The sequence below is a fragment of the Pinus tabuliformis genome, chromosome 6 (assembly GCF_031772625.1).
Source record: "Pinus tabuliformis cultivar Carrire ecotype Pingquan chromosome 6, CPIR1, whole genome shotgun sequence".
NCBI lineage: Eukaryota > Viridiplantae > Streptophyta > Pinopsida > Pinales > Pinaceae > Pinus > Pinus tabuliformis.
In genome coordinates, this window is record NC_142292.1 from 863,665,470 (window position 1) to 863,809,648 (window position 144,179).

Consider the following 144,179-nt stretch of genomic DNA (forward strand, 5'->3'; position numbering starts at 1 on the left):
CTTTTCGTGGAGAGTGGTTTCGGAGGGAAGGGCTCCGCCACAGCCCAGCGCCTGACGCGTGGCGGGAGTACGGCGGCAAAACTGCCCATCTCCCGGACGTTAAAGGTCGGGCGGTTCGAGGATGGGGCAACCCGCCCAGCGTCGATCTGCGGGGCTGTGGATCGGACGGCTGGCGGCGAACGCGAAGGGACGGCGGGTTAGCGGGTGGGAATATTCGCAGGAATATTCCAAATTTGATACGCGCGGCGGATGGGTTAAAAACTTAGGGAAACGGGTTTATGTGGGTTTTATAGGCGCGGGCTTAATACTTATGAACAGAGACTTTGGGTTAGGGGCGGAATATGGGTTTTTTTTTGTTTTTTTGGTTTTTTGGTTTAAGGAAGAGGTTATTATTCTGACCAGTTGTCAGAGTAATCCCTGGACACGGATGGGCTAAAAACAGTCCCAGATGGACTGTGATTTCCCTGACTTAGTAAAAATATGGCTATATTGCCAAGGGGGAATATTTACATAAGGGGATTTATATACATGTTTTAAATAGGGGAAAGGGGAAAATTGTCAGGGAGTTATATAATAAGGGTGATGAGAAAAAGGGGGAGGTTAGTGAATTCCAGCCTGAGTACCTCCAACTGAAGAACTGCCTTAAACCGAAAAATGGATTGCTTATCAAAATTGGAACACAGCAGTGGCACTTAGACTAGCACACTCTTATGGACACTTCGTTGGCCATTTGTAGCAAATATGGAGCATTGCAGCATGCATAGTACGACATATTTGGCATGTGAAACTGTCGATCATGAAAGATGATTAACCTGCTGCAGCAGGAGGCTAACAGTGGCTCCACTTGGGGATGGCTTTTCCTTGTGAAAAGTCAAGAACAGCAGGTCAGACTGCCTTGTGTTCAATTGTTGCTGTGTTCTGCAAATTTCCCTTGGTTGGATGCCTTATTGATCCTACCTACCTACCCTAACCAGTACTTACTTTGCTTTTAGGTGAAGTGAAATAGCCAATGCAGCCACTTAAGCAATAATAACATGAGTGGGCTTTGTTGCTTGTGCTTGCTGGTGAGACCCACTGAGATTTTGCAATTTGTTATGGCTTTGTCAATTTTTGAGAAGATCAGGAAGCTACTGACCTTCTTTGCGGTGTTTAAATACTGTACAAAACTGTTCTGCAACATATATATACAATTTCTAGGCTGAATTAAAGAACTGTACAAAGGTTGAGGATCGCTACCATGCCTTGGAGTCGGGGGATCATCGACAACTTGATACTGAGCCTTGCAGCCTGCTAATGGAGAAGAGCACTGATCTCTGTCATCATCCTGCCTGCCAGCGGATAGGTCATTCAGAACTTGCAGAGGTGCTTGTAATATATTACAATCTGGCTCGAATAGGACTTGACTGATCTGTGCAGACTGCAGGTCTTCTTTTTCTTTGAACAACTCAGATAGCTGAAAACAAAGAGGCAGGGGATCCACTTGGATTATCTAGTCATATACTGCTGCTTCTGGATCCACCTCAATCTGATATTCAATGGCTCTTTGGGGCTGCAAAACTAGAGGCAATACCTTTGGAACAATATTTTGATTAACCTCCAGACGGTCAATAGCAACACGCGGTGACACTTGATCATATACAGCATGATAGTTATCCTTGATAAATTGAAAAGATTCAAAACAAAAGGGTAAAGTTCCTTCACTGAAATCAACACACTCTGCGTTTTCTTCCTTTTCTTCATAGCTGAGATGGGCATGCTGATCATTGGGTTCAGATTGCTGAATCTGAACACTGCTTCCTGCCAAAATAGGATCTGATTCCTCTGCAAGGCTGATTTGGTCGTTAGGCTCATAATCATCATCATACAGATCATATTTGGGCAGACAGTTGAAAGAAGAGAAGCTATTATATTCACACAGTATATCAGGAGACTGCTCCATCATGTATGACTGGATGAATATGTCATCTGTTTTGTGGCAGGTTTGTTCGTGAATGTCACTACTTTCCTGTTGTGAAACAGATCTGTTCTGGTGCTCTGAACATTCCACTTTCATTGTGATCAGCTGCATCATTTCCTCTATCCTTTGTAACACACTATGAAATCTTTCTTCTTGCTCTGCTTTGCGCTGTTCTTCCCTCCTTCTTAGATTTGCCTCTACGTCCACAGCTATGTCCTGCATCTATTTCAAAGTGGACGGGCATCTTTCTCTCAAACAGAATTCCATCTCTGTGTCAAATGCTCTAGGATATTGCAATAGAGCTAGATCAAGGGGAGGTCTTATATTTAAAGGCATGGACTGATACACTTGATTGAATCTGTCTGAAAACTGCTGAACAGATTCATCTGGATGCCTTTCTAAATGATTGTACTCTTCGATGAGCACGAAAAGATTACCTCTGATCATCCATCTATCAAGGAAAAGCTTGGCACACTGCTGAAACTTAGATATGCTCACCTCAGGCAACGCTTTAAACCAAGTCCTAGCTTCGCTTTGCAAAGAAAGGGCAAATAGTCTAAGACTGACATCTTCATCTTCCACTTCAAATGTATTAAGATAGTCTTCAAAAGCCTGGATATGTTTCTGGGCAGTAATACCATTCTCTCCATCAAATCTAGGGAGATTTTCAGGATGATTAGCCGGCAGAGGACCAAGCACAGGAGGCAATATGAGCGGCTTATATCTTTCAGGAACTTTACGAGGCACGGGAGTATGTACAGGAACTAGAAGACTGGACTCTATTTTTGGTTCCTCCTTGACTGTATGATGATTTTCAACAGCATTTGAAAGCTGCTGCTCTGATGTGCAAGGAGGCTTTTCAACGACCTTTTCCAAAGAAAAAACATCAAAATCTGACATAAAATCGTTTTTAAAGTACAATATGCACAGCAAAATCTAGTGCAAGAGAAAGAACATGATCTCTTAGATGATAGTCCAAGTCAAGAGCCTGATCTGCTTATATAATTCCTTCGGGTTCATTTCTCCAGCGGAGTCTTTATTATGAGGATGATGTGGAGTCGCCAGGTGGATGAATCAACCTTGAACTGCCTGATCTCTGTCCACCGTCACAGATCAGAGCTGAACATGAAAAACCCTGAAGAAAAGGAACACTTTCTCCAGAAAACGAGGCGAACTGGTCAAAATTGAGGATTTACACTAATAAACACATGATTCACTTCCCCAATGGAGTCGTCATTATGTTATCACTTAGGTTGTCCCTTTTGACTCCTAAAGGGATACGGCCGAGGTAACCACAAACCAACTTTGGACTGCAGGCCCTAGCCTACCTGCAGTCAGAGAGGGCTCTCTCTTTATGATTTAGCTTTGTTTGAAAGGGGTGATTTTAGGCTAGATATGATGCATAGGTGTTATGATTGAGTTTTGGTGGGAAAACTGATACTTTCAAGTAGAGAGGCAGAGTATAGTCTGAATCTTTCAAGCCATTGGGCGTGGAGTCGAGGAAGGGACTGTCGGTGCGTTTTCTTAATAGCAGTGAGGGAACATGGAGCAAGATAGCTGAGGTTGAAGCAATTTTCAGGTTTAAGGGATGGACTGGATGCTAAAGAAAGAGAGGCAGTTAAGAATCTCTCCAACAGATTAGCAGAGAAAATCACAGGGCGCTACCTAGGGGCAGTTAAGAATCCCTAGATAATTGGCCAACATAGGTGAATCGGGGTAAACATGAGCCTGGAGGAATTCAATGTTCATAACCAATTCTTTTAGAGGAAAACATTAAGAAACAGCAGAAATTGAGCATAAAGAGTATTTGAACTAATTCTAGGCTATTCCTTTTTTCTGCTATTTAGATAATGACAAACACATAAACAGAGATAAGAGGCACTTATTGCTTCAGGCCGCAGCGCAGGAATTCCATCTTCAACTCTTCAAACATTCATCAACACCAGACAGTTCGCTATCCAAGCTTTAAGCAATCTTTGATTACAGAAAAATTCAGGTATACACAGTGAGTCTCTAGTGAAAAATGTCAATTAACCAACCCTTAAAAACTATACAGAGGGTGGTATATATAGGGCAAAAACTCTCTGCAGAGTTCCTTTATTACAACTTGACCTAATTAGGTCATAAAAATGACTACTTGACCTAATCCTATCCAGAAATAAATGCAAAAAATATCTCGGGCCGTGCTCAGGGCCGATGTATCAAAACTGAATAAATGATGTTGTCCTTGGTGGCTTGCTGCAGTGTTTTCTGCAATAAATGAGTATGGGTTACTGTTTCCTTGCTGTCCTGGAGCTTTGAATGCCTTGATGGTGATTTGAAGGCAAGGATGGGCTAACGCTTATTGATTTGAATTTCTGGGGGCTTCATCAATTTTTCAAGTGCCTCGAGCCCCTAAAAAATCATGACTGATTCTCTCTGGCGTCTTTTCTTCCACTGATACTCTCTGACAAAATCTGGACTGCTAATCTGATGTGTTGTGGGTCTAATCACCATTAAATGGCCGTTGTTCGGCCTCTGTATCATCTGGAATTGTCTTCTGATCCTTTTGGTATGTTATGTGAGGAAAACGGATCATTTTTGCGCCTTTTCAGGCTTCCTAGGGCCGCATGGTGAGAAGATTCCTTAAAGATTCCCTGAAGATTCTCCATTTCGGCCTAAAAACTGCCTCAGAATTCGATTCTGAGGCTCCGAAGTGCGACTTTTGCGCCTCTGCGCCCAAAAAAGTGCTGATGACGTCAGCATTGTACGGCGGGTGACGTCAGCAGGGCGACGTGGCGGGATGACGTCAGCATGATGTCATTACGTATGGTCGATGACGTGGCAGGTACGGTGGCGGGGACACGTGGCAGTGACGTGGCAGGAGGCCACGCAGGCAAGTGACTCATCGGGTGACTGGACAGGGGGTGACGTAGAAGGTGACTGTGCAGGGGGTGACGTAGGCGGTGACGTCACCTAGGCCGGAGGCGGTAAGTGGTATGTGGCGCACCGCTTTTCGAGGAGAGCGGTTTCGAAGGGAAGGGCTCCGCCACAGTCCAGCGCCTGACGCGTGGCGGGAGTACGGCGGCAAAACCGCCCATCTCCCGGACGTTAAAGGCCGGGCGGTTCGAGGATGGGGCGGCCCGCCCAGCGTCGATCTGCGGGGCTGTGGATCGGATGGCTGGCGGCGAACGCGAAGGGACGGCGGGTTAGCGGGTGGGAATATTCACAGGAATATTCCAAATTTGATACGCACAGCGGATGGGTTAAAAACTTAGGGAAACGAGTTTATGTGGGTTTTATAGGCGCGGGCTTAATACTTATGCACAGAGACTTTGGGTTAGGGGCGGAATATGGGTTTTTTAGGGTTTTTTAGGTTTTTTGGTTTAGGGAAGAGGTTATTATTCTGACCAGTTGTCAGAGTAGTCCCTGGACACGGATGGGCTAAAAACAGTCCCAAATGGACTGTGATTTCCCTGACTTAGTAAAAATATGGCTATATTGCCAGGGGGGGATATTTACATAAGGGGATTTATATACATGTTTTAAATAGGGGAAAGGGGAAAATTGTCAGGGAGTTATATAATAAGGGTGATGAGAAAAAGGGGGAGGTTAGTGAATTCCAGCCTGAGTACCTCCAACTGAAGAACTGCCTTAAACCGAAAAATGGATTGCTTATCAAAATTGGAACACAGCAGTGGCACTTAGACTAGCACACTCTTATGGACACTTCGTTGGCCATCTGTAGCAAATATGGAGCATTGCAGCATGCATAGTACGACATATTTGGCATGTGAAACTGTCGATCATGAAAGATGATTAACCTGCTGCAGCAGGAGGCTAACACAATCCAACATTAAAATCTATGAAATCATGATTAACATTTCTTTTGTTCTCATCATAAGTTTCCCCTACTCCCTATTCGCCATTAAGAAGCATTTTTTGTAACAACTTTGTCAAACCTCCTTTCAAACCTTCCATGTCTTTCTTCAAATCTTCAATGTTTACTTCTAAACCATCCATCTTAGCTCCCACGCCATTATTTAAACCATCCATCTTAGCTTCCATGCATTTCTTTAAACCATCCATCTTAGCTTTTGTTACTTTTTGTGAAAGTGAAATTTGTTGCACTTGGTCTCGTAATTTTGATATATCATGTTGCATTTCGTCATCTTCTTCATGAGTCATGCTAGAACTTTCAGGTTACTCACTAGGTGTTTCTATTTTCTTTCTTCGGGGTTAATGATAATTATGCTTCACTATGTCCTTTGAATTCCTTCAAATTAATTTTTCAAACCAAACTTATGAAAAAATTTAAAAAGACTACACACTTTTTTTAGCTTTGTGGAAGCTTGATATTGAATCTGTTGTATCTCTATAATTTCAGATCTCCAAGGTCTGAACTTTCGTCCTATGGTAGCTATCTGAGTCCTCGTTCCAACCCTGCAAGTCTGATCACGATTGGATTCTCCGATAAAGAGTTATTCCAAATCTCCCACGATGACCTGATTATAGACTGGTTCAGTAGAGCGGACTTGTACGAGGTGCCACGTGCCACTATTTCGACCTTTGGACCTGAAACCGATACACAAAAAACTAAAGTTCGTCCTCTTTCTTTTTTTATGAAATTTCAATCTGATGCTCAAAGAAAAAGTTATGACAATTTTCCCCAGGTCACCGGTTTGGGATATAATTCGGGAGATTGCAAAATCCCTAACTTCCTTGGATCATATCTCCAAAAATATAATGAGACAAGATCTGAAATTTGGACCCGAGGTTCATCATGATTCTGTCTCAAATGGATTTTAATTTCAACTTTTGGAACATCGTAGAAAAAAAGTTATACCAAAAATTCCACAATGACCTGTTTGAAGCAACAAAACCCTAGAATCCAAAGCTTTAATACCCATTGTTATGCAACCAGCTCACAAAATAGAAGAATAGATAGCGCAACGACTTCAAAATCAGCCTCTTCGAGGGGGAAACCTCATTTACATTACACAAATGAACAATTCTTGGATGATACAAATGACAAGACCTTCTTTCTATATATAGGAATCTAAGGGGTCACAATATAGTCAACGCCGATAGAACAATAATAATGTAAGGACACAACAATAACAATAGTGGCCTTCTATGGGGCACAATAATAACAATATGGGGACAACATGGGAACAACAATAATAATAAAGGGCTACAATAATAATAATAATAAGGGAATACACCAGTGTTATAGGGACCTAACAAACGAGGCCCCACTTGGAGATTATGAAGTGATTTGTACATTATATCTTTGATATCATGATGCTTGAACACGTCAACTGACAAAAAAGTGCACCTAAAAGATATATCTACCATGATTCAAGCCCCAAAGGTCTTGTTTTTGCAGGAATTTTGATGTTACAATTTCGAGCATTTTTGCCAATATACTAGTATAAAACGGAAATTTTGAGGTTTGACCCCCAAAGACCAACAACGTCATTAGACAGTATATTTTCCAACAAGCATTGTCCATCATATCAAGAGCATCCACCAATAATTTACAAAGTAAGGTTGTTACAAATACTCTAGTATCTTGATTGTTACAAATCAAACTTCATTAGTGAGTGATCAAATAAGGTCGAGTTCCTTCTTATTATAGTGGTTGTATCACCCCTTTTGAGGTCGACTTGGTGGAGCAGCCATAATTGACCAAATTACATAAAATAAATTTTAATTCTTTGACATAATAAGCCCAAGAAGGGTCTAATACAAGATGATAAGAACAATGACTCATGACACAAACCCTAGAAGCACACAATGGGTGCTTAGACCTAGAAACAAAATAAATTGACCATGAAACCCATGCTTATAAAAATAACTTTCTGTTAATCTTTACAATAATTTTCCTTTATTTTTTTTTTGACAAATACATAAAAATTACATCATGTCATGAGCTAGACAACAATTATGAAGATCAATATTAGTTACATTTCTCAACACTCCCTCTTAACTAGGGAGGTATTCATAGTTGTTCAACCGGTACAAGGTTGACCTCAATTTGAAATGTTCCAAGAAGAGTACAACATCATACACAATCCTAGGGATACTAAAACTTCCAAGGTATCCTCCCAACAAGCACTAAGGTGTCATCAAGACAACTTTCCACTATAGGTACCATCAGGCTACCATTTTTTTAAGATTCGGCTGGCTTGGAACCGACTCGACCGACTCGGTCCAAGCCGGAAACAAGAAAAAAAAAATTAAAAAAAATAAAAAAATTTCAACCCGGCAGACAATTCGATTCGGTCGGCCGAGTCAGTCATAACTCGGCCGACTCGGCCGGATCCGTAACTACTCGGCCAGGTAGCTGACAGTGGCCAGTGAACCATGAAAACACGCCTTTTTTTTTTGTTTTTACATTTTCTAAGTGTGGGGGACTCCAAAGGGGTTTATGAATTAGTTTGCTGGTCTTTGGGATCCATTCCCCTCTCCTAAACCCTAGTATTTGATCATATTGCCCTACTAAGGCTATGTTATTCATGGTAATGTTAAATTCTTAGAGTAAAAGTGGCATTCTCCTTAATCTTCATTTTCATCCTTTTACTTAAATTTTTAACATTACCATGAAATGACTCAGGATGTTTGAGAGTGGTTCTGGCCTCATTGGATTTCATATGGAGAAAGTAGAATTTTAGATTTCATTCAAAATCTAGCAGACTTATCAGTTTTTTAGGATTTCAGGATTGGGGGATTGCAATGTTTCCATTGAATTTTGTCATGTATTAGGATATGGAACTCGTATTTAATCAAGAGCACCAATCCCTCTATGTACCTTGATGTTAGTGACATTGGTTGTCGAACTCCTCCGGGATTCGCTCCCAAACCGGGAGCTTTCGAAAATGTCGCTTTCGCTCCCACTCCCAAATAACACTGAGCCAGATGATGTTGGAAACTCTAGCAGTAGCCAATAGTACTGGTCACAAACTTTTGTTGTAGAGGCCATTTCTAGCCTCCTTGGTTATGTGTTTTTGTTTTGATCTCTATATCATCATCGTGTATGTATTGGACAGTGCACTGGGTGCCATTTTAATATAATGGATATATTCATGAGCCTACTTTGATCATATGTTGTCTTCTATCTATATTCTAATGCTGTGTGTTTGGAAACATGAATGAAAATCTTTAAAATTATGTGTTTTTATAAAAAATAAATATTTAATGTATTTTTTACAACGACCGAATCATTGAAATCGAGCCGGCCAAGTCGACACTGAGTCGGAGTCGACCCTCAGCCGATTCGGAGTCCGAGTCGGAGTTTTAAAACATTGTAGGCTACAACCTTGGTATCAATCCAACTAGATATAGACACCATCTAGGCCTCCATCTCAAGACACCAACCTCACAGGGATCTAGGTATCATCAGGGTCACACACTAAAACAGAGCTCCATAATACCAATATACCCTCCCACACTGAGATCTAGACATCATCAAGGCCAAACTATAAATGAGATCTCAACACCAACCAGGCCAAGATGTCCTTCCAAGTACAAGTATACGTGCATCTATGGTACTCATCTCTCCCTCTCAACCAAATTAGAGATATCCACCAATCCAAGCATGCTTCTAAAATATACAAACTTCTTTGGGAGAAATCAACACATCAGCGACTTGTTCATCCATCTAAACATATTGCAGCTCCACAACCCCAACCATTATCAAATTTTCAATATATTGGTTCTCACTATCAATATGTTAGCACAATCTCTAGGGTTCTCAACCATTCTGATGTTGCTTAGTTCATCATAATATCCAAACAAATCTCGACAGAAGCTTCATTTTCCAATCTTCTTAAGCAGCGCCAAACTCAGCGTCAGCACTTCTCAAAACAACCAAGTCTTATTCAGGACCTCATCAAACACGAATAACCATCAGTAGTGCTTCAACCATTCTTCGATTCTTTTCCTTATCGACATTTCCCAAGATCATGTTATCTCTCTTAACCATGGTGAATTTGTGCCTTTGTTCATCCAAGCTGCCTCTCAACTTAAGGGGATAAGCCGATCATCAAAAACTATATTCTTCCAGCTACACATGCTATTACTTTTTGCATAATCATATCATCGGAGAACTTCGACCTTCCAAAACTTCATTCCATCATATGGTAGCAAGGCCATCATTCAATCATTAATGTAAACTTCAAATTCATCCGGGTCCTCGTCGCTCCCTCTTTCCATCATACTCATCATCATCATAAGGTCATCATCAAGTATGAGGTAGGAATATATCTTTACAACTTCTTACAAACTATGTGTCTACAAATCTCAACAAGTACAATCGGGCACACAAACATATATGTAAAAGAGTATGAAATTAACTTTATCAATAGCATGTTATCACAATGAGAGAAGCTAAGATTGTCAAAACTTCAAACAAGAAAATAAACCTTAAATATTCAAAACCTAAACCTTATTGGGGTTTCAATTGTACGAAAGCATTTACACCTAGGGTTGCACTTTCAAGTCCTAGAATCTTATTTCAACTTTTACTAGGGCTTTTATCATAAACCCTACATAATCCTAGAGACAACCCCCTCCCTGAGGAGAGGTCAGTGCCTAGGACATCTTAGTCTCTCTTGAAGATAATTCGGTGCAGCTTAAGAGATGAATGTAAAATGATTTAGATATTGGTTTAATTTCCCTTCTCAGAGGCAGATTCGGTATACACATGAACAAGGTATCATTCCCAAGAATAAATGTTCCAAGTCTGTTGGCCGACACAGAAAATGCAACTTAAATTTGTCATTGCAATAAGATGGGGAAGAGACAAATGAAGAAGGAACTCAGTGCAGAGGGTTGGATAAACATAGAATCATGTGCAACAAATTCCAATAGAATCATGAAAGGATAAAAGGAATGAAATGCAAAAATAATGGAGCGCATTTTAAGGCTTCCAACTCAATGTATCCCAACCACTATATGTTATCACACAACATAGGTAAATCTACAAATATCACATGTACCATCTGCTATCACATAACATTAGTAAATCTATGATTTCACAGGTATTGTCTGCTATCACATAACATAGGTAAATCTATAACTTCACAGGTACCGTCTACTACAACATAACATAAGAAAATCTGGGATTTAAGAGTGAATGGAGGCTACAATTACATAATTTCTGAAGAAGAAAAACATATATGAAGTGAAATACAAAAGAGGAACACATGTTGCATATCCCAAATGCTTCGAATCACCAACCACTTCTTCATTAATTTGTTGAGAATGAAATACATGTCACAAGGCCCAAACTGGCGAAAATGTACAAAACAATAACAATCTCAGGAACAAGAAATTAGAACCAAATTTGGAACCTCTCTCTCAAAACAAAATTCAGAATCCAAAAACAGACAGAATTCAGAACCTATGGGAACAGAGTTTGGGAACCTTTACTATTGAGTTCCTCCTCCCTTTTATAGAGAGAGAGAGATCAAACAATAGTTACAAAATATATTCAAAGTGCTAGTTGTCTGAATTGCCCAGTGGTTTGAGCATGCAAATGGCCTAGTTGTACTAATGATTACATAACAAGTTGGATTCTTTTCTTAAAAATACAATATTAACTGAAATGTGAGAAACAGGAGGTGTCACGATTGACACAGCAAAACATCTCGTGTGTCGATTCCTTTGATTACCTCTGATTTGACCACGCCTTTGCCATAATATTCCTCCACGGTTACCTGCCAATACGCCTATCGCTTTCTCCCTTTAACTACTTGAATTTCCTCACTTTGGAGCTAGTTGTGATTTGATGTGGTGGCACTGGGAGTTGCTCTGCAACTTAGCTGTCGATCCATCCATATTGTATTACCTTCTTGCTACATTTTCGGGGCACAATACATGCTATAATATTAGCAGAGTGCAATTTTGAAGCTAAGACACATTGTAACTTCATTTAAATCGACGTTATGAAAACACAAAGTTCTTATGCCTTTAGCCCCCTTTTCTCTTAGCTCCTTATTGCTCATATATCATAGAACCACTACCTGTGACTGGAGACTTTCATACAATATAGCATTCGAGATTTCGGAGCCCCTTGGCATCATTACTCTATTAAAATAGAAGTTATGAAATCATATTATCCCGATGCTCGTAGGCCCTTTTCTATTAGTCGCCTTATTGCAACTTCGCAATAGAACCGGGTGACATGACAAGGGGCTTGGGTGCTTGGGTGCTTAAGCCTTCGGGGGCCTATCTCCCTTTGATATTCGTGCTTCGCCCTTGGTTCTTTGAATGCTTGCGTCCAAGTGCCACATAACATCGAAGCTCCTTATTATCGTAACCTTTTCAAAATGGAATTAGAACAGAGTTTCAATATCTCATTGCTCTGATATTCCTCCTCAGCACTTAGGTTCTCTCCCCACCCTAAGCTTTCGGTTCTTTTGAGTTCTCATGACCCTGTGCCACATAACATTGGAGCCCCTCATCGGAACCTTTTCAAAAATAAATTGCACAGGAGTTCCGATATTCACATCCCTAATATGGTTCGTAGCACTTAGTGCTCGGCCTAGCTCTGCACCCTTGGTTTTCTTGGGTTCCCATGACCGGGTACCAATCATACATCGGACACCCTTTATCGTATTTGAACTTTTCATAAAAAAAAAATTACACAAGGGTTACGAAATCTCATTCTTCCGAAATACCAACCTCCGAGATGATGTCACGCTGAGGTCATCATCTCCACATGGTGCCTCCTGAATGGTGACACGTGTCACCCAGATTTGCCCCACTAGGCCCCCAAAAATGTTGAAATTGATTGCCACATGTCCACCATACGGCCACGTCATGTCGACATCATCTACCATGTCTGCTTCTCGGGGCCAATCACCCACTACCATGTGTCTTCCCTGGAAGAGAGAGAAAGGGGTCCCTCATCTCTTCGTTTTTCTTTCTTGGTTTTTCATGTGATTTCATTTTTATCCTATTTTCCTTGTTACCTCGGGGCTTCTAAATAATTGTAATTATTAGGGAGTTACAAAACTTCAAGGCTCTGAAAGCTCTAAGGTTCTGAAATTAGATCGCTCTGAGATTCTAATATCGGGTCCCGAGATACCTTCCTTCCCGCTACCTGTTCCGATATTCCGATATCGGGTCCCGATGGTCGACCTTCTTTTCCCATTTCGGCCTCCGAATTTTGGCACTTCCTCTTGGATTTTGGCTCCCTTCTAAATTTCAACCCCGAAATTTCAGTTCTCACTTTGATTTCGGCCTTCGATTTTTGGCTCTCTTTTTGGGCTTCCCTTTAGTCCACCAAGAGTGCACATGTCCTTGTCTGCACCAGGGATGAAAAATAGGACCATTTGACACAAATATAAGATGGTATGGCAGGTGACAACATCAGCTCCAATTGGGGACAATGTCTCGCTGGCAAGGTGTTCAGAACCTATAAACTAGTAGCCTTCACCATTGGGCATGGAGTCAAAAATATATTGAACCTGTAAAACCAGAAAATCTTCATGGAACTTTATTCACTGGTAGTCCTCTACTCATAATACTTAAAATGCAAAACAACAACTTCTAAAAACTGAAAATTAAACACTCGCATAGTGAGCTTATTTATGTACAGTGCCTACTTATGTCCAAGGCTCAATTCACCCAAGTGAAGTCAACCTTCCAATGATACCAGCTCAACATTTGAGTATTGGACCTTATGCCATTGTTCTCTAGAAAATTAAAACAGGCATGCACCATTTGAAATTTTCAGGTAAAACATTTAATACATACCCCATAATTGGGATCTGTTGCTGGCCAAAGAAAGATGCCATATAGTCAGCTACTGGATCATAGAACTGATGAGAAAAATTTACAGTCGCCTCCCTTTCTTGAACAGTTTCCAGGCAGGAATCTTTCTGCAAAAGGTAGCCACAGACACTGCTTGGCTCTTCAACTTTGGGCTCTTCTTAAAAAAGTTGTTGCTATTAATTTTCTCCCCACTTCTTGGTAAGCAAATCCCTTTGAAAATCTTCGACAATCTCATCCTCCACTGAATCATGAGTCATAAATCGGAGAGTCTTCATCAACCTTATTACTAGCTAGCTTCATGGGCCAGTAAAATTGATCGGCAGTTGCTAATATATACTCAAAAGAAGAGGCCATCTTTATTTGTTGGGAATCATTTTCTTCTTGTGGTTGTCTTAGGCATATGCTAATACCTTGTTCTCCATCTGAAGGATGTAAATCATAAACTGGAGCCTCTTTGTTAACCCCATTGTCAACTTCCTCTTTTTGAGCAGCTTCCCATGACTGACACTATTGTGATTCTACAACACCCAACTCTCCATCTAAGTCATACAAATCATACAAAGGAGAACCATCAAGTTCAACAAAATACAAGCTCTGAGGGTTTATTTGCAGCTTAACAATGTCTCCTTCCTTTTCTTGATTGTTGGGCAGTGCTTCTTGATGCAAGTATATGTTTTCTTGGAGTTGAGCTCCACAAATATCTTCAACATCATCATTAGTCTTGGAAAGATTTTCAACATTAAAATATTCACAACCATCTTTAAACAGAGAAGTTGGTGGATATAATCCTTTGTAAAAATCATTATATGTTATGTGAAAGCTCTTCATAGAGGATATGCTACCACGAGGTAGTGTTTTGTACCAAACCCTAGCATCCATATCCAAAGGATACATGAACAATTTCATTTTCACATCTTTGGGAACAATACCATGTTTCTCCATGCATTCATGAAAGTCCTTAAGGTGCCAGTTCGGGCTTCCATCTGCGCTTCCATTGAATCTAGGCAAATAGGCAGGTCATTCTTGAAATGGAGGAACATGATGGGGGTAACCAACGACAAAAGAAAAATCTAATGGGGCAAATTTGTTGGCCAAGAATGCAAGAAGAGCCATTTTGAAAACCACTTTAGGTGAGAGATCTCAAGGTCGAATTCAGGGAGAGTTTTCTGTCAAGAAGTGTCAAAGCGAGTAGGAGGCCTTTTGAAAGCCAGGATGATCAAACGAAGATTTAAACAATGGAGTTGTCAAGGGGAGAGAATGTATTAATGTTGTACCCAGGGAAAAATATTTTGATTCGTTTCCGTACAACAGCGTCAGAAGAAGTTGTAGCTCCTAGAGACAAACCCTGGGTTGAGGAGAGGTCAGTGCCCATGACATCTTAGTCTCTCTTGAAGATAATTTGGTGTAACTCAAGTGATGAATGTAAAATGATTTAGAAGTTGGTTTAATTTCCTTTCTCAGAGGCAGATTTGGTGTACACATTAACAAGGTATCATTCCCAAGAATAAATGTTTCAGGTTTGTTGGCTGACACATAGAAAATGGAGCTTAAATTTTGTCATTGCAGTAAGATGGGGAGGAGACAAATGAGGAAGGAACTCAGTGCAGAAGGATGGATAAACACAAAATCCTATGCAACAAATTCCAGTAGAATCATGAAAGGATAAAAGGAATGAAGTGAAAAAATTATGGAGCGCATTTTAAGGCTTCCAACTCAATGCCTCCCAAGCACTATCTGCTATCACACAACATAGGTAAATCTGCAAATCTCACAAGTACCATCTGCTATCACATAACATTAGAAAATCTATGATTTCACAGGTATTGTCTGCTATCACATAATATAGGTAAATTTGTAACTGCACAGATACCATCTGCTACAACATATCATAAGTAAATCTAGGCTTTAAGAGTGAATCTGGCAGCTACAATTACATAATTTCTGAAGAAGAAAAGACACATGAAATGAAATACAGAAGAGGAACACATATTGCATATCCCAAATGCTTGGAACCACCAGCCACTTCATTAATTTTTTTAGAATGAAATACATGTCATAAGGCCCAAACTAGTGAAAATGTGCAAAACAATAACAATCTTAGGAACAAGAAATTAGAACCAAATTTGGAACCTCTCTGAAAACAAAATTCCGAATCCCTGAACAGACAGAATTCAGAACCAATGGGAACAGAGTTTGGGAACCTTTACCACTGAATTCCTCCTCCGTTTTATAGAGAGAGAGCTCAAACAATAGTTACAAAATATCTTCAAAGTGCTATCTGTCTAAACTGCCTAGTTGTTTGAGCATGCGAATGGCCTAGCTATACTAATGATTACATAACAGATTGGATTCTTTTCTTGAAAATACAATATTAACTGAAACGTGAGAAACAGGAGGTGTCACGATTGACACAGAATAATAAATCTCGTGCTTATTCCTTTGATTGCCTCTGATCTAGCCACGCCTCTGTCGTAATATTCCTCCACGGTTACCTACCAATACGTCTGTCGCTTTCTCCCTTTAACTACTTGAATTTCCTCACATTGGAGTTGGTCGTGATTTGATGTGGTGGCATTAGGATGTGTTATGCAACATAGTTGTCGACCCATCCATCTTTTATTACCTTCGTGCTACACTATCGAGGCCCAATACATCCTGTGATATTAGCATAGTGCAACTTCAGAGCCAAGGCACATCGTAACTTCATTTAAATTGACATTACGAAAACACAAAGTTCTTATGCCTTTAGCCCCTTATTGCTCATATACCATAGAACCACTAGCTGTGACCAGAGGCTTTCATACAATACATCATTCGAGATTTCAGAGCCCTTGGCATCATAACTCTATTAAAATAGAAGTTACGAAATCATATTATCCCAATGCTCGTAGCCCCTTTTCTATTAGTCGCCTTATAGCAACTCCGCAATAGAACCGGGTGCCATGACCAGTGGCTTGGGTGCTTCGGTGCTTAAGCCTTCGGGCTCCTATCGGGGACCTATCTCCCTTTGACATTCATGCTTCGCCCTTGGTTCATTGAATGCTTGCGACTAAGTGCCACATAACATCGGAGCTCCTTATTATTGAAACCTTTTCAAAATGGAATTAGAACAGAGTCTTGATATCTCCTTGCTTTGATATTCCTCCTTAGCACTTAGGTGCTCTGCCCACCCTAGTCTCTCTGTACTTTTAAGTTCTCACGACTCTGTGCCACAAAACATTGGAGCCCCTCTCATTAGAACCTTTTCATAATGAATTTACAAAGGAGTTTTGATATTCACATCCCCAATATGGTTCCTAGCACTAGGTTCTCGACCCATCTCTGCGCCCTTGGTTTTCTTGGGTTCCCATGACCGGGTGCCAATCATACACGAAGACCCTTTATCGTATCGAAACTTTTCATAAACAATTTAAACAGAGGTTACGAAGTCTCTTTCCTCTGAAATGTCGAACTCCAAGATGATGTCACGCAAATGTCATCATCTCCACATGGCCCCTCCTTAGTGGTGACACGTGTCACCCAAATGTTCCCCATTAGGCCCCCGAAAATGCTAAAATTGACTGCCACGTGTCTACCATACAACCACGTCATGTTGAGGTCATTTACTGTGTCTGCTTCTCGAGGCCAATCACTGGCTGTCGTGTGTCTTCTTTGGAAGAGAGAGAAAGGGGTCCCTCAGTTCTTGGTTTTTCATGTGATTTCCTTTGTCGAGGCTTCTAAAGAATTGTAATTGTTAAGGAGTTACGAAACTTTGAGGCTCTAAAAGCTCTAGGCTTCTGAAATTAGATCACTATGAGGTTTCGATATCAGGTCCCAAGATACCTTCCTTCCTGTTGCCTTCTCCGATATTCCATTTCGGGTCAGTGTTTGAATAGATTGTCGATGTCCTTTAGTTCCTACCTCCAATATCCCGATATGCCTTCTACTCCAATGTTCTGATATCGAGTCCCGATGGTCGACCTTCCTTTCTCATTTTGGCACTGCCTCTTAGATTGTGGCTCCCTTCTGAATTTTGTCTCCGAACTTCTGATTCTCGCTTTGGTTTCATCCTCATATTTTCAGCTCTCCTTTTTGGGTTTCCCTTTAGTCCACCAAGAACGCACTTGTCCTTGTCTGCACCAGGGATGAAAAATAGGACCATTTGACACAAATATAAGATGGAATGACAAGTGACAACAAACCCCTAAAAATCTAGGGTTTTATCATATGCCCTAGATATCATCAACAAACCATAATAAAAAAGGTAGGGTTTTACCAAAGTGAACAAATATCAAAAGATAATACTACAAGGGTTGTATTTAATCTTAGAAATCAAACACCCTAACAATATAATAATCTTCATGATTCTATAGCAAAACCTTAGACATGAGAGAGTCATTAATATATAACAAAAATATCGTGCCTATATGATGAAGCCCTGCTACAAATCTTGTAATCTTATACATACCTTTAGTTACTTTTTTTACAAGCCTTGTAAGGCTTCCTCTAGAAGGGCTCCCTTTGCAACAAAGCTTTATACAAGTCTTTCTTTGAAAGCTCCCTCTGAATATAGCCACAATCCTTTCTTTTGTAAACATTCTTGCAAAATTTTATTTTCAAGGAAAACACAAGAAAAAGGATTATAAGCAAGAATGAAGCTAGACATATAGAGGAAATCAACAATGAAAAGGAAATAAAGAACATGATGCTTATCTTCTGTGAAAAGGTGGAAGCTCCCTCTTGATCTTGCATCAATCTAGTCTTGAGAGGGATTCCTTTAACTTATCAAAACAACTCGAGAACTTTCTAACAAAACATATTAGATCTATAAACCCCGGAGATCAAAAAGAAAGATTGATCCTAGAGTTAAACATAAGAGAAACTTTACAAGACCTAAAAATAATAACCTGTACTATAAGCAAAGTATATACAAGGGATAATATCTCCAAAAACTTAATAGAATAAGTCTTTGACTTCAGAGTCCTTGGTTTTGTTCTTCATTGGTGGAGCTTCATCAGTGGAAACAATGGCTTGATCTCTTTCTATCTTCTTGTTCTTTGAATTATCCGAGCATTGATTCGTATACTGTCCCATCTTATGACAATGATAGCATTCTATTTTAGAAAGGTCAATCTTCCCATGATTTTTCTTTGACCCTTTAGAATTCTTACCTCCTTTCTTCTTGAAATGAGCAAAGTAGGCATCTGAGTTGTTTTCTTCATCTTCTTGCTTACCTCCTATCAAGGAATAGGAGTTTCTTATTGAATACAAGCACACCACATTTCTTCAAAAAAGGGAGAATTTTTCCAACTATTAATTCCAATTGCAAAGGCATTCCAAGACTTTGGTAGTCCTAGAAGGACAACAATCACATGTTCCTTATCAGGGATTATTACATCAATTGTTTGAAGTTCATCTCTTATACGGGCAATTCTTACAAAGTAAGAGGACACTGTATCATCTTTAGTCATTTTAACAATTCATAGTTCATTCTTTAGGCTTGCCACTTGAGCAATATTCTTGATTGTAAATAACTTGGAGAGGGCATCATACATTTTCTTTGAAGTATCTAGAGTGGATATGTAGGGAATCAAGTTATCTTTAACTCCATCCGAGTGGATATGTCGGGAATCAAGTTATCTTTAACTCCATCCACAATTATGTTCATGGCTATAATGTCATTCTCTTTGTACTTCTCCTTTCTAGCATCATCTGTAGATTCTTTGACTTTTCCTTGTACTAATTCCAATACTTTATTCCTTGCAAGGATGAAGTCCATCATTGTCTTCCATGCTCTAAAGTTAGAGGCTCCTCAAAATTTGTTCTTAGATTTCATTGATGGGGCCATAGGTAAACTTTTCAATGTTACTCTTATGGAGTCTAGATATCCTTGTAGCTTTCTTCTTCAAGTTAGCTTATTAACTTTCAAGACTTCTATAAGATCTCTCAATACTTCAAGACTTCTATAAGATCTCTCAAGACTTCCACTACTCCTTGTGATCTACCTTAAAAACTTCTCTCGAATCCTTCCTTAAAATGATGAGAGCTATTGATCTTCAAGATGCCTTTTTCCTTCTTCACCTTAGCTCTGATACCATAATAGAAAATCAGAAAGGCAAAAAGATTTTCTTATCTTGATAATTACTTGTGATTTCTTTGCAATCTTATGGGCTTCTTTTATGTCTTCTTTTATCTTCTAATCATCAAGCAACTAACAAAAACATAAATGCATGAAGAACAAAACAAGGAGACGGGATGTAAGCTCTCAGTGAGGGGAAAACCCCTCTTCTATGGGAAAACCCAAAAATTATATTTTCTTCTTTTAGAACCAAATCAAATGAAACAACCAAGACCTTACGACAAAGACCTTCTCCAATCCACCAATTCAGTGTTCCAAGATAGTCCTTCCAAGATGACAAAGAACAACTTCTAGTCAACAAGAGCCAATCTTCTTCAATACTGCATCAATCAAAAATTTTGGCCCTCCGACTATAGAATTTCGGCCTCTACTACAGGCCTGCAATTTTCAGCCTCTACTGCAGGCCTGCAATTTTCGACCTCTCCTACAACTCAAAATCTCGCACGTGTGAGGGAAAACAAGAGAAAAATGTGCTTCACTCACCAATTCAGTGTTCCAAGATAGTCCTTCCAAGATGACAAAGAACAACTTCTAGTCAACAAGAGCCAATCTTCTTCAATACTGCATCAATCAAAAATTTTGGCCCTCCGACTACAGAATTTCGGCCTCTACTGCAGGCCTGCAATTTTCAGCCTCTACTGCAGGCCTGCAATTTTCGACCTCTCCTACAACTCAAAATCTCGCACGTGTGAGGGAAAACAAGAGAAAAATGTGCTTCACTCCTTCGTTGGGGTTCCTCCTCTCTTTGCTATGGTTTTTCCTTTTTTTTTAAACCTTCTTCACAAGTCCTTTTGATTGCAAATCAAACTTCCTTAGTGAGTGAGCAAATGAGGTCTTGTTCCTTCTTATTTATAGTGGTTGGATCACCCCTTTTGAGGTCGACTTATAGAGAGGGTAGGTCGACTTGGTGGAGGAGCCATAATTGACCAAATTACATAAAATATTTTTTCTTTCTTTGACATAATAAGCCCAAGAAGGGTTTAATACAAGATGACAATGACTCATGACACAAAGCCTAGAAGCACACAATGGGTGCTTAGACCTAGAAACAAAATAAATTGAACATGAAACTCATGCTTATAAAAATAATTTTATTTTAATCTTTACAAAAAATTTACTTTTTTCTTTCTTTTAACAAATACATAAGAATTACATCATGTCATGAGCTTGACAACAATTATGAAGACCGACACTAGTTACATTTTCAACAATTCTTTCATTCAAGATTAGAGTTGACTCCAATCTAGGCTCAACCTAGCTATGAAGAGAGAAAAAACTTAACATGTTTCTCACGATACCTTCAAAAAAAGGTGAAATCACAAACTTTGTGTCTAACATTAGCAATGTATAATCTTCAAAAAGATGAAACATATCAATATTTTGTTTTGGTCTTGAGCAACGACGGTCAAATATCATGGTATCATATACTTTGGTACCTAGTAACTATCCATATTTTCATACCCGATGACCCAATAATACAAAATTTGGTTCTCAACATTTAGGGAATTGCCCTCCAATAAATTCAGTGGGTTAGTCCATGTCGTTGTTTTCCAAGGAAAAGTGATTTATAGGGAATAGATGCAGGCCCATTAAAGATGGACCTGGTGATACAAAGTTTATAAAATGTTAAATCTACAAAAAAAACTCAATTTCTTAATTGTATACCATTACCAAAATTTGATTCGGAGGATTTAAAAAAACTAATACATGGCAAAGATGGTATCCTTTTGCTTATAACAAACTCTACACTCAAAAATTAAGGCTTTCACATACTTTGCCTTTCCTTTTATCTTGAGTAAGGCAGCTAATTTTCTAATGTGACAAGGCTAAAACATAGGTATCCCAGTCTCCATCTCCATTCCCATCCACGCCATAGCTCTGGGCACTAGGTGTCCTCATCAGGACCACCACCTAACATGAAAATCTTGTAGGTCAAAGATAAAGGAACAAGATGAAATAACAACAGATAAGGAACAACACTCCCATAAAAGACTAAGAGTGAAAGAAGAAATGAGCAAGCTGCCACGCTGCACCAGTGAGCAGTGGTACACATGTTGTTGGGTATGGAAAACCCACCTTCTTTTAAGGGTGCAACATTAATTAAATTAAGCATAACAAGACGGATCAAGGTTGAATACCTAACTTGGTGAACAAAGCTGACCTTATCAACCCTTTCTTCATGAATAAGAGGAAGTTGTAATAGCGGGAAGTACGGAGGTGATCTATCTATCAATCAATCCATCTCTCCCTTTCATTGTCACTATTAAGAATGTATTGGACGTTAAGGGACTGAAGCACCAAGTGATGTAAACAGCTTCTGCAATCAATACGCTACATACTCTATGTTCTAGAGTAAGTTTTCCACCGATCCTTTGGGTTGTTTCCCACTATAAATATGTTCTCTGTTAAGTGTTGGGTGTGAGACATTTAAGTTTATCGTCTATTCCAGGTAGGGTTGGTTTTCGGACCAACACATGCTTTGTTAACTAAGATGAAGAACAACTCCTAACAAAACCTCCATCGCTTCCCTACTGTTAATATTTCAATATGGACAACAGCAAATATGGTATCTGAAATCACATTCTTAGGCTAACACTAAGTCTGAAAAGTCACTTTTAGTCTCCTGTTTATGATGAAGACTCCAGCATTTTCCCTTTTCACAGATCACTATTAATGAGAATAGTGTTCCCATCAACCATTTAATTTACATCACCTAGCAAAGAACTTATATTTTAGCAGAGCATTTCATTTCAAGGTGATCAAGTATGTCACTTTTTGTCTCGTGTTTTTCATGAAGACTCCAGCATTTTCCCTTCTCACAGATCACAATTAACGAGTATAGTATTTACATCAAGTACTTAAATTACATCACCTAGCAAAGAACTTATTTTAGCAGATCATTTCATTTCAAGCTGATCAAGTACGTTGCTTGAAATTGTGGAGTGTAATTTTTACAAGATGATCCCCAGGAGCAACTATAAGATAGACAAAAGCAAGGATCCATAGACTGCTCCTGCAATAATATATGTGAAAACTGTACATGGGAAGTTATAACTTTCTTTTCATTTTACAACACATAGCCTGGCAAATAAAAGCACCTACAAACTTCAAGCCCCATTTTCCAACAGCCTCGAAGTATGAACATGTGAATCATAACATCAACATTGCCAACAATATTTACAGTTAAGCTATGCAAATTAATTCTTCAATATTCCGTCGTTGACATTATATTTAACCTGTTGCATAGCAAAATCACTAATAGTTTAATAAAATTGTGGATGGACTTTGCAAAGTGCTGTGCGTGTGGTGACTAGAGCTCAAATTGGACTTGATATCCAATAATTTATACGAATGTGCAGAGAGAAAGAGAGAGAGCTTACACATAACAGCTGTACAATGGGTAGAGCCCATTGATCATTATTCATCAACTAAGCATGCTTGGATGGCCAGTCTGAAGCATTCTTTTGAACATATCCATACCAAATGAAGAATCGGATGTGCTGAAACAGCAGAAGACAAAATTCACAATTTATTTTTACTAAGCAAACAGGTTTGAAGAAACACAATTTTGCACAATTCTAACCTGCAAAATAGCATAAATTTGGTTAATAAAAAAGTTGATCTACACACAATTTGTTACCATGATACAACCACCAATTTCTATGAAGGGCATCAATATACAATAGACTGGGATACAGTTATACACACCATATAATTATGAATGTCGTGTATATATTATTAACTGCATATTCAATAAAAATCATGATTCAACGTACTGACAAGTTTACAACAGAACGTAAAAGAGAAAATGTAACCAAATCTTATCCGAAAAACTGATATAAACAACATGCATAGAACACCCAGTCTCTCCATGAACTAGGTGAAGGGTGTTATAGACAATTATCCAAAATCTTAATTATTCTAAATTTAGAATTAATGCTTTAGAAATAACTAATTTTATAGAAAAACTGTATAATGATAAGAGGGGAACTTTGTGGTAGATTTAACTACCAGCCTGCACGGATGCTTTGAAGAGATGGAGATGGATGAGACAAAGCACAACTGTGAACTCTCTAGGGTCATCAAGACAAGCTGAGTGTGGATTTTCCCTTCTAATCATAGTTACAAGATATGGCCATATCTAGGCCTGGGGTACAGAAATTTCCTTACTGTATAGATAGTAGATACAACCAAATTTTCTGTACCATACTAATTTATCGATATCTGTATCCTATCCCACAGCCATAAACATGCTATATAAAACAAATTCAAAAAAATCCCTCAAAACCTCACCATATATGAGCATGGCTTGAGTTTTTGAAGGTTCGTGTCACCAAAAACACTCCTAAGCCATATACCTTCTTACATCAATGATCACACTAAGAACTACTTTGTATTTCACTTCTGTTAAGGGCAATACAATAGTCAGCTGCTTCTAACAAGTGAAATTACTCTTTAACTCAATGTTGAACGAGTACAGCATGGCTTTCTTTCATCTATGCAACCTGCCCAATCTGAATCTCTATAGACTATACCCAACCCATATTAAGTTATCACCCGGCACTCAACTCCATATTGCGACATACCATTTACATTAAAACTATTGCTTTCCAGTAAATGTCCTTTGGGACTTGCCATAACTGGTGAAACAATAAGAACAACATAATTTAGATCAGGCCTGGTGGTGGTAAGATAGATTAGGTGAACAACCTATACAGAGGTGCATTCCCAGATTTCAACTGTTCACAAATGGCTAACTTCATATGCTTGTTTCCATAGGAGTTGACACTGACATGTGATCAGTCATATTACATCATTTTAGTACTTTGAGATGTGGAGATGCTACACACTACCATCCATATTCTAATTCTTTGATGCGGGAGCATGAGGCTTGGAGACAAAAGGCTTCAAATTTTATTCCAAAAATACAAAAAAAGTTTACAAGCAAAGGAGTGGGATCCTTTAGCTGTCACTTTACAAAGCTTTCTAGATAGGATTTGAGCTAGAATTCAGGGATTTGGATTATCTTGTAATTAATTCAAGTAGTTAGGCTTAGTTGAGATTCTCAAGGAGAATATCCTGTAGATTAGATAAGATTAGGCAGTTTTGATCCATTGATTTAGGATCTGGTTGTTGTATGTACAGGTATTTATGTAAGTTTTGCATTAATGAAAAGGGATTTCGTTGTGGAGGATTAGACTGTAAAATTTGAAGTCTCTCTGTATTTTTGTGTATTCTGTGCATGAATGGTCAATCCCGGAGGTTTGAATTTCCTTCGAAATATTTCGGAATGTTATTAATTTCCAGTTTGGGCCCTTTAGAACTAGATTTTATATAGTCTTGTGTTATCGCGTTTAAATCTTCATTCACTGTGTATTGAGTTAATCGGAATGTATTATGAACCCATAGAGTTTAGTTAGTGATATCCTATAAATATAACTTAGACATAGTTTAAACTTGGCAGAAGCGCTAAAACCTTGGCGGAATGAGGAAAACCCGACAAAATTCGCAAGAAACCCAGGAAAAGATCTGAACCGTTCGATCAACAGATCTAATAAATCTAACGGTTATCGCGTGCTAACAAGCGCAAAAGTTAAACAAAATAGAAAAGTGGTCTTCGAAGGTGAAAGTTGTTTCTTGTGCAGTCTCAAGGTGGTAAGTTGTATTTGAAATTGTCTCAAGGTGGTATGTTGTATTTGAAATTTTCACGCGATTACACTTAGCAACCGACACGTAGCACGGGAAAACTGCTTTTCTCACGTGCTCTCAGCTCGTTAAACATCACGCAAGAATCCACGTGAGATTACGCGTCAACCGTTGAATCAAACGGAATTAATCAATGGTGGAGATCATCCGGCTAGTTTGCGAGCGGGAAAGCGATAACCGTCGGATTGATTGTTGAGATCGACGGCGGAGAATTAACGCGATAAAGGTTTGTGGAATGACAAATGCGACAAGGTTATAGAACAAAGTTTTAATTCTTTTTTATTCCGTGGGAAAAGTGAAGGTTTGCCTTATTTCAGGTAAATTCAACAGTTCTGTTGTTTTAGCAGAATATCTAAAATTAGAGGTTGATGACTGATATTCCAAAGGAAACCCGAGAAGAAGTCCCGCCTGAACTAGAAGAGATCGTTTCTGGTTTTGAACGATTATCCTTAACACCTACAACCAGCCCACCATTAGTGGTATCAGAGCAGCTTATTGACACTGATCAGGATCTCAAAGATCAAAGAAAGAAGTCCAACATGGCTTTCAAAGTTGGAGGAAGACGTGGTCAAAGAAGAGGAAGACTAGTTGAAAATGCTTAAGTGTTGGAAGCTATGCAACAGATGCAAGCTAGATTGGAAGCAGTGGAAATGGGAAATCAAGGAGATGCAGATGCTAGAGATGTCAGTGAGCCTGAAGTTGAAGCTGCAGACGCAGAGGACCTACAGAAATTACTCCTGAAATGAGATTCTTTAAGTCAGTGTTAGGATCCACATCTAAACCCAGACTTGAGCGTACAGTTTATACAGGAGGTTTAAACCCTGAGGAGTTGATAGATTGGATTAATAACATGCATAAACTCTTTGATTATGAAGAAATGGAATAAGGAAAGAGAGTGAAATTTTTTGTCACAAAATTGAAAGGACATGCAACACTTTGGTGGGATGGAGTGCAGGCAGAAAGAAAAAGACTTGGTAAGCAGCCAATAAAAATTGGAACAGGATGGTGGCAAAGTTGAGAGGTAAGTTTTTGCCAAGTGATTATCAACAGACATTATTTAGACAGATGCAGAATCTTAGACAAAGGTCTTTGACAGTGAAAGAATACACAAAGGAATTTTACAAAGTGAGCATAAGAGCTGGACAAATTCAAGATACAGATGAGAAAGTTGCAAGATACATAAATGGTCTCAAAATGAAGATCCAAGATGAGATAAGTTTGTTGTCTCCTAAAACAGTGGAAGAGACTTATCAAATGGTATTGAACGCTGAAGAAAAGCTCATGAGGAAGCAATTTGCCAAAAGTAGAGGTGCTTTCCGAGGCAACGGAAGTCAAGGTGGTAGAGGAAGATCTACAGCACCTAGAGATGGAGCTAGCAGCAGCTCGAGTCAGCATACACCCACAGAAGGTGATGCAAGTGGAAGAAGGAGTTTTTTCAGAGGAAGATGAGGAAGAGATATCAAATGTTACAGATGTAACACGCTGGGACACAAATCCTATGAATGCCCAGAAAATGCAAGAACAAATCAGAGAAATGTAATTGTTGCTCAGAGTGAAGTGGAAGCAGCAAAGGTGCCAGAAGAAGAAAATGTACCAGAGAAAGGGGAATCTTTGGTAGTTAACAAAGTTTTGTTAAAGCCAGCAAAGGAAGTTGTTGAACCAGCACAAAGAAACACTTTGTTCAGGACTGTGTGCAAGGTTCAAGGAAAATGTCGTCAAATGATAATTGATAGTGGCAGTACTGATAATTTGGTCTCTACAGAAGTGGTGGAGAAGTTTAAATTAAAGACAAAGAAACATCCAACACCTTAGGTGTCATGGCTTCAAAAAGGACATCAGTTGTTAGTGAATGAACAGTGTGAAGTGGAGTTGCAGTTGGGCAAATACAAAGACAAAATTTTGTGTGATGTGATGCCTATGGATGTGTGTCACATATTGTTGGGAAGACCTTGGCAGTATGACAGAGGAGCTATGCATGATGGGAAAAAGAACACATACAAATTTGGTAAAGATGGTGTTAATCATACATTGTTGCATATGGAAGAAGAGGATGCATCAAGAAAATCTGATCCAAAGACTTTATTGCTGAGTGGAAAAGAATACTTGCAGCAGATTGAAGAGGATGAGGTAAATTTTGCATTGATTTGCAAACCCAAGGTAATAATGACTTCCACTAAAATTTCTGATTTGCCAATTGAAATTCAAGAGATGCTAGAGAATTATTGTGATATCATTGTAGATGATTTGCCTAATGAGTTACCACCCATTAGAAAAATCAGTCATCATATAGATTTGATTCCAGGGGCAAATCTACCAAATAAAGCAGCTTACAGGATGACTCCCACAAAAAATGAAGAAATCAAGAAACAGGTTCAGGAACTGTTAGATAAAGGACTGGTTAGAGAGAGTTTGAGTCCTTGTGCAGTGCCAACAGTGTTGAGTCCAAAGAAAGATGGAGGCTAGAGAATGTGCATTGATTCAAGACCCATCAACAAAATAACAATCAGGGACAGATTTCCTTTACCTAGAATTGAAGATTTGATAGATTGTTTAAGTGGAGCAAGATAGTTTACAAAGCTGGATTTAAAAAGTGGATATCATCAAATAAGGATTAGAGAAGGTGATGAATGGAAAACTGCTTTTAAAACAAATGAAGGATTGTATGAATGGATGGTAATGCCTTTTGTGTTATCAAATGCTCCTAGTACATTTATGAGGCTTATGAATTAAGTGTTGAAAAAAATTATTGGTAAATTTTTATTAGTATATTTGGATGATATATTAGTTTACAGCAAATCTAAAGAGGAACATGTGAGACATCTGAGTTATGTCTTATAGAAGCTGCAACAAGAAAAGTTGTTGCTAAATCTAAAGAAATGTTCATTCATGAAGGAAGAGTTGGTATATTTGGCCTTTGTTGTTTCTGTTGATGGATTAAAGATGGATCAGCATAGAAGATAAAGGCAATCATAGAGTGGCCTTCACCGAAAAGTGTTTTTGAGATAAGAAGTTTTCATGGTCTTGCTAGTTTTTATAGAAAATTCATAAGGAATTTTAGTAAGATCAATGCTTCTATTATTGACACTATAAAGAAGGATAAACAGCCATTTAAATGGACTATTGAAGCAGAAAAGAACTTTCAGCTGTTGAAAAGGAAGATCACTGAGAAACCTATTTTGATTTTGCCTGATTTTGATAAACCTTTTCAACTGAAATGTGATGCTAGTGGAGAAGCTATTGGCGGTGTTTTAAGTCGGGAGGATAGACCTGTAGCTTATTTCAGTGAAAAATTGAATGAGTCAAAGAAGAAATATTCTTCTTATGATAAGGAATATTATGCGGTTGTGCAGTCATTGAAGAAGTGGAGACATTATTTGATGTCTAAGGAGTTTATACTTTACTCAGACAATCATGCATTGCAGTACATTATGCAATAGCCAAAGCTTAGTCAGAAACATGCAAAATGGGTAGAATATCTTCAAAGTTTTAATTTTGTATTAAAACATATAAATGGCCAATCAAACAAGGTAGTAGATGCCTTAAGTAGAAAAAGCATTTTAGTTCAAGAAAGTCAAATTCAAGTGTTGGGTTTTGATTTTCTTAAAGAATTGTATGAGAAAGATTTAGATTTTAAAGAGGCATTTGAAGCTTGTAAAAATCTTGTTTTGTTAGACAGAAGTAAGTGGTTGGATTTTTTCTTGCAAGAAGGATTGTTGTTTAGAAGAAATCAGCTGTGCATACCAAATTGTTCTATGAGAGAAAATTTAATCAAGGAGAAACATAGTGGTGGACTTGGAGGACATTTTGGTGCAGACAAGACTTATGAGCAGTTGAACCGGTTTTATTTTTGGCTGAAGATGAGATTTGAAGTGGAGAAGTATGTGAAAAATTGTAAATTTTGTCAATATGCAAAGGGAAGAAGCCAAAACACAGGTTTGTATGTTCCATTACCTATTCCAGATAGACCTTGGGATATGGTAAGTATGGACTTTGTTTTGGGTTTACCAAAAACTCAAAGAGGAAATGATTCAATTTATGTTGTGGTTGACAAATTTTCTAAAATGGCACATTTTATTCCATGTTATAAAACTAGTGATGCTACTCACATTGCTAATCTGTTTTTTAAGGAGATTGTAAGGTTACATGGGTTACCTAAGAGCATTGTTTCAGACAGAGACACCAGATTTGTTGGTCATTTCTGGAGGACCTTGTGGAAGAAACTTGGTACTAAACTGAGTTTCAGTTCAGCTTATCATCCTCAGACTGATGGACAGACTGAAGTTGTAAACAGAAGCTTGGGTAATCTTCTGAGAAGTCTTGCAGGTGAACATCCAAAATAGTGGGATCAAATTTTGGCACAGGTTGAATATGCTTATAATGATTCTCCTAACAAGAGTACAGGGCAGAGTCCATTCCATATAGTTTATGGAATGCACCCAAGAGGAATGTCTAAATTAAGAGACTTGGGAAACGCTGAAATGAGAAGTGTTAAAGGAGAATATTTTTCTTCAGAGATTCAAGCAATACATGAACAGGTAAAACAGCAGTTACAGGATAGCAACATAAAGTACAAGAGCAGAGCAGACTTGAAGAAGAGAAGTTAATTTTGAGGTTGGAGATTTGGTTTTGGCACACCTGAGGAAGGAAAGATTTCCAAAAAGGGAGTATAACAAGTTAAAATTTAAAAAAATTGGACCATGCAGAGTCTTGAGGAAATTTTATGCAAATGCATATGAAATTGAATTACCCCCTGACATTGGAATATCTCCAATTTTCAATGTTGCTGATTTGTACAAGTATGAAAGTGGAAATGCAGAGGATACAACAGAAGACAAGAAAGAACAAGAGGTTGATTGGGTAAAATAGTTACCTACAGCAAAGGCATTGCAGCCAGAAAGGATTTTAGACGAGGTTGTTTAAGAAGACAAGGGGATGGGAGTATTTTGAGTATTTGGTCAAGTGGAAAGATCAACCGATTGTTGATGCTACCTAGATGACAGATGCCATGCTATAGAAGTTGGGCAGTTCTATAGAAGAGCTCATGGACAGGAGCCCATGAAGAATTTTGTCCTCAGGAGTCTGATGCAGGAGCATGAGGCTTGGAGACAAAAGGCTTCGAATTTTATTCCGAAAATACAAAAAAAAAATTACAAGCAAAGGAGTGGGATCCTTTAGCTATCACTTTACAAAGCTTTCTAGATAGGATTTGAGCTAGAATTCAAGGATTTGGATTATCTTGTAATTAATTCAAGTAGTTAGGCTTAGTTGAGATTCTCAAGGAGAATATCCTGCAGTTTAGATAAGATTAGGCAGTTTCGATCCATTGATTTAGGATCTGGTTGCTGTATGTACAAGTATTTATGTAAGTTTTGAATTAATGAAAAGGGATCTCGCTGTGGAGGATTAAACTGTAAAATTTGAAGTCTCTCTGTATTTCTGTGTATTTTGCGCATGAATGGTCAATCGAAGTTCCTTCGAAATATTTCTGAATGTTGTTGATTTCCAGTTTGGGCCCTTTAGAACTAGATTTTATATAATCTTGTGTTATCGCGTTTAAATCTTCATTCACTACGTATTGAGTTAATCGGAATGTATTATGAACCCATAGAGTTTAGTTAGTGATATCCTGAATATAACTTAGACATAGTTTAAACTTGGCAGAATGAGGAAAACCCGACAAAATTCGCAAGAAACCCAAGAAAAGGTCTGAATCGTTCGATCAACAGATCTAATAGATCTAACAGTTATCGCGTGCTAACAAGTGCAGAAGTTGAACAAAATAGAAAAGAGGTCTTCGAAGGTGAAAGTTGTTTCTTGTGCAGTCTTAAGGTGGTAAGTTGTATTTGAACTTTTCACGCAATTACACTTAGCAGCTGACACGTAGCACGCGAAAACTGCTTTTGTCACGAGCTCTCGACTCGTTAAACATCGCGCAAGAATCCACGCGAGATTACGCATCAACCATTGGATCAAGCGGAATTAATCAATGGTGGAGATCATCCGGCTAGTTTGCGAGCAGGAAAGCGATAACCGTCGGATTGAGTGTTGAGATCGACGGCAGAGAATTAACGCGATAAAGGTTTGTGTAATGACGGATGCGACAAGGTTATAAACCAAAGTTTTAATTCTTTTTGATTCCGTGGGAAAAGTGAAGGTTTGCCTTATTTTGGGTAAATTCAACAATTTCGTTGTTTTAGCAGAATATCTAAAATTAGAGGTTGATCACTGATATTCCAAAGGAAACTCGAGAAGAAGTCTCGCTTGAACTAGAAGAGATCGTTTCTAGTTTTGAACGATTATCCTTAACACCTGCAACTAGCCCACCATTCTTCAATCATCTGTGTGGTTAACTATAATGATTAAATACCATACAAAATCATAATCGCGGTTTGGAATCTTCATAAGAATATCACCTTGACCCTTTACCATGTGTTCTTTATAATCTTCTATAGCAACCTATATCCCCAGAATTCTATTCCATGCAACATGACACACCACTTTTTGTTATGCATCATGTCCATAGTCACACCCAAGTCCATAGAGTAAGTAGCATGTATTTTCAGATGCAATTCCCTTTTTTTACGAAGTAGCAAATACTTCACATCTTCAACTCCTTCGATACTGCCACTCTATTCTTCAACACACTTGTATGAAATTTCTTCTTTCAACACCATGGTGATTTGATCTTATGATGGAAGGTAAAAACATTATAGGAGACTTACTCTTCTGTGTTGAATTTTGTAGCTATGGTCAGTCTTCATAATTTATATTTTAGGCCTTGAAATATATATAATGAAAAAGTAAGACAAGTTGTTCATGTCATTTTATTTTATTAGCCCGTGGAAAGATTAATGTAAGGCATGTTCTTCATGTCGGTTTCAAAAAAGAATTTTGAATTTTGAATTTTTGGCTCTAAACTTGTCTAGTCAGCCCCAATGAAGAAACACCCATTCAGAGAGGCAAAACACTATATATAAGGCACTCGACCTCCTCCACAAGGCACCATTTGATCTCTTATGCAACAAAAAGATATATTATGGGCATCCAAGTGAAGAAGAAGAAGGACAAACTAAGTTGCACGAAGCACTGAAACGTTTTGGATTTTCTAAAACAGGTACCTTTGGAAATGTCACCACCCCTAAAATGGAAAAGTCGACCGAAACGTCATATATATATATATAGGAAATTTATAGATAAGTGAATAACACATTATATTGCAAGAAGGGAATAAGACCCATAGATGAAAATTTAGAAGGAAAACCAAGTCTATATTAACTCTCATAAATGATTACATGATGGTTGAGATTTGGCCAAGTTTCGGTGAAGCTTTGGAGTTTCGGGTACGGCCCGAAACGCCAAGTTCCTAGAAATTTCGTGCAACAAAGAGAACGAAGTAGGACAAAGGACGAATTCATCTGGGCAGCAGGGACAAGTTTCTAGGCAGATTCTAGGAGGCTAAATTTTGGCCTAGGTAAATCGAAGAGGGCCAAGGTTGTTGGGTAGAAGATTGACTTGACAAGAGGGATGGTTGACCAAGTTTGACCATCATATTGACTAGCAGAATTAGTTGTATCTCTTGTTGAACTGAAGAATTTCTCTAAAGAAAATGTCATTGGGTTTTTCCCCCAAGTGGGTTTTCCCAAGGTAAATCTTGTGTTCTCTTTGTGCATTGTGATCTCTACTATTCTTGTACATTTATGGTTGAATTTTTGGAATGTAATTGCTTAATAATAAATTGAAAGTGCTAAAAGATGATCTACATCATTAGAAGTAAATATCAGTGTTTCAAAAATTAGTACTTGTATCTATTGCACTTGAAAAATCAACATGGAATCAAAGCTTTGGTGAAGGAAAAGACATTGAGATCACTCTTGAAGAACTTTGGTTAAGGAGACTTTAAATATAGTCTCTGAGTGTTTGTCTATATCCATGGGTTCCTCTATGAAATCAGATATAAACAACAATATAAAGAAACAAAAAAAAAAAACCTTTGAGGAGCATCAAATTTTAGGGCTTGGAAGACAAGGATTGACCTCATTCTTGCAAAGAATGACCTCTTGGGTGTTGTGAAGCATAAGGTCATTAAAACTTCAGATAATGAAGGAAAAACAAAATATGAGAAAGATGACATCACAACCATAAGTATCATTGTGGATTCTATCCAAGCTCATTTGATTCCATATGTCGCAAATCTTAACATTTCAAAGAAGGTGCATGACACCCTAGTTAGATTATACACCATCAAAAACATTGGTCAAGCAATGAGTTCGAAGAATGAGCTTTGTGATGTTAAAATTTCAAGAAATGATACTATAGCCTCATATTTCATGAGGACTTCTCAATTAAGACATCAATGTTATGTAACTAGATCACAAAACAAAAGAAGAAATAAATCAACGACTTCAAAATAAGTCTCTTTGAGGGAGCAACCTCCTTTTACATCACATAAATGAACAATTCTTGGATGATTCAAATGACAAGACCTCCTTCGTATATATAGGAGTCTAAAGGGTCAAAATATAATTAGGGCTTACATAACAATAATAATGTAAGGGTTCTACAATAACAAACGTTGGTTTCTATGGGGCACAACAATAACAATATAGGGGTTCTATGGGGCACAATAATAAAAACATGGGGGCTACATTATTATTATAGGGACCTAACATGACCCTCTCCTTCAAAAAAGTGTTGTCCTCAACACTTGAACAGTTCTAAATGCTTTTGTATGAAATACTCATCCTCCCATGTGGAATTTTCAACAGGTATGTTCTTCCATTTAATGAGATACTGAAATTGATCGATTGTTTAGTTGTTGAATTCTTGTTTTTGTGATTGCTTCAGGTTCCAATATGATTTTTCCTTCCTCGTCAAGTTCTGGCAAAATAGTTTGCACTGGGAGCTTGTGACCTATAACCTTCTTTAAGCATAAAACATGGAAAACTGGGTGTACTAATGAAGATGCATGTAGCTCCAATTTGTATGCCATAGTACCAATCCTTTGCAATACCTTGTAAGGGCCATAGTACTTGAGTGATAATTTATTATCCTTCTTAGTTTGCTTGAGGGACATTTGTTTGTATGGCTGTAGTCGTAAAAATACCCAATCACCCACATCAAAACTTCTTTCACTGCGATGTTGATCGGCCTAGTGTTTCATTTGATTTTGTGCTAGAGTCGGGCTATCCTGTAAGAGTTGGGGAGCTTGTTGTTGATGTTTGATGTGATCTTCCACTGCTTAGACCTTAGAATTATCTCTTAAAGACAATGTGATGGATGGTGGATGATATCCATAAAGCGCCATAAATGGGGTCATTTTTGCTACAGTATGAAAGGAAGTGTTATACCACCATTCTGCCAGAGGTAACCACTTGACCCATTGTGTTTCCTTATTAGATACAAAGCAACGAAGATATCCTTCCAAACATTTGTTCACTATCTCAATTTTTCCCATCAGATTGAGGATGATAAGATGAGCTATGAACTAATTGAGTACCAAGACAAGAATATATTGTCCAAAAATTTCCAATGAAAATGGGATCTCGGTCACTTACAATAATCTTTGGGTTTCCATGTAGCTTTTGAACTGTTTCCATAAATGCAGTAGTGACTGTACTAGCTTTGAAAGGATGAGATAGTGCACAAAAGTGTGCACACTTGGTAAGTCTATCAACTACCACCATGACGACACTCTTTCCTTCAGACTTGGATAAACATGCGATAAAATCCATTAATACTTTCTTCCAATGCTGACTTGGAATGGATCATGGTTTTAAAAAACTCGAGGTCTTAATTGTCTCAACATTACTTTGTTAGCAAACCAAACATTATGCCACAAACTTTTGAATATCAGATTTAAGGGCATCCCAAAAAATTCCTTCTTGACCCTGTGGTAAAGTTTTTAGAAATCTTGAGTGCCCTCCTATAGGAGAGGTGTGCAATTCCAAAAGAACCTTATGTTTGAGTTGGGAGTTCTTACATAGATATAAGCGATCTTTGTACCCTAATGAATCATTTGTCCAAATAAATGTATAAGATTCACTATATCTTGCTGCAACATTTGAATGAGTGTCCAGACCTCTTCGTCATTCTTCCATTCATCCCTTGCTTCAATTATCCAATCAAGTTGGATAATAGAAATGGCACAGAGAAATACTTCCACATCCTCATCCCTTCTTGAGAGTGCATTTGCAACAACATTTTTCTTCCCTTTTTTGTAGATAATTTCAAAGTCATGACCTAGCATCTTTGTGACCCATTTTTGCTGCTCTTCCCAAGATAATATTTGTTCCAAGAAGTATTTACGACTGTCATGATTTGTTTTTACCTTGAAGTGTCTTCCCATTAGGTAAGGACACCATTTCTTTAGAACATGTAGTATTGCCAACATTTCTTTCTCATAAATAGGTTTCTGTAAATACTTTCCCTTGATTGGACGACTTTTAAAAGCAATGGGTCTTCCTTCTTGTATTAAAACAACACCAATGCCATTTCCTGAGACATTACATTTCACAATAAAGGTTTTTGTTAAGTCTGGTGTAGCTAAAGACCAGAACTTGGCACATTGTCTCTTTAAGGTTTTCAAAAGCATTAGTTGTTTTTGGAGTCCAAAAAAATGCATCTTTCTTCAATAATGTTGTTAGTGGTGCTGTTATTTTCCCATAACTTTTAACAAAGTTGCGATATACCATGTCAACCCGATAAATCCTCGAAGATGCCTTAAGGTTGTGGGAATTTTCCATTCCTTTATGGCTTTAATTTTGTTAGGGTCTACCTTAACACCCTCGTGAGATACAATATGACCATGATATTCCACTTCCTGTACCCCAAAGAAACATTTGGAGGGTTTTGCATACAATTGTTTCTCCTCCAATAGTTTGAGCAACCTATCAACTTGATGAAGATGATCTTTCCAAGACTTGCTATAGATTCGTATATCATCAAAAAATACTAACACAAATTTTCTAAGGAAGAGTTTGAAAAAAGAATTCATTGACCCTTGAAATGTGGGAGGTGCATTAGTAAGGCCAAAAGGCATGGCCAAAAATTCATAATTACCTTCATGAGTTATGAATGTAGTTTTCAGAATGTATTTTGTCCCATTCTAATATGATGATATCCTGAGCGAAGATCTAGCATGTTGAAGTAAATTGCTCCATGTAGCTCATCCAACAATTCATCAATGACAGAAAAGGGAAATTTATCTTTAATAGTGAGCTTATTTAGCTCTCTATAATCTGGACAGATACGCCATGATCCATCCTTCTTGTCCACTAGTACTACTGGAGAAAAGGAGGAACTTTTGCTAGGTTGAATTATACCTGCCTCTAGCATTTCTGCAATCATACGTTCAATTTCACTCTTATGGGCATAGGGATATCTGTAAGGTATGATGTTTATAGGAACACATTTGGGAATCAAGTGAATAGCATGATCATGATCACGAATAGGTGGAAGACCTTTGGAATCTCAAATACCCTAGAATGATTGTCAAAAACACTTTGGAGTTTGGAGATCTAGAGAAATAGACGACTTCAATTTTTGAACATTTAGTGAGCATAATTGCGCAATTACCCCTCGTTGTTCCTTCTTCAAAAGCTTTGCCATTAGAGCTAATTATCTTTCCAAGTTTCCTTGTGATACCCCTGTTGTCGCGCAGATTGACACGACAATGCTCAGACTGGGGGCTGTCACTCTGATCCCCGATCCCTCCGTTTAAGCCTGTCTCCGTGTGAGATGATGAGGCCAACTGTCGACCAGTTGGTTGGGAGACACGAGATACGATTAAGATAAGCACTAAAAAGATTTAATTAATTTAGCAGACCAATGCCTTAAGAGATTATGGTTAAGATGATTACTTGTTAGATGATATAGAAACGTAAATCGTGAACAGCAATCATTTGTCATTAGCTAAATCACATGACCAAAACGATATCCGGCAACTGAAAATTTTGAAGAGATAAATGCCTTAAGCCACCACGAGAATCATAAACCATTAACCAGATATCATATTTCGTATCTCAACTTGAAAATTTTAGATCTCAGCATGAAAGATATAACATGATAACAACTGAATCTGGCGAAAATAATTTTCCACCAAAAAAAAAAAAAATTTCAATTTTTTTTTTTTTTTAAATAAAATCTAAAATGAAACTTTAGCCTAAAATAAAACTAAAATTGAAAATCTCTAAAACCTAAGCCAAAATAATTAAATCAAAATTTTAACATGAAAATCTAACAAAACCCTTGACGCATTTTTTTTTTTTTCATACATATATACTTTAAAAGAAAATAAATTAAAATCAAATTATAAAACAAAATTTAATGAAATCTAATTAACTAAATTAAAATCGATTTTTAATCTATTCTAAAAAAAAACAAAGCTATGTCCTAAACCAAATGAAATCAAAATAAAACACCTACGTCTAAATCAAAATATGCACCGAAATGATCTAGAACGAATTGCGGATAAATGAAAACGACTCTCTGACCTGAACACGCAACGCAGAGCCGCAATACATATTGTGTAACCCAGGCAAAACGAAAACCGTCTTCTCTGTTGCCGGCGTGAATGGAGCTCGATGCTCAGCTGAAACCGAATTTGAAAAACGACTGCAAGCACAATCAGGTTGTGATATCCTGTGCAGCCCAGCAAAATACGACGGCGGTCAAACCAGAATCTGAACGTGGAAGCAGTGAAATGCCAGCATAAATCAAGGAAAATCGATTTAGAGTATACAGTTATCCCCGCAGCGGAAGTGGATTACAGGTGACGGCGGCGTTTGGAATCGTGAAGGGTGTGCGGAGGTTTTTTTTTTTTTTTTTTTTAAAGAAACTGAACGTAAATGACGTGACCAGGCTCCAGGATGATTGTTTACCCAAACGATTTGCGGATGGAGGCACTTGATCAGTGAAGTGAGAAGGTTAAACGCTTGCCTCTGAGGAGCATGGTGTGGGGCAGCGGATGATTTTGACCAAAATGAGATATTTGCAGGTTGCCAGGTATAGCCTCTTAAATCAACAAATTTTTGGGTGGAGGGCACAGTTTTTTCTCCCCACGCAAGCAGACAAAATGACTTCCGTATACCCTGCAAAATATTAACTCTTGCGCAGGTGACGTCCAGGGTAAAATTGCAGAATTTGAGCGTGCCTGTCAGAAAGATTACAACCCAATGCAGAATGCTTACAATTGTAATGGTCACTGAAACCTGAAATAAAACCCAAAAATTTGAAACCCTAAAACAGCTGATTAATGTACAAATTTTTGGCCCCTTAACAGCCAAATTCAACAATGATCTGCAATATTTCCGGTTGATGATTTGGCCCCTTACAAATTTTTCCACTATGATGATCTGCAATATTTCCGGTTGATGACACATTCTGATCTTGAAAACTTTCTTCAACAGCTGGATTTTTTATAAGATTACTTTCTTTCGTTTGCACAATTTTAGAGGGAGAAGGCAAGCTGTTTGGACTATCATATCTATCTTTAAAAGCATTGAGAATGTCTTGTAAAGAAGTGAAAAAATCATTAGGAAAATTATTAAACCAATTCAAGGCATCACCCTCTAAAGAATGGACAAATAGACGCATCTTGAAATCTTCATGATTATATTGAGGAAGTCTACAATATATGATCATTACACAAGTAAACCTGTTTAAATGCTTTCTAACAGCGACCGAATCACCACCCGAAAACTTAAATAATTTAGAAATGGCCTCTTTCGGAAGATCATGGAGATTATCAGTAAAATGACATGGTTTAAATGAATAATCCATGATGAACAATAAGGGATCAAATGGATGATAGATAGAGATTTCTGCTCAAGAAAATTAAGAGATGAAAGAAGTCGAGTTGCCACTTGAACAATGAATCTGATTCTAGGATCCAAAAAGTAACCACAAGCAGATATGAGGAAAGCTTCTTGTCTGGGAAAAATGAGAAAGTGGAGTCGCCACCCAAACAAGAAACAAACCGAAGAGATGCTACTGATATGGCGAAAAATAAGGCAATAAAAGATCCAAATGATAACCCAAAAGGTTGAATTTGCCAGCTCAAATGAGAGATGAGAAAGATGAGAAGATGAATGTCGATGAAACTCCAGGAACAGAAAAACTCTGTCCCCGGCAACGACGCCAAAAAATGTTGTCGCGCAGATTGACACGACAACGCTCAGACCGGGGGCTGTCACTCTGATCCCCGATCCCTCCGTTTAAGCCTGTCTCCCGCGGCTAAGGGGGGTAGTCCCTGTGAGATGATGAGGCCAATTGTCGACCAGTTGGTTGGGAGACACGAGATACGATTAAGATAAGCACTAAAAAGATTTAATTAATTTAGCAGACCAGTGCCTTAAGAGATTATGGTTAAGATGATTACTTGTTAGATGATATAGAAACGTAAATCGTGAACAGCAATCATTTGTCATTAGCTAAATCACATGACCAAAACGATATCCGGCAACTGAAAATTTTGAAGAGATAAATGCCTTAAGCCACCACGAGAATCATAAACCATTAACCAGATATCATATTTCGTATCTCAACTTGAAAATTTTAGATCTCAGCATGAAAGATATAACATGATAACAACTGAATCTGGCGAAAATAATTTTCCACCAAAAAAAAATTTTTTTTCAAATTTTTTTTTTTTTTTTTTAATTCATTTTAAAATGGATCATCGAACTAAGCCTTCGGAAACATCACCTAGGACCTAGGACTTAGGACTCATGAGGGAATTTAAAACTTTTTTTTTCGACCCTCAAAACATATTTCATGATGACTTTTACAAATTTACATCTTAAGGGGGAAAACCCCTTTAACATAGACCCTCACAAATCACCCAGTTCTGTGACACAACTATAATCTAGCAGATCAACACACTAGGATTCTCCTAAAGTTCTAATGACAAAATCCATCCCGGCTTTGGGGTCAGGTTTGAAGGAAAACTCTGCCGATCCATGGATCGGTGAGACGAAAAACCTTCCGGGACGTAGATTACCACTAGAAAGTTAGGTCCACCTAGGCAATTCACATACACGACTCATGTCTGCTAAGATTATTTACAATTCATACATGCAGACTGGGTTTACAATCAAAATGATTAAGCTGCTGATGACTGCAGGATGGCACGAACACGCTGATCAGGTGCTGCCCCTTTTTGCAAAGAAAAAAGGGGGGTGTACTGCATGGGTAGTTGACTGGTAGTGGTCAACAACCCCTTAATTCGATTTCCTTCCCAAAAAAATTCAAGAAAAGTTCTTGAAAGTTAAAAGCTATCATCCCCAAATATTGCAACCATTCAACTCCTAATACAACATCAGCACCACCCACTAGAATGGCAAGCATTGGACGATTCAATACATATTCGCCCATGGTTAGATTGATATTATAGCACTTCCCTGAGCAATTTATAGTTCCTCCATTTGCAACCATCACTTGACACTCTAGTGTTGAATATAGAAAGCAATTCAACTCCTTGGCTATCTTAAAATGAATAAAATTATGGGTACTTCCAGAATCAATAAGCACTATTCCCTTTTCCTTCTTGATATATCCCTCTATCTTGAGAGTTTGAGTGGTAATTCCTGCCAATGCATTACAAGATATGGTCATATTCATTCCTTCTTTTTCAACTCCTAAGGTTGGTTCTTGGTGTATATCTTCTTCTTTTGATGTTTCTTGTTCTGTTTCTTCTTGTTTTTCACAATCTATGTAAAATAATTTCTTCTCAGCACACTTATGTGTTGTTTTTCCACGATCCAGGTGTCTAAGATAGAATCTTAAATTACTGACGCTACCAAACCAAGAATCACAACAAAGCTACTTTGCACAGTGGAACAATATACAATAGTAAATATACTAGTGGACAAAATATATACAACTTTTTACAATAACCTAATCTTCATTATATTAATCCAACTGAATAATACAACAGTCTAGGGCTCCCGTAGCAGGGATAATGGCCCTCAAATATCCACTAGTACAAGAATACAAAATACAAGATAATCTCATTGTCTAGCTGATGTAGTCGACGATCACAACTACTTTGTCATTTCCTATACACCTATGGGTCCTTCGCTCCCAATCTGCAACACCTACCTTTATCAATGGTCCAAGTCCATCTGACCACTAAATCTCGGCTATCCAATCTGTTCTCTTGTTGATCGTTTGTCCATCAACACATCGAGATTCCTGTTGAGTTGTTCACAACTTCGTTTGTGAACAAATCACAACTGTTGCTCCTCAACTACTCAAGGTCTTCCCACTATAGTCTTCCTACGCTGCTCCAATGAAGACTAACATAAGGCAAGAGGGTTGCCACCTATCACCATCAAATGTCGTTCACCAATGATGAACATGGGCTCCAATAATCTGCTCTTCTGGATGGCCAAACCTTGAGCTCCAATCTGTCTCCTCCAATAGCCTCTTTTGTCCATCATGGAGCTACTTAGGCTACCAAAACTTCACCCAACCCACAGTTGTCCAAAGTCCTTGTCCACTGCTCTAGGGCTACTCTTGGACACCCACTTGTTTCCCTCCACCAACCACAAGATGTCCAATACTACTATCCACACTAGGACCACCATCCACTAGCATCCAAATCAACACTAATACATTAGCCCTTAAAGCTAAGTCAAATCCGATAGATCCGTCCATGTAACAGAAGTTGATTGACTATTTGATGTAATTAGTCAATACCAAGTTGAACATTTGCTTTGCAGTGAACACTCTCAGCGAATTCCAATTTCCAGGTGGAACCAAGACATGATCATTGGATTATAACAAAGCATGTATTGAGGTATTTATGTTGTACACTTGATTATGGTTTGAGATATGTCTCAAACGGTAATATACAGTTGCAAGGATATATGGATTCAGATTGGGCATGGAGTGCAAAAAGAAAGAGTACATTTGGCGGTTGCTTCAATTTGGGCTCCACTATGATTTCATGGATGAGTAAGAAGTAGACATTTGTTGCACTCAACATTGTCGAAGCAGATTATATTGCAGCGAATTTAGCAAATTGTGAAGCACTATGGCTACGAAAGTTACTCGTGAGACTATTTGATGAGGTGCTAAAACCGACTGTGATATATTGTGACAATCATAGTTGTGTGAAACTCACAGAGAATCCAGTTTTCCATGACAGGTCGAAGCACATCGATATCAAGTACCACTTCATTCATGACATTGTGTAGAAGGAAGTAGTGAGGCTCTAGTACATCTCCACTGATGAATAGATAGCTAATATTCTACACAATGTTGAGAATGCCTCCCTCAGTGAGAGGGGGTGTTTGATGAGATAGCATAAGGGGTAGACATTCTCTCTGTGTCAACTATGTTGACCAGATTAGGGAGAATGGTCCAGCAGAGGACAGTCATTCTTCTTGTGTCAAGTATATTGACTAGATTAGGAAGAATGGTCCTAGAGGCCCAGGGTCACTCAATTGAGTGGATGTCTTTCAACATCAAGCTTAGATTACTCTCTAGATAGGTAGAGTGAGCTCATTTAGCATCATGACCTAGAGTGAGGCCTTTGGATTTGAGACCAAATTACTCAAATGGATGGAGTGTGTCCCTAGGGTTTCACCACGAGTCAAAAAGATTGACCATAATAATGGTGAACCAGTTCTAGTCTGTATACCATGGTTCAGAGGCGCCAATCATAATCATGTTGACTAGTTGATGCTAATGATGATTTACCATGTGTTACAGTTGTTGTCCAGATTATGATAATTGGATGATGTTGATGCCGATGATAAATTGTTATAACATTTTCTTAGAGAAATTTGTCAACATGAAAACATCTAGATAATCATTATGAATACCTCCTTAGCTAAGAAGGAGTGTTGAATTTTGTAGCTATGGTTGGTCTTTATAATTTATATTTTAGCCCTTGAAATATATATAATGAAAATGTAAGACATGTTCTTCATGTCATTTTATTTGACTAACAGTTGAAAAGATTAATGTAAGACATGTTCTTCATGTCAGTTTCAAAACAGAATTTGGCATTTTGAATTTTGAATTTCTGGCTCCAAACTTGTCAAGTCAGCCCTCCTTCAAGTCAAGTCAGCCGCAGTGAAAAGACACCCATTTGGGGAGGTAGAACTCTATATATAAGGCACTCGACCTCCTCCATAAGGCACCATTCGATAGCTTATGCAATAAGATATATTCTGGGCATCCAAGTGAAGAAGAAGAAGAACGAAGAAGGACGAAGGAGGATGAATTCATCTCTAGCATTTCTCTCTCTCTCCCCTTGACTTCGCACACGTGACTTTCTGGGAATATTCTGGGCAGCAGTTTCTGGGCAGCCAGGCCGAAATTCTGGAAAGGTTCTGGGAGGCCAAATTTCAGCCTAGGCAGATCAGAGAGGGCAGAGGTTGTTGGGCAGAAGATTGACTGGACAAGAGGGTTGGTTGACCAGGTTTGACCACAGCATTGTAGGTCAGTTTGACCATTACATTGACTAGCAGAATTAGGTGTATCTCTTGTTGAATTGAAGAATTTCTCTAAGGAAAATGTTGCTGGGTTTTTCACCGAAGTGGATTTTCCCAGGGTAAATCTTGTGTTCTCTTTGCGCATTGTGATCTCTACTGTTCTTGTACATTTATGCTTGAATTTCCAAAGTAGAATTTCTCAATTATAAATTGAAAGTGCTAAAAGAAGATCTACATCACTAGAAGTAATCATCAGTATTTCAAAAATTGCTGCTTGTATCTATTGCACTTGAAAAATCAACATTCTGCACCTTTTATCCATTTAAAAAGCTATGTATTTTAAAAACCCATTTTTCAAAGTAAAAAAAAACATTGAATGAGTTGTCAGTCAATTCTACACAACAATGTAATATTCAGGAGTAGCACAGTACAATATAAGGGAAATTAACAAAGATACTTCATACAACTTCTATCACCTTATCAAGTAACAGAGCATCACCTTGGGATAGTAATCTCATAAGGAAAAGATACCACGTCGGTATTTAATACAGGAGGTATGTGGTCCTTCTTCTCATTAACAAGTCGTATAATTTGAAATAACACATCTCGCAGAGCTAACTCCAAAGCAGCATGGCGGGCATTTCTTTCTTCCATCATGATATCTGTATCAAGTTGGCAATCATTTAAAACAGTTTAATAAATTTCCAGATCATACATATTACAGAATATACAGAAATCATCAAAATGACTTATACAGATGATTTTGAAGAGTAGCTTAATACAAAATGCGTTTAATATACCTCCTGAGTCTACAACTGAAGCTTTGCCATGATGAGATTTACTGCCTGATGTCTTTGGAGATATAACATTGATAGAAATGTACCACTGTTCCCAGTAGAAGCGCTCAACTTTAGGAGTGAACCATGCTCCCGGTTTGTTTCTAACCTCATAAAAGGATAGGCACATCTGCAAAAATATGAAAAATAAACAAAGTGAAACTAACCAAGAAGTGAGTTACACTTCCCAATATATATGCATAATTGGCGATTAATGCTGGTGGTTACATTCTCTGGCAATAATACAAATATTAAATTCAAGTTGTCTAATGGCTTGGATACATTTTAATGTTTTGTCACACACAGAGAAGCTTGCACAATTTTTAAATCTAGTAAACAATGCTTTTCCAACAGATGTCGTTGTGAATTATATACGGGAGATTGTTAGTGATTATTTATAAACATTCAGATACGATATGATGAATTTATCAATGTCCAAGAAAGGCCACAAAAGGTGGTCAATGGGACTAACCAGTACAGTCAGCAGTGTAAATATAATATGGGCGTGTGAAAGCTACTCCTATCTTAGTGCCGAAAGTAAGAAGCAAAAGAAGGGCAAGAAGAACTACACATCTAGCTATGATCTATGAACTGACAGTCCAGCAAGAAGACAAGTATAAATGTTGTGGTACAATAAGAGAACTGTAAACTGAAGATCTTTGTGCTGTACAAGAGAGGGAGAGAGTATGTCCAAGTATGGTACCGATGGCCGAACGCAAGGGAGGGGACTGAGATGCTGGTTCGCTGTAGTGGTCATCAAACACTGAAAGGTCCAATGTCCCAACTAATGCCACCTTACAGGGAATAAATAGCAATGTTGCGAACATCGGGACAAAATCGGCAAGGGTCCGGAAAACCAAAAAATTGTAAAAATCGGGAAAATATCGGTAAAAAACGGCAAACATCAGCAAAATTAAGATACCATAAAAATATGTTTAAAAATTGGCAAACAATGGCTAGGCCAAAAAATCGTGATTTCGAGATAAAATCGGAATGTTATCTAGATGTTCCCAACAATGATAAATAGGATTGAGGGAACCCTGTTGTATGATCCTTTGGGGGGGAGGTCAAGGGAAAGAAACTCCTGATGGAAGTTCGTCCATGCAGCTAAGCCTAGGAGGTAATCTAATTGTCTAGCAAAACCCAACTTTATGTCCATACAGATCTGGTCCCTCTGGCAGTCTGGTGACCAGCGGCCTAGAATAGCAGCTCCACAAAGGCCTAAAAAATGTAGGTGGAACACTTGGAAGGAGAGGTTGAGAATACTTTGCAACATTTGGCATCATTGCCAATTTAGGATTGACATGAGAAATTCTAATCACAATTAACAAGAGTAGGTGCGGTTAATAGTTCAATATCATTTCTAGTTGTTGTAAATGCCTTCTAACCTAAATGAGGGAGAAGAGAGTTGTGGGTGGGTGGGTGCAAGTGGGGGGTGTTGATAAATCTAGAGCATGAATAATTAAAAGATTTCTTTGCTTGATAATTGCTTGTGATATACTTTTACTTCTTAGCTTATAGTCTTTTCTTCGTTATGTTATTATTGTGTTCTTTTCATCAAGACAATTACCAATATGCACAATAAAAGACAAGTGACACAGTATATAGGCTTGTCAACAAGGGCCAAAACCTCTCACCTCTTGAGAGGAAAACCCAATCAAAATTCTTCTTCTAGATCTTCAATTGATGAGTACCAAGACCATGACAAAGACCCTTGACTTTAGTATCCTCCCAAGAACCTTGTCACTAACCTTGATGCTCTGCCTCTTCCCTCTCTCAACTTTCTTCTTGATCTTGAATTGCTCTCCTCGGCTCCTTCTAGAGAAACTCGGTCTCTATCCTTCACACTAGCTTCTCCTTGACTTCCTATAGAGAAACTCGGTCTCTATGATCTTACTAGCTTCCTCTAGAGAATCTCAGTCTCTAGATCTCTATCTCGGTTACCCAAACAAGTAGCCCAGAAGAATCCTTTCTTCGTTGCCTCAAAAGAATCCTTCCTTCGCTATCCCAGCAAAAACATTACTTCGTTGACCTAGAAGAATCTCTCCTTCGCTGACCGAGAAAAATCTTCCTTCGCTTGTCCAAAAGAAACCTCCTTCGCTTGCCTAGAAGAATCTCTCCTTCGTTGACCCAGAAGAATCTCTCCTTCGCTGACCTAGAAGAATCCTCCTTCACTTGCCCAGAAGAAACCTCCTTCGCTTGCCCAGAAGAAACTCTCCTTATCACTTCTTCGCACTTCTATTTAGTAGCCTTCTTCTTCGCACTTCTTCACCGAATGCTTGACGAGTTGCTTGCCTTTAAGTGAGGCCGAGTGTGGCTATATATACACTTCATCTCATGTCCTTTAGGCCGACATGATCACAAGAGTTAGGCCGACTTCTTCTAGCATGTTCTTCCATCGTTGTAAGCCGACTTGAAGAGGATAAGTGACAAGGTCTTGGAGGATACTTTACATAGACAAGATTGAACTTTTACAAAGTGTAACATGACTTCATTACATGACAATGAATATCATTTTATGACTAGATGACAAATAATTCCTAAAGACTCTCAATGGGAGTCTTGACTCAAAAACAAAATCTCTTGCTCATGAAACCCATGAAGCAAGCAAAATAAATTTATTTTTTTTCTTTACATCTCATTACATAAAATCATAATTACATGTCATTATGAAGACCGAACCTAGTTACACTTTTCAACAGGGGGGGTGTTGTCTGAAATTTGAATGTTATTTCTCTAGTTAATGGAAGTCCCTGTTCAGGGGGAATAATTTAGACACTTGTAGACTCTAATGATTGAAGATTGTATTCAAGAATATGAACCATCAAACGATACATGAGTTTGAAGGGCCATTTCTTTGTGATTAGGAAAATGAAAGACTTGTCGTCCACATCCCTAGACTTTTAAGGTTCAACAATTAAGCATGTTGTCACGCAAATCTACCCTAGGAATAAAAGTCATAACCTCAACAAGACAGCCTAGAGGTACATTAGGCAAGCCACCAACCATCACTTCGATAGCCTTGCCCCGTGCTTTAGACTAAGAAAAAAAGCTATTGTAGCCTAGTGGGGCATCCCTACGGTCTATCTAGCCCAATCAATTGTGGCAATGGAGTTAGTTAGACTAGAGTGACTAAGACAACTAGAAATATTATCAACTTACCCTCAATGATTAAAACAAGTTAATATATGCAAGTTGTTGATAGATTTAACAAGCCATACATGATATACCATTTAAACAATGTGGTTGTTGTAAATTGTGATTATGAAGTGCGGAAAAACTAACAGAAAAAATATGACATTGAGTGATTTCAGCTATTTAACATTCATTAGCTCAAAATGTCATCATTAACAACCATGGAAATGATGAAAATAAAATGGCACCACAAAGTTTGACCCAAAGATTATTTCATGTTCCACTTATCTCCATTACAGCATTACCACAAATTGATTCCAACATAAGAAAACTCGATTATCATCCAACTTAATTGTGCCAACAAGTGATATTATGTGTCCTAATTTATATGAAATTCTTGTCAATCCACAGCTGTAATAACTTTGATTTTAGGACAGCAGAATGAATAAAGTACCTCAGTTTGTTGTTGTCATATTTGGGGCAGCGGTGATCTAATATTGTGAATTAATTCCAAAAGACCATCATTGTAAGGTTTGATTTTGACATATTATGCTGTGGAAAGAATATTAATTATTCAAAAATGTATTCCAGAACTTGCCAAATGAAAAATAAACAGTGAAACTCTTACAGTCCCTCGTAACAAGAGCAAGTTATGACAACATTCATCAAAGGACGGTCACATTTAAAGTGTAAAATTTCAAAAATATGTAGACTAAGTGTTTGATTAAGTGTTGTAAGTTTGTAACAGTAAGAGATCAAATGTTTAGAATGTATCCAAGGTGTATCTTATGTGCACATAATCACTATCAAATCATATTATTAAATTCTTTGACAAAATTTCCATGAAACTGATCATAACAAGGCTGTATTAACGGAATCTCATATGTGATAGCTATGAACATAAACTTGAGACTGGACGGGAACGAGACGGAGATTAGGGTTACAGCAGTCTTCGCTTCTCACCATGCTGCCTACACAGAGGACTGTGGCTTCATATCAAACCAAGGGCTCGTGACATGGTGTGAACAACTCTATGCCGCGCACATACTACACAGTACGGACAACATTGCTGTTGGGCCCAAACAAGGAGGTTATGAGGTTTTTTCCTCCGGCAGCTTTGCGCAGCTTTAGATTCACCTGCATGAGTGCTTTGATGTTGAATGAAGCCATCCGAGGCTTTGTTTTGATAAATATGTCAACAGATCTGATGCCTTTTGACCAGATCTGCATCAATCTGCCAGTTTTGAATCAATATCGCCCCAGATCTATGATTCAGGCCCCTTTTTATTCAGATCAGAGCCGCGCTCCCGAAATTCTACTTGGGATCGTGAGGATTGGGAGGTCAATCGTGAAAGAAGGAAGAAATTTCAGATTTTTATCAATCGTCTTAGGTGGAAGACTTTTGTTTAGTGGATCCAGGGATAGGATCTAGTGAGAAATCCGAAGCAAATGATTCAGAGGAGTATGGGTATACCAGTATCATTCCAAGTCTTTGAATATGCAGGAAAGGTACTCCAAGATAATCATGGGTTGGAAGCTTCTGGTGTTACAAAAGACTCAACACTAATATTAAATCTGAGGATGTGGGGAGGTTCGAGAAATCAAAATGGCGCCACTTCATTCAAAGATGCGCTTAAATGGAAGGCAGCCACAAAAGCAGATCCATTTCAAAATCTACCAGGCCCATACATTGTAAAGCAAACAGACAAGGCTACAGAAATGGACATCAAAACCCCAGAGGTAAAATTTTATCACAATGATCTAAAATCCTCAGCAATAATTTGTTGTTTTGATGGTTTTTGGCCAAAAATGGAAGATCTCTACGAGTGGGTACACTCTTCATGGACTACAAAATGCACCATCTTTTTGTGTTCCAAATGGTTTTTCATTGTACAATTTGAGAACAAGCAAGAAATGGAAAACGTTCTAAAAGACGGCCCATGGTTTTGGGGTAGGGCGGGGCTGTTTGTTACCCCATGGTTCTGGGTTTTGATACAACAAACATGGCGGTAACGACGATGCCGATGTGGGTAAGGCTTCCAAACCTTCCACTCCATTTTTGGAACTCTCAGGTTCTGCAGGATATCGGCAACATTCTGGGAAATTTCAAAAAAATAGACCTGGACAGAACCTTAAAAAGAATTTTTACTTTTGCCAGGATATGTGTAGAGATCGACCTAAGCAAAGGTCTCCCTGACAGCATTCTGATAAAACATGAGAACTTTCAGAGGACACAGGTGTTATGAGAATATGGCATTCTGTTGCCGAACTTGTTTTCAAACAGGGCATCTTCAGAATTCCTGTCCTCAAACAAAGCACCAAAAAAGAAGAGGAGGCAGGCAAACCACTAAACCAAGGGGATGGCAGTTCCTCAACAGCTCAGAAGATGAGAATGAAGAGGATGAAAAAAATAATCCAAGCCCCAATCCTCAACCTCCTCACAGTGACTCAAAAGTTGAAGAAGGGCATAATTCCAGATCAATGGTCACAACTCAGAAGGCTATAGAATCAACAGAAAACATGGTACCAGACAAGCAGAAAATGGAGATGCCAATGGACAAAGACTCAGGTGGCATCAAGAGACCTCATGCATCTGAGAGCTTGGGCTCAGACAAAGAGATCCTGTCACAAACAAACAGCAATCAACTAGCGATAGTAACATCGGCCCCAAAACAAGGAGTATGGCAGAAGGTAAAGAAAAAGAAAGGAAAATAAGGGAAAATAAGTGATTTCTATCTCACTTGATCATATATATTTTTGTAATCTTTGTTTGTATTTTTCTTTAGTGTATCAGTTGCATGGCTGATATGGGGAATGCTTTCGAGCATCTGCAATGTAATTTTGTTCCTTGATTTTCAAGTTGAATAAAATTATGACTTTTTCTCGGATAAAAATAAATAAAAATAAAAATTGTAAATATCAAATCAATGGTGCATCAATTTGTTTGATAATAGCTTTAAGATTGTCCATGTACCCAAATGTTGCAAGGTAATGATGTACTTACCATGGAAACTACAAAAATTGTTCATGTTATAAACTTAATTCATGCGAAGATCGTGAAAAATATCAAGATCAAAATACTTCATTAAATAACGTATTGGTTTATTAGCTTGAAAGTGTTATGCCCATAGAATATAGTTAAACTATAAACATTTTAGATTTGCTTCATCAATGATGAGAGTCATGCAATGAACCGATTTACTCCTTGAAAGCCTTCAAAATGTGAGGAGTGTTAAATGTTGCCAAGTGTTAAGTTTAGAACCAAGACATTGATTCAATTACCAAGCAAAGAAATGAAAAATGACTCAATGAGCATTGACACTTATTGCCATCAAATACTTTCGAGTTTTCCAGCATGAATAAAAGGAGATAAACTCAATTAAAAAGTGTGGGTTGTTTACATTGGAAGTTATGCAAGAAAATATGTTAGATCCATAAAAATAAGATGCAAAGAACCAGATCTAAATCTAGAATCTCAGCTGGATAAGCTAGCTTACTTGTGACAATTTAGAATAGATAAAACATGAAATAAGTGGCTAGCACAAGTGACATCCAAGATAAACAAGAGCTAGCAATTAAAACTAACCTTGCATCTTTTTACCATAGATAAAATTTGGGCATTAGGGACCACCCAGGGAAAGAAATCAGCCTCCCTCAACCCAAAGGCAAGAGTGAGGTTGCTAGTACCATGCCAATGCCACAGTGTATACCCATTTAAGAGCACCACATAGATTACTCTTTTCAAGTGCTTAACATGTCACTTTATGAGATTTGAACCTGGTTGGGGAGAATAACAATTATTCCACCCAAGTTAAACTCAATTGACAAAATTTACCTTGGATCTATTGAAATATTAATAGTTCGAAAGGTATTTTTTTTGGGTCGGCTAGGGGATGGAACGTCGGATCAGATCTGCCAGTAAGGCCAAGAGACACATCCCTTAGAAAGGTATAAATACAAGCATATGTAATGGTTCATAGACAAGTGCAAGAGACATTTTCCTGAGAAGGAAGAAGGAAGGCCAAGCCCTAAAGAAGGGTCGGTAGGCTAGAGGAGGAGGCCACAAGGAAAGTAAGGTCAACCAGAGCTCTAAGCAGGAGGCCACATATCTGTCTAGTCTATTTGCAGTTGAGAAAGAAGTGGGCCTCAGGCAGGAAGAGGCTAGCCTAAGTGGAATAGAAGGCTGCAGCTTGTTACAGGAAGGCCATAGCCTGTTATAAGAAGGTCACTGACCCTAAAAGGATGGCCACGGGCTTAAGGAGAAGCTTGTAGTCTATGTAAGGGCAACAAGGGAGGTCGAAGTCTAGAAAGGGAGGTCGAGCTTCTATGAAGGCCTGTAGGACAAGCTATAGATGAGTTAAGAGGGGCCGAGGTCAGCTAAAGACTATAGCTATCTAGAAGCAAGGATTAAGGGTTGTTCTAAGTGATAAAAGGGTGCAACAAGGACTGTTGTGAGCAGGGCATGCCTAGAGGTCTGCCAAGTCATTAGGGAATAGTGCAAAGGTGGATAAAGGTTGCTTAAGGAGCAGTGGCGGGTTGTCAGTATCGTTGATGGACTTCCGTTGACTTGTTAAAGTAAGTTGCAACAACTCAAATACCTCATCAGGGAGTGCTTTGGCATGGACAAGGTAGCTTCATATGGATGGCAGTTTGACGAGTTTCCTACAATAGTATCTTCATTGGGTTGCAGAATTGCACATCTAGTAGTGGAGCCATGTGCACATGAGATGTTTGACCAAGGAGGATGAGGACACTTACAAAGTCGAGTTGTAGTGGTCTATAGTAGAATAGGCCAAGTGTTCAACCATAGCTTGGAACTAACCTTGAAAGGACACAAGTTCAGTTGCAATATGTGCATAGGTTTTCATGAGATTACTTTCCAGGAGGGTAAGCAGAGTGAGCCAAGGTAAGGTTGTGTAGGCTCAGAGGGAGTTTGGCTTCAAAGGGAGACTACGGGCTCAGAGGGAGTTTGGCTTCAAATGGAGACTACGGGCTTAGAGGGGAGAGTTGGTTGCCTAGTGGAAGCCTAACCTTCAGGTTCAAGAAAGAGAGTGGCATCTTCCAGGCCATGCAAGGAAAGTCTTGGACCATGCAATGAAGTCGTTGTGCGTGCAAGGAAAGTTATGGACCATCCAAGGAAGTCATGGTGCATGTAAGGAAAGTCATGGTACATGCAAGGAAAATCATGATCATGCAAGGAAAGTCATGGCACATGCAATTCATGGCCATGCAAGGAAAATTCATGGAGTTGGAGATTTCTAGGTACAAGAAAATTATGGTTTGAATTTCCATGCAAGGAAAATTCATGGAGTTGGAGATTTCTAGGTATAAGAAAATTATGGTTTGAATAGCCATGCAAGATGCTCTGAAGTGGGAGGCTTCTAGAAGCATGGTGTTTTCGAAGATCCATGTCTTCCAAAAGGATGCGGTTGCAGATCAGATTCAAAGGAAAGGCCACTTCTAGGTGGTGGTGGAATTACCTTCCTCGATAAGAGGGAGTGCTGAAATATTGGTACTTCGTATGGTATTTTTTGGGTCAGCTAGGAGATGAAATGTTGACTCCAGTTGACCAGCAAGGCCAAGAGACACACCCCTTAGGGTTTCACACCCCTTGGGAAGGTATAAATAAGAGCATAAACAAGTGCGAGAGACATTTTTCTGAGGCATCTAAGGTAGAAGGAAGGTCAAGCCCTAAGGAAGGGTCAACAGGCAGAAGGAGGAAGTCGAAAGGAAAGTAACGATAGCCGGAGGTCCAAGGAGGAGGCCACAGCCCTGTCCAGTCTAGCTACAACTGAGAAAGAAGTAGGCCGCATACAGGAAGGGTTGGCCATAGCTTAAAGAGGTTGGACAAAGTGGAGCAGAAGACCACAACCTGTTATAGGAAGACCACAGGCCTAGGGAGAAGCCCATAGGCCTATGTAAGGGCAACAAGGGCATTCGAGCTTCTATGAAGCCCTGTAGAACAAGTTGCAACTGAGTTAAGAGGGATCGAGGTCTTGTAAAGGCTACAGCCAGTTGACAGCCATATGGCAATAAAAAGTTGTCAAGTAAAATCATGAACTAAAACAAAAGGCACTCTCAATACCATAGTCTAAAACCATTTTGAGTTAATAAAATAATATATTATGAAATAACCACCCCAACCAACACAAACACGTAAGTGGACTAGTAAAAAAGAAGAGGTGTACTCCACAAAATGCTTTGACAATCGAAATGCGTGAATGTTGAGCGGTCAAAACATGCAATAATTTTCTCGCATCAATTTTAGTAACATCATAACTTGGTCAATTGACCACATTTCGAAAATCCATTCTGCATTCAATGGCACTTATAAGGCCAAGCTCTAGACACTTTGTACAAAGATAACTACCCTGAAGGTAGTCATCCTCAAAATATGTGCTAAAATCACATCAAACCACCACTAAACACCCACACATGTGAGAATATTCCTCCAAGTGGCTCACGCATCCTTCATATTGATGTGGACACCTCAGTGATAATGTCACATCCTTGTCAACACTCAATTGTGAAAATTATTAATCCTCAAGGAAACCCTACTGCAACAAATCTGAAACTACTTCACCTACTTGATTTTTTAATATACATTATCAAGTTATTCTTCTGAATATTGAAGCAAATTACTTATGCAACCTACACTAATTAAATGTTTGGTCTCATGAAACAGAAAGCAGAGCAAAGAACAAGATACATAGGACACACTTATTTTTGGACACAATAGTCCCGGGAAAAACCCAATGCGAGAAAATCGATGCAGCAACTCTGAGGGTTTATTATTATGCAAGAGAAATATTTGAATACAAGTCTAGGATGCTCATCTAACAATCCTTTGCAGAGAAAATACTGGACAAAAGACTGGTGAAATGATCTCACCCTATCACTGGAAAAATAGTGATTGATCCTCAGCTCTAGGAGGCTCTGCGTCACCCTCTGATGGCCTTTGCGTCAAACTGTGTCACCCCGGGCAGCGTCTACGTCACCCCTGTTGGGTATTACGCTGCCTCTCTGCTCTGGATCTTCTGTTGGGTGAGAATTCAACTTTCTTGCCTCCAATCTCACACCCTAGCTCCCGACAACTGCAAATCGAATTCCCTCTGCAGAATTTCGAATTACCCTCACTAACTGCGTTGCCTCTACGTCAACACTGCGTAGGCCAGCGCCAGCCCTCCTATGGACCTCTTTCTGTCCTAGCTCTGCCTTGTATTCTCTGGAAAGTCCTCCTCCTAGATTCTCACTGCCCCTCTACTGTTGAATGATCACTTAGTTCGAATTTCTCTGATTCCTAGCCCCAGAAATCGAACTCTAGATCAATTCGTTCTCTCCGTGTGTGTTTCCAAATGAACCCCAAGCTTCCATTTTATACTTTTCTTGTTGAGTTTTCAACGGCCAAGATTAAGTCTCTAATCAATGGCTAAGATTAAAACATGACTTGCTCTGCCTTCTAGGTCATTCTCAACCATATTTTGATTAATACCCATTAATATTTTAATTTCCCTAAGTTTAGACTTAGGAACTCCATTAAAATTATTAATTATTTTAATAAAATACAATCCGAGAGGAATTTCACCAAACAGTTTCTGGGTTCTTTAGAACTCATGTTCCTTAGCCTCTCCACCAGTTTTCAAGGCTAGAGCACTTTCGAAGCTACCAAAAGCTAACATCAATTTGTTGTCATGGATCTTTAAAAAGTGGCACAAATCCCAACGTAAGTAGATATGGTTAAATATAAGTACACAAAGTGCATATGGGATCCCACCTATAATGATGCATCAAGCTTCAAAACATGTCATTAGGCAATGCACATTAAGTAATTCTCTTATAACATTATCTTAAATTTTGCCTAAGTTAACACATTACATGGCTCCTGGTCAATACCCTTGACCTAGGAAGAATCTTCACACCTTGATGCTACAACCAGTGTTGCACATATCGCAATAATATTATAATTATCGCCAAAAACCACCATGTTGATATTATTGACGGTATTTATCATGATAAATTGCCTGAATTGAAATTATCACGATAAATTCAATTTATCAGGATAATTTAGGTAATTATCACAATAATTTTGAATTTATTGCCCTGTTCTATCAATTTCAACGTAATAACAAAAAAAAAAACTTTTGACCGTAATTTTTTAAAAGTGAGTTAGGGGATTGAGTTGTGAGGATACTTTGACTATTTCCATCAAGCAAACAAGGGGAAATCTATTGTTTTCATTTCCCATGATTCATCTCATGAGATACATAACCTAGTAGTTAATGGTAATATTAAATTCTTAAAGTAAAAGTGACATTTTCCTTTATCTTTCATTTTCATCATTTTACTTAAATTTTTAACATTACCATTAATTGACTCAAGATGTTTGAGAGTGGTTTTGACCTCATTAGATTTCATATGGAGAAAGTAGAATTTTAGATCTCGCTCAAAATCCAGCAGACTTAACAATTTTTAGGATTTCAAGATTGGCAGAATTAAAATGTTTCTATTACATTTTGTAATGTACAAGGGTATGGAACTAACATTTAATCAACATCACCAAGCCCACTATGTACCTCAATGTTGGTGGCATTTACTGTTGAGCTCCTCCTTCATGGTTGTATTAATGTACACTTAACTCAATTATTCATGACCCTAGTAAAAAAGTACACTTCACTCAAGCAAAATCATTGATTAGGATGTTAGACTTTTTGCATCTTATGTTAATACTAAAAGGGTGATCTTGGTGAGGAGGATCCCAATATCGGCAATGGTTTTGATGTTATGTAGTTATTCGTTGTAGCATGATTTTCTTTGGATTTCAGAACCCATTTAAAGTATTTACTAATCTTTTTTTATTCAAAGATGGCTTGCACTAGATGATAATTTGGTTATATGCACCCTTGCTATATACATGATAATTTTTGCATATTTGTGTATAATAATTTGGATTCATATAGATGTTGAACATGAATTATATGTTTTTTTCAAAATTTGAATATTTATGTATTTTTTGATCAAACAATCTTTTGGTCCAGTTGAGGATGTTGTGACCATTTTCCATCAAGCAAACAAGGGGAAATTTGTTGTTTTCATTGCCACGATTCATGTCATGAGATACATTTATTTTTGTTTTGATATGATTTTGTATCATTCTATTAGATCTCATGACTCAGGACAAATATCATGTTTCAATATCAAAGTCTGATGTATCACTTGGCATCTTATATATCAATTTTATTTTCATATTTATGCAGCAATGTGTTTGTTTGATGTTGATGTAACCTTGACTGAGCTATGCTCTCCCCCCTGTTTGAGCTCCTAGGGAGAGGAATTGAGCAAAAGAGCTACAGTGTTGAGGGAACTCCTAATAATAGGATAGTTGAGATCCTTACCACAAGGTAAGTAGCAACCTACCAATTGTCATCTTTGGGACATGACAGAGTATACCCTAGTTCGCTCTTGGAAAATGTTATGTGGCAGCTTATTAATTCAATTTTCCTTAAGGAAAACCTTAATACTTGCTTGTGAACTTAATCTTCTTGTTCTTTAGTTAGATATTGTCATAAAACAAATATCAAGAACGAAAACAACAACAACAGAGGACACAAACATTAGGCTCTTAGCCAGGGCAAAACCCCTCCAAGGGGAAAACCCAGAAAAACTCCTCTTCTTATAGAATCTGCTTCAAATGAGATACAAAGACCCAAACCCTAGAACAAGTCCTTCTCCAAGTACCAAGTCAGCCCTCCAACAAGTTTTTCCCTGATCCTGCAACAATCAACTTCAATACTGCAACTTCGACCTGCCAGCTTCAATACTGCAACTCGTATTGCTACTTTGATCTTGCAATTTCAGCCTTGCAACTACTAAGGAAACCCTAATTTGTCTTCCTCCTGAGACCTTCCTAGAGCAAGATAGCTCCTCCTAAGGTCAATGAGGTCAAGGTAGGGTATTCTTCCTTCCAACCACAAGATACTACACTTCATCCTCCTGCAACTCGGACATGCAACTTCGGCCTCCTTCTGCAGCACCAAAAACCCTAGAAATTCACACATGTGAGAGATAGAGCCCAAAACATACATTTTTCCTTCCTTCTTGGATTCTTCTTGCTTCTTAGACCTTCGCTCTCCTTTTCTGCTTCTCCCAGCTACAGATTGAACTTCTTTCTTGATAGATCGAATTTATGGATGAGGGAGTCACAAATGAGGTCGAACTACTCCTTTATATAGCCTTTCTAAAGGGTCGAATTCCCTCTTTTAGGCCGACTTGTAACTGCCAGGGTCAACTTGTACTTTTGGCATTTCCAGGACTTTCTAGACTCAAAAATAATTCTTTTTATAACTACATTTTTCCTGGAAGGGTATTATAAACATGATGTTGACTCCTTTGACTCATGACAATAAATCCTAAGACCTAACAAACCATAGAGGCATGAAGAACATGCCTTTACCTAAAAGACCATCAATAAAAAGCATGAAACCCATGCATTAATAATAATAACTTTTTCTTTTTTTCTCTTGTTTGTTACATAGGATACATATTGAAATTAGTACAATGACAATAGTGAAGACCAAAACTAGTTACATTTTCAACACTGGCATCCTACCCACAAGTTGGGCTTGTTGGGATTGCCACCCATCTAACCAATGGGTGAGGAGACTTGGGATCGCTATGATCCTTACCATGAATAGTATCCTGCCCAAGTGAGGGGATGCAAGTGTTCTATCATTGACTCTTGACGGTCTAGTTGGGAAGATCAACGAACAATAAGATAGTTGTGATCCTTACCTTCTATTTGACTTTGACTCGACAAAAACTTAACGCACATAATGAGTGCTTTGACCTTTTGACCATTGACCCAAGCATGAAACTCATGCTTTAATAACTCAATTTAATAATAAAATTTTATTTTGATAAATATATTACATCGTGACTCAAGTACAATTATGAAGACCGACACTAGTTACCTTCTTCAACAGTAAGTAGTATCATGCCTATTGGCTTGACAATAGGATAGCTATGATCCTTACCTTCCATGGTAAGTAATAACTTGCCTATTGTACTTGGATAGAGGGTGGTAGCTGGAGCTCCCCTATGTGATTCTCCTTTAAATCTGAGAATGTTCAGCAAATAAGCAGAGATGAGCGGAGACGAAACATGACTTGATTCAGTAATGGCGATGACGAGATGTTTGAGATGAGACTCGTGATGCAGGCAGAAATTTCTCCCTCGCTAAGAGGGAATGTTAATTTCTTAGCTAAGGGACAAATTCCTTCCTTTGGACAACCTTTCTCATCCAGAGAAGACCCTCTTTGCCCTTGGAAGAATTTAGTTTGGTCAAGGAAAAATATTATTTTTAATGGAAAATACACAAAAGTACAGGTCGGCCTAAAGTCATGATTGGGTCTCCAAAGAAGCATATAAATACACATCAAGGCAATTCTCATTTGGACATCACATCAACACATCTCTTCTTCTCTCTCCTCTTGTGATTGGTTCGTACAGGTCTGAAGCAAAGAGGCTGAGCACACACGTGCGAAGGGAAGAAGGGCATTCTGAAATTTCTGCATTGACTTTTGTTTGGGCTGCCATTGACCAAGTTTTACTTGGCATTTTGACTCACTTTGACTTGGAAAATTTCGATCTTGGGAGGCCGAATTCTTTGGTGAAAAAAACAAATTTCTCAGGGCCGTTTGACTGGGGTTGACCACAGATCCTTGAATGCAGTTTGACTGCGGAAAATTCTGAGTTTGACCACAGATTCTCTCTCCTTTGACCAGGCTGTTTTGACTTGACTGTTGACCAAGCTGCTTTGGAGACACTTTGACTGCTGAACATTGACTGGTTATGGCATATTTGACTGATGTTGACTGCTGTTGACTTTGACCAAAATTACAGAGTTTGACTTTGGATCAGATTTGACTTTTGGCCTCATCTCTCATTGGATATTGGTTGGTCAAAGTTGTTGTCCTTTGACTCATTGATTGATTGGAATATTGTATCTCTCTGCTGAACATTTCATGACAATCTAAGAGAAGAAGAATTTGAAAGGGTTTTCCCCTTGTGGGGTTTCTTCCTGGTCTTTGACCAATCTTGTGTCTCTCTTGTTTCATGTTCTTGGCTATCTTCTATTGCATTTGAAGTAATATTCTATCTACAATTGCTATTCATCATTGGAAGATTAAATTTGTTCAAAAAGTGATTTCTAATTGAAGAAGAATTGAATTAAATGGTTGTACTAAGCATAGAACAGTGGAAAAATAACAAGGCAAGAAGCCCAAAGTTGGGGCTTGGAGTGAACATCACTCAATTAATTAAAGAGAAAACACCCCCCAAGGAAAACTATAAATACAAGAGGCTTAGAAAAACTTGAAGCATGACTTGGATTGGCTATTTCATCTCTGCTTTGTTGAGCCTGAGGCTCTGAGGGTTTAAGACCTCATTTTCTCTTTTGGACCAGTTTCGGTGGAGGTGATCACACCCTACCTAGTCACTCTTCCTTGTTCTGTCACAGGAGTCATCTATCTGAGAACACAGCAAAGTCTTTCTACCTTCTTGTCTTTGTTTTCTTGTTCTGGCCACATGAAATTATTCATTTGAGGCAGCAGCAAGAATATGTGGAGATCCTGAGGCAGATCGACCTAATTCTTTTAGCCCTTTGAGCCTTTCTGAAAACAACAGGAACGAAATTACTAAACTTCTGAGACAGGACGCAATAATTTTGAGATCTGGGTGAGGGTTTCTACAACCAAAGGCTGAGGCAATATTCTGAAGCTAAGACGAGTGACTTAAGTCAGAACAGAGGAAGAATCTGAAGCAAAAACGAGTCTGTTTGAGATTGGAATCCATGCGAGTTTCGTCCCTGAGGTAGCCACGGTAGTGCCTGAGGCCAGTACGCCAAAATTTCTGAAATGATTGAGAACGCCTGAGGCACCCCAAGTTTATCTAAGGCAACCAAACCCAAGTCTCTGTGGCAGATTAGCTAAGTGTTCTGAGGTAGCAGGGATCTTCTGTAGCTGGAGGTCGAGGTCTGAAGCATTGAAAATCATCTAAGGCAGCTCACCAGATTTCTCTGAGATTTGTTCTGGTGCAAAGATATTCCTAAACCTGGTCCGTAATTATTGTCCTGAAGCAACCAGAGATCCTGGAACATAATAGAAGAAGAGTTCTCCTGAAGCTAAGGACTGGTACAGATCAAAATACGTCCGCAGTTCTACAGGCCCTGAGGCAGGTTGCGGATATAATTAATAGGTGGAGACCACAGGTCTCAGAACTCGGCATTAGCTTCCCTTTTTCAGATTTGGATTTAGGGTCATTTACTTAGTTCTCTGATCTGGAATTACAAGGAATACTAGCTGGGCACAGGCAGATCATATCATTGATATGTAGAAATTGATTATTCCCTATTGAATTTGAAACTTATTGTTGTTGACTGAATAAACATACAGTGACATCATTGCTGAATAAACAGTGATATGGTTATTGTGAAATGAGCAGTGATAATTCGTGTGGATACTGTGTTATTGAATGAATGGTTGGTTTCATTGAATAAGTGAAAAAAAAAATTGTCAGAGGCCCTAGATACCTGAAACCCTAGATCAAAAATCTCCCTGGGATATTACAGCTTGATACAAGAAGACACTAGAGTTAGGCCATATATTCTGTCAGTGGGGTGAAAATGCCCAAGTGGCATGATCCTAACGACTCTAGAGCATGCAGAAATATTTATCTAATAACTGTGGAATATAGAAAAGATTTCAGGCATTGGGAAGTTGTAACAGGGAGTGGTAAAACTGGAGGAGGAAGAAGCAGAGAAGCAGGAAATACCAGTACAGATTTTGGGAGCAATAAAGGAAGCTATCCAAACACTGAGTGGAGTGCAATCCATCATTAAATGACTGCATTACCTTGAAAAATGATTTGTCATATGTGCTTACCTCCCTTGAGTCTAAATAAAGAAGGCATTTGTTGATGAACATGTGTAGACTAATGGACCTAAGCCTAGATATACATGCAACACCTTATAGACACATTCAGACCTGCATACTTAGATAACATGTAAGAAAGCTTTGGTGTATTTATGTCAATCAGCGTGTAAGGGTATATGTAGAATGTAATAGAACAGGAATCTACAGACAACCATTAGGTAGATTCAACACCAGCTTGCAGGGAAAGTGCTAGCTTTTCAAATAAAGGATAGATATGTTCTGAAGCCTGCCAAAAATGAAGCATGTGAACAAGTAAAATTCTGTTGAAATTCATAAATAGGATGAATACAGGAGCAAACCTGGCTTTTTTTATTTGGATGTTTTTCCACCCAGTTTACAAATTGGTCAATCTTTTCCTCGATCTTCTTTTCAAGTTCCAGATCTCCACATTGCACCTAAGATACAATTTAGGATTTAACAAAACAAATACAAGATGCATTAAGATCAGGAATACACCAACCAAGACTCTACAGCAGACACTAAAAGCAATACGAGCTTGACCACAAAATCCATCTATATTTTCTCAAAAGTAAGATATTATCCTATCCCAGGTAATTAAAGAACAAGAATGTAAGTGAAACCCTTCCTTTGCCAGAACAAATGCTAATTCAACTACCAAAGACTTGAAAAATACATTAGAAAGATAATATCCTCAAGATCATGTAAAATAATGTGACCTAGATATTCAATTAATCGGTCTCCAGAGTTTCCTACTTCCCTAATTCCTAGTTAGAGATTTTATACCATATATTAACTGATAAAAATGAAGTTTACTCATTACTTCTCAAACTTTTAAACCAGCCTAGATCCATCTTAACTCCAGATCTACCAAGCACCAAGAAAGATCAAATCTCTTGATATGCAAACCTCTTTTAGAGTGAAAAGAGATTTGATCCCTGTACGCTTGGTAGATTTGGAGTTAAGACGGATCAAGGTTGGTTTAATTTCCCCTTTAAATAGGCTATATTCTACATGAATACCGTGGGTCATTTTTATTTTTATTTTTATTTTTATTTTGTTTTTATAGGGTTTTTTTATTTTTTTATTTTTATTTCTTTATTTTATTTTGACCGAGTTAAAACGTTAACATTACATTAATCTTTTTATTTAATTAATTTAATTTAATTTTTATCTACTTTGACTTAGAAAATGTTAAACATTACATTACAACATCTCTACCACACTGGGCTGGAGAGTGCCTCTCGCGAAGACAACAATTTTCACTTTAATCAACCATTATTATCCAGGTAGTTTGTTCTTCTCAAAAAATCCTTACAGGGTGCAACACCTCTTATATCCAAGACACAACATATCTACTTCGCTTTAAAGTTTTTCATTTTAAGAGACTTCCCCAGCATTCAATCCCATTCATCTGTGCAATTGAAGAGTATAGAGAAAAATGTCTCTTGACACTTCAACAGTAGACCTATTGAATACAGTTAAAATGTTAAACATTACATTACAACATCTCTACCACACTGGGCTGGAGAGTGCCTCTCGCGAAGACAACAATTTTCACTTAATCAACCATTATTATCCAGGTAGTTTGTTCTTCTCAAAAAATCCTTACAGGGTGCAACACCTCTTATATCCAAGACACAACATATCTACTTCGCTTTAAAGTTTTTCATTTTAAGAGACTTCCCCAGCATTCAATCCCATTCATCTGTGCAATTGAAGAGTATAGAGAAAAATGACTCTTGACACTTCAACAGTAGACCTATTGAATACAGTTAAAATGTTAAACATTACATTACAACATCTCTACCACACTGGGCTGAAGAGTGCCTCTCGCGAAGACAACAATTTTCACTTAATCAACCATTATTATCCAGGTAGTTTGTTCTTCTCAAAAAATCCTTACAGGGTGCAACACCTCTTATATCCAAGACACAACATATCTACTTCGCTTTAAAGTTTTTCATTTTAAGAGACTTCCCCAGCATTCAATCCCATTCATCTGTGCAATTGAAGAGTATAGAGAAAAATAACTCTTGACACTTCAACAGTAGACCTATTGAATACAGTTATTTCTAATTAGATTTAAAAAGTCCTTTCCTAGAAGATGCCTAGAGACAGCTGTTGTTTTAAGCTTGACAGATAATTGGCTACATTACACAAAAGATCAAACATGAACATCTGATTCACATCTATTTCCTAGTTGTTTTAATTTTCCAGCAGAACCAAGAATTAAATGCCATTCCTGTGCATCATTTAGGGAATTCCGGGTGATAGGTCCTGTTGTTAATTCACATCAACAGAAAATTACAATCATGAAACACAAACCACTAAAAAACAATCAGAACAAGTAGGCCTCCAGGGTTCACACCACGGACCTATCCCAATTGGCAAGTGCAAACACATTAAAAAACCAAAACAAGTTTATTTTATTTTCTTCCTATGGAAGGGACCCAATATGGATGCATGATTATATGATGTATAGATGTATGGAATGGCCTATTGGAAATTTAAATTATATAATTAGATGTAGCATTGTGTTTGTCTGTGATTAAACATGACTCATTGACAATAACATTAGTAACTTATTTATATTTTCTATATTTATCCTATATTTGGGAGAGATCCCCTATCACCAATCCCATAACCCTTGTGAAACATCAATATATTTAGTATATTTAAAACCTTAAATAGATTGACAGATACATAGACACTGGGGTATTGGCCTGCAGGGTGCAACCAATAATTGACATAATATAAATGATTTAAGTCATTACATTAAGGCTAAGTTACTAGGATTCGGATACGGATACGGATACGGATACGGATCCGGATCCGGATTCGCTAGTTTTTTGAAAATCCAGGATCCGGATACGGCAAGGATACGGCAAGTACAAAAAATATAATAATATTAAAAATATAATAAAATTAATAATAGGCACAAAATCATCCATTTTTATATATATATTAAAGCTAAATCATTGTCATTCATTTTGTGCTTTTACCATATATTCAAGTTCATCTTTAATTATCTCTTCAAATTAACAAATTGTTGTTTTTTAAGTTTGCATTCATAAAACACCATCATTAGTTTATGCCCACACACCATACAAGAGCCATTAAATTCAAATATATATATATAATTATAATTATTAAATTTGTAATCCTTTATATACACATAAACATTATTATATTTAACATAAAATTTAATTGAACTTAATACGCATATTAATATGATATTTTTTAATATATATAAATAAAGAAAATAAATTATTTATAAAACAATTTTAATGAGAAAATATATTCAAATAAAATTTAATATATAATTCGTTATTATGAATATATTATTGTTTTTAATATGTATAAAAGAATATGTATCTAAAAGAAAATTATAAAACCATATGAATTCAAATTAAAAAAAAGGGGCAAAAATGAAAAAGTTAAAAGCTTGTTGACTGAATTACCATCGTGTCTTTCGAGGGCATAACCTACCGAAGTTTGTAGTGGCGTCTCTATGCGACTGTAGTTCCGTCAATGATAGTTTTTACATTTTTGATCTACAAATCGTCAAAGGCCAATACATTGAAGGCTCTCTTATGATAGCCTGCATTTTTTGGGAAAACCGCCCGATGGCTTCTGAAACTGCCGGAGTTTTCACGATGGTTCCCATACATGATATATTAGATGTATGCGCACATTTTACGCGGATCCGAATTACGCGGATATATTAGATATATTAGATGTATGCGATGTATGCGCACATGTTCCCGGTTCTTGGGCGTATTTACGCGGATCCGGATCCGAATCCGGATCAGATCCGTGGATCCGTGGATCCTGTACCCCAGAGGGCCGGATCCGGTAACTTAGCATTAAGGTTATTTGTCGTCTTTGCACTACTCTTCATGTTTTGTGCATCTGTAGGTTGCATGCCTTGCAAAACGATGAGTCATTGTAGACCAATGCATGAGCTCTAAGAACCACAAGGTTTATGTCATGCACACCCATATGGACCATGCATTTTGGCACACAGCATGAGCTCATAAGTAGAGAAGGTGGGGCTAGAAAAGCAGAAAAAAGTCATCTAATAGGTACTCTCTCACACACCCACTAGTGCACTTATATCTAATGTATACAAATCATTGAATTTATTAAGCATCCTACAACCCCACACAACTCATGCTGTGTAAGTCCATGTGCCTCAACCTGCAAAAGAATTGGACAACTTCACTATCTTTAAATCACACATCAGTGGACACATTCAGACTCCGTCTATTTTTTCTATCTATCTATCTGTATTATACATTAGATTCTAGTTAATCATTTGCATTATCAGCATTTCCCTATTTCTCAAATATGAATTTTTTGAACGACTGCCTACAAGAAAATTAAAGCATGCATTTAAAGGGATGGTTGTTATTCACTCTATATAGACACTAAGACTAGCGATTTAGCAATTAGTTTTTACGATGAATGAACACAGAGGGATACTAGCTAAGCAACTTCCATCATGGAAATAAACATGCACAAAAAGATCAACAGAATAAATCCAGAAGTGAAAGCTTTAAAAAAAGGTAAAATACTTGAACAAATAGATCACTTAGGGAGCTATTTCATCAGCCTAGAGAAACTTACATATGTTATTTCAAAGAGTTCTGAATCAACATCCTTAGGCCGAACCAAGCCTAAAGCTCTGTGAAATGCAACTGTGTGCAGTACACCTGCAACACTGACAATTTCAATTTACAGTACACCAAACCATAACCGCAAGAAAGTCAACTTGAAAAGTACAAACTATAAAATGTGGAGATTCCCAAGTGAAGACTTCAATAATTAGACAGAACTAAAATTATTCCCTACAATTCCTAAAATTCTAATACTGTATTAGATAGCATGTGTTTCTTCCTTTTGTAAATTTAATGGCATTATTCTGCACCTACAGTCTATTCTCTTAGCATATGTGAATAACTTCTATTAAAAAAAAGGCGAGCTTGCAGCTTAGTTTCCAACAAATCACAGTTAGCTTGCTAATTGTTGACTCAATGAAAAGAGCTCCAATTCCTTAGAAACAACATAAAATGTAGAGGATACAATAAAAGGAAACATCAAAGGGGTTGTAAAAAGTCAACAAAAAATTTGATAACTTTTTTTTCATATTTAATGAGTCTCAAATTATCTGGGTAAACTTGGAAATAATGGAGTCGTACTATACTTTTGAAAGAAAATAGTTGTCCCTTAAATGTTTATCGTGAAGAACTAAGGAATGCCTCTAACAATGAAACAGAGGTTATATATTGACTCAGAACTTGGAGATCGACTGTGTATTTTCAAGAAGATGCCCTTCTAGTATGGAAATATAAGAAACAACAAAACAAATGCAACTCTTCTCAATGATGAAGATCCATATGACGCGCAACCATATTATATGTCCTGACTCCTGAATATGCAAGAATTTAGTTAGCCACAACTGAGGCTCAACCAAGAAGCACACATATTCCTATTATATCTCAAATATAGCAAGAGGTAAATGTTGGAAAGCACCATTTACAAGCATATTTTTAAAAATCAGTCTGAGTTAACTTGGACTCAATCAACTTGGATGAGTTGATTGTTGGCCGAACCAACTCGGTCATCTGCTCAGTTTGGAGGACCAGTTTGGTACCAAACTGGCCAAGTTAAAGCATAACTCGGCCAAGTAGGTATTGACCCCACTAACATGCAAAATTCAGTTTTTCTTTAAAAGGGTTTGACCAAAAACATTGACAAATATTGGTAATGTTAAATTTTTTACGAAAAAAGTCAACTTTTACTTAAATTTTTAACATTGCTATTAATTGTTTCAGGGTGTTTGAGAGTGATTCCAACCTCATTGGACTTCATATTGAGAATGTAGAATTTCACAAGTTATTCAAAATTCAGCAAACTTAACAGTTTTCAAGATTTTAGGATTGGTAGGATTGCTACAGTTTCATTGGATTCTATCATGCATTCACGTATGAGGTATGGGATTGGCATTTAATCAAGAGCACCAATTCCCATATGCACCTCAATGTTGGTGTTATTGATTGTTGAACTCCTCTGTCATGGCTTTAGCAAAAAATGTACCCTTCACTCAAACCAAAATCATTGATTAGGAATGTTAATCTTTTTCTAGCATATCATAAGGTTTAGATTAGATAGGCTCACACAATTGGATGGTCTTGACTAATGTCCATAGAGGATTGAGGTAGAGGCAAAGGCTAGACAAGAGGCGCAAGCTAATATTAATCATGAGGATCCCAATATAAGCAACGATGGAACATTGCTTGTCATTTAAGTGTTCTTTCTCATTTATTCATAATGCTTTCTTTCAAAGTTTCAATATTTTTTTTGAATCTTTGAAAAATAATCTTCCATTAAAATTTAAATATTAAGTATATTTTATTAAACTAGGTCAGTGACATCAAATCAGTCCAAGTCAATCTGAGTACGAGTTCACCCTCGATCGATTTAGAGTTCAAGCCCAAGTTTTAAAACATTGGTTACAATACAAATTGCTTGATTTTCACCACTTCATATGAGCTCTAAGTCATTGCAAGAGTGGGGCCAACTCTAACAATCTTGCTACACCTCATATTGGATGGGGTTCCAAATTATGATTTTCATCACATCAATAGGGATTTGCTATCGATACTCTTGGAGCACTAGACCAACTTAGGGAGATACATTGTCATGGAGACCCTTCTTTTCATGGCATCAAATCACTTGATGGAGGTCTTTGGTTGGGGAATACTGACTTCTTGGTTGGATAATTGTGCTTGTTGGTTTGATGATCTTCTCACGTGTGCTTGCCTTGTTGACCACCCCTTGGTTGCATATTTGATGGTTGTGGAGTATGCTATCTCATTGTGGTATGGTATATATGCTTATCTTGGATATGTATGGTGATTAGTCCCCTAAGGGGTTAAAAAATGGTGGCAGGTATATGTTTCAAGATGTTTCATGATGTATGATATTGGTGTCACGAGAATGAGGTGTTCTACATTGTCCACATGTGTCGGATGTTTGATGGGGAACACGCTTGATGATTGGATGGTTTAGCACTTTGTTATGTCCCTTTCTAACTCATAATGTTGCTATGGTGGGATGATTCATGTTGCCTTAGTGGAGTTTTCCTAGGTGAGATAACTTGATGTAACACTTGCTAGAAATCGCATAGGGAGGAATGTGTTTGATGACGTTAGCACCCCTCATTGTGCCATTTCCTAAGTTTGAGTTATAGAGGGGTACTACATATACTTTTGTGGTGATCTAACCTTTTACTAAGGTTGGATGATGACTTTTGATGTAATAATCCCCAAGTGGTGGTGCACCTTAGGATGGGCATTATGTTTTGTTGTTATCATAGTGGGGTATGCTAGAGAGAAAATATTTTATTTACATGGCACAACACTTTATTAAAGTGCACCCCTCATTGGCAAACATTCATGGTGATTTGATCTATTGGCAACTATTTAAATGGGGGCTATGGTTTTATTTCAGAATTAACCTTTGTGCCCACCTGCTAAGGTTGATCTGATTTATCCTAATTAAGGTTAACAGCTTTTGCACCCTACTTTATCGGCTTCCTCTTCACACTTGAATTAGAGTTGGTTGAGGCTTTTGATGGTGCGCCCCCCATTCCTGGGCACAATTTTCAAGGCATGCATTGTTTTTGTTTCATAGAAAGGTCGGCACAATTTTCTAGGGCACCCTCTTGGGTTGATTGGACATCTTTATAACATTGCATATGGAGGAATATTTTATTGGTCTATTAATGAGGTTTAAGTTTAACCACTTTTGGCACATTCTCTTAGGGTGCACTTCACATGGAAATATTATATTATTTGTTAGGTGGTTGAGGCAGTTACATGGCACAATTTTCTAGGTTGCACCTCTCCTAGGTGCTCTCTCAACTTAATTTCATGGATACTTAAGCTACAATTGGTATCTTTTGACCTCCTTGGAGAGCACCTTCACCTCTTTGACTTGGCACATATACTATTTTATTTGAGGTTATTATGGGGGGCATTTATTGGGAGGTGTGTGGAATACTTGGATGGCCACGTGTGCAATTTGTGTGTGCTCTTTCTTGATCTCCTTTCCATTTTTGGAGACTCATCTTGGACAGCACAAATGTGGAATTTTCTTCTTGCTATTTTTGGTGAATGTCTTAAAGGGCATACTTGTGGAGAGATGTTTTTTGCTATTTTGGGAGTTGACCATATCCTTTCTTGCGGAGGGCTCCATTTACTTGCACCTTGCACATTCATCCATAGAGTTGATTGCCTTGGGATTCATACAAGTGGATTGATTACATGCATCTTGTGGACTTCTTTCTATTCTTGGACGAGGTTGTTATGGAGCACTTTCCTAGGAGGATTGTTTTATGTTTGTTTCTTTCATGCATCTTGGAGGGCACATTAAGTGAGTTCTCCTTGGTGGACCTTGGAGCACATCCTCCTATGTGGAGACTTATTTTATTTTACCTTGCATGCATGTATTCTTGGAGGGTGAATTCCATGTGGACACTTGGCATTTGACTTGGTATGATGCCTATTTTTTATGGTACACACCCTTTGAGTTAGCTTGGAGAGGATTGTTATAGTATGATCAACCATGGATTGAGGATTGTTAAATTTGAAAATAATGATTCTTTTTGTACAAGAGAAGGGACCCACTCCATAAAGAGCTCTCTCTTCATTGTAATGGATGTTGGGAATTTTGGGATTGAGGAGCTCTCCCCCTAGGCTACATTGTACATCATCTGTCAAGCTTATTAGAAGATTGGAGGTATTGCATTTGTCTTCTGTGAGGCTTTATTTTTGTAATTCTTTCCCATGTTATTTATTTTGTAGGAAACCCTTGTACCTAGTCATGAAGGATAAAAGCGTTATGATGGTGTATCTACCATTTGGATAATGTAATGAGAGGATTTCATCCCTCTTATATTCATTGTTTTTATATTAAGCTTGTATCTAATAAACGAGGTTCAGTAGGTTGTTGCTTGAACTAATATAACATCACTTTCATGGCTTTCTTTTAGAGTAGCACACCTAGCTCAACAAGGATAATTGTTTGCATTGATATTCGGCGAGCTAAGGGCTGATTTGTAGCTTGTACAACAGCTCTTATTTGACTTACATACTCACACATTCCCACTCTTACACCCTTATTGTTCTGAAACCATTCATATCTTCACCACTTCTAAAACTACTTGTTCCGTTAAGACTTAATTCTAAATATCACCTAGAACTTCCACTCCATCGTCTCAGCAATCCTACTCAGGGATACCCTCCTTATGTTGGAGAAGAGCCAACCCAAAAAGAGAGGAAGAGCTACTCAGGTGACAGTGGGTAACCTTCCTAAGTTACACAAAGCCAGTACTAGGTTCTTGGGACTTTATACTTTGTGGATACAATATTTTAATTTTTGTTTTAACAAGTCCAATTCCCTTGTCAAATTTTGTATCGATTGTCAGCCTAATCAGTTTCAGCTTTTGGTAACATCAGTGAATTCTTGTAATAATTGTATATAGAGACATGGAACAAACATAGAATCTCCTAGAAGTAGATCATCCATCCACTAATTTTGCTACATAATAGGGCGGTTCATTAACATGTAACAAGCATGGTGATTTGACTTTTGCCTTAGCTCCTCTTCTTGATCAGCTCTTGTGATTAGTAATTGAGACCCTCCCTAATACTATTTGTTTGTCAAACAGTTATTCTCATTAACACACATGCACACAATGCAACTAGTCTTCTTATTGTATTTTTGTACTGTACCATTCTCTATCATGGCATGGACTTCATAAAGTGCAACTGGTATTCACATTAACTGCTACTAATCCTCTAAATAATCTAAATTTCTCAGTTTGCCTTAACATCTATGGTTATTGCTTCCACGTGTCTACTATTACTAATTTACTCCTATGAACTGTCTATTGTCTTGGTTGTGATAACATAGATACTATGTTTACTCTGTGTGAACTATAATTATAAGTAAAATTGCTTGTCAGGGATTTCCATAAATGCTGGATGATGGACCAGAATTACGAAAATCAGAGAATTCAAAGAATTCAGTCAAAAATAAACCAAATTAGCTCTCCGAGAGGAGTGTTATAATCCTCCCTTGTCAATGAAGATTATATCATATTTTAGGGTTATCTCACCTGGAACAGATAAACGGGAAACAGTATGTGTTAGAAAAGGCACTTCAAAATTGCAGGTAGTGAGTGAAACAGCATGACAGAAAAACACACACATCAAAAACAAAATCTGCAAATGCATGAAAACTACTTAATAGTTTTTGGACATCAAAGATGAGACCCCAGGACTAGAAAACAAAAATTATTTTGGGTGTCCATATCTGCTCCTGGAAATGTAAATCTGGTTGTGTACTAATATAATCTTTGTTTATATACTAGAAAAGCTTCTACATGTTGAAATATGTAACTAGGTTCAGTCTTCATAATGACATATGTAATCATGATTTTATGTATTTGATGTTAAGAGAAAAATAAAATTATTATTGTCATTCTTGAGGCATGGGTTTCATGCTCAAGGTTATTTGATTTATAGGTCAAGCACCCATTGTGTGCTTCTAGGTCTTGGCTTTGAGACAACAAGTCAATTGAGTCATTGTCATGTATGGAAGACCCTTTTGGGCATGCTACATATTGTAAAGGAAATTTTATTTGAGTCCAAATAGAGTCAAAGACCCTCCAAGACCCTTTCATAGTGCTACAATCAAGTCGGCCTTCAAAAGGAGCAAGTTGGCCTATTAGGGCACTCAAGGAAGCCTATTTATAAGAGAGTTCAGCCTCATTCAAAGAAGTATCAATCCAGCATCCAAGAGAAAGCAAGAAATGTGAAAAAGGAAGAACAAGGAGTCTCTTAGATAGAGAAGAGAAGAAGGAAGACCGAAAGTTTGGGAGTCTGGGATTGTTTTAGCGCCACTTACACCTCACACGTGCGAAGAAGTTAGGGCTTTTACCTATTGCAAGGAAGATGAGCTGCAGTACCATCAAAAAGTTATTCATTGGTGCCAATAAGACTTTTTTTGAGAACCGGGTTGACAAGGGGAAAAAAGGAGACCAAGCAAAGGTAAAAGAAGGCATATTTCTCCATTTCGTTTCACACGTGCTATCCTAGGGTTTCTGCAGAAGAGACCAAAAATTGCAGGTCAAGAGAGGCCAAAAATTACAGTCAAGGTGCAAGTTTGAGCTTATGATGTAAAGGAAGATTTGAAGTAAAGAGACTAGGGTTGACTTTGTTAGAAGTAAGGTCTTCAAGAAGAATTGTGACTTGGTCTTGGAGCGGTCGTTTGACAAGGGTCTTAAGTCTTGGAATTAGTCATTTGAAGTTCTATAAGAAGAGAAGAGCTCTTGTGGATTTTCTTCTCAAGATGAGAGGTTTTGACCCTAGCTATTCACCTACATCTTGTGTCTTCTTGTCTCATTGTTCCTTATTGTTTTAGTAGTTGTTTGATGATAAGAACACTAAGTATAATCAAGTGAAAGAAGAAGCTAATCAAGTTAGAGTAAGATACATCATAAGCAGTTATCAAAGATCAGAGAAATCACCTAATCTAGTTGCCCTGGATTTGTCAACATGGTATCAGAGCTAAGATGACATGACAAGGAAAGGCAGCTTGAAGATGAACCATCAAAAGGAATATCAAGAAAAATCAAAGCATCAAAGAGGACATCAAACCATCAAGAAGGGGCACATAAGGGTCAATCAATCTAAGGAACATCAAGGAAGACTATTCATCACATCTCAAGGATCATCACAACTCAAAGAGAAGAAGACCTCAAAACACTAGCTCATTCAAAGAAGGATTATGCACTTGAAGCATTCTTGGGAAGGTCACAATTATCATCACAAGGAATAGAAGACCTCATGGACCCTACCTCCAATCAAAGAAGAACTACATTGAAGCATCTTGAAGTCTCTACATCCAAGGAAAGCAAGAAGAAACATTGCTATCATCATCAAAGACATCAAGGTGATCTCCCTCTCATTAAAGCAAGGATCACATCTCATGCATATTTGAAGAAAGACATCTCTAGAAGAAGAAATATTGTCATTTTCAAGGAAACAAAACATCATCATCAAAATCAAGAAGGCATCAAGTTGAAGATATCACCATCAAAGGAGCATCTTCACTTGACAAGTAAGTATCTTTATATCTATGTCTAAATCTATCAAAATGACTTCATTTTGCAAGGAGAGCAACAAATTGGTTGGGTCATCAAACTTCCTTGCATGGAAAAAGAGGAAAGCCTTGATCCTCGTAGATAATTAATTTATTGGTCATGTCAATGGTAAAGTCTCCAAACCATTTGAAGAGCAAACTCAAGCATTATCAAAGTATATGAAAGGGGAAATAAGGGCTCAAAGGATCCCCTCATCTCTTATGTAGCAAAGTTGGAGACATCAAAATAAATTTATGATAATCTAGTAGAATTGTTCTTTGTAAGCACTGCAAGAGAAGTGATATCTTTGAGAACCAAGCTATATAAGATGAAGGTATCAAAGGAAGAAGGGATAGCCTCATATCTTATGAGGGTATCACAAATAAGAGACCAATTGCAAGAGTTGGGGGAAATAATGTCCAACAAAGAGATGACCACCGTGGTGCTCAATGCACTACCTGATGAATGGGGCAACTTTGTATCAAGCATTTATGGAAAGAAGGAAGCTACCCCATTCAGTGAACTTTGGTCATTATGTAAGATTGAAGAAACCAGGTTGAAGGCAAAAAAGTGATGTGGGATCAAATGAACAAGTTCAAGCATTTGCTACCATGGCTAGGAGAAAAGGAAAGTTTGGGAAATTTGGTCCTTAAAAAAAAAAGATCAATATGTCAAAGATCCAATGCTATGGATGTCAGGAATATGGGCATTTCAAGAGAGATTGTCCTAAACTCAAGAAGGACAACAAGAAAAGGAAAGAAAGAATTGAAGCCCATATCACCAAAGAAGTAGAAGAACCTGAGAAGAAGAAATCAAAGGAGGAAGTAAACGATCTCTACTATGACTAAGATAATCTCCTTCACTTAGTTCTTTTCCATTTTGTGAAAGATAGATATCATGGTAGAAAGCATCATAGGATGCATCATATTAGGAAATGGCATCATATTAGAAGCATACAATTGAAGCAAGAGCTCATTATAGAAGCTTGAAAGGATAGTTGATTAGAAGTCTACATGGTTGTAGCAATCGTCATAGAAAGGAAGTAGCTCATGGTAACCTCATTGAAAGTGTAAGTAGTACATATAGTTAAAAGAAATTCATCTAGCATGATAGAGGATAGAATGAATTCATCATGCATCATCATCATTAGGAGGGAGCATTTGCAGGATGAGAATAATCAAGATCCTCTGTTGGAATCTTCATTAAAAGGTTCACCTCTACTTGGAAGAAGCAAGTGTCTCGTTGATCATTCCACCTTGTGTGGGATCCATTATTTAGAAGATGATGGTATGGTGACGAAGGAGTGCAGCTTGTTAAAATGGTGGAATGTAATATCCCAAATGGGATATTTTGCTAATTATGCATAAATTTAACCCAACCAAATTTCTCCATAAAAATTACCATTCACTTAACAGAAGATTGCCATGTAAAATATAACAAATAGAATGCATGCAATTCAATAATACTACGAGCAAAAATAATCTCAACTTTTGTTATAATAGGAAACTAGGGTTTACATGTTGATACAACAAAATAGCTTAGATGGAAAACTGGCCTCAAGGATTTGCTCCAATGTTGTGTTGGCCCTCCAAAACTGAAATAAAATGTCATTGTTGAACTCCCTTGTGAATTCAGGATGAATTCACCAAGGGAAGATGGGTACTCACCCAATCTCACTGAATCACCTGAGGGTTTCCATCCTAGGGCTACCAATGAAGTAGATAATCGGGTTCTCAACCTCTCATACAACAAATATCAAATCCAAGATGTCCTCTAATGGCCTCCTCCTCTTCTTTTTATAAATCTGATGGACCTCTCTAGAACCTCCTATTTTATTATTATTTTAATCATGGAGAACTTTTCTTTCTTTTTTATTTCAATTAAAATATTCTTTCTAATATGGGAAAAGGGTAAATTGGCCACCATGTCCCCTCAGGTCACTGAAAATCACTTCTAACCATCCCATCCTGTGGATCCTTTTGTTCTGGTTCCAACGAGCTATTACACTAAGGTGCTCCGTCAAGTATTCCTCTCGAAACGTCACCTTAAGCATAATTAAATGAGTTAGGCCTAATAATAACCCTGTTTTTCGAAAGTTGTCGAAACGCAACAGAACAAAAGGCAAGTTGTGCAGATGATGGAACATGCCAAGCGAATGCCATCAGATCCCATAGAAATCCTCAAAACCCCATGGAACATCTCCAAAATCTCCTAGGCCCGCTGATGACGTAAACCTACACCTGTGACCTGTCTGCCTCAATCCTAAAAGTCCATCCTAACCATGCCATAAGGAACACCAGAAAAAGGAACATCACAAATCCTCCTGCCCTAGATTGCTTGCCCTCAAGCAATCCAAACCTGTGGACCAGTCTGGTGGCCCAATGTAACTGAGACCCAATGGCCAAATCCCATATAAACCGTTGGGTGATGGTATGCCTCCATGTCAACCCATCATGAATGGACCCTTCAATGCCTGGATCCCAGACCAATCTTTCGCTGAACCTGTCATCAACAAATCCTACTAGATCCTAATGCCACCAAGAACAAGTATCAATGCTCCATGGCTCCTGTTGTGCTATAACTCCAACCATGAGTGTTGCTCCATCCATCGCGTACCAACTCATCACCTCTCTCTAATCCAACCCTTGGCATAGACCAAGGTCAATCTCACCATGTTGATGTTGTGTTGAAACACTGATGAGTGGCCAGCCTACATCCTACTGCCAACTAGAGCATGTAATATCCCTCACATCTAAGGGCTCCTGCAGTACAATTCTCCTAACTAAAAATGATACTCCAGTTGATCTCATGATCTCTCGCCAATCCAATGCATGGACACCTATGTAAGGAACAAGTCTACTACGCAGATATGGGTCCCTGCTCAACTCAAGATGCTCTGCCTGGTCAATCAACAAGATCTGTCTAAGGAAGCCTACCCCTCTCCCTACAATAGATACAAATGGCCAAACTCTGCTACACACCCTGACTATATACTCCTAGAGAGGGTTATTGCCCAGAAACATCGTAGCTCTATTGGTTTCCAGTGCACCTATCGGCACCTCATCAGCGAGTAGGCCCAAAGATGCATGCACCACCATCTCCAGAAGATCCTCTCTCATCTGTCTGAAAACTCCATGCTCCTCCATTCGACTAACCTCCTGCAAAACTATCCTATCAGCCTCCAACACCTCCTGAGGACAAGTGTCTGCAAATACTGCCACCCTGCTAGCTATCTGTACATCTGTCTGCTCCTCATCAATGGTTGACCCCAAGGGTGGTTGCTCATCCTCCTCCATCACGGGCTCAATATGAACCTCCAACTGACTCTCCCCAAAAGGCTCATCATGCATATTGTGCATATCATACTCCTCAGCTAACTCATGCTCCACAATATGCTGCTCATGTTGAATCATCACTGGTGACTCATCATCCTGAATGTTTCCCATAGGGTCCACTCACTGCTCACCATACACACCGGAATATAAATCTAGCCTGCTGTCAACAGCTCCACATGACTACTCATGCTCTCCAGAGGCATCTTCGTATGACCCCATGGACTCATCCAAAGAAGAGTCCTCATCCTAAAAGACAGAAGGAATATCCTCTTGCTCTACCTCTGCCATCTCCTCTACTTCTCTCAAGCATGAGTGGTCAGGTCCCCAAGATTCCTTGTAGATGAAGCAAAGACCCTTCCTCCTCAGCTCATTCTTGCTGCATGGTTGGTCACCACAATCCTCTACAACTCCTCTTGGGTCAATCGTCTCCTGAACAGACCAATGTTTTACTCAACCAAACTTTCGGCTAGTTCGCAGACCGAGTCAAGATGATGTTTCCTAATGCTAAAGAAGCATTGGAACATCTGCAGGATCAAGTCGTCAAACTCCAGCTCAAACATGAGGTCATATGATCTAACGAAGGCCATGACTTCTAGAATCTCTACCCTCTTCCCAAAGGTAGGACCCTCACTCTTATCCAAATCCTGAAAGGGCTCCACTATCAGTCTAAACACTCTCCTCATAATATCATCATCGTGTTGTAGCAGCTACAACCACCCTCCAAAATTTTGGCTTGCACCCAATTTCGGAGCCTCCCTTGAGAGTTTCACTTGATGGTTGTGCACACTTGGGTTCACTCCGTGAGCTCGTGTGAGTCTTCGCACCCACCTTGCTTGATCATTTCACCCAAGTTTTGCATGTTGATGTCAATGTCATGCTTTCAACCATGTTTTGGTTATACTCAAGGTCTTCGCTTCGTGTGTACTTGTTGTGTTCGCTATGTAAACATCTGTCGCACTCACACACAGAGTCACATACACTGTCACGCAAGCATTGTCACGGTCGACCAACAATCAATCACAAGTGTCGCGCTTGTCGCTTACACCGTCGATCAGTCATGTTGAGCATGTGTGTCTGGATGGTTTGAGTCGTCTCGTCATCAAGGCATGTAAGTGTGTGTTTGCAAGATTATGTATGCATCTTTCGCTCGTTCACACACTTAGTCACTTTGTTGAAGTTCTGACGACCGGATTCCCCTCTGACAGCCAGACCATCACCCCGCCGTCGACTTAATCGACTATCACCTAGAACAACGCAAAAGCCCCAAGCAAGCCATTTCAAGTTGCGCTATCCGCAAGCAAATCAATCAACCTTCATGCTGGTCAACCAGAGAGTTTGACCCGGCAGCCACCCCGAGACTGACTCCCCTCAAAAATTGCGCAGAGGCTACAGACCTTGCCCGCTCCGTTGACTGAGAAAGTTATGCAAACAGGTCGGATAGACACCAAGTGCCCGTCCCTGTCTCCCTCAGAAAATTGCGCAGTTTTTCCAGCCAGCCCTCCCGACAGTCGACCAGCTGCTCACCAAGAAAATTGCGCAGTTTTCATGAGCAAGTCCTCTGCTGCCCAGCAGTTCGCTCAACTCAAAAATTGCGCAGAGGTGACCAGCAGGCCAACCTCCCAGCATTAGCGCAGTTTTTCCCGCCAACAACTCCCAGCAGCCAACTAACAATTCCCCTCAGGAATTGCGCAGTTTTTGCTGCCAAGCTCCAGCAGCTAACTGCCAGTTCCCTCCAAGAATTGCGCAGTTTTTGTTGCCAAGCTCCCAGCAACGAACTCCAGTTCCCCTCACGAATTGGGCAATTTTTGTTGTGAGTGACCCAGCAGTTGACTACCAGTTCCCCTCAGGAATTGCACAGTTTTTGTTGCCAAGCTCCCGTTACCCGCTCATTCCAAAAATTGCGCAAATCTTGCCTGCCCAACCTTTCCGCAGCCCGCACTGTTCCTCTCAAAAACTGCGTAGTTTTGTCCTCCAACTGAGCCAGACCCCGCGAACATTCATTGTCGATCCAGATTGCCCATCTTCATCACCCAGTGACTCCTGCGCAGTTTTCATCAGCAGTGCCTGGAGCCTCCATCCCAACTCACAACCTTGTCTCCTCTCCCGATCACCTACATCTGAAACGATCATGTATCATGGTAGACTATGAGGTTTTTGGATTTGATGTTGTCTCGTCATGAGTGACTGCAGATACAGGTACACAAACAAACATGGCATGACGACGGATGGGATGAACGAAGGGAGCACATGCCGAAGGACAAGGTCGCCAACAGACGAACAAACAATGCATGCAAAGAGATGTACTCACAAACGGACAATCATGCAAAGATGTGTTCGCGAACAGAAGGACGAGCAAACGATGAATGCAAAGAGGTGCTCGCAAACAGACGATCATGCAAAGATGTGTTCACGGACAGACGGACGAGCAAACATGCAAAATGTGTTCACGAACGGACGAACGAACGAACATGCACTTTTCGTGAACGGACGAACCTATCAAGCCTTCCAACATACAAGCAAGGAGCAACGTGCAAATGCAACATCAAGCGAACCCAATGACCATTGAAGACTCTGCGCATGTTGCCATGCGGAGGTGAAGCTGTGACACACCATGAGGACATCCATCACCAGCAACACTGCAGCTCGACATGCACACCAACAGTAGCACGAATGTACCAACATTGTCATGTCGAGTCATGTCATGAGTCATGTCGTCCACATCTCTACTATGGGCCATACTTTCAATCAGTGTATTGTAACATAGAAGTCCAAGAGACCCACTTGTTGTATGAAGAGTCATGTAAGTCGAAAAGTCATGGAAGTCAAACAGTCATGAGGGTAGTCGAATAGCCACAAGGGTCAGTTACACCCTTGGCTATAAATACCCCCTCATTTGTACATGGAAAGTACTTTTCACCTAAGCTCCTCCCACATAGTCTTGAGAGTCAGTAATCTTTTCTTTGAGTAAGTAGTGGCTCCAACGCTCCGCACGCGGAGTTAGTGATGTATGGTGTAACGACGTGTCTTGGAACTTTCGCCTAATTCAGAAGCCTGCTCAATGGCCAGCACGTTTTCACACATGTATTGTAACTGTTGTAAGACTAATCTTTAACACTTGTAATATATGTTGCTTTAACCTGTGTTTATCACTTGAACTAATTCACTTGTTGTAATACATATATGTTAATGAAAATGTGTTGTATGTGTTGTTAACGTTATCTCGTCCGTGTAGACTACTCTCCTGGACATCAGACAAACCTTTCACATAAAACTTGCTATAACAACCATTGTACTCGCACGGACTAATCCGCTGAGTGTTATATGTGTTATCTTCCCTTGTGTGTTGTGACTGTCACATCTGTGTGGATTGTTCCGCCAGAAGCTGTGCACGTCCTATTGTGTTGTGTGTTCCTAGCAGAGTTGGGACTTCTCCCAACCGACTTGGGACTCACTCCCACCCTCTCCCTCTACAGTGAAAGAACCATTGACACAAGAGACACTTACAATCACCAGGCACGTGAACCTCACTTCTCGCAAGACAAAGCAGACCACTCTCCTGTGCTGACAAGCAAGAGTTGAGGCAAATCTTTAAGATAATGGCAACCGGGCCATCGTACCAGATGGGACTCCCACACCAAACAGTGTGAGGTCTAGTTGGGACTTCATACCGGGTGATCCCCTGATGTTGGCGGGTCCAGCACCGTCAACACACCGTAAGGAGGTATAGGTGCGGTCAACATCATGATACTACTAAAGACAAGAGGCAGCTAGAAGTTTGACTCCTATACAAGGATGCTCCAAAAATTTGTGTTGTATGAGAGTAAGCATGGTTGGTTTTAGAGCCCAAATCAAGCTCTTTCCATCTGACTGATGTACCTTGGAGAGGAGTGAAGCAAGTTCTTCTAGTTTAAGAAGGGCCTTTTTTGTAACCCCGATACATCTCAAATCTGTTCCAAGTGCATAAATTTTGGACCCCAATTCATGTTCTTCTTCTGGTTGTTGTTGTAGCATACGGAGTATCTCCCTGGAAAATGTTTCGTTGATTGACTCTGCTAGTTTATTAAGTGTATTTGTGAAGGTTTCATCCATGTTTTCTTTACTCAAAGGCATCAAGCTTTGACAAGACACAATACTTTGACTGACAACACAACAATATTATGACCAACTGACTCAATTCATAGACTACTCACAACATAAGTGTTCTTGTTTTGTGACAAGATGCATGCAACCTCTCAAATTATGAACTACTAAACCCTAGCAGCATACTCATCCACGCAATGTGTCAAGACAACAAAAAGGCAATTATTCTGATCTTTGCAGCCACACTAACACACCCTAGAGGTGACTTATGAAACTCTCAAATCGAAATTTCCTCAAAAGTTTGGAGTGTTAATGAATTTCTTCCGTGAAAACTTTTGTCAACATTTCACATAGGCTTTGTTGTAGGATTGTTTGCTTGAATATGCACCTATGTAATGAAGACTGTGACTGACATATCATTTCCATATACAACCTACTGAAAGGTATGGCATTTATACAATCTTACATGTGACTTTTGTAATGAAAAATGCAGAATGTTAAGTATGAGTGGAAGAACCTCATATGGATAGTTGGAAGGGATATCAACTTGCAAGGAAAATCTCGGTCAACTTATGTGCCCCTAGAATAGATCTCTAATCTATTGGTTAGTTGTTTCAACATAGTTAATTCTGCAACAATGAATTGCTCTGCCACAAGCTCAAGGCACAAGATAGGAAGCCTCTGTAATAAACTCTATCAGCCACGATCCTCTAAATGCACATTGACGGTACAACAATTTATGATGCAAGAATACAACAACAAGTACAGTTAATCTCTACTCACGACCATTAGCATCCTTAATACAATTCATCGACCAAACTCGCAGTGGCATGCATACACACACACACACACACACACACACACATATATATATAGCGTGCAACAGTGTGTCAACAACCCCAGAATTTTACCCATCCACTGCATGTCACCCGCTGATCCAGAAGGATCTTGTCAGTCCAGTGTATCCAGAGAGTTCATGTCGTCGTCAGCGTCGCCAGTGTTCTTCAGTTCCTCCGGTGTTGGTTTCGACGTTAGCTCTTCATGGTGGAAATGTGGTCCAAATTGATGTCACAATGTGACAATGTGTTGTATATGGCTTATTTTCTTAATAAGGTGACAACCCTAAATGGGGACCTAACACATTTGTAATAAGCCTAAACCTAGCACTAAAACTATGGTGTAAAACCCTAATGCTAGAACCTAGTGGCCAAACCTATGCACTAAAAACCATTGCAAATAACCCACTTCGAACCTTATTGTAAAATCAAATACAATACAAATCAATCCACAGTCCCTAACCGCACAGGTTTGGAGGCTGCAGTGGGACAGCAGATGTGAACAAGTGATAGAGTAACCGTAACCACAACGGAGGGTGACCGTCGGGGTTGCAATCTGCATGTGAGTGGTCAACACGCAGTTGGGCGACCATAGAGAGCTTTCACCACAATGGAGACTTAACCGTCGCACAGCTGTCACATGTAAGTTGGAGGGCTCACCGTTAGCCAAAACCGTTGGAGGGTAAGCTGCGAATGAAGCCGTAACCATCGGGGTTTTGGAAGTTGTCACATGGCGGAGTCAGCAAACGGTTCCGAGACCACTAGATCCAAGCTGCAAGGTGTCTGCCTATGGTAAGACCACAGCAGTCACATGGTTGCAGTTAGCCATCGCACGTTGTTAGTTGACTACCAGAGTTATCCAAAGTTATTTATGGGTTTTATTGTTAGTTTTTATACTATTTTAATCAACCCACCATGCAAATTAACACTAAGGTGTCAACTAGTCATAAGACCAAGCCTCTACCCATCCAAATCAAACCATTCATGCCTATCTTAGCTTGGGAGGCCTTGAATGCACCTGCAGCGTTAGAAATACATTAGTTTTCTCATGTAAAAGGCATTAGAGTGATTTTGAGTCTTGTAAGCAGATGATGAGCCAGAGACACAATTATTGATTTCAGTGTATCTTGGTCGTTCAGAGGCGGAATTGGGAACCGAGACAGGTGTTGGAAAGCTAGGAGAGAGAGCTTCCTGTTAACAGAGACCAAAAGTGCGCATGCACATTCAGTCTGGTATTTTCGTTGTGTAAAGGACCTCTTTCGATCAATCCTAATAAAGCGAACCCAAAGACGTAGTCCATCAAGGACGAACTCTGTAATCAATGTTTGTTGTCTTCTATCTCTGGTTTTACTGCAATTTCAAGCTTAATTATGTTTCTTAAGTTATTAATTCAGTCTTAAATCAACTACTTTCCTTCAGTCTTCCACCTTCAGCACTTAAGGTTAACAATCAATTCACTGTTGGCATTTAATCAATTCTACCTCAGTTTTAGTTTATGATCGATTTCAGATCATATAATTTGGTATCAGAGCATGTTGCGTTTGTAGAATTTTTGCCAATGAATGTTAACCAGGTCAAAGTTGCAACATGGAGAAGGAACACTTGAGGAGTTTGATCCAGAGATTGGAAAGCGAAGAGTCGCTCATAAATCATCAATGACAGGATTTGATGCAGGTGAAACTCTTGAAGAGAAGATGAGCGAGGAACAGTTTCAGAAAGTGTTTTTGAGCATGCAACAGATGTCGGAAGAACTCTACGAAGATAAGAAGGCAAGAGATGTAGCTTCTTCTTCAAAGACATCGAAGAAGGCCAAGGGTAAAGGCAAGGTTGATAAATCTCCTTCTCCTCCATCATCTCCATCATCTTCTTCTTCTTCTTCTTCCAGTTCAGACTCTAAAACAGAAAAGAAACCTAAGAAAACATCTCTTTTGAAACTTATGTAAAATTTGAGTTACCTATTTATGATGGCAAAATGAATCTTGAAAAGTTAGATAATTGGATTAAGCAGTTAGAAGTGTCTTGTCGTATTCTTAACATTTCTGACGATAAAACGAAAATTCAGTTAGCTACACTTAGAATGGGGGGAATAGCTTTAATCTAGTGGGAAAGTAAAACTCAAACAGATGTAAAGCGGAAAGGTAAAGTCATCTCTTCATGGTCTAAGTTCTTAAAAGCTCTCAGAAAACAATTCTATCCTTTGGGACACATGCAGCAAGTAAAACTCAAATAGATGTAAAGCCGAAAGGTAAAGCCATCTCTTCATGGTCTAAGTTCTTAAAAGCTCTCAGGAAACAATTCTATCCTTTGGGACACATGCAGCAAGCTGTATTTGATTGCCAGCATTTGAGGCAAGGTAAGGGACAGAATGTTCAAGAGTTTACTCGGAATTTAGGAAGAAAGCTTTGGCGCTTGGTATTCCATTGGATACACATGAAACTTTATTAAAGTACATTGGCAGTTTACATTCATATTTACAACATACATTATTGATGTTTAATCCTAATGACTTTGATGAAGTGTGTGTTCAAGCCATACATATTGAATCAGGTGGCAGACCATTCAAGTTTTCACAGAAACCATCCAGACAGTTGGAAATCAAGGATTCCAAAGATAGTAAGAGGAAGGGCAATTTGAAGGGAAAGAGATCAGCAACAGCTCAGAAGGAAAGTGAAAGACCTACTTGTACTCATTGCTAGAGGATCGGACATGATGAGTCCAAATGTTGGAAACTTCACCTAGAACTCAGACCAAAGAAGTTCCAGAAGAAGAAAGGTGAAAAGAAGGTTAATGCAGCAATCCAACAAGATTTGGGCTCCGACTCAGGTGATGAAGGTAAAATAACCACAATGGTTTCGACAGGTAAAACTTCTAACACTGGTTCAAGTTCTAGTACTTATACACCTTCTTCAAACATAAATCATCTGAATGAGGATAAAAGGGTTGAATTATTTCATATAAGGATAACTTCTAAGCACAAGAAAATAGATACATTATTTGACAATGGATCACAGGAAAATTTAATATCTGAAGATTTAGTTAAGAAATTGGGTTTGGAGACACAGAATCATCCAAGACCATACCCACTAGGTTGGCTAAATAAAGAGACTCAGATTAATGTCACAAAGCAGTGTCAGTTAAAATTTGCCATAACAACTAATTACATTGATGAAGTGGATTTAGATGTGATTCCAGCAGACATATGTGGAGTAGTGTTAGGAAGTCCTTATCTCTATGATCGTGATGCAGTGTTTCATAGGAAAGAGCATAAATATCACCTTAAGAAAGATGGGATTGAATATATTGTCAAGGCACATAAACTCAAATCACATTTGGATTTAGTTTCAGTTAATCAGATGAAGTGATCAAAGTGTTGGAAATACTGAGAGGGGAGGTGAATCAGTATTTCTTTTTCCGACTATTGTTTTACCAGTTAAAACATTTATATTCAAAACACAAGATGAACAACAAGAATAAATGCTTTTATTAATATAATCTTTGCAGTAAAATAGATACAATATATAGATGGTTGCAATCAGTTGCCAATCACCAACTTGGACTTTGGTGAGGCTCCAACCTCCAGAGCTCCAACTTTATTTTGCCAAGACACCAATCTTGGACTTACGAGCACCAAATCCCAAGAACTTCAATCCTTCCATTTCCTGAGACACCAATCCCAAGGACACCTATCCTTCCTACTTCTGAGGCATCAACCCCAAGGACTCCAATCCTTCTTACTTTTGAGGCACCAGCCCCAAGGACTCCTATCCTTCTTACTTCTGAAGCACCAACCCCAAGGACTCCAATCCTTCTTGCTTTTGAGGCACCAGCCCCAAGGGTTCCAACCCAATCTTGTCAAGGCACATTTGATAGTAATATTCTGCTCTCAAAACTCTTCATTACTAATTCTGTCTGTTTACAGCTTCACTGTGGTCTCCATGCTACAGCATCAATGACAACCAATCTTCTTATGAAGGAGTTTTTACAACTCTTCATACTGCTCACGCAGAGTCTCCAATAGCCTTCATGACCTTTGATAATGTCTTCACACAGCTTTAGTCAGTCTACTGTTAGTTGCACTAAGCTCTGCATAAAGAACAAATTTTTGTTCAAGCATCTGTTCTAATGTCACAGTGAATGCCTCAGCAAGACTCCTTCTCTGCTGGCTACTTCTCCCTTCAAACAATGTTAGACAAAAACCTTTTTTCATTACATAACAGAGTTATTCTTCGCATTCCATTGAATACCTGATTAATTCATCATAGGTTTAAGTCTTTCACAGGGTGATACAATCAGCAAAGATGCTCATCCTTTGAGTGCCTCCTTTCCTGTTGGTCCTTCGGCCATTTCCTGTTCTGCTGGACACTCTAGCTGCCTCTGTCTCCTCCAGCATATTTCCACAATGTTCAACCACTCTTTTGTTCTCTGTTTTTCCTATTTTATTCATTCCCCATGCCTCTGTCTATCAGTTCCGCTTTCCACCGCCTCTTTGGCTTCCTCCTCGGTCTTTGTCGTTTCCTCTAACTTGCTTGATCTTTCGGCTTCCCTCCTTGGTCGTTGTGGCTTCCTCTGCATTGGCTTTCCATTCAACTTCCTGGCTTTTTGGTCGCTGTGTGTCAAAACTGTGACAGAGCCCCGTTTTTTTCATGATAACAGGCATTCACAGAGGCAGCATTGTTTAACGGACATGGCACGTCCCAATCGCAATCGCAATCGGCTTGATTCTTGCCTTCTGAACTATCGTTCAGGCCTCCTAAACTATCTGGAGCATTCCTTAATGTATTTTTGCCTCCAAACCCCGCACACGGCAAATATTCATACACACAGCAAATCAAAGAAAAACAGGCGAAAACGTTGAAGGGTCGACTTCAAGATTTATTACACCCGCATCTATACCGTATCGGGTCCGCTACGTATATCGCAATCGGCGATCAAGGCTTCCGGGGCTTTTCCTTTGTATTTCGGTCTTTACACCGAAACCCACAAATACATTGAAAAACCTTTACGCGGGGAACTCAAGGTTTATACAGTCGGGTTTATAAAACCCATCGAGTCCGACTGTGCAATAGCAATCGACAAAATGAGGCTTCCAGGGGACCTTTATATATCGACCCCATGACATCGCCGATGGCCGACGGGCCTATCCTCCTGCGGATGCGATATAACATTAAACCTACCTTAATGTTGTTGTCGGGTCCGCAACGTATATATCGCAATCGGGGGTTCGGGGGTGACAGCCCCTTATACATTGTGATTACTGCGGATGCGGTATAACAATAGGGTGCAATATAATAGGACCATCGGGTCCGCATACATTATCACAATCGAAGGTTTCGGGGGTGACACTTAATAGAACCCACCGATATAATATACTGCTCCGCCTCCGATAGTATATATTGCTCCACTCCTTTAACTCTGTTTATATATTGCTCCGTTGTTTCCTTTCTATCGGTTCTATGTGGCTCCTCCAATATTATATACTACTTCGCTATAATACTCTTCCGTTGTGTCCTCTGCTCTTCCTCTATGCTCCTCTAATCGACTCCATTTGCTCCTTTGATAGCTCCCGATAGTGCAATCTGTGGCATGTATGGCTCTGATAGCTCATTTGCATGCATATGACCCTTTTGTGGCATACATTGCTCCGATAGTTCCCGAAAGCTATTAAATGCATACATATATATGTCTGCGCTCCGATATGCTCTTCGATCGCTCTGTTTGCGTCCTCTGTTTTCTCTGTTCTTCTTTGGCATATATATATGCTCTGTTCTGCTTGCTCTGTTGCTCCTGTAGCTCCGATAACTCTGTTTTGGCATACATATATATATATATATGGCTCCTCCTGTAGCTTCTCTTAGTTCTTCTTGGGCATGTATTACATGCAATGCTCCAATGTGGCTCCTCTGGCTTGGCAGTGTCTTTCAAAGACCTCCTTTGGTAACTCCTCTTGCTTATGGCTTGGCCATCCTGATGGCCTTGCTCCTGTCTCTTCATGGATCTGCTATGCTTCCCCTTGGCTTCATATCGTCATCTAGTATCTAGAATATTGCCATATTGACATCAATGACAGCCTAGGTCAACAATAAGTTCAAGTAAGAAATATGTACTCATGGTTGTAAAAGAACAACATAAGGATCGACAGGATGCTTTTTCAGGTTGTGAGTCTCAGTTTAAAGATAGTTTGGTTAAAGTGGTAGAATCTTTTCCAAGTCTATTTAAAGAACCAAAACATCTTCCTCCTAAGCGAGAAATACAACATGAGATACAATTGATGTCTGATGCCCCTCTTCCTAATATCGGAATATATCGCATGTCAGTTATAGAGAACGAAGAAATAAAGAAACAAATCCAGGAATTGATTGAAAAAGGTTTTATTCGACCTAGTTCATCTCCATGTGGCTCACCCATAATTTTGGTTCCTAAGAAAGATGGGACATGGAGAATGTGTGTCGACTTTAGGGCCTTAAACAAAATCACAATCAAAAACAGGTATCCTCTTCCCAGGATAGATGATTTACTTGATCAACTAAAAAATGTTGTTTATTTCACTAAGTTAGATTTAAGAAGTGGGTATCATCAAATTCGCATAGCAGAAAATGACATCTAGAAAACTACATTCAAAACTAGGCAGGGACTATTTGAATGGTTAGTAATGCCTTTTGGTTTGTGTAATGCACCAGCAACTTTCATGCGGGTTATGAATGATGTTTTCCGCCCATACATTGATAAATTTGTCATAATCTACTTAGATGATATTCTGATTTTCAGTTCAAGTATGGAAGAGCATGTTAGGCATGTTAAGCAGGTTTTCGAAGTGTTGCACAGGGAAAAATTGTACCTTAAACTTTCCAAATGTGAGTTTGGGAAAACTTCACTAAATTATCTTGGTTACATAGTTGGAGGTGGAAGTTTGAAAATAGATCCAGCTAAAATCGATGTGATTGTTAAGTGGCCAAGACCACAGAATGTGACTAAAGTTAGAAGTTTTATAGGTGCGATTCAGTATTGGAGGAAATTTATTACTCAGTTTTCTTTAATTGCATCACCGTTACATGCTTTAACATGTTCTAAAGTTCCCTTTCAATGGGGAGGAAAACAACAAAAATCTTTTGATACACTTAAGCAGAAAATTGTCACAGCACCAATCTTAGCTTTACCAGATCTTCAACAACCATTCGAAATTGAAACAGATGCTAGTGGTTATGCAATGGGTGCAGTCTTACTTCAAAAAGGGAAACCAATTTGTTTTCATTCTAAAACTTTTTCTAAGGTAGTAATGAATTATCCAACATATGATAAAGAACTATTTGCTTTGGTTGAAAGTGTTAAGAAATGGAAACATTATTTAATGGGTAAGGAAACAGTGATTCACACAAATCATCAGCCGCTTCAGTACCTTCAGTCTCAAACTAAGTTGCAACAATCTCGTCATTACAGATGGATGGGATTTCTTCAACAATTTCACTTAGTAATTAAGTACAAGAAAGGTGTCACAAACAAAGTAGTTGATATGTTGTCTAGACCATCTTTGAATGCTTCAGTAGTGCTACAAAATAATTCTTTGAAACATGAAAGTTATATAGAACAATATAGTACAGATGTTGATTTCAAAGATATTTATGAATCACTAACTCATGGTGCTCAAGTGGAAGAAATCAATTATCATATTCATGACAGGTTGTTATATCATTTGGGTAAGTTGTGCATACCACGGACAGAAAGAGCGCATGTCATTCGGGAAGCACATTCTTCTCGCATTTCAGGACATTTTAGAGTAAGCAAAAAAATGGCACAAATTCAAAGGTATTGTTACTGGCCTCGTATGTATGAAACAGTTGTTAAGTACATTAAAGGATGTGTGATGTGTTTGACCAGCAAGCCAAGCAATCAAAAGATTGGTTTGTACCACTTCCAGTTCCTTTACGACCATGGGATAGCATTTCCATGGATTTTGTTGGAGGACTTCCTATGTCCAGGAGAGGGCATGATTACATGTATGTTGTGGTTGACAGATTCAACAAGATGTGCATTCTTGTTCCGTGCAAAAAGCAAGTGACAACTGAATAGACTGCAAATATGTTCTTCGAACAGGTATGGGTTCATTTTGGGTTACCTACTTCCATTATTTCTGATCGAGACACTCGTTTTGTAGGAGAGTTTTGGTCCACTTTGTGGGGACTCATGGACACAAAGCTGAAGAAGAGCACAACTTTTCATCCACAGACCGACGGACAGACAGAAGTGGTGAACAGAACAGTCATACATATTCTCCGAGGTTACTGCAGTAAACATCCTAAGTTGTGGGATGAATCTTTACCTTATGTGCAGCATGCTTACAATCGAGCCTTACATTCTTCGACTAATCGATCGCCATTCGAAACATGTTTTGGGTATCTACCAAAGTCACCGATGGATTTCATGTTCGGTGAAGAAGATAAAGTGGGTGAACATGATGATGCAAACAAAGCAGTTAAGTTCATTCAACAGATACATGAAGCAGTGCAAGATCAGTTAGAGAAGAGTCAGGCCAAGTACAAAATGCGCCATGACAAGCATCGAGTCGATCATCATTTTCCGACCGGCGATCAGGTATGGTTGTATATCAGTAAAGACAGATTGAAAGGAGAAGGTAAGAAACTGAAACCTATCAGGTATGGTCCTTTCAAGGTTGTGGAAAAGATTGGAAATAATGCATTTCGATTAGATTTACCTCCTTACATGCGTATTTACTGAGTTGTAAATGTAGAAAATCTGAAGTTGTATGAACCTCCGATGATCATGGATCCCGAGGAAGATACACAAATTCCGACTATCGATGATTTGGCACCTGAGCATATGAATGAGTTGCAGGAAGATATCATCTTGGATAAGAAGACTCGATCTTCAAGGTATGGAGATGTTGAATATCTTCGGGTGGGACTCAAGGACATGAATCCAACCAAGGCAAGGTGGATGGAGATAGGAAGAGTGAGGGAGTTGTACCCTCACCTGATATCTGCTTAAATCAAACTTTTGTGGTACAAAAGCTTTCAAGTGGAGAGGATTGATCCAGGAGGATCTTGTCAGTCCAGTGTATCTAGAGAGTTCAAGTCGTCTTCAACTTCGTCAGCTTCGCCAATGTTCTTCAGTTCTTTCGGTGTTGGTTTCGTCGTCAGTTCTTCATGGTGGAAATGTGGTCTAAATTGATGTCACAATGTGACAATGTGTTGTATATGGCTTATTTTCTTAATAAGGTGACAACCCTAAATGGGGACCTAACACATTTGTAATAAGCCTAAACCTAGCACTAAAACTATGGTGTAAAACCTTAATGCTAGAACCTAGTCGCTAAACCTATGCACTAAAAACCATTGCAAATAACCCACTTTAGACCTTATTGTAAAATCAAATACAATAAAAATCAATCCACAGTCCCTAACCGCGTGGGTTTGGAGACCGCAACGGTACCGCAGATGTGAATAGGCGATAGAGTAACCGTAATCGCAGCGGAGGGTGACCATCGAGGTTGCAGTCTGCATGTGAGTAATCAACACGCAGTTGGGTGACCACAGACAGCTTTCACCGCAGCGGAGACTTAACCGTCACACAGCTGTCACTTGTAAGTCGAGGGACTCACCGTTAGTCGGAACCACCGAAGGGTAAGCTGCGGATGAAGTCGTAACCATCGGGGTTTTGGAAGCTATCACATGGCGGAGTCAGCAAACGATTCTGAGACCGCTGGATCCAAGCTGCAAGGTGTCCACCTACGATAAGACCGCAGCAGTCACATGGTTGCAGTTAGCCATCGTGCGCTGTTAGTTGACCACAAGAGTTATCCAAAGTTATTTATGGGTTTTATTGTTAGTTTTCATACTATTTTAATCAGCCCACCATGTAACTTAACGCTAAGTTGTCAACTAGTCATAAGACGAGCCTCTACCCATCCAAATCAAACCCATTCATGCCTATCTTAGCTTGGGAAGCCTCGAATGCACCTGCAACCTTAGAAATACATTAGTTTTCTCATGGAAAAGGCAATAGAGTGATTTTGAGTCTTGTAAGTAGATGCTGAGCAAGAGAGACAGTTATTGATTTCAGTGTATCTTGCCCGGAATTGGGAACCGAGACAGACGTTGGAAAGCTAGGAGAGAGAGCTTTCTGTTGACAGAGACCAGAAGTGCCTACGTGCACATTCAGTCTGGTATTTTTGCTGTGTAAAAGACCTCTTTCGATAAATCCTAATAAAGCGGACCTGGAGACGTAGTCCATCAGGGACGAACTCTGTAATCAATGTTTGTTGTCTTCTATCTCTGTTTTCACTGCAATTTCAAGCTTAATTATGTTTCTTAAGTTATTGGTTCAATCTTAAATCAACTACTTTCCTTCAGTCTTCCACCTTCAACACTTAAGGTTAACAATCAATTCACTGTTGGCATTTAATCAATTCTACTTTAGTTTTAGTTTATGATCGATTTCAGATCACCCGCGATCTCAAAAAATTGCTACAGAAGTCATGTTGCAAGTCTTCACGTGCTACAAGTCTTCGCTCTGCAAGCTACATACAGTGGCTCATTGCCCAAGCTCCCGTTTGGCAATAAAAAAGGCTCTCATCCCTCACAATGTTCGAGCATCACACACCACCCACACAAGGGCTTGTCTCTGCACCTCGATCATGTGCACTGCCACTTGCATATGTACTCTTTACACCCTATTTTGTCACCATGATTTACACCAACAGAGTACACATCGATCCAACATTGACAACAAGGGTGCACGTATTCTTCCACAGCAAACTCGTCTTGGCTTCTTCGTCCCACAAATTTCAGCTTCACAAAATGATTGAGCCACCTTCCCAAGAATCACGTGCCTCCGTCGTTCAAAATTGCCTCTCGTCCAGGGATGACAGTTCGGTCGAGCAATCACTGAGGTTGTTTTGAACCTGCCCACGCCTCCGGCACTGCATAATTTGAATAAAATCACGAAACCTCTGCTACAGGTTGCACTATGCGTAGCTTCAGCATATACCAATGAAGTTATTGCCTAGAAAAATTATTCAGGCCTTATCTAATTCAGTTGCCTTAACCAATTCAACTTAGTTGTCGATTGCTACAGAAATGGAGTCCTCACCCCTGACGTTGGTCGTTCAAGCTCTATGCTAATGGTCTTGGTGTTGGCTCCAATCACACCAGCTTTTCTTTGAATTGTCACCAACAATTTTGGCTTCTATGAGCACGTGTATAGGGCTCGAGCCTCTATCCAAATTCAGCTAACAAAATCATAATGCACTTGTCTATGTCTTAGCAAAACGTCGAGCACCCTACACAAACGTCACTCTACAATGAGCTTATCGTCTTAGTGCATACCCTTACGCTCTCAGTTTGGACAATGCATAAATAATAGTGAACTCGACTCCAGAAGACGGCTTCAATCATGTTTGCTATTTGTCCCTGCACGGCTAACATTGCAGTGGTTTAACCTCACGAAAGTGTTCTGAACATACAATTCGAGTTCCACTTGAATATGGCATTCCCTTTTAATAAACTTTATAAAAATTTGCCTAGCTTTCCACCAACTCGTCTGCTGACTACCGTTGGCCCCTTTGATCACAAATCCGACCAAATAAATCAGTTGACCTTCGCATGCACATAGACGCGGCTTACCAATTAGTCTCCCAATACGCAAAGTTCTGGTTTGAAATTTTGATTTTTGTATGCATGGGAATTCTCGGTCTTCCAGTGATGGAATTGGCTTTTCACAAATTGGGCTTCGACACACCTTTATCCCATCAACCTTGCAGTTTTAATTTACAGCCCCAATGTAATTTGCATCGCCCCCTTCCAGAAACTTGGACGGTCCTCAACAACTTGTCCTCAATTGAGTTTGGCCACTCAATAAAATTCATTTGACGACCCCTCTCAACATACATTGAGTTTCAATTATTTCCTCAAATTGTCAATTTGTTGGATAATTATGAGCAAAAGACAATTTGGCAGAGAATTTGTTGGATACTTAATAAGAGAAATTTGTCGAACACAAGTATTGGATCTTTGGCTTCTCTAGCAAATAGACGGAATAACCCTCCAACAATAACTGTTACAACTGAAAATTGAGAAACCCGCATGCTAAGCCAAGACCAAGGCTTTGATACCACTGTAATATCCCAAACGGGATATTTTGCTAATTATGCAGAAATTTAACCCAACCAAAATTTCTCCATAAAAATTACCATTCACTTAACAGAAGATTGTCATGTAAAATATAACAAATAGAATGCATGCAATTCAATAATACTATGAGCAGAAACAATCTCAACTTTTATTATAATAAGAAACTGGGGTTTACATGTTGATACAATAAAATAATTGAGATGGAAAATTGACCTCAAGAATTCGCTCCAATGTTGTGTTGGCCCCTCTAAAACAGAACTGAAATGTCACTATTGAGTTCTCATGTGAATTATGGATGAATTCACCAAGTGGAGAAGGGTACTCGCCCAATCTCACTGAATCACCCAAAGGTTTTCGTCATGGGGCTACCAATGAAGTAGAGAACCTAGTTCTCAACCTCTCATACAAGAAATATCAAATCCAAGATGTCCTCTAATGGCCTCCTCTTTTTATAAAACTAATGGACCCCTCTAAAACCTCCTATTTTATTATTATTTTAGTCATGGAGCACTTTTCCCTCTAATTAAAATATTATTTTAATGTGGGAAAGCGTAAATTGGCCACCATGTCTCCTCAGGCCACTGAAAATCACTTCTAAACATCCCATCCTATAGATCTTCTTGTTCCGGTTCCAGCGAGTTATTACACTAAGGTGTTCCGTTAGGTATTCCTCTCAGAACGCCACCTTAAGCGTGATTGATTGAGTTAGGCCACTAATAACCTTGTTTTTTGAAAGTTGTCGGAATGCAACGAAACGGAAGGCAAGTTGTGCAGAAGATGGAACATGCCAAGCGAATTCCATCAGATCCCATAGAAACTGCTCAAAACCCCATGAAACATCTCCAAAAGCCCCTAGGCCCGCTAATGACGTAACCTGCACCTGTGACCTGTCTGCCTCCAACCCTGAAAGTCAATCCTAACCATGCTATAAGGAACACCAAAAAAAGCAACATCACATTGAAGAACCTTCAAGCAAGGAAAGGAAATTGCTGAAGGAAGCCTAGATGACCAAAAAGAGAAAAGAGGTATGTATATAGTTGATAGATTAAGTCATGTCATCATATAGTTGCGAATAACATCGGTGAAAGCTCTAACTCGTGAGCATGATCGAAGGAGAAGGATCTCTTCCTTTGGAAAGATGCATGGAGGCATATGTCTTGAACTAGTTCACATATTGATAAAATGAAATCAACATAATATGTCCTCATATGGAATATGAGGTGGTTGACAAGATGAAGGAACTATGTATAGAAGTTCCTAGGAACAATATGTGATAAAAGAAGAAGAATTTGTGAAAAATGCAACTATAGTCACATAAGATAAGATAAGTGATCAACATCCGATGACTAAAAGAATTGGCTAGGACATCTCCATGGAGAAGATAAAGTTTGTAAAGGAAGGAAACCCTTGATATTGAATGTCTTGGAAATGTGTTTATGAATATGCAGGAAGTTGATGTTGCAAGTAAGCAAGATGTCATGATGAAAGGCCATCATAAAAGGTAATTTTGATTTGAAGTTCATATTAAATTTTTGAACAACATCTGGTTGGGTTGAAACAGAGCTACCGAAAGAGAGTTGTAGATGTCACCTACAACTAGTACTCATGGGAATTGATGGAAGATCCTGAGAGAAACATGACTTGGAAAAGATATCTATATGAAGAAAAACCAGATGTGGACAGGAAGATCACTTTTCGATGAAAAGAAGGATGACATGATTGTTGGTTCAATCCTATGGTTCATTGAAGGAAAGTGATGGATGGTTGATGCCCTATGAAGAAGAACTAGAAGATGAAAGCTCCATAATAAAGAAGATGAAGTTCATGACATCGACAGGAGGAGCCCTACAAGCACCTGATAATACCATGATCTCCACCAAAAAGAAAAAAGTTGTTGTTGGAAAAAAGTACCTAGTTGAGAGGGAGCTTGGGCAAGTCCTTGGTTAAGAGGGAGCTTAAGTATATTCCTTTTATAAGAATGAGTATATCTTCCCTAGTTGAGAGGGAGAGATAGACACATCATTCTTGTCTAAAGAAAGAATGGAGGATTGGGTAAGCATCTAAGTTGATTCTGATACTCTTTGAGGATGCAGTAGGGCATCCAATAAGCAAGAGTAGTCGAGAGGAAATTCCTTGAGGATGTGTTATTCCAAGATAGGAACTGTCCTAAAAGGGGCATGCCCCGAGGACATGCCCAGTGAACACCTGGGTGGGGTATGTGCCTTGAGAAACAATGATGATGGTGTCTATCAGTCATTGGTCTTGCCAGCATTGTGCTCTGATCTTGTGGAGAGATAGAGTTGTTAGTCAAGGCCTTGCTATGTGACAATGTTGATTGGTATGATAAGATGCTCTGGCATAAGCTAAGGAAGTAGCTTATGAGATGGCTTACCAACCCGACTCTTCTTATGAGAATTCTTCAATTTGAGATTGTTCAAATACCTTGTATGGATTATGAAACCTCCCTAGTTAAGAAGGAGTGTTGAAATATGTAAATAGGTTTGGTCTTCATCATGACATATGTAATCATGATTTTATGTATTTGATGTAAAGAGAAAAATAAAATTATTATTGTCATGCTTGACGCATGGGTTTCATGCTCAAGGTTATTTGATTTATAGGTCAAGCACCCATTGTGTGCTTCTAGGGCTTGTCTTTGAGTCAATTAAGTCATTGTCATGTATGGAAGACCCTTTTGGGCATTTCACATATTGTAAAGAAAAAATTATTTGAGTCTAAATAGAGTCAAAGACCCTCCAAGACCTTGTCATAGTGCTACGATCAAGTCGGCCTTCAAAAGGAGCAAGTCGGCCTATCTAGAAGGACAAGTCGGCCTATTAGGGCACTCAAGGAAGCCTATATAGGAGCATTTGGCCTTATTCAAAGAAGTATCAATCCAACATCCAAGAGCAAGCAAGAAGTGCGAAAAAGGAAGAACAAGGAGTCTCTTAGATAGCGAAGAGAAGAAGGAAGACCGAAAGTTTGGGACTGTTTTTGGACTGTTTTTGGACCACTTACACCTCACACGTGCAAAGAAGTTAGGGCTTCTATCTGTTGCAGGGAAGCCAAGTTGCAGTACCATCAAGAAGTTATTCATTGGTGCCAATAAGACTTGTTTTTGACAACCAAGTTCACAAGGAAAAAGAAGGAGACCAAGTCAAAGGTAAAAGAAGGCATATTTCTCCATTTCGTTTCACACGTGCTATCCTAGGGTTTCAGAAGAAGGGATAAAAAATTGCAGGTCAAGAGAGGCCGAAAATTACAGTCAAGGTGCAGGTCCGAGCTTATGATGTAAAGACAGATTTGAAGCAAAGAGACTTGGGTTGACTTTGTTAGAAGTAAGGTCTTCAAGAAGAATTGTGACTTGGTCTTGGAGGGGTCATTTGACAAGGGTCATAGGTCTTGGAATTCATCATTCGAAGATCTATAAGAGAAAAGTTCTTGTGGCTTTTCCTCTCAAGAGGAGAGGTTTTGGCCTTGGTTGATTGCCTATATCTTGTGTCCTCTTGTCTCATTGTTTTTTTTGTTTTGGTAGCTGTTTGATGATAAGAACAATAATTATAATCAAGTGAAAGAAAAAGCTAATCAAGTTAAAGTAAGATACATCACAAGCAGTTATCAAAGATAAGAGAAATCATCTAATCTAGCTGCCCTCGATTTCTCAAAACTACACAGATTCAAAATTTTCTGAAGTGGTGAATAACAGAATGACTATATTTCTATTTTTTCATCCATGCCTAAAAGTTAAAAAGAAATGGAAAATTAAATAAATAAAAATGGTACAGAAACGGCCATTCAGTACAGGAAATGATAGGAATTGTAAGGGCCCTTGGAAACATTCATTATATTCTTGCATGACATGTAGGGATAAAAGAGTTAACAAGATAGATAAAAAACATGAGAACATGAATGCTCCAAATAATTCATGTGAAAACTACTCTCATTTTATTATTTCATTATTTATCTTTCAGGCTACAAGTCATTGGGCCCAACCACGCTTTTTTTTAAATAAAATAAACAAAAATAACACAGAAATGGCCAATCAGTACTCAAGATGATAGGAAACATCTGGGTCCTGGGAATAGTAAATACTCATTATGTTCTTGCATGAGATGGAGAGATAAAAAGCCTAATAAGATAGGCAATATTATAATTTATCAATGAGATATGAACTCTGAACAAAAGAATTGGAATAGATGAAGGGCCACATTTGCAAATTAAATAAAAATATGAGTACATTAACTTGCAGTAAGAAAGCAAGGAATGTAATTCATACAGCGTAAAACTTCTCGAATTTGAAAATGCTCCACCTCCTGCACAACCAAAGGTTAAAATCTGGACAGTTAGTAGCTAGAAAATGCTGTAGTTCAAACACATCTGTATTTCATAAACAAACTAGGATATTGAGCACCTTAAACAATGCTCTCTCCTGCAACACCAGGACAAGGTGAAATGAAAATGTGGGAGATTTAAATCTGAAAAGTAAAACAGATTTCCTCTTCTAAAACATGATACAGATGCAAAAGCAAAATCACAGGGAAACCCTCTAATAATAAAACTCCAATGCTTAGGAGAGCAGCATGCAATGCATCCTAAAGATTAGAATATTTGCATCACTAACAAACAGCAGAAGGATAACCACATAGCAAACATGAAAATGAGAATGAAAACTAAAGCCTAAATTACAAGACATGAAAAATAGCAAATGCAATTCAGCAAGTTATGTTCCAGCCTGTTAACCCCAAGTTGGTCATTTTGTCATATTTTCTCTTGTAGTCTGTTGCTAATGACTCAAACATGTATGGAAGTCTTATTGTTATTCTGTGATAATGTACTCTTTCCTTTATTGTCTTTAACAATATACCTAGCAGTAGCACATGCTCTGTAACCTGTCAACTTAATATTTCAATAACATTGACAAATCTAGGAGATTAGTGAAGCCGTGAGAGAAAAGAAAACAATGGCATCCTGAGCTTTTCAGATCTATGTAGGATTGAATAGGGGATGAGTTTTATTTGGTTATGTATTAGGGCCCATGTAATTGCATCAGAAAATTGAAATCATACAAGTCCAAGCACATGAGCACATCATAACAGTCCTCGTCTGATTTCTAAACTACCTATCTATGAAAACAGAAAACTGATATCTCTATCAAGACTGCAATCTGATATTTGCTAGGAGCTGAAAGCCTGAAACTCATCAAACTGAAGAAAAACTGAAGAAAGTATCAGCAAGTCAGCAAGTACACAGATCTGAAAAGTCACATCATTGTTTATTGCCTAAGTAACCGGATTCGCACCCCCCCCCCACGTGGTCACAAATCAAGCAAATTGGACACAATTCTTGAGGGACGTGTGTCCGAAAATCAGGATTCGTGTCCCACGAGAATCAGATTCGCTCCCACAGTGAATCCTGATTTTCAGACACGTGTCCAGCAAAAAGGGACCCATGTGGTTGCTAAAAGGCCAATTTGGGCCTTTTTTCCTCACTTTCATTTGTGGTTTTGGAGCTGTGGGACTGTGGGAGCGACCAGCAAAGGAGATTGGCATGTTTTGGAGGTGATTCAAGCAACAGGTATGTGGATTTCTCTTCCATTTTTTTTCTATTTTTGCTACAGCAGTGTGCCTGTCATTTTGTTTACATTTTTTATTTATTTTTACAGCAGTCATGGCTCAATCAAGGGAAGCAGGGAAGGGGCAAAAAAGGGAGGAATATCCCCATTGGTGATGCCCCCTCTTTCAATTTCATCAGGGTCTGCTAGTGTTCCATCTGTTGGAACTTGGAAGTGGGTCTTCAAATGTTGAGAGAAACATCAATTTAGCAAGACAACAAGCTCAAGAAAGTAAATATCCCTTGTGGAAGTATGTTACAAGAGATCAAGGGCCAGGCAGCAAGTTAAAGGGAGGAGGCAATGTTCTTTGGAAATGCAACTTTTGCAACACTCAATTCAAGAGCACCTATTTCTGTGTGAAAGCACATTTGTTGGGCTTACCATCTTGTGGAATTGGAGCATGTTTAGGAGTGACTGCATCTAAGAGGAAAGAATTAGAAAGAGAGGCCAATGTTGGTGTGGCAATGGTGGTTGCATCATCTAAGAAAAACAAGGATGAGGATCCCCTTCCATTCTTGAGGAAAAGCAGTGTCAATTATCCATTTGGGAGTTCCGGTGGGGGTGCAGGTCAAGCAGCAAAAAGGAGGGCACTTGGTCCAATGGACAAGATATTTCAGCAAGAGAGGCGAGAAGAGATTGATATCACCATTGCCTTCTTTTTCTATCTCAACTTCATATCATTTAATGTTGCACAATCACCTTTATTTATTGAGATGTGCCGAGCTCTAACTCAAGGGGCTCCATCGGGGTATGTGCCTCCTGGGTCAGAGAAGCTTAGAACTACATTGTTGAGTAAGGCAAAGAAGGAGGTGGATAAAATGCTTGAGCCTATTAAATCAGCATGGCCAACATCTGGGGTTAGTATTGTTTCTAATGGATGGACAAATGCAGCACACCATCCACTCATCAACTTCATGGTGTCTTCCTTGAATGGACTAGTTTTCTTGAAAGCAGTGGATGCTCTTGGAAAATACAAGGATGCACAATATATGGGTGAGTTGTTCATTAAAGTTATTGAAGATGTAGGTGTTGATTCTTGTGTGCAAATCATTATAGACAATGCACTTGTTTGCAAGGCTGCTGGCATGATTGTGGAAGCTAAATATCCACAAGTATTTTGGACACCTTGCATTGTCCATTCCTTGAATTTAGCACTCAAATCTATTGCTTTTGATGTACCTTGGATTGGAACTCTTATTGAGGATGCATGGCATATCCGCAACTTTGTACAAAATCATACCAATGCCCTCACAATCTACAAAGAGTACACACATCTATCATTGTTGAAGATTGCAGATACATGATTTGCCTCTGCATTCATCATGCTGAAGAGGTTGAGGGAGGTCAAGACCGCTCTTGGGTCCATGGTTATTTCAGAGTTTTGGTCTTTTGGAGAAAGATAGATCAAGCAACCTCAAAAAGAGTCAAGGACACAGTATTAGATGATGCTTGGTGGGAGAGGATAGATCTTACTATTAAGATCATGGACCCTATCATTGCGTTGTTGTGATTTGCAAATATAGACAAACCCATCCTAGGAGAGGTTTACGGGGGATGGGATTCCATGATTGAGTCCATGAGGACCATTATTTTTCAAAGTGAATGCCCTAAGTATGAAACATCAGCAGAGGCCTTCACCACCATACAAGATATTCTTGTCAGCAAGTGGGACAAGAATTGCACACATTTGCATTGTTTGGCTCACTCATTGAATTCAAAATACTATAGCCATGAGTGGTTGAATGGTGGACCTCCACGCAAATTCCCTCCTCACATGGATGGTGAGATGATTTCACAGTGGAGGAAGGATGCATTGAGATGAATATTTTGGAATAAAGCATCCCTTGATGAGGTGGAGGATGCCTTTGTAGAGTTTTCCACTAGCACTGGGAGATTTGCAAGTTATGATGTTATTAGAGATAGGGGGCTAAGAAGCCTTGTTCTTGGTGGGCAACCCATGGGGCAACATGCCCTACTCTACAGCAATTAGCCATGAGGCTCTTCTCTCAAGTTACTTCATCCTCTTGTTGCGAGAGGAATTATAGCACATATGAAAATTTGTATAGTTTGAAAAAGAGCAGGCCTGAGAAATCTACGGCAGAGATAATGCACACCAACCTCCGTCTTATTTACAGGCAAAGGGAGGAATGGTTGAAGGGAAAGAACAAAGATGTGGGACATCTTTGCTAATGACATGGGTTTGGACAACAGTGTTGAGTTGGCATTGGCCAACTTAGATCTTAATGACCCAGTGCTAGAGCTTGTCACTCTTGATGATGATGATACTCTTGAGCGGACATCCTCCACACCAGCAGATGCAGAGATTACATTGGATACATAGGAGGAGGATGCAAAAGAGAGCAGTGGTGGAACTTATGCTAATTTTGATGTTGATGACTTTGAGCTATAGGCAGCACTGCAGAGCCTATGAGATTCTTCGGTTCTAGGTTCTAGTGTCTACCTTGTTTTGTATTTGCTATTTTCCATTGGCATTCCTAGTCAGGAGTCCTTAGGACTCAATACCTATGTAATACATTTTGATTTTGATGACTTAATGAGAAAGTTGTAGTTTATCGTTAATTTCTTGTGTTTATGGTTAATTTCTAGTTAAAAACTTGTATCATTGATGAATCATGATTGTATGCATAATGTTACAAACTTACAAAGTACATATATGAATCTAATTGAATTTGTTACTTGTATCATCATGACAATTTGTGCAATTGTGTAATATCAGAATATGATGTATCTATTATTTTTTTTAATATATAACATGTCCTATGTGTCCTGTTCCAGGGGGTCTTTGTGTCCCATGTCAGACTCTCGTATCCCGGTGCCCTGCATGTCCCATGTCCCCGTGTCAGGTAAGTAAGTTTATTACTCTTGAAAACAGAAAATACACCGAATGCTCCAAACTCACCCTTCACCCACTGCTTTACTCTGAAATGCTGAATCAATACAACCTATACCCCTGCCTTATTCCTTATAGACTAGAAGGTAAAATGAATCTGGACACATCCACAACAGGGCCTTAATTGAAATAAATCTAAATCCAAGACCTATTCCATGCATTGGTATTAGTGCCCTCAACCTTGTATGAATGATCTATTCCTAGGAAAGTCTGCCCATTGGAAGATAGCGCAAGTATGCATGCTGCATGCATATCTCTCTTCTAGTGATCTGCACACCACCTATGCTCTGAAACTTACCACCAGCAAAGCACCCTAACTGTGCATGCAAATTGCAACTACTAACTAAAGCAAAACTCAAAAATAGAACTGAACTGTTAAATATGAAACAGCACGTCGACTGGAACTGAACTGATGATAGCACATCCATGCTTTTGGCATGCATGTGCCCTCTATATCTCTCTACTCCATAAATGCCCTACACCTTCATTACTGCTGTATGGAACTGCCAAAGGAGGGTGTACTGCTGTTGCTGTCATTAATGCTGCTGTACAGACCACTGTACAGAATCGCTGCTACAGTACCTGCCACATACCTTCACAGCATGCGCCCAGATCTCATCTGCTTGCTGCTGCGATTAATGGCGCTTTACTGGACAGTTTCTGAGGCACTAAAAGTCCAACATATTACCCATGCATAATCTATCTTCTTACAAATATTCCTGAGAAAAAAATGAAGAAATGAAAAGAAAATAAATTAGATTAAATATGCATCTAGTATTAATAGACAAGCAGTGAGGGGTTTAGACTCTGGAGCATCTCCTCTCTACAAAATGACTTAAAACCATGGAGAAATTTACATAAGAGCAAGGATAACCCCTCAATCACACAGTAAAGAATGCCCCTAAAAGCATGACAAAAAGAAGAAGATGCTATATTTATTATTCACTAAAAGCACAAGTGAACCTTCATACATTTACACTAATAGTGATATGCATTTGTCATAAGATACTTAAATAGTGTCGGTAAACAACTAAATCAATCAAAAAGGTAAGAAGCTCACCAATTCATTGAGATTAAAAACTTCGCAATTCATGGTGTTGCCACGTACTGAGATGGATCAACTCCAATGAATTGGACTGGAATAATAAGCTAACTGAAGAGAAAGATGGTGCAACCTGCAAAAGCTTTCTTGAATCTTCTATGTTGCTTCTTACTTGCATTCAAGTATTATGAATTGCAAGTGAAAACCCCTGTAAACAGAAATGTGCAGCATAAAATGTCAAGATGGAAAAGAAAGAAAGAAAGAATATATATATATATATATACGGATAAATAAGAAATTAACCAAAATCATCAATTTACTATTGCTACAGTTGCAGAAGCTCAATTGGATTCCCATTATACAACCTGTATTAGAATGTATTTAGTCACTTTTAATAGTATGACATTTTGCATCAGCCAAAAGAATGTTTCATTATGAAGTCATGTCCATGGTATGACTCATGGGGCTCATGACATCCTTTGAGACAAACGTTTACAGTGTAACAGTCCCAAATAATTTTCTATAGCAAAATTACAACCTGTTAAAGTCCATCTTGATGGGCCATTATGAATAAATATATTTGGACATCGACTACCTGTAGGGCAATATTAACAACTAGATCAACCAACCAACCAAAGTGCACTGGGTGTGTCTAACTTCTATTGACATCACCTACAGTACGAGAATTATTATAATTGTAGGAGTAACCCAATCTCAATTGAGTATACAATTGCATCCTAAATCGATTGTTGTTTTAGAACATGTGTGCATTACTGCGTTTTAGACCAAATATGTAAATTAATAGAATCCCTTCAAGATTCTCCACGATATACGCATGACCACTAGCATGGCTAATTTATATATTTGGCCTATTGTTTATGATGTGCATTGAGCAGTTATAATGTTGATTGTGTCATATGGTTGCATAATTAAATAGAGAAATTTTAGGCATAGTTATTTTATGCAATCTAAATCGTTTTGGGATTTTTACAGATAAATGAATTCGAGGTTTAGTTTTTTTCCCACTTAAACTTGATCAAGTTACGGTGAATGACCAGATTTAAATATAATCACATAATCCCAAAAAAGAAAAATAGACCAATGTATGATAAGTTTGGGCTACTCATAGCTGTCTGTGCAACATGAAACACATTGACAATTGCCATGCCTAATATTTTCTATGTTAGATGATTACATGATTGCACGACTTATTGCACACTGTAAAAATAATTGCTTTAAAAAACAAAAATAAAAATAGTTTAACATTAACATGAAAGTTACTCTTTATTCAGACTTGTTGGACAAAGGCCGCAGGAATTCAATGAATTCTTATTCGTGCAGCACTGAACTAGTACTAGTTTTGTTCATTTTCAGACCATTCTGCACTCAGAAATAAAATCCTAAAGCCCAGGTAATTAAAACTTTAAATGCCAATCAAAACAATAGATCTGAACTATTTTAAGCTTAACACATACTGCTGAAAATAAGAAAAGCAGAAATACACTAGATAGAAGTTAGAACCACTAAGATCTGCATCTGTAATCTAGCACTGCAAGGAAGAAATAGTAAATACATAGTACATAAGCAATGAAATGAATCTAGACACGGGCAATAACACCCCTTATGACTGAGTCAAATCCTAACTCTAGTCACATCAACTGGTGCAACCTGCCTTGGCATCTACAACATGTAATCTCTATTACTTCTTCATAATAGAAATTACGAACTCTATTTTCCCCGGAAAAAAACTGGTGCAACCTCCTTGCATGGATAAGTACCATGTGAAGTGTGCCTCAATTGGAATTTGGAAGATGCACTAGACCATGCAAGAATGCATCCTATCCTTGAGATCCATGCCCTCTTCCTAAAACTGGAAACTCCTCACAAATAAGCACCCCAAGTGTCTAGGGATCTGCACCCACTACTAACAATAGATGAATCATGATGCATGCTAACATTAACAAAAATAAACTTCAAAGAGAGAATAAATTATAAAATATATCTAATACAAGAACTTCTAACTCTGGAAGAGCATCTAAACTGGAATTAACTGAAGGAAGGCATGCATGTGCCCACTATCAAACTGCAGTCTATATCACTGCCACCTTTGATCTCATTCAACTTGTTCATAACTGCTGTAAGGACAGGCTGAAGGCAATCTCTATTTTCTTTTTCTGCTGCGTCATCACCGGGAGAATCACTAGCTAAGTAACCTGTGTGAAATCTAACCAGTTCAAATTTGTATTCAATTGTTGTACTATAGTCTATAATTGTTCTAAGGCAACCTCTATTGGATATAAAACAGGTTTGCCATCTTCTATCCTCTTACATGGATAGTTGTGTGCTATTTTCATCATTGGTGTAAATAATGGTTTACCTCTATTCATAACTTACATAAATATTTTGATGTTGAATCTAGATATTATTTTGTCTTTTTTTGGGACAAGTGAATGGCTGTGAGAATGCCAAAGAAGCATCTGCTCAATGTAATTTTGCTCTTCTCTGAATAAAATTACGATTTTTTTTTGTGTAATAAAATAAAAATTGTACTTCTGTATTTTTGTTGCTAGGTTCCAACTCCTCTAGCATTTCCAGTAATACTGCTCATTTTGGCATTCTATACATAGTCTATATGATATTATTTCATATAGAACAGACACTCAGTCAGGTATGGTAAGGGTGCTTGATAGAAACATGTGCATAAAAGAGATACTACCTTCCATGATGATCAGGCCACCAACAAGAAGAGGGCGTTACACAAGAATGTTAAATACTGGTCAAGCATATGTACTCATTCTAGAAAAAAATTGACAAAACCAATATGCACCCTAAAAAGATTGCAGCAGAAGAAGCTTTAATGGCCGAAAGCACTATCCTCTTAGAAAAGGCTTATTGTTCATGGAAGATATCCATGGATTCAATGAATCGTTACACAAACACGTAAACAGTTGATGGATCACCCCCATCCCTACGCGTACTTGCACCACGGCTATGGAATGTACTTTGATTCTGTCTGTGAAATTATGTAAAAGAAATATGGTCCACAGCAAACAACAACTATAATGCCCATTGCCCTGTTGAGTAATATACTTATCGCCTAGAAAACTTCAATGTGAAAAGATTTTCAATTTTCTTAAATTGAAACCCTAAACTAATGTTATAATTAGCTCTCGAGGCGTAGATTTAAACTGTGACAACCAAGCACAAATTTTGTTGGCTTAAATCATTGAGTTTACAAAAAGCAAAGTCATAGCCAAATTCATACAACGGCGTTGATAGAACGGCAAAATTATTTGCCAATACTCAAAATTGCCGCATACAGAGACCTGAATTTTAAAATATATTTGTAAAAACCCGAAACTATCAGCAGACGGACATTGAGAACCAGAGGTAGTGAGCCCACCCCTGTCAGACGATTTCTCCATGAATGCAAACGAGCAGACCCCTGATCCTTACACGTGAGGACAAACCCTATGCTTTATTTTCAAAATATGACGAACAAACTTGGAAGTTCAAATCTTACCTAGGATCCCGTCTGATCTCAGAGTGAATCTATTAATCCTGACGAGAGCCGAAAGCTCCGGTTGGCACATTAAAACAAAATTACCTGACAAAAGCTTTAATGACTGGTTTCCAAAGTAGCTTTTATAAAGATTTATTAATATAATTGTTTTATTTTCTCTTTATCGCTGTACTTGTCAAAGCGAGATGACGCTGGTGAGACTTAACTTGTGTGGTGGTCGTTAACATTGTTTTAATTGTAAATTTGGTTTATTCTACCTTAATTTTAGGAAAAATGTAAGAAAATTATTATGGTTCTTATTTTAATTATATTTATACCGACAGATCCGGTCTATTTTAAAATAAAGTTTTTATAATTTTGTTTTTTTTTTAAACGAAATTGTATCAATAGTTTAGGTTTAATAAGCTTAGATTTATTTTAATTTTGAATTTACGAAGTGTTTTGAGGGATCAAATCTTTTTTTTTAAAGATTTGTATATCAAGAGGTTTGATTCTTCTAGAGAGTTAAAATGGATCTAGATTGGTTTAATATCTTATTTAAATAGGTTATATTTAACCTGAATACCATAGGTCAATACCATAGATTCTCAATATATTGTGCTAATGGGTTATTTTTATTTTTATTTTTACTTTTTTATCTTACTGTGAGTTGTGAGCGTGAGCAGAGATCTGACCCGTGAGCATGAGGGTTGCTTACTAGTGCAGTGAGCCGGAAGGTGTATTGATTACCAATTTAGTGGGTCGTTGATTATCAGTGCAGTGAGCCATTGATTACCAAGTTTATGCATTCAACAATTTTTTTGGGGAAAATTTTAAAATTCATTGTTTCAAGCACCAGAGAATCGAGCAGTTATAAACGCATTCAAACATGACAACGGGACAAGAAATTTCAAAACCTTTGGAAATAAATAATCTAGGACAAGTGAAAATTGCCTCATCCGCCAAAGCTGGGAAGTGGGTTTGGGTCAATGTCAAACAGCATCGAGACATTCTAAAATGAAGACTAGCCCGTCTAAAATGGGAGCAGACAAGGAAAAAATGGTCTCAAAGGGAAAGTACTCGGGCCCTCCGCAATAAGCATTCAAACAAGTCCCCTCTGCAAGCATGTGGCAACAACAAGCCCCAAGGAAAAGTCATTGATGATTCTGCCTTCTATAGCCCCACATCCCCACCTCTCACCTGATCTTTCTGTGAAAGAATTGTTAAATGAAAAACAGAGGTTGGAGGTTTTAGAAATTAAAGAGCAGGAAAAAGATCATAAAATTCATATAATGACAACTGAAAACAAGGCCTTAGCAAAAAGCAATAAAGTTTTGAAAGAACAAGTGACATTGCTACACGAAACTCCCCTGATAGGGAAGACAGAATGGCAACGCATGAAGGCAGATGTGCAAAACATAAAGAAATCTGTAGTGGAAAGTACAAAGGTGGTGAATGTGAAACCATCCCAGGATAAAGGGAAAGCAATTATCCAAATAGACAACCATGAAGAGAAAGCAAGAGAAGAAAAGAAAGCTAACTCCACAAAAGTTTCCAAAACTTGGGCTCAAGTTATTAGCAATCCTGCTAATATGGAAGGAGAAACAAACATTCGAGTTAACAACATGCAAGATAGAGAAAGCAAGGAAAGACAAAATAGAGCAGCAAACATAATTATTAAAGGGGTAAAAGACTATGGGAAAAATGAATGTACTCTTGATCTTGCAAGGGACTTCTTGAAAGACAAGTTGTTATGGCAAGGACAAATATGCCAAGTATGGAGGGTGGGTAAGTTTAACGGTGAGAGAGCCAGGCCCATAAAAGTAATCATGTCTAGCTTGTGTGATAAATATATCATTCTATGCAAGAAGCATCTCTTGAGGGGTTCTCGCTTTTTTCTATAAGAAGATATAACTGTAAGACAACAGGAGGAAAGGAGGGAGGAATTGTCAAACGTTAAGGCAACAAGAGATGAAGGCAAGAGAGCATGGATTTATAAAGGAAAAGTTGTGATAGCGCGATTTGGACCTCCTTCCAAAACAGAGCAGCAAGATGTTAATAAAGAAGAGGCAACAAATTCTTCAGCAGGAAATCAGAAAGCAAGGTCAGTATGGGAAAGAATGGACAAAGACTCAATTGTGAGTCTTGCATGTCAAAATAAATAGCAATCAAGTCATACCCAGGTTTCCTTAAGTTTAGTTTGTTGGAACTGCAGAGGTTACCCATGGAGACGAGGACTTGGGTTAGGACCTATTGTGGAAGATAGAGACATAATTTGCCTCATAGAAACACATGAGCATGAAGGGTGCAAAACACCTTTGTTTGAAGGATACTGGAAGATGGCAGTGTGGAACAAGGCAGCAAGGAATGGAAAAGGACATGGGGGTATCATGGTATTAGTGAGGGAAAAAGAAGGTTATCTCATTTAGTTAGAAAAAGAAAACTCAAATAAACAATTCATTTGATTTAAAATATCAGGAAATGAAAATCACAACAGAATTGCAACATGTTATTTTGCACCGCAAGTTTCAAAAATCTACAAAAGTAGAGGGCTTGACCACAAAGATCCCTTTGCAGCCTTAAAAGCAGATATTGCAACATATTCTCAGCTAGGTGAAGTCCTTATAGTGGGTGATTTCAATGCTAGGACTGCAAGTGAGCAAGCTAGCATTCTTTGTTGTAAAGAATATTGCGACCCTATTTAGCTTACAGAAGAGAGCAATCATCAGTGGGAAAGAATTTCAAAGGACAAGTGTTGTAATCTCTTTGGTGAACAATTGCTTGCTCTATGTGGGGCCTTCGATTTAGTCATTTGTAATGGTTTGACTAAATGGGCAAAGTCTGGTAATTTCACTTGTAATATTTACAATGGAGCGAGTGTAGTAGAATGTGTAATTTTCTCACATGGTTTGTGTGAGAAAATGGAGGAAGTTTTGATTGAAGATCAACTTTGGGACTTAAAATCAAATCACAAGCCAATTTATTTAAGTTTCTCTTGGACTGGAAAGAAGCAATTAGAGTAAAAAACTTAGTGTGTTCAACAAAATCTCCCAAAGGGAAGAATTCTTTTGACTCCAAAAAATTGTAATACCTTCAAAATGATGCTAGAGAGGCTCTTCGAGAAAGAGAAAATCCCAATTCATGGCCTTCATAGTCACAAATTAACACATTTAATTCAAAGCGCACTTGCAGAGTGCAAAAGAGCAAAAATTAAGAAGTCTGAAACAAATTGCTTTCCGGTTAATGCTTGGTTTGACGAGGAATGCAAAAAGGCAAGGAGAATGTGGAAAGAGTCAAACAAGGATAACGTAAAGCTCAAAGCTTACAAGTAGATATTAAGACAGAAAAAGGTCGATTTCATGATTTCAAGGAGGGAAGAAATAATCTTCCTTGGGAAAAATAACCCAAAATTATTTTGGAAGGAGCTCCAACTGAGAAAGATGCAAACTGGAAATAGTATTACATCTTCTAAATGGTTTGACTATGAAGGACGACTCTATGAGCAGGATCCCAAGGTTGACCCTCCCCCCTTGGTCAACATTGATACTGAACTCTTCACGGTGCAAGAGGTAGAGATGGGTATCAAGAAGTTGGGTGTTGGAAAAGCAAAAGACCTAGTTGAACTCCAAGCAGAGTATCTAAAGTGGGGCTTAAATATTCTTGCACCTCACATTACAAAAAAATTCAACAACATCATACAACAAGGTTTCCCCACAGATTAGACAACTAGTCTCGCAATACCTCTTTTCAAGAGTGCTGACGTCAATAATCCCTCCAATTATAGGACCATAATGATAAACCCCTTGTTTGCAAAGTTATTCGGAAGCATGCTAGAAAATAAAATCAGCAAGTGGGTAGAAGAAAGAGATAAGTGTGCTAAAGGGCAAGCAAGTTTTAGACTTAAACATTCCACAGTTGATCATTGTATAACTTTAAGGCACATCATAGAAAAAAATTGCGAGAAAAAGGAAGAAGCCTTTTGTTGCTTTGTTGATTTCAGAAAAGTGTTTGACACGGTTCCTAGGGATAAGTTGTGGCACATAATGGAGGAACTTGGGGTTCCTAAACATTTGAAAGCAGTTGTGCATAGGTTATATGAAGAGGTGAAAGTCAAAATTAGAACTTCAGCAGGCATTTCTGAAAGTTTTAGAAGCGACATCAAGGTCAAGCAAGGTTTCCCATTGTCTCCTACCCTTTTTGGTTTATACATCAACAAGCTTGAGGAGTGGTTAAATTCGCAAGGGGGTGATGGTATCCATTTGGGAAAGTTTGTTATAAAGCTTCTTTTGTATGCAAATGACCTTATTCTGATTGTTGAATCTGCTCTTGGTTTGCAAAAGCACTTACTATCCCTTGAGCATTTTTGTAGAAGCGTGGGGATGCAAGTCAATATTAGCAAAATGAAAGTAGTGGTTTTCTCTAAAAAAAATCATAACCAGCATAAGTTCTACTTTGAAGGCAACATTATGGAAGAATTTGTTGATTACAAATACCTCGGAATTGACTTCAACAAAAATCTAAGTTGGGATGGTTATAGAAAGAAAATAACTTTTGGGGGTTGGAAAGCATTTTATGCTTTTCAAAATAGGTGTAGAGAGGTAGAGTTATGGGACTGGAAAACCACTCAAATTCTTTTTGGACTTCTAGTGATTCTAGTGATTCTCTATGGTTCTGAACTGTGGGCTAGTAGTACATCCAACATGCACTGGAAACAAATTGAGAAAATTTTGAAGTGTTTGACTACAAACAAATTCAAAATTAAAAGTGTAGTTCCTTGTGTTATCTTGTTAAGTGAAACAAGGGTTGCTCTTATTGAAGTAATTGTTGTGGTGTCACTCATAAGGTATTTAAAAAAACTTGAGCAAATGGAAGAAGGTAGATGGCCTAAGGTTGTCTTTAATGACATATTTTGCAAAAGAAAGAAGACTTGGATGCAACAAAATAATACATGGTTTAGTAAATGGGTATTTGCTTGAACACGTGTCCCATAAACAATAAAGAGGTAAAAGCTTTTGTTATGGATAAGTTCCACAAACGTATTTGGGATAAGGAGCTAGGGAGAAAGAAAATGTACTATATTGAAGTGTTTAATCTCACTCATAATCATCAACAAAAAGCCTACATAGAGGCCAATATTTCTTGGAGAGCCAAAATTCTTATTGCTCAGATAAGGGCTAATTATAATCAACTCCATTGTGAAACAAGGCACTGGAAAAGGCCAAAAGAAGTGTGGGAGGAAAGAGTATGTATTTTTTGTTGTTCCAGAAAGGTGGAAATAGAAAAACATTTCATTTTAGAATGCAAGGCCTTCAAAGACAATAAAGAAAGTTATGCAGATATTATGGCAGCTAGATCTTGGGATAATCTATTTAGCGAGGGGTTTGTTGAGAAGATAGGAGTGTTTATTGTGAGGTTTCATAAGAAAAGGGTTGAATACATCAACCAGATGAAGAAGAAATATGTCCCATAGGCTATCTTTAGCCTCGTGGACGTTAAAATAATTTTCTCTCTTTCTTTCTTTCATTAATCTTTTTATTTGATTTTATTTTTTAATTTTTATTTTTATGGAATTTGACATAGTCAAAATGCTAAACATTACGTTACAACATCTCTACCATATTGAGCTGGAGAGTTAAGAATCTTTTTTGTGGTATACATAATTTAATTGATGAAATCAACAATTTCCAAATTGTTTTTCTATTTCAAACTTATGCAGTATCTTTGTGACTTCCACTTGAGCTACAATTCTCATCATTAAATAAATTAAATGGTTGATAAATCAAATGACACAAGAGTGTTTTGATGGTCATTGCATTTATCAACCATTTAATGTATATGATTGTGCTAGTTATATAATTAGAAAAATTATAAGATAATCTTCCTTAAATCATTATAATTTTGATAAACAAATAAACTAAAAAAAAAATATTGTAACAAATATTTTGAAAGTTGATACTTAAATGCATTTATATTAACATTTATTATTTTTTATATCTTTTTCTCAAATTATTTTTTAATGCTAATTTACTTTGCTTTCATAGTCTTTTATGTTTAAGTGGATAACATTTTGTTTTCATGCTTTTCTATGTTTAAGTGGATAGCGTCTTTAAGATGCTACAAGGATGCAGAAGTGTACAAATCACAAAATTCAAATGATATTCAAAATAGTTGTAATTGTTGTCTATATCAAGTAAGATAACAACTTCACACATAAAATTTTAATAATAGTTTAAGAATGTATAGATAGAATAATTAAGTACAATGGCGTCATTAATACAATATTGTTGCATTAAAACACATGAGCAAGGACAATATCAACTCTTAATTAGGTTGATGTAGACCAAATTTAGTGATGCATCTAAAAGTAGTAGGGGTCTAGGGTAAGTCATGGGGGGGCTTTTTGGAGATTGTGAAGGAAATATTTGAAGTGTGACTGTGAAGTTCTTAGATCAAAAGACCAATAACTAGGTAGAGCTTGAAGCCATAGGATTGGGAGTAAGAAACACCCTCAAGCATCATAGAGTTTGGTTTGCTTTGAGTAGTTATGTAACCAAGTGGTAGATTGTTTAGCTAATTGGGCTATATTTTTCAAGGACTTAGACTAGCATGTGGAATGGGAAAGCCACCCTCCTCTAATTCTTTAGGGCATCCAAGTATTGACAAGCAGTCTTCTCACACTCGTTGGGGTTTTAGCAAGGTGATTATAGCTCAATGCAATGGGAGGGTTGTGGATTCAATGAAATGTATGGCCCTCTAAGTGGCATTCATCAGGTCATTGATGATCACCCAAAGAACTTATATCAAAGCAATTATGGAGGTCAAACCTTTGAATAGTGAACCTGTTCATTCACTATTGTGGTTAAGAGAAGAGTTGTTTACATTCGCACCATTTCAAAGGGTAAAAGAGAGATTTTGCCACCCCAAGACATCTACACCATGTTATTTTGTTGTTACAAGCATTCAAGGTGGCTAGTTATATTATTCTTTTATGTATTTGAAGTGTTAGGAAGAATTTGTGTTGAAATTGTAATGACTAAGAAATCTCTATAAATTAAGCATGGTTAATCAAGTGAAAAGTCTACAAGGATATTCAAGGAAAAAGGAAATGAAACATTTCCCTTGTGACAATTATAAGTGGTTTGAGATTTTGTGTCTTGTTAAGGATTCCTTTATTGTTTAAGAGGTTGCCCCCCTAAGTTTGAAGATACAAAAGCAAAAAAAATGACAAAGTAATAATTTAACACATCCACAAGGCACTAATAACATTTATTGAGCATTTTAAAAGAAAGAGTAGCCTATACATTGAATTTGAGGAAAAAAGTCCTTTGATGATGGAGAGCATTTGTGTAGAAGGTTTTAAAGATTAGAAATACATTATAGTGAATGATGAATGAAGATTAAAAATTAAAAATTAATCTTTCCAATTTTGATTGGTTTATACTAAGTTGGAATTCACTCTATTGTTAATGTTTTGTTTTTTTTTATTTAAAATTTGGTTATTATGTTAAGATTATGTAATAGTTTAATGAAGGCAAAATATTCGCTATTATGTTTTGGTATGATAACTTTGCAATATAGATGTTTTTAAATTAATATAAAATTTTGATCTCATTCACAATGAATATTATTCACTAAAACATTGCAAGGGTTTTTGTAGCACTTAGTGGTCCTCCTGCAACCTGATGGTGACTAGCTAGGGTGGCCTAGCTTTCCTGCCCCCTTTGTTGGTGCTCGATATAGCCACCTTCAATGCTCTAATCTCCAATGGGTCGAAACTCCCAAAGACAAAGCCTTCACTCTTTGTCAAAAAGCTTGAGGATATTCTAAAGGTAGAGATAAATGTTTCTCAATCCATAACAAGGTCCCTTTAGATTATGGAACAAGGTTTAGTGGGCCAATTCATGGGGATCTAGCCTTCCTCGCACTCTTGAAGCAGTGGATAAATAAAACTTGGCAGCCATTGATAAAGGGTTAAGTTTCTTCTTCTTTCTATGGGAGAGGGTTTTATACCTTCTTCTTCGAGAATGAGGAGATTGGGACTTGATCTTTAGAAGCGACCCTTATTTCATGGGTTCCCAGGGTCTCTATTTAGATTGATGGAGCTCATATTTTAATTCGTAATGTGATGTTCCTTCGAAAATTTTGGTCTATGTTAAACTCCCCTTCCTTCCTCTACATTTTTGGAACGATGTCACTTTTAAAAGCATTAGAAACACCCTTGATAAGTATATAGATCACATCGAGCTACAAGAGGGTTTTTTTTCTTGTGCCAGGATCTGCGTGGAAGTAGATCTGGACAAAGGGATTATGTTGTAATAAATCTCAACTTGAATAATTGGTCCCATATCCAAGAGGTGGATTATGACTAGCTTCCTTTTAAGTGCAATTTTTCTTGAGCATGGACACTTTGCTAGAAGTTGCAAAAAGAAGACTAAGGAGGAACAAGATCACTTGAAAAAACGAGATCAATGGAAACAACCCAAAAGGTAAAGAGGACCATCCAAATAGACTAACAACCAGCCACGATAGAGTGATCTAACAGGGAACAAAGGTAAGGACCTAGCCTCTCTAGACCAAGTGAAATAATCTCTAGTAGAGGATACTCACGATCAAGGTGCAACGAAGATTAATAGCAATAGTTTCGAAGCACTCAACCTAGTTGAAGAGGAAGGTGAGATTCGCTCAAGTAATTCCCCTCCCTCTCTTAGGAATGACTCCAAAGCCTCTCTTGTTCTTCTCGAGGATAGCATGCTTCTCCTCAAGGATGCCCTTACCCATGTGACAAGTGAGATCGACTCTTCCTCAGATGAGGGTGAGTTCCACTCTCCTAAGGCAGCTTAAACTAGCTCCTCCCTTACTGGTTTCGCTGAAGAAAAATCAAAGACAAAGAGAGAGAAAGAACAAGATCACATTCATTGTAAGGCGGTAAGAAAAATGAACAAAGAGGTTTGAATCGAAAAAATATAAAAAGGAAAAAGAATCGGGAAGACAAGGTATTCTGGACAGACACATCACATGGAGACGAGATACAAGGAAAGGAGATAGTTCATGCCTCAATCAAGGGGCCGCAATATAATAAATGATGAAACTAATCTCCTGGAATTATAGGGGGTTGGGATTGGATAAAAGAATGTTAGATATTAAATCATGTAATGTCTCCAACTGCTTAGGAGAAATAAGATGGGTTCAACTAGCCTAATAAGTTCTTGTAGGCTAAAGCAATGGAACTTTTTAATAAGGGAACATGATTCACCTAGGAAAACTTTATAATTGCCTAAAGGGCGAAAAGGGGGACATGTCCTAGGCTAATGAAAAGTCCCTTTCATTTTATAAAGTGAAAGTCTCCTAAAGTGGCTTAATAACAAATTAGAAGGGTAAAATAGCGGCAAAAGTGAACACTCATTTATAAAAAGACAAAAGTGAGGAGTCTCTCCTCATTCCATCACTTGCATTTTTGAAAAAATGAACTCTTGGAGAGTTTTTGGGAGACAAGCTTAGGGTTTGAGAAACCCTAGCTGCGATTGCGTGCTTCAATGTTGAAACTATACACCCTAGTTGGTCTGGAGAGTGGGATCACTTAGATTTCACCATTGTGATATCAAAGAGAAGAAGATTTGTTGAAGTTAAAGGAGGAAAATAGGTTTTATTAGTTTATTTTAACTTATGATTTAGGGTATTCTATATATCATGTTTTAAGTAGAATACCCAAGCCAAATTTGGGGCCAAGATCCCAATTGAAGCAAGGTCAAGTTCCCTCTTCTTGTTGGTTGTATGCAATGTTATAAGGCTTGAATATTGAGGAAAAAAATATGGACAAGTTATGTGGGTCGAGCTCCACATTCTAACACAAGTTTGTCTTACAAAGGAGTCGAGTTACTTCTCTCTATTGTGTGTTAAAGCTATTGTCCTCTTGGTGTGTTGTTCTCTTACCAGTGGGCCAAATTTGCTTCTATACATTAGTTTGAAGTGCTAAAATGGAGGAGGTGTAATACATATGTGTTTGCTAGAAGTTTGGGTTGAGATTTATATTGTTGATGTGAGTTTTGTTGAAAATGCAGCAATAAAATCTCAGTTTGAATTTTCCTTGGTCAAACTAGAGAAAATTTGGATTTCTATTTTAGCATAATACTTGAAGGTAGTTAACTGAGGTGAGATTGCACTTGTCACTCAATTAACTCAGTAAATTTGAGTTTGGGAAGCTTAAGTTCAGTTCAGTATGCTTGATTGCTAATTTACAGCAATATGTTTTAGTTAAATTGAATTATTGTTAGTTTAAATAGTTCTAACTGCCAGAAGAACTAGTGGAGGTCAAGTTGTGAAAGAGGAACTTCAACAACAATCAATGATCAACTAGTTAACTGATCAATCAACCCAGAATACTTATTGCATATAGAGAATTAGAGTTACCCATTTGAGATGGAGATTCCAAGGCAGTGTACTATCAATTGTAGCATGTCTATGATTATTGTTCTAGATGGTGAATTTACTTCCGCAGATCAGTAGAGTAGCTTCAAGTCTTGTGATTTAGCAAATTTCATTAGCAGTATTGAATCTACGCATTAATTTGTACATAGTATCAAAGTTGGAATCACTGTAGAGTAGAGATTTCAAAGTTGTCATTGTAGGAGGTTCGAATTTGCAGATTAGGGTTGCAAGTTTTCTTTAGGACTGAGAAGATGACTTTCAAAGGACTACGACTCGAGTATGCCCTTGAGGGAAGTTCAAATTATGTTGCATGTAAGGACCACATGGAGGCAAAACTGGCGGATAATGGGTTGAAGGAATTCATTGATAATGATATTATGAAACCAACAACATTTGATGCTAAGGATCTGACAGAATGGAAGAAGCGTGTATCCAAGACAAAGATAATAATATTGGAGGGAGTATGGGACCCTATTGTCTCAAATCTCCACAGGAAATAGAATTTGTATGCAGTGTGGAAAGCGTTGATAGATTTCTTCGAGAATAGTAATGACCACGAGAAATTGGCACTTAAGGACAAACTTCAAAATATCAAGATGCAGAGGAACGATACCATTCCACAGTACCTGAGCATGTTCACATAGTGTCATAATGAACTTGGTCAAGTTGGTGTTACTATAACAGAGGATTATTTTGTGAGCCTAGCCCTTCTAGGCCTTCCCAAGAGCTGGCACAACTACCAAGATTCGGTGAATGGGATGGAGAAACTACCAAATTGGGAACACCTATAGTCCGATTTGGTACAGGAGGAAATAAGACAGAATACTAGAGAGAAGACTTCATTGGGTGAGGATGAGGAGAATTGTGCCTTGGCTAGAAAGGAAAAGAAATGGAAATGGAATAAATCCCAATCCAAAGCAAAATCTAGTCAAGGGGGGAAGAAGAAAGACCTGTCCATAATCAAGTGCTTTCACTGTCATGAATTTAGGAAATATGTCACGGTATGTCCATACAAGAAGACCTCAAGAGGAGTGGTAGGTGAAGCTTTGACTTCATATTTCTAGCTTGATTTTACTCTCAATTCATGCATGGCCAGCATAGTGATGTGAAGTGTGTGGTATCTCGACAACGTGCCTCATTCCATATGATGGGGAATAGAGATTTTTTCAATGATTTGGAGGAGAAGGATCTCCATATCCACATCGAGATGGGAGATGATGGAAGGTACATCGCGACCAGGATTGGTACAGTCACCTTTCAGAGGGAGTCAGGCTCCCCTTTCAAGCTCAAGGATGTGATGTTTATTCTAGGTTTATGTTGGGTTGTGTTATATTCTTTCTACAACTAGCCCCAGTAGTGAAGTCGGGGGGTTAGAGGTGGGGCGACCAACCCCCACTTCATTGCGCCGGGTGCAACGGGGGGGGTCACAGGGGGTTTGAGGGGGGTGGTAGCCCCCCTCTACGAGGTCTGGGGTAGCACCCCAAGATTTTTTTTTTTGACCCTATATTAGGTGGGTGGACCTACCTATGGTCTTGTGCTTGGATTTCGCACATGGTTTTGGGCGCGGTGGTTTTCGGTCCATGGTATTTTGTAGATCCGGTCAAGGGAACTACGGTTATGTTCTAATCCAGGGTTAATGTATTGGGGTTTATGGATGCTTCAACATGTATATACATGTATTGTAACATTGAAAGGAACATAATTAAAAATCAATCTGGTAGTCCCGGTTTTGGGATTGAGGGGAAAATCTATGTGTATATTTGTTTTATGTGTTATGCTCTTGCCATTGTTTATTTTCTATTTTTAGAATTTGTATGCAGGTAATTTCTGTACGGGGTTAAAACCTAAAGTCTAAAGAAGAATCTTGTCTCTGTTACAGTTTTGGAAGATCATGGCTATGATGTGATCTTCAAAAAAGGAAAGGAATTCCTGAGACAGATAGCCATGGGACAGGTGAAGTAGAACAGGGTTCGTGTGAAGAACCTCTACAAGCTGGATGTGGAGGATTGTGTTGCATTGGGCACAAAGGCGAAGAAGGTGAAGAGTCACGATACCAGTGAACTTTGGCATAAAAGGCTTGCCCATTTGCATCATGGTGATTTGAAGATCATTTAATAGATTACCACAAGCCTCCCCAAAGGAGCACTAGAGCAGCATGACACATGAAAAGGGTGTACCTTGGGGAAGTACACCAAAGCCACTTTCAATGATCGGGACAAAATAACACATGTAGTCCTTGAAAGTATCTACTCTGATGTTTGTGGACCTTTCTCGACAACCTCCATTGCCAGGCACAAGTATTTTTTCATCTTTATTGATGACTACTCGTGGAAGTGTTGGATCTTCTTCATGTGGAAGAAGAATGGGACTTTCTCCAAGTTCTTAGAGTTCAAGGCACTGGTGGAGAAAGAAACGTGCAAGAAGGTGAAGGCTCTCAAGAGAGATAATGGAGGTGAGTACGTGTCGAATGAGTTTAAAATTTTATGTGCAAAAGAAGGCGTTTGACGAGAGTTGACAACACCCCAAAACCCACAGCAAAATGGGGTGGCTGGGAGGAACAATCGTAGCATTGTGGAAGCAACATGAGTGATGTTGCATGACCAAAGCCTACCTATGCACTTGTGGGCTGAAGCATGCAACAAAAATGGTCTATTTGCAGAATAGGAGTCCTCATCGGATTCTTGGCATGATCACACCAAATGAGGATTTCTCGGGGAGGAAGTTGTATGTGTCGCACTTCAGGATCTTTGGAGCCTTTGTCTATTGCCATGTTTCCAAAGAATCAAGGCAAAACCTAGAGCCGATAAGAAAGTTGGGGGTATTTGTGGGTTACACAAACACTCCCCACAAGTGTCGTGTGTATTTTGCATCCCTCAGAATGACATTTGTGTGACATGATGCCAAATTTGATGAAGACAAAGCCATTAGGTATTCTCTTGAGAGGGAGCTTTAGATGACACCAGAGGAGGAGTTTTTAGCTCCAAAGGAGGAGCCTTAGGATGTTGTGAAGCAGCCACAATTTGAGGAGCTGAGAGTGGAGACAACCACTCAAGCAGAATCATCTAGAGAAGGAAGGAAGAGAACCAGGGAAGCTGAGAGACTTGTGCAGGATGCGAGGGAAAATGTGGGTGCTCCTTCAAATCACCGCATGTAGAGAAGGTCACTAGATCGATACATTGTCTACATGGCTCTAATGTATGAACTAGTAGAGAATGAGCCATCCTCTTTTGAGGAAGCAGTAGAGAAACCAATATGGGTTGATGCAATGGTGGAGGAGTACGAATCCATTGTGAAGAACATGTTGATTTGGGGTAGCATCAGATTTTCTCTAGCCACAAAAATTGGTTGAGAGGCTAGAGCACATGAGATCTCCAATACCCAGAAATGGTTTGGGCAAAATCTAACCAGTTTGGGAGATATTAAAATAATTAATATTTTTAATGGAGTCCCTAAGTCTAAACTTAGGAAAAATAAAATATTAATGTGAATTAATATAAAATTGAGTTAGAATGGTCCAAAAGTCATGGATCAAGCCAGATCTAATCTTAGCCATTGATTAGGGACTTAATCTCGGCCATTGAATTGTCAATGAGAAAAGTATAAGAGGAGGCTTGAGGGTGACTTGGAGAATACACCGAGTTGATCAAGAATTTGATTTTCTGGGGCAGGGCTTGCTGAGGAAATTGAAGGAGTGATCAGAGTTGCAGATGAGGAGCAGTGAATACAGAAGCAGCGAGGCAGAGAGGGTACCGGGAGCATTACTGCAGAAGCCGGGAGAGAGGGACGTAGAGCTAGCTAGATGCCACGCAGAGGCAGCCAGAAGCCATGCAAAGGCAGCCAGGAGCTACGCAGTGCCTGAGGAGAGCCAGCGTGGGTGACGCAGAGGCTCTATAGGTTGACGTAGAGCCTCCATAGGCTGACACAAGGCTAGTTAGGCTGACGTTGGGCCATAGAGGCAGACGTTGTCCCTAGAGGCAGACGCTGAGAGATTTCGCGGGGCAGATTGGAGCTGAGAGCTGTGGGATTGTTCATCCGGGGTTTTTAGCCGAAATATCTGTCTCTGACTAAGAGCTACTACTGTCGAGAGCATTCTCTGTTGGGTGAGCCATTTCTAGCACCCAGATTGTATTCTAAAACTGCTTAATAATAAAACCCTCAGATAGCTGCATCGGTTTTCCCGCATTGGGTTTTTCCAGGGACATTAGTCCAAAAATAACAGTGTGACTTATGTTCTTGTTTTTCCTTCAGTTGTTGATCTGTATGTGTTGAGCATGTACTTGTATTTATTTTAAGTATTTACATGGTAAATAACTTGTTAATTAACATAACAAGTAGGAAGAAATCAATTAGAAAGTACATGAAGGATTTCTAACAGTTAGACTTAGAAATTCCAACATGGTATTAGAGCGTGGTTGCAAATCATAGGAGAACTGAGGGCATCAACCGAGCAGAGAAGAAGCAGCAAAAACAACTTTCCCGAGTGACAGAAGTTGTTCCTAGTGGAAAAGCAGCAAGGAAGCGGTGACGCAGTGCCTGCGTCATCAAGTTTGAGCTGGGAGAAGGATCAATGCAGTGGTAGAAAGGAGCAGACCTGACCTACGCAGTGCTCGGTCATCTTTCTCAATCAGGAAGGATTGACTCCTATGGCCAGGAGGTGCATATTTTGCTGGTGTCGAGATTGTGCAGAGTCTAAAGGCTCTAACCTTCAGTTTGCTAGGGCATAGGAGGTTGTGGAGAAGTTGTGGAGGGAAGCTCGTGGGGTACTGTGGTCGGAACAGTACCTAACAAGGCAAGACCAAGGAGGAGGGAGTTGCTACCGAGGATTTTTAGCCAAGAATCCAGATAAGTGGTGTAGCTGCACTAACGATTGGAGTGGGGGCATCTAGACATTGGTAGAGGGGTTTCTAGGAGGGAAATAGAGGCTAAGAGGGAGTCACATCGAGAACTTCCAGGAGGGAGGTAGAGCGACTCAAAAGAGTCAAAAGAGGAGCAGTGAGATGGCAGTGAACAGGGTAAGAGATTAGGATAGACTGGATGGAGCCTCAAACTCCATAGTCTGGAAGGCCATGATCTTGTTTGTTCTAGACAAGAATCGTCTCAAGGACTTTGCCTTGAAAACGATAGCGATCCCAGTTGACCTGACTTAGAACGATAAGTATGAGGAGGTAATGGCGAGGGCCAAGAGAATCATCCTTGACAGGGTTAAGGACCATGTAGTACCAAATATTGCCGAAAAGTACATGGCAAATGCAATGTGGGAGGCCCTGACAAAATTGTATCAGCATACTTTCGTGCAGAGGAAGATGCTACTAGAAAATCAGCTGCGGTCATATCAGATGCAGAAAGGAGAACAGATCGACATCTTCCTTGGTCGATTGAAGGAGATCCGGGATCAACTGAATTCCATAGGGGCCACGCCAGATAAGATAATTAATGGTGAGGACCGCATTGAACGCAGTCTCAGAGGACTGGGAGGTATTTGTCCAGAGCATATTGGGTAGATCGACCCTTCCAGATTGGGAGGAACTATGGGTGTCTCTTCGTCAGGAAGAGATCAAAAGGCTAACCAAGGCAGGAAGCAACGACAAGGGGGTCAAAATCAAGAAGGAGGAAGAGGAGGATGCTACCCTAGCATCTGATGGAAGGCAGGAGAAACGAAAGAAGAAGGACCTCTTCAAGGTCAAATGCTTCCACTGTGGGGAACTGGTTCATTATGCGAACCAGTGTCCAAGGAAGAAGAGAAAGGGAGAGGCTTATGAGACCAAGGCTACGCCATCAAGGACGAAGAAAGAAGTGGAGACATATGATGATTGTGCCATGAGTGCTCATGCACCTCGTGAGAGAAGTGGGGAGATATTGAGTTGTAGTGAGAGGAACTACAGGCAATGAGGGTAAGGATCCTTGAGGTACCCAACCTCATGGATTATACCTTGCTACAGGAGCCCCGAAGATGAGTAGCAAAATCGACGGAGATGTCAAAGTTGGGAGATCAGTTACTTACTTCTCGGTAACTGAGTTATAGTGTAGCAGTTAGTAGTTGGTAGTGCTATGGGTAGCACTATGCAGCATGATGAGAGGGAGCTATTGTACAGATGCAACAGTGGAAGTGGTAGGGCCATGGGTAGTAGTACATGATGCAACAGTGCAAAGGATGTTGGGCAGCAGTTCTAGCATCAGCACAAGGACCGATGCCAAATGATCAAGGTGATGTTCAGTGAGGAGTATTACTAGAGCACAATCCTCGCTAAGAGGGAGTGTTGATTTGGGGTAGCATCGGATGTTCTCTAGCCACAAAAATTGGTGAAGAGGCTAAATCCCATGAGATCTCCAATACCTAGAAATGGTTTGGGCAAAATCTAACCCTTTTGGGAGATATTAAAATATTTTTAATGGAGTCCCTAAGTCTAAACTTGGGAAAAATAAAATATTAATGTGAATTAATATAAAATTGAGTTAGAATGGTCCAAAAGTCATGGATCAAGCCAGATCTAATCTTAGTCGTTGATTAGGGACTTAATCTCGGCCGTTGTTTGTCAACGAGAAAAGTATAAGAGGAGGCTTGAGGGTCACTTGGAGAATACACCGAGTTGATCAAGAATTCAATTTTTTGGGGCAGGGCTTGCTGAGGAAATCGAAGGAGTGATTAGAGTTGTAGCTGAGGGGTAGTGAGTACAGACGCAAATAGGCAGAGAGGGTACTAGGAGCATCAGCACAGAAGTCGGGAGAGAGGGATGCAGAGCCATCTAGAGGCCGCGCAGAGGCAACCAAAAACCACACAGAGGTAGTCAGGAGTTGTGCAGTGCCTGAGGAGAGCCAGCATGGGTGACGCAGAGGCTCCAGAGGCTGACACAGGGCTAGTTAGGCTGACGTTGGGCCAGAGAGGCTGATGTAGTCCCTAGAGGCAGACACTGGGAGATTTCGTGGGGCAGATTGGAGCTAAGAGCTGTGGGATTGTTCATCCGAGGTTTTTAGCCGGAATATTTGTCTTCGATTGAGAGGTACTACTGTCGAGAGCATTCTCTGTTGGGTGAGCCATTTCTGGCACCCAGATTGTATTATGAAACTACTTAATAATAAAACCCTCAGATAGCTGCACCAGTTTTCCCGCATTGGGTTTTTCCGGGGACATTAGTCCAAAAATAACGGTGTCACTTGTGTTCTTTTTTTTCCTTCAGTTGATGATATGTATGTGTTGAGCATCTACTTGTATTTATTTTCAGTATTTACATGGTAAATAACTTGTTAATTAACAGAACAAGTAGGAAGAAATAAATCAGAAAGTACATGAAGGATTCCTAACAGTTAGACTTAGAAATTCCAACAGAACATTGTTTGGGGAGTGGTCCTAAGACCATTAGACAAATCAATTGTGGGTTCGAGATGGATCTTTGAGGTGAATTAGGCTGCAGACGAGAGCATAGAAAAGTAGAAGGCCAAATTTGTGGCCAAGGGGTATTCTCAGGTTGACGGGATCGACTATGATGAGACCTTTTCTCCTCTAGCAAGGTAGTTATCGTCACAAATATCTCGAAGGTTAGGTTGGTAATGTTATTTGTGGAAGGGTTTTCTGAGCCTTTGCCTGGTTGGGTCAAAGGATTTGAACCCACTACTCGTCATGCGACAATTAACAAGACTATAGACATGCAAGATGTCGTTTCTAAGAGCAGATTCCCTCCTAAGCTTTCCTTTCCCCAAAAAGGCAAAAAAGTCAAACCTTTTCAAAGGGAGGGCACCAGGAACCATAGGTGGATGAAGAAACCCAGAAGGAGTTGAGAAAAAAGAAGTTATGTTTCATTTGTCAGAAGCCTTGGGCACTAGGGTACAAGTGTGCAGGAAAGGATAAGGTGGGAAATGCCCACAATATTGAGGTGTACTCTAAGAGTGACAATGATTATGGAGACAAGGAGCTAGTGCGGGAACATGTACAGGACATATACATCAGATAGTTGGCGATGAGGCTTCACATGCCGAGGTCAAAGCCCCTATTATTGCATCCATGTCATGATTCCCCAAGTATCATAATTTAAGAGTTAGAGGGGTTTTGGAAGGACATAAGGTGGTGATATTGATTGATAGTGGGGTCTCCCACAACTTCATAGATGCAACCATGGTTGAATGGAGAGGAATTCCTAAGGAGGATTTTGATGGATTTGTGATAGCCATACCTAGTGGCCATAAGATGGATTACTCTAGATACATCCCCATGCTGCAACTAACCATGCAGAACTACACAATAACTAATGACTTCTTCGTGGTGGATGTGTCAGACACCATTGCGGTGTTAGGAGTTTAGTGGCTTTACTACATCTGGAAGTATACTATGGGTCAACAAAACATGGAGATGGAATTTAAAGATCTAGTGGATGATAGAAAGGTAGTTTTGAGGGTCATGCATTAGTATCCACTGAAGATAGTATCATCTAACAACATGGAAGCAGTGTTAAGGCAAGGTGGAGGGTGTAAAGGCGGTCATTACCAGTCCCCACCGACATCCCAAGGTTTACAAAAGTGAGATTGAGAAGACCATTAAGGATTTGTTGAGGTTGGGTCACATTCAACCTAGTCCCAACTTGTTAGCTTCTTCAGTTGTCACGGCCAAAAAGAAGGACAGTACCTTGCGGATATGGATTGACTACTGGGCTCTCAATAAGAGGACAATCGAGAACCGGTATCCTATCCCCAGGATAGATGAGTTGATGGATGAACTGAGGGGAGCCAAATATTTTTCGAAGATTGATCTTCATTTAGGCTACCATCAGATTGAGTTCGGGAGTAGGACATCCCGAAGATAGATTTCAGGTGCCATTATGGACAATATGGGTTCTTGGTTATGCCATTTGGGCTAAAAAATTCTCCCACAACTTTCCATTCATGCATGAACCATGTGCCCAATAAACAGCTGTAGAAGTACTTATTGGTTTTCTCCGATGATATATTGGTCTACAATAAGACCTAGGAGGACCATCTAATGCACTTAGATGAGGTATTGGGGATTCTGGAGGAGTAGGAACTATATGCAAAGGAGTCCAAGTGTGAGCCTAGCATGACATAGATGCTCTACTTATGCCATGTGATTGGGAATGATGGGATTCAAGTCCATTAGGAGACAATTTGGGCAATCATCGAACGACTTGCCCCAAAAAATATAACTGAATTGAAAAGTTTCCGTGGCCTCTACACATACTATAGAAACTTTGTTAAGGGGTTCTCATAGTTGAAAACACCCCTTATATACCTCACCAAAAGGGGGTTTTCAGTTGGACTGATAAAGCCCAAGAAACATTTTAGAAGATGAAGTAGGTGATGAGTTTGTGCCTTGTGTTTGCGTTACTAGATTTCACCCATCTTTTGTGCCAGAGTGTGATGCTTCGGGGACCAGAATAAGAGCAGTTTTGATGCCAGATCACCACCCCATACCATTCTAGAGCCTCAAAATCAAATATTATGAATGATATTACTTAATTTATGACAAGGAAGTGTTGCCCATCATGCATGCATTGACCAAATTCCAACAATATCTTGCGGGGAATAGGTTCTAAATCAAAACATATCATAACAACATGAGATTCGTCATGGAGTAGAAGGAGCTGAGTGAGAGACAACAAAAGTGGATCAATAAATTATAGGCCCATGACTTCAAGATTGAGTATGTCAAGGGAAAACATAATGCAGTAGCAGATGCTCTCTCAAGGATGCCATGCAGAAGTCACTATTACTTGTAGAATATTCCAAAAAAAAACTCACATGTGAGATTATGGAGGGGTCTATATAGGATGAGAAATATTGTGGAAGACATCATCTACTATAAGGACCAAATCTATCTTGTACCAGAATCACAACTGAAAGAGAAAATTATGTAGGCAACTCATAGCTCACCTTTGGTTGGACAACCGAGGTACTTGAAAACCTACTAGCAAATCAAGGAGAAGTTCACTTGGAAGGGCCTCAATATGGATGTGTTGATGTTTGTAAAAGAATGTAGCATCTGCCAATAGAATAAAGCTAAACATACTCACCTGGTGGGGTTGGTACAACCACTCCCTATTCCTAAGCAAAAGTGGGATAGTATCTCCATGGATTTTATTATTGGGCTACCTCTAGTTCAAGGAAAGGAATGCATATATGTAGTGGTCGATTGGATCACAAAGTTTGTACACTTATTTGCTATACAATCTAAATTTTTAGCATCACAGGTGGTCGTTATTCTTCAGAGAGGTCTTCTAATTGTATGGGTTACCGAAGACCATAGTGAGCGACAAAGACAATAGATTTATGAGCGACTTATGGTAGGAATCATTCAGACCTGTGGGAACTGAGATGATGTTAAGCACCAGTTATCACCCATCGACTAATGGTCAGATAGAGATATTCAACAAGTGGTTGGAGGGCTATCTTCAAAATTATGTATCTGACCAAGAAAAAACACGGGTTAAGTGGTTGTATATTGGGGAAAACTACTACAACACCACTTTCCACATGTCCAGTAGTATGACACCCTTCAAGGAATTATACATATATGGTGCCCCGACATTTGCAGACCAAATATTTAGGGATAATCATGCCCCTTTGGCTAAAGACTAGATTTATGAGAGCCAAGATATCTTAGGAGTCCTTAAGGACAACCTACAAATGGCTCAAAACCAACAAAAAGTGCATGCAAGCAGGCAGAGGGTGGAGCTGGAGCACAGTTTTGAAGTGGGGGACATGGTTTACCTTCATCTTCAACCCCATCGACAATCATCACTCAAAACTAAGGGGTAAGAGAAACTGAAACCCAGATTTTATGGACCATACAGAATCGTGAGGCGAGTTGGAGAAGTGGCCTATGAACTTGCACTTCTTGAAGGATGTAAAATTCATAACATATTTCATGTATCATGCCTTAAGAAGGCCTTAGGAAAGCAGGTAATAACCTCCATTCAACTCCCTCCATTGGATGAGGAAGGAGAGCTAATTATAGTTCCGTAAGAGATTCTAGAACCAAGGGAGTGAAAGTTGACGAACAAAACCATGTGACAATACCTAATAAAATGGAAGGATCTACCTATTGAGAAGGCCACATGGGAAGGCAAACAAGTACAGAAACATCCAGAGTTGAAGTTGCTTGAGGGGAAGAAAAATTGAGTAGGGAGGAATGTAATGTCCCCTACCACTTAGGAGAAATAAGATGGGTTCTATTAGCCTAATAAGTTCCCGTAGGCTAAGGTGGGATTTTTTTTAATAGTGAAACATGATTCGCCTAGGAAAACTTTATAATTTCATAAGGGGTGAAAAAGGGGGGCATATCTTATGCTAATGAAAAGTCACTTTGATTTTAGAAAGTGAAAGTCTCCTAAAGTGACTTAATAAAAAAATAAATGGGTAAAATGGCGACAAAAGTGGCGACTCAATTATAAAAAGAGAAAAGTGAAGAGTTGCTCCTCATTCTGTCACTTGCATTTTTTAGAAAATGAGCTCTTGGAGAGTTTTTGGGAGAGAAGCTTAGGGTTTGAGAAACCCTAGCTTCCATTGCTAGCTTCGGTGTTGAAACTATAAACCCTAGTTGGTCCAAAGAGTGAGATCACTAAGATTTCACCATTGCGTTATCAAGGAGAAGAAGAATGGTTGAAGTTGAAGGAGGAAAATAGGTTTTATTAGTTGATTTTAACTTATGATTTATTGTACTTTATATATCTTGTTTCAGGTAGAAGATCCAAACCAAATCTAAGGCCAAGATCCCAACTGAAGCAAGGTCGAGTTCCCTCTTCTCAATGTTGGTCATATGCATTGTTATAAGGGTTGAATATTGAGGAAAAATAATGGACAAGTTTTGTGGGTTAAGTTCCTCATTCTACCACGAGTTTCCCTTATAAAGGAGTCGAGTTACTACTCTTTATGGCGTGTTAAAGTTACCATCTTCCTGGTGTGTTGTGCTCTTACTAGTAGGCCAAGTATGCTGCTGTACATCAATTAAAAGTGCTAAAATAAAGGAGGTGTAATACATATTTGTTTGCTGGAATTCTAGGTTGAGTTCTATATTGTTGATGGGAGTTTATGTAGTGAACTAAATCATCACTATCGTTGGCTACATACTCCAAATCTGAGATTTATTCTGTAAGAGTATGATCTGACATCTAAGGGCAACACAAAAAGCTCCAACAAATGCTATTTACCTCTGCTTGAAGAGCCATGAAATCCTTCATATATGTTGAACATGTGACTTGTAAATCTATGCTCTGTATGATTGAATATATATTTATTTCTTATCATCGTGGATAATTATTTGTACTGAAGAATGTATGCACTTTGAGACTTTCTTGGGCAACATATTTATATCTTAGGTTCCTCTATCCCTTGACCTCTATTTGGTTGTTTATCTAGCTATTGTATATCAATTAGTCTTAGAGACTTCCTATGTAAATTCTGGGTTTGTATCTTAGTGAGAAATTGTATATCCATGGGTAGATTTGTTGTTATTCTCAGTGTTTATGCTTAATGTCCTCTTTGCAAATGTATTGTTAATATTATGAAGTAATCTTGTGAGCATACACATTACCATTACATGTTTGACTGAGTTTAAACAAGAAAATACACCTACAACAGTGCAACCTCAACATCTTTATGAAACTCTTCATTAAAATTTTACTCAACTAAAAAAATTACAATATAAATTGTGTATTCAAGAAGGAATCTTAGAAATCAATAGTTCAGAAAAGAAAACCCCATATTGTACTTCTCTAGGAGACTAAATTGAGATCTTTGGTCATTACTTTGGTCGTAAATATGAAAGATTTAGTTAGTTCAAACAACTTTAATGTCAAGTGTCCATACCTGAATTGTCTAGTGGATTCAAGGAAATATGTTCTAACTAAGGATTATATTTTGAAGTAGGTTATATCTACTACAAATTTTGTTTAATTTTGGTGTTCTGTCTTCTAGTATTAGTTGCATTCCTCTTTAGAGGATAATTTTGGTTCAAGAGTCTATAGATGATATTGAAGATAAAAAAAAAAAATCATAATGTAACTTAATGTATAGCTGTGATCCGAGCACAAAATTTGCAATTAATACAAATACTCTCTCTCTCTCTCTCTCACACACACACAACTAACATTAAGTTTTATAAAGAAGTTAATGTGAATTTGCATGAGACTAAATTGAGATCTTTGGTCAAGACTTTGGTCGTAAATATGAAAGATCTAGTTAGTTCCAACAACTTTAATGTCAAGTTTCTAGACCTGAATGATCCAGTGGATTCTAGGAAATATGTTCTGACTAAGGATTATATTTTGAAGTAGGTTATATCTACTACAAATTTTATTTCATTTTGTTACTCTATCTTCTTAGTATTGGTTGTATTTCTCTTCGGAGGATAATTTTGGTTCAGAAGTCTATAGATGATATTGAAGATAGAAAAAAATCATAATGTAACTTCTAATCTCTCTCTCAACATTAAATAAGTTTTATAAAGAAGTTAATCTTTTATAAGACATATTTCGGCATAAATCACATGCAGAAAATATCTGTCGACGCGTTTCGAACCAACTAGTGTGGTTCATCGTTAGGACAAGTTGAAGAAACAGATCCAGCTTAGCATGTTAAATAGTCTGAGCAGAGCCTCCAACGGCTAACTTGACCAACGACTATCTTTGACTTTAGGACCAGGGTCATAAAAATTATTATAATTTACTGGAAATTAGTTAGATTAGGTGACCAATAAAAATATATAAATATAAAATAATTTAAATGGTGTTAATGGTAAGTTTAAAATAAGTTGTTTAATATTTAAATGGGAATTAGTAATATAAAGGACCTTTTCTTATAATATATATATATATAAAGAAATATAAAAGTTAGTTAGAAATAATCAAAACAATGGAATGAGAAAATTAAGTTAACTTTAAAAAAAAATAAAAATAATAATAATAATAAATAAATAAAATAAAGAAAAAAATAAAAATAAAAAATAAAAAATAAAAAATAAAATAAAATAAAATAAAAAAAAATAAAAAAAATAAAAAAAAATAAATAAATAAAAATACATATAGTTTAATAAAGAAAGTAGAAGGTAATAATATCCAAAAAAAAAAAAATAATAATAATAATAATAATAATAAAAATTAAAAAATAAAATTAAAAATAAAATAGAATAAATAAATAAATAAATAATATATATATATATATAATAAATAAATAACGAGAAAATATTAAAAAATAAAATAAAATAAAAAATAAAAAATTGAAATAAGAAATACAAATAAAAATAAATAAATCAAGCGAGCGACACATTCTAAAAAGAAGAAGGATAACAACATGATCAAAAGAAAACTACAGAGCCAAAGGGGAAACACTCCAAGGAAAAAGATTCACGAAAATAAGGGAAACAACGAAAGATAGAAAAAGCAAGACTAGGAAGAAAAGGCAGGGATCCAGCAGCTACTTATCTTCTAGCCGTCATCTCTATTGAGATTGTTCGGCCTTCTTTCAATTTCAATAGCTTCCTTGAATTTACGGTGATGGAACTGCCCAACCTTGGCAATAACCTTGGCCTCCTCAATACACAACTGATGCTTGGTCTTTCTCACACAAAACTCTCCCTCTCTCTGAACATTAAGTTTGTTTTATAAAGAAGTGAATCTCTCTCACACAAAACTAACTAACATTAGGTTAAACTAATTAACATTAAGTTTTATAAAGATGTGAATGTGAATTTGAATTTATTGAATTGTATATATAACTAAATTATGATAATAATAATTGAATAATATAATAATATAATTATAATGATATATGAAATTTGAGTTAATTTTAATGACTCCCTTTTTAATGGACAAATATATATTATTAGATAAATTAATATTATTGAATAAAATAAGTAATTCACTAAAATGAGTATTTAAATTATACGATTTTAACATTTTTACCTTTATTAAATTATTAAATTTAAATATTGAAAGCCCCATTTCAAAATAAATACATTTATCACTATAAAAATTGCATGGTTAAGTAAGACCGCAGATCACAAGATCTTAATAATAATTTAATTAATTTGAAGTTTTACATGGATAAGACAATTAAGTAAGATAGAGAATATGAGCACAAGATATAATGCATAGTCATTAACATCAAGTTAATCCGATCCCTTAGAACAAGTGGTGCATTTAACTTATATATCAGATAACTAGGGTGATAGGTCTTTTTTTAATCAGGAAAGGGCTAACCAGCCATATATTCGGTATTTAATGTCCTCATAACAGCACGGGACTTAACGCGATAACACGGGAGCGGGCAAATTCGGCATTAAATAATATTTGCCCACTCTCATGTTATCGGGCAATTGACGTGCTCTTCTGAAAGCATTAAATACCCAATATATGACTGATTAGCTCCAGCCGTTGACCATCTACACTTCTTCTCTACATCTGACATCTAGCATAGTCGATCCTCTCTCCTTACCCTCTGGTTTCAGGCATTATTTTTCTGTGCGCTGACTCCAGAACCGTCAATACACCTGTCGTTTAGAGTCCTACATTTTTGGTAGGTTCCATACCCAAACCATCATGTTGTTTACAATCCTAAATTTTTGGTTGGTTCCATACCCAACGATTTCTGCGGTGCATGAGTTTACAGTCCCACTTTTTTGGTCGGTTCTATACCCAACGATTTCTGTGGTGCACAGGTAACAGATTCCTGGTTCCATAAAGCATGATGTACATATCTCCTACCGTGTCAGGTCAAAGTTCATCCGCAATTGCGTTAATTGTGAAATCATATTAGTTACTTCCAGGATGCCATCAGAGTCCGGTCCACTCACACCAGCGATCCACCCCGGCGCTAGTGGCAATGACCACGAGTGTTATGATCTACTCGAATGTCTGGACTGACAGAGGGTAGTCTTGGTCGTTTTTGTGTCATTCGACAGCAAGGCATTTCGGTCGAAACACCAAATCCATGAGTTGGCGCTGGGTTGGAGGTGAGCAGGCTCCCGTTCGTCTCGTGTATTCGTCTGAAACTTTTCAACAGTATTCAGACATATAATGCGGCTCCTTCCAGAGGAATACCAGATTCGAACGCACGACAGAGGATTGGTCGTGTAGGGCTGGGTACCATATGTATGGATCCTCTTGCATCCATACATCAGTGGGTTTCTTAGCCACCCAGGATGGAGCTCTGTCATGGAGTCACTAAGCTTTAGAATATCTCTCATTCTTCTCCCAATCCAAGTTGACCAAGGCTCAAATGCCTGGCAAATAGACGCGGAATTAGATGCGAAGATTGAAATACAAACATGAGATAATGGCTCTTTTATGAGGGAAAACATATATACAACATTAAGAATGGAAATGGTGGGAGAGGAGGGGAAAAAGTTGAGATCCAGAGCCGTGAAGGCCCATTATATTATAATAGTCAAGAAGCAAAGTCGCATCCATGATTTCCTTCAAAAGCTCGAACAATTGGCTGGATAATACAAAAAGAAAATCCTGTAAAGTATCGTTGTTATATAGCTGCTATTAGGATCATCATAGAATTATCAGCAATTTGACGGGTTTTTAAAGGGAATTTGATACAGAATATTATGTTCACAGTCGAGCACATATTTAACAGTTTGATATAGATTTGAATTCCTCGTTAATAATCTGAAAGTTTTGAACCAGTCACCATGCATAATGCGATGCATGTTACAATAAACGCACATTGTATGTGCATTATGCAGATGTATCGAGATCATAAAAATTGTTAATATGCCTTGTGAAGACGGCTCGAGAACTGGGTGTAGGATTAAAAAATGTCAATGTTCCTGGTGCATAGTGTTCGCTATAGAATAAAAATTATTAAAATGCATCATTATTAAAGAAAACATTTGGTTGTACACCAACTTGGATCTTAAGGAACGATTGATTTGCAAAGGAGTCATGACGCATCATAAAATTTATTAACAACACATTTGGTTGCACACCAACTTGGTTTAATTTATGGCAAATTTGGAGAGGAGTCACTATGAATAATAATGCTCACATTACAATGGCAACAATTTTAATGTCCCTGATACAAGGTCCGTAATCCTACTAAAATAGGGCCTTTACACAGGGGTTGGATTCCTTTTCTGTTTTTGTAGGGAAGGCTATTCAGCATCTGAATACGAAGCACAAAGTCCACATTGAGAAAGCCCTATCAGATGAAGAATTCAGGAAAATTGAAGCTACTTTTGGCTTCACATTTCCTCCAGATTTAAGGGCTGTTTTGCAGCAGGGTGTCCCTGTGGGAGTTGGGTTCCCAGATTGGAGGTCGGGTGGGCCTCAGCAGCTGCGCATGAGACTCAACCTGCCCATGGCAGGGCTTTCATATGAGGTGGCCCAGGATCGATTCTGGTGCAAGCAATGGGGTCAGAGGCCCCGCGATACAGAGAACGCAGCTGAAATTGCGAGGGCCAACTTGAAAAAGGTGCCTCTTTGGGTACCCTTGTATGGCCATTGCTATATTCCCTCGTCTCCCAATCTTACAGGCAATCCTGTGTTTTTTGTTTATAAGAGCGATGTGTTTTGTTGTGGGTTCGACCTCGGTGATTTCTTTGAGAGAGCGAACTTTGGTATCCATGAGACCTCAGATTTTTCGGTGAGTTTCAAGCATGTTCATGATGGTTTGAGGGATAGTTTAATGAGTTTTCACAGGAGAAGGGGCAACTGGGTTGAATTTGAGAAGAATTCTGCCAAACTGAATGGTGAGAAATCTAGAAGAAACATAGAAGCATGGGGTAGAAGCCAAGATTCTGTAGCTAAACGCTGCGATGTTATTGACAACAACAAGAGATTTTCAGAATGGCCCAGGAGGATTATCTCTGTGTCTGACAGGCACTCTAGCAGTAGTAACTACAATTCCCCCAATTTTAAATGCAATGTCCAGTTCCACGACAAGATTCTGTCTGAAAAAACTCTTACCAGTTTAGCAGTTGTGCCCTCCCATGCGCCTTCAAAATCTCCAAGGTGGATAGCATTTTGGAGTGATTTAGCATAAGAGAGGTCCAATTCTTCTCTCCACATCATTCCTGAGACATCCTTTTCTTATTTTAAAACAGGTTGGTTTTGATTTAGATTTAGCCAAGGAATGGGAATGCGATAATGGTCGTTGTGATTCTAATTTCCGCATGCCAAGATGGTTGATTGACTACTTGGAGGAGGAGGCAAATCTGCTCAAAAATGGACGCTGGAAGGAACAAGACATCAATGCCATGATTCAGGCATCATCCTCTCCTTCCTCGGACACTGAAGATATATATTTGGATAGGAGGACAATTTTGGAAGGCCTGCTACGGAAAGCAGATTTGATGTCAAATTCTCTGAGAAAAGCAGGATGGAGTTCTCAAGATATTGCAGAGATTTTCGAAATCGATTATATTGCCCACCAAGAAAATCAAGATATTGCAGAGATTTTCGAAATCGATTATCCCACTCAAAAGCCCACCAAGAAAATCTCGCCAGAACTGGCCGAAAGGATTGGGAAACTTGCAGAGTATGTTGCTCAAACATGATTTTTTCCTTTTAACTGTGGTCATCCAACTTCGAGAGAGCCTGTGCGTTGTATATATTTAGTTTCAGGGATATTTCTTTGAATACATGGTCAAAAGTTAATCAATCTCGGTGACGCTCATTGCTTTACTTGAGATATTGAAGAAAAAATAAGCACAAATGATCCACATTATAGCCTAAACACTGGCGAAAAAACCAATTGATAAATCCAGACTCTAAGAACCCAAAAGTCATCTGGTTACTAAATTTTGATGGCTTGAATTCTAGAAATGTAGAATGTGTAACCCTTCAATGAGTATGAACATGATACAATTGTTTATTCGATGTGTAATTTCAAATTAAAACAATTATTCCTATATATAATTTGTGGGTGTACTGTCAAACTTTTACTTGTATATACTGGTGAGACTCTTTGCAAATCTATTCCAAATATCAAAATTGTAGATGAGAAGCGAGTCAAGAAAGCCGAAAGTTACCCAAGACAGTTCGAGTTTGCTAAAAAAATGAATATTTGTTTTGACTCATTCCATATCAAAAATTGATGTACTGGTGCAGCTATATTTTAAATCCACAAATAAAATTTAAATCCAATCTATTAATGCCAAATATTAATTATATATTGAGTGCCATATTTTTATATTATTTTAAGTAAATCTTTATAATATTTAATTTGAAAATATTCATTCAAGAAATCAATCAATGAGATCAATAAAAATTTCAAAGTGATAATGTGTATCCTTCCCGCGGTCACCGACTTCGCTTGAAAGTCAAATTTAGGTGATTCTGTAAACCTGGGTAATATTTGTTGAATTTCTGTTCGAATTCGTCACGTGTTCAATGTATTAAACGCGAGAATATAGAAACCCAACCTAATTTTGTGCGAGCTTTGTTGGTCAAAAAGTTCAAAAAGTTGAGGGTCCACATAAAGTACAAGCTAAACAGGGCAACACAGAATCAGATCCACGGGTTGAGTTACCTAACCTTGTATTTGTATTCTACCCATTTTAAGTATTTGGATTTTATTTTTATAGGTTTTTTGGTGGGCAGATATTTGTTAAAATTATTGAGTTGTGTAATGTATACCATTTAAGTGTTTTAGGAAATTTTTAGAGTGTTGAATGCATTTATGTAGTCAAACATTTATATTAAATAATTAAAAATCACAATTTCACTTACAACTCACAATTATATTGTTAAATTCTAATAAAAAGTCCAAAACTTAGAATAGTTAGATAATATTTTAACTTAATTATCAACTTAGAATAGTTAGATAATATCTTAACTTAATTATTAACTGCTTGAAGTGAACATTTGCGTGGGAGTAATTGTGTATAGAAAATATAGCAAAACTTTGTTTAATGATGTGATTTTTTTGGTTATTTTTTTTTCTTCAAAAGTTTATATATATATATATTTGTGAAATTTTAATGTTTTGTGATTTAAATTGTAGGTTTAAATGTAAAAATAAATTCAATCTTCAAAACTTTTGAAATAATACAATTTTCTCATTTTTAATTAAATTTAAAATAAAATGTATTCAAAATAAATAAATAACTTCATTGAACTCAAAATAATTAATAAACAAACCATATCAATAAATATCTCAATTTATATCACCGTTACACAATACATATTATTTAGCGACGACATTTACAGAGGAGACAAATTTGTCTCGATGGCAAAAAATAGCAGGAGTCTTTGAATCATGTTTTTGATGGTAGAAATGGATTTAGCACTGTCACTGGATGGCCAAAAATGGTAGGATTGTTTGAATCGTGTTTTTGATGGTAGAAATGGATTTTGATGGTAGAAATGGATTCAACACCATAAAAATCGGGGGCATCTCAAATCTTGAAGTTTGACACTTGTAACCTAGATTTACAGAAAATTCTGTCAGATTTTATCAAAATTTCCATGATTTTTCTGAGAAATTTGAAGCCTAGTTAGACTACTTCTTATTTATCTCATAATAAAGTGATTATTGACCCAATGAAAATATACTTATGAGGGCACCAACAATGAGGCACTTACTCTATATGGGCTAGAAGGGCAAGAATTCAAGAGGCAAGCACCAAAACTACTTCATTCACTGAATCACATAGGCGAGCTCCATGTCGCCTTGCTCTGGCTCAATAATGGATCATACAAAACACACACACTATATATATAGTTTGGAATATGTCTTAACATAACACCCATGTCACAATATATTCTATGTCCTTAGGTATAAATATTCTGATATATAAAATAAAATATTTATAATTGTATATAAATTATTACAAATTATTTAATATTAAAAAAAATATTAATATTTTTTATACTATTAATTTGTAAAAATATATAAATAGTATAATATATTAAAAAAAATATTTATTATAATTTATTTTATGTAATTAATGGTATATAAATTTATAATTTATTAAAAGTTATATATTTTATGTTTATATATATAAGTTACCTGGCTTAATGCGTTAATTTAATTTATTTTTAATTGAAAATTAAAATTGATTTATAGAATTAAAACTAAATATAATTTTAAAAAATTGCAATATAAAAAAAACTAAATTAAAATATTAACTTAATCAAATAAATACGTTAAAAAAATCCTAATATATATGAGCAAATTTGTTTTACAAAAGCATTGTAAATATTTATGATGAATTTGAAAGTATGATATGGATGGAATTTTAAAATTTTCTTATGGGTTGAATCTTAATTTTAATTTTAATTAATTAATTAATTTATTTTTTCAGCAAGAAAAATTCATCTGTTTTATATTATGTTAAAAACAGTACATAAATTCTACTGTGATTCAAGTGCGCGCTACAGCCCAGCCCGAGCTGTGCAGACCTAGCCGCCATCTGACACTGCAGGCCTCTCTCTCGGCAACCTCTTGCTGCTGAGGCCTTCCTGATCATGCATCCCTCTGAGGAGGGCGATCCTCATTCATCCACTCAATAAGGAACTGAAGAAAATGTAGAAGCTTTCACATCCCTGATCGCTGAGAACAGAGCTCCAAGGAACAGGCCATCCATCAATAAATTTGTTAAGAAGCTCGAAGATATACCAGAGATCTCTCTTCCACCTGCACTCCCTCGAAGAGCAGCTATCTCTCTGGCAGAACGTGGACTTGTAGGACAATTCACGGGGTTATGGCCTTCACCCAAATCAGTACAAAAATGGGTGGAAAGAAACTGGAATGCAACTACCCAGGGGAAGATAGTAATACGATTTTGTGGAAGGGGATATTACACTTTTCTCTTTGAATCAAAGGAAGACAGAGATCTGATATTCAGAAATAGTTCTTACTTGAATCAAAGGAAGACAAAGATCTGATATTCAGAAATCGTCCTTACTTCATGGACTCCAGAGGTTTATATCTGAACAGGTGGACGCCAGATTTCGACCCAGAAATGGATGTTCCAAGTGCAGTTCCAGTCTGGGTAAGACTCCTGCATCTTCCACTCCATTGCTGGGGAGATGATTTGGTAAAGGCAATAGGAAATGCAGTGGGCAAGTATATAGACAGATGTGAACCAAAGGATAACATGCATGCCTGTGCCAGAATATGTGTGGAAGTAGATCTCAGAAAAGGTCTTCTAGAGGCAATAAAGATCAAGGTTGACTAGTGGATGCATATCCAGCAGCTGGACTACGAGCAGATACCATTTAAATGCAAGGTATGTCACGAGTATGGTCATTTTGCTAATAGGTGTCTTAAAAAAAAAGAGAATGAAAATGTAGAAGAACAAGAGAACACATGGGAACAAGTAAAAAGGAAAAAACCTATCAATAAGTAGACAATACCAAACACTCCACAGCTTCAAGAAACAAATGAAATCACCTCTCAGCCCCCAGCGAAGGTTATCCTCTCGAACACACAACCCCGAATCCCTTAGAGCCCTTGGAAGACTCCTCTGAACCTCTCTCTCCCAGATCCCCAACATCGAATCCCAACTCCCTAGCTCTTATAACCAACTCCCCCAATCCTATTTCCTCTCCACCTCTTCCCTCAGTGGATCACATTTTAACCAGAAATAAAGCCAAAGAAAATCCCCAAATCTGGGATCAGCAAAAAAAAGTGGGAAGAAAATCCAATAAGGAAATCAGAGATGAGGTAGCCGCTAAAGAAATGGCACTAGGAACTCAACAACCAATGGAAACATTCCTTGGGAAAAATACAGGAAGTAATGAAAAAATCCAGCAAAGAGGAAAGGGAGGATCACACCAACATAATAGTAAATAATGATAGTGGTCTCTTGGAATTGTCGCGGCCTTGGCACCACCTTCAAATTCAACGCAGCTAAAGATATTTTAATTAAGGAAAAGCGAGACATCTATACGATCCAAGAGTCTAAATCAAGCAAGCAAGAAAATCAAAAAATGATTCAAAAATTAAGAAATTACGAAAGAACAGTGTTAGAAGCGACAGGAGCATTAGGAGGAATCTGCACCATTTGGGACAAAAAGAAATAGAAACTAATAACTCAAAAAATCAGCGTTCATTGGATTAGAACAGACTTGAGAGAACTCAATACAAAGGAGCTGTATAACATTATTAATGTTTACTCCCCAAATCATTACAGAGAAAAAGAACAGTGTTGGAATTCAGTTAAAGAAGAACTAGCAGAAAGGCAAAATGGGAATTAATCCTTGGAGGAGATTTAAATCTGATAAGAAACACATAAGAAAAATTTGGCAGGAAATATCACTATGACTTGTCAAGAGAAGCTCTTGAAGAAATAATGGAACAACATAAATTAATAGACATTCCACCAAGCAATAGAAAGTATACTTGGAATAATAAAAGAATATGTAAGAATAATATAAAGGAAAGCTTGGATAGAATCCTTATTCATGAAAGCATAACAAATGCATTTACCCTTGTGAAAAGCAAGATTGTCCACACAACAGCTTCAGACCACAAGCTGGTAGTTATAAGCTTGGGTAAGTTGGAAAATCAAGGTCCGCTCCCCTTCAGATATAACTCAATTTGGGACAGCAAGGAAGAATTCGGCAAACAAATCAAAGATAGCTGGAAAATAAGTGTCACAAGGTCTGCTCAGTACATTTGGAAAACAAAGCTAAAGAACCTAAGGTTGCATTTAAAAATTTGGGCAAGAGAAAATGATCTCTGAGATAAAGCCAGGAAAATCGAATTGCAAAAAAAAATGGACAACATTTGCAAGGAAAAAGAAAACAAAGAAGAAAGCGAAGAAGATTACTTACAAGAAAAGGAAATCTATATGGAAATTTATAAACAAAATAGGAAAGAAGAAGAGGAAAGCCGACTGAAATCTAGATGCCTATGGCTGAAATCAGGAGATAAAAACACAACCTTTTTTCATAATACAATGAAAATAAGGAGGGCAAGAAATCAGATTGAATAGATTCAAGTAGATGGGCAGGAGATAAAAGGAGCTGAAGAAATAAAAATTGCAGCTCACAAACACTTCAAAGAACTTCTAACAACAAGGGATCAGCAGGCAGTTAATGAAGAATTTTTGCAACACATAAAAAATAAATAAGTGATTAGCATAACAGGGAATTAAATAAAGAAATCACTGAGGATGAAGTCAGAGAAGCGGTCTGGAGCCTTCATCCTGATAAATCCCCTGGGCCAAATGGGTTTACAATGGCTTTTTATAGACAACATTGGGAAACTATTAAAAAAGATTTTATGAGAATGCTCAAAAATGTTTTTCAAAAAAAAAATGGAGGAAACACAAAATCCTCCTATTTGGCACTCATACCCAAAGAGTCCAACCAAGCAACCTTCAATAGATACAGACCAATTTCCCTTTGCAACTCTTCTTATAAGATAATCACCAAAATTCTAGCAAATAGAATTAAAAAATTTCTTCTGGAAATTATATTTGAAAACCAAGGAGGATTTGTTCCCAAGAGGCAAATCACAGATAATGTGATCATCGTCTAGGAGGCTATTCATAGTAGTATCCAAAGGAAGGAGAAAGGAATGATTGTGAAGTTAGATATGGCTAATGCATTTGATAGAGTTAACCATAAATTTCTTGTTGCAGTTCTAAAAAAATTCGGCTTCTCAATAGACTTTATAGAGACTATCCGGGCGTGTATATCAACTCCTTGGATAGCTCCTCTAATAAACGGAAGGCCCAGTAAATTCTTCCAAAGCTCAAGAGGGTTGTGGCAAGGTTGTCCACTCTCTCCTTTCCTCTACATCATCATGGCTGAATCGCTAAGTGCAATGTTGGAAAGCCAGAGAAAGGGGAAAAAATAACAGGTATCCAAATAACGAGAGGGGTCAAAGATATAAATCACTCTCTTTTTGCAGATGATACCCTTCTTATGGGTGGGGCATCTAGCATAATTGTGAGTCGATTTAAAAAAGTGTTAGATGAATTTCTCCAAGCCTCAGGAGGAATTTTAAATAACACCAAATGTAGAATATACTGCTGGAACACTTCCCCAAGAGTTATGCAGCGTATACCACAAATTCTGGAAATTCCAATACAAATAAAATTGACACATTTCACTTATCTCGGGCTGCCATTAGTAAAGGAAACAATAAAATTAGAATTATGGAGCAAGCAAGTGGAAAAAATGAAGGATAAAATTCAGAATTGGGGAATGATGTGGCTCAATTTGGTAGGAAGAGTGATCATGATTAAGGCACTCCTTTCGGCCCTTCCCATATATCAATATGCAATAATTATGGCTTCGAAAAGTGCCCACAAGCAAATGGAAATAATAATAAGAAGCTTCCTATGGCAAGGAGGAAAACAAGAAAACAAAAAATTCAGTTTAGTCCGATGGGAGCAAGTTACTCTTCCCTATGAAAAAGGAGGGATAACAATTCGATTACCAGGTCTAATGAACATTGCTTTAGGGAAAAAAATAATTTGGAGAATGATAAATGGAAAAGACTACTGGTGGGAAAAAGTTCTAGCGATGAAATATCTAAATTGTCATAGAACAAAGTTGATAACTGACTCTATTCCAGATAGGCCATGCACTCAAATCTGGAAACTTGTAAAAAAGATAATCCCTCTTATTAGAGAACAAATCTCTAAAAATCCAGGGAATGGCAAAACAATTTCTATCTGGGAGGATCGAATAATGGGGAAAAATCCTCTAAATATGAATCAGAATTTAAGAGGACTTCAGTGTTGGATGGAAGAGAAAATGATAAACACTTTATACTCTATTTCTGAGTGGGATCAAGATAATTGGATTAGATGGAAAATTCCAACAATTCCAACAAGATTAAAAAGTCAGTGGGAGAAATTAAAAACGCACCTTTCAGGGGCTGCACCCATCAATAAAGAGGAGCAGGATGGCTTTATTTGGGACCCAAATGGAGGGGAATACACAGTGAAATCTGGGTATAACCTTCTTCAAGAACATCAAAGTCAACAAGATTGGAGTCTCTGGAAGGCAGCTTGGAAAACAGAATGTCTGCCCAAAATTAAAGTCTTCATGTGGATGCTACTCAAAGGTAAAATTCTCACCTCTGAAAATTAAAAAAAAAATGAATACAAGGGCCTTCTAGATGTGCGATGTGTCAAAGGGAGGAAGAAACAATTCAACATCTTTTCATGAATTGTATGGTGGCTAGAGAGTGCTGGAATCATTTAACAAGTCCCTTGGAAATAAACATAAACTTTTCAACTCAGCTGACAGCACTACAT

General features: G+C 38.3%; 2 protein-coding genes across 4 annotated transcripts; one reads left to right on the forward strand and one right to left on the reverse strand.

The window, feature by feature from the left end:
* Positions 1 to 22,659: 22,659 nt before the first annotated feature.
* Positions 22,660 to 107,756, reverse strand: LOC149261617 (meiotically up-regulated protein). Of its 3 annotated transcripts, none has more exons than XM_089422487.1 (9): positions 107,603 to 107,756; positions 104,098 to 104,287; positions 98,792 to 98,828; positions 66,537 to 66,622; positions 62,246 to 62,341; positions 44,788 to 44,953; positions 44,487 to 44,649; positions 23,226 to 23,338; positions 22,660 to 23,074 (listed from the first exon to the last, which is right to left on the reverse strand). In XM_089422487.1, the coding sequence occupies exons 2-8, from the start codon at positions 104,128 to 104,130 to the stop codon at positions 23,263 to 23,265; spliced, it is 657 nt and encodes a 218-aa protein (XP_089278613.1). In that variant the 5' UTR covers positions 104,131 to 104,287; positions 107,603 to 107,756; the 3' UTR covers positions 22,660 to 23,074; positions 23,226 to 23,262. The 3 variants fall into 3 exon arrangements, with proteins under 3 accessions (XP_089278613.1, XP_089278610.1, XP_089278611.1); XM_089422484.1 differs by having other exon boundaries at positions 23,219 to 23,338; XM_089422485.1 differs by having other exon boundaries at positions 23,219 to 23,338; positions 107,483 to 107,619.
* Positions 107,757 to 135,007: 27,251 nt separating this feature from the next.
* On the forward strand, positions 135,008 to 136,511 carry LOC149261618 (uncharacterized). The gene is made up of 3 exons (XM_089369964.1): positions 135,008 to 135,038; positions 135,102 to 135,934; positions 136,059 to 136,511. Exons 1-3 carry the CDS (start codon positions 135,008 to 135,010, stop codon positions 136,509 to 136,511), a joined length of 1,317 nt encoding a protein of 438 aa, XP_089226090.1.
* The last annotated feature ends 7,668 nt before the right edge of the window (positions 136,512 to 144,179 follow it).

Coding starts and splice junctions, on each gene's coding strand:
- LOC149261618 (XM_089369964.1), top strand. CDS start 135,008: ATGGCAACAATTTTAATGTCCCTGATACAAG. Junction 135,039..135,101: donor TTTAATGTCCCTGATACAAG/GTCCGTAATCCT, acceptor CTGTTTTTGTAG/GGAAGGCTATTCAGCATCTG. Junction 135,935..136,058: donor CTCTTACCAGTTTAGCAGTT/GTGCCCTCCCAT, acceptor ATTTTAAAACAG/GTTGGTTTTGATTTAGATTT.
- LOC149261617 (XM_089422487.1), bottom strand. CDS start 104,130: ATGAATTGCGAAGTTTTTAATCTCAATGAATTG. Junction 44,954..62,245: donor ATCCAAATAAAAAAAGCCAG/GTTTGCTCCTGT, acceptor ATATTTTTGCAG/ATGTGCCTATCCTTTTATGA. Junction 23,339..44,486: donor TATGAGATTACTATCCCAAG/GTGATGCTCTGT, acceptor CTGCTGTTTCAG/CACATCCGATTCTTCATTTG.